The sequence below is a fragment of the Erythrolamprus reginae genome, chromosome 2 (genome assembly GCF_031021105.1).
Source record: "Erythrolamprus reginae isolate rEryReg1 chromosome 2, rEryReg1.hap1, whole genome shotgun sequence".
NCBI classification, from domain to species: Eukaryota; Metazoa; Chordata; class Lepidosauria; order Squamata; family Dipsadidae; genus Erythrolamprus; species Erythrolamprus reginae.
Window position 1 is genome coordinate 295,893,472 of NC_091951.1, and position 144,179 is coordinate 296,037,650.

Below are 144,179 nucleotides of genomic sequence, written 5' to 3' on the forward strand. Positions count from 1 at the left end.
CCCACAATCAGGCAGTTTTGAGTTTGATCCTAGGTGGAGGCAGATGTAGGGTCTCCTGCATGGGCAAGGGGTTGGACAAGATGACCTGCAAGGTCCCTTCCAACTCTGTTAATCTGTTAAATACATAGTCATTTATTTCTTGTGCTTCCATAAACCATCAGAACTCTATGACCAGTGTTATGCACACAGTATAACATAGTTACAATTTCTAGTTTCCCCATTTCAGGTGTAATTGTGTGGTTAGATTAGTCTTGATTGTGGTACTGTAAATTCCCATGCCCAGTTAACATAAGGTACCTCTAACTTAATTGGGATGATATGTCATTGACTGTCATCAATTAATCAATGCAGCTGCGAGAGCAATCATGGGCTTCCTAAATATGCCCATGTCACACCAACACTCCGCAGTCTGCATTGGTTGCCGATCAGTTTCCGGTCACAATTCAAAGTGTTGGTTATGACCTATAAAGCCCTTCACGGCACCGGGCCAGATTATCTCAGGGACCGCCTTCTGCCGCACGAATCCCAGCGACCAGTTAGGTCCCACAGAGTGGGCCTTCTCCGGGTCCCGTCAACTAAACAATGTCGGTTGGCGGGGTCCAAGGGGAGAGCCTTCTCTGTGGCTGCCCCATCTCTCTGGAACCAACTCCCCCCGGAGATTAGAATAGCCCCCACCCTCCTTGCCTTTCGTAAGCTCCTCAAAACCCACCTCTGCCATCAGGCATGGGGGAACTAAGATAATCTTTCCCCCTAGACTTCTACAATTTATGCATGGTATGTTTGTATGTATGATTGGTTTTATAACAAAGTTTTTAAGCTGTTTTTAGTATTGGATTTTTACATTCTGTTTTTGTCACTGTTGTTAGCTGCCCCAAGAGAGGCGGCATACAAATCCAATAAATAAATAAATAAATGCTGTCAAAATATTCACCCACCCATTTATGCAAACATATTTGGTTAACTAAGCACAAAGCTTGGGATAGATACAGTGTGAGAGCTAGGAGAGCATATCATTATTATGGCAGGATATTTATTTACTATATATACCACAGCGGACGAGCTGCTCTTATGGTTCAGTACCCTGACAAAGCTCTCAAATATTAATATCATAACAATGAATGTTCCTCAGTAAATTAATCCGTATTAAAATTGTTCTAGTCTTGACTGGGATCAGTTAAAAATAATTCATCAAACAAGTTCTGAGTAAAAGTAAAGATATATCCTGCCTGGATTGAGTTACAGGCAAAGTTGTCAGGTGAGAAAGCCAAATTCTAGTCGTGAATTGTGTGGCCATTTCACACATTATTCTGAGGCACGTCTGGATCTATCACATGCAGGAGGAAATGTCAAGAGCGCTGAAGCAAAACCTTCTATAGATATTTTAGGTAAATGATTGGTGCTCAGAACTCTGGACTAGAACTTCCTGCTTTGTGTGTTTGTCACTGCAATTCAGTAGTAATTGCTCAATTACATTCAGTAAATAAACAGAGCATTAGACATTGTCATAAATCAGAAGTGTTCAACTGAAACCACTCTGACAGCCATTTTAGCATTTTTATGGCTTCAGGGATGCTATAGTGCTACATTAGCTTGTAACAAATTTGCACAGTACCTGAAGGGTAAAAGTGATTCACATTCACTGGGAGTTGGTTGCTGGCTGGGCAAGTGCATCACGATTGACAGAGACCTCATTTTGCAAGTTTGTTTGGGATACATTGGAGACATGATCTTGAAGAAGTAGACCTGTTTCTCTGGAATGCAAGTTTCACAATATGTGGATTATTTATTTATTTATTTATTTATTGTTAGAGTTGGAAGGGACCATGCGGGTCATCAAGTCCAACCCCCTGCCTAAGCTGGAACCCTATAGCATCCCAGCCAAATGGCAGTCCAATTTCCTCTTAAAAATGTCCAGAGTATTGGAGTTCACAACGTCCGCTGGTAGGTTGTTCCACTGGCTGATCGTTCTGACCATCAGGAAGTTCTTCCTTATTTCCAGGTTGAATCTCTCCTTGGTCAGCTTCCAGCCGTTGTTCCTCGTCCGCCCCTCCAGTGCCCTGGAGAATAAAGTGATCCCCTCCTCTCTGTGGCAACCCCTCGTATACCTGTAGACTGCTATCATGTCCGCTCTGGCCCTCCTTTTCTCTAGGCTATCCATGCCCAGTTCCCGCAGTCTCTCTTCGTAAGTCTTGGTTTCTAGACCCCCTGATCATTTTGGTTGCTCTTTTCTGCACCTTCTCCAGAGTTTCAATGTTTTTTTTGAAGTGTGGTGACCAGAACTGAACACAGTACTCCAGGTGTGGTCTGACCAGGGCATAGTACAGTGGTATTAAGACTTCCCTGGTCTTGGACTGTATTCCCTTGTTGATGCAGCTTAGGATTGTATTGGTTTTTTTGGCTGCTGCTGCACATTGTTGGCTCATGTTTAGATTAGATAACTGTTCCACATGATTTGTTGAATGCTACCAAGGAGGTTACAAGAGGCAAGGTGTGGACAGTGATCCACACATCTGGAGGTGAGGAAATCAAAATAATGGCATGAATGAATGGCCCTTCCCCAAGAAGCCATGCTCCAACCCCACTATCTTGGATAATTTTTAGCTATCCCAACCTTCCCTTTCTAAGATTACCAATTGGGATGAAGGTCTGGTATAAGATGAATATTGCATTGATCATTCTTGGGGATGGGATTTGTTATGTTTGCAAGTTGTTAGAATAAAGGTGATCACTGATTGGAGCAAGCGCAACCAATGAGAAACCCGCTAGCGCAACCAATGGGAAGTCAAGGCACGACCAATAAGGAATCGCCGGGTGCAACCAATAGGAAGCCCCAGCGCGAAGTCTTGAAATATTGTCACCAATCCCAGCGCTGGTAATAAAGTATATAAGGTGCGGTTTTGGCTGCTTGTCTTTAAGTCACTACCTGCCTGCGAACTGGTCACTTTTAATGTTCCTGATTATTGAATAAAGAGCTGTTACCCTCTTCCTCTGCCTCCAGCCTCTGATTTAACAGGATTCATATGTAATTAAATCAGGAAAAGGTGAATAGAACTGTCTTGATCCTGTGGTGTTTTCAAGTTGCTTTCAGGACCATTGTCTATAGTAGCCTTCTGGGCTGGCTCGCCACCTGGCTCGCCACCCCAGCTCGTAAGTGCTTGCCACCCCAGCTCGTAAGTGCTTGCGGTGCCAGCGTAATTTTGTTTCTGCACTTGTGGAGGTAGCAAAATCACGTACGGAGCCACAGGTGTGCCCCTGTTTCAGCAAGGGTTTTTTTGCTTCCATGCATGCTGAAACACGGGTTCATCTGCGGCTCCGTGCATGATTTTGCTACCTCCACAGGTGCAGAAGTAAAATCGTGCTGGCCCCGCAAGCACTTACGAACCGCAGCAGCGAGTGCAATTTAGCATTCCGGCTAGTAGCCTACCGCTGGGGACAGCACAGGGGTTGTGCACATGTGCACGAGGGGGAAGGAATTGCATTAGGGGTGTGGGCACGCGTGGTAGTACAGGCACACATCCTTTTGGCACCTTTTTGTTTCATGAAAGAGGTCTCAGCAGTCAATTTGGCTAAACAACTTGCCTGATGAATAGTCCAGGTGTAGATTTTATGTGGCAGCACATGCATCTCCATATGATTAATAATCCTATGTAATTTCAATTAAGAACTTTCCCACTGAATGATCCACTACAACAGTGTTTCCCAACCTTGGCAACTTGAAGATATTTGGACTTCAACTCCCAGAATTCCCCAGCCAGCTTTTGCTGGCTGGGGAATTCTGGGAGTTGAAGTCCAAATATCTTCAAGTTGCCAAGGTTGGGAAACACTGCACTACAATAATAAAACCTCAAAGGGACTTATAAAATTAAGTATATGAGATAATTAAGGAGAAAAGCATTTAATAAACATATGTCATGTTTGACACCCACTTCATCCTCCCAATATCTCTTGCATAAAAAAAGGCATGAAAATATTTTGTGCCCCATATTCAGACTAAGTACTTGAAGGTAATACAGCTCCTTTGCCAATATGAATCGGTAGCTACCTCTGGCAGTTCCTGAACTCTGGCAGCTCATGAAAACAAGTCCTTGCCAGGGAAGAAATCCAAGCAGCTCTGACATTTTTTGCAAATTCTTCAGTTATGAGCATAGCACATCATTGGCTGGATGTGTCCGAGACTTGCTCTTCAGGCTCTTCCAATAAGTGACAGTTTGAAAAGAAAGCTTTGGGGCTAATCACAGCTCAGAAAGGCTTTCATGGGCAGATTGTCAAAACAAATGATTTTGCCATTACAGCATCTTTTAAAGCAGAATGTCAGCTGTTGTGTTTCAAATGCTCAAGGTGTAGTTTGTACAAAGTGAACAGGGTGGAGAATAGATTTATCATTTGAAAAGATGCTTAGGGAAGTGGCATGTTTTAGCTAGAAAGTTTAAAATGTAGCCTCTGGACTATATCCTCTTCCCAAGTCTTTTGTGTGGTAGATGATCACCAAACAGTATGTTTTAGTATGGTAGAAAAAAAACATCTACAACAATTTCTTTTGCATTTAATTTGTCCTTTTTGACATTCTCAGTGCCCAACAATAAATGAAGCTGACCTGTAGTAGTCAGTTAGTAATGCTGCTCTTGGTGTGATTGTGATTAGTTTTAACCCAAATGTGGATATTTTTGTATATAGTGTGCAATCTGGAATCATTTTATTGCAGCAGGCTAGACGAATGAATGAATGAATGAATGAATGAATGAATGAATGAATGAATGAATGAATGAATGATAGGATGAATGATGTCATCCTCCACTCCTAAAATAAGAATTAAAAATGTATTGAAATACTTACAGTATTCCAGTATAGAATATGTTTGTTTGTTTGTTTGTTTGTTTGTTTGTTTGTTTGTTTGTTTGTTTGTTTATTATTTATTTATTTATTTATTTATTTATTATTATCTAACTAACTATCTATCTATCTATCTATCTATCTATCTATCTATCTATCTATCTATCTATCTATCTATTTATTTATTTATTTATTTATTTATTTATTTGTATGTCACCCCTCTCCGCAGACATAGATAAACATTTTTAAAGATTAATAAAAATGCTCTTGAGTTGAGATTGGTTCATTGTGGAATATGCAACATGACATGGACTTTTTTTTTCCTTTCTTTCTTTCTTTCTTTCTTTCTTTCTTTCTTCGGCTATATCCATATAGCTTCCCTGGCAATAATATGAAAATAGTTTGTCCTGCCTTCTTCCAGGATATTTTTAAAACTTTTAAAACTTTTCAGACTACAGTTCTGGGATTTCCTGATGGTACCTTATCCAAGTATGTATGAAGTCCAACCTGCTAGGGTTTTTTAGATTAGCTCTGAGTTAGGCATTCTGGGTGCATTGGAAATATTACTGAACGAAGTTATTTTTGCAACTCTTTTGTCATTTTCTTGAGAAATGTTCAGACTTTAAGTGAACTTTGCCACTCAATTCAATGTTTTTTCCGATGGATTATGTGAAAGGAAATCACCAACTGGAAAGTGTTTTCATCTTCATTTCTCATTTTTAGGCACATTTTATTGGCTTTAAATGTTTATTTTGCTTTGGCAATGATTTCATTTCTGATCTGCTCTCCCCCTCCTCACATTTCTATTGAAAGCTATCAAGCTTGCAGGCTCCTAGTAATGTTTGGTCTATGGAGCATGACAAACCGTATATTTTTTCCCTGCATTGAGATGCTAAAGCAAGTTTGATTCTGTTTCTAATTACCTTATAAAATGGCAATATATATGCAATTAAAATGCATATTATTATTGCACTGCATGATAGTCATAGATTGCTCTTTATTTAGTTTCGTTGCCATAAAGAGAAAGCTAAACTAAACTAAACTATGAAGATACTGGAGAACTGTATTAAAAATAAAGTTCTAATTATAGAGATACTGTCAGGAGTATTCAAGGTTGTAGGCTTCTCCAAATAATAAAGTTTTTCTTACATTATTTAAATTTTCTTGCTTATATCAGCACATTCTTGCAGTTTGCACATACCAAATATGAGATATGTGGCATGACTAAATTGAATTACCATAAAATAGAAAGACATTTATATCAGTAGTATATAAATTTATATCTGTTCTGTATTTTTAAATCAACTGAGTTGGACAGATACAGCACGGTCTTTGTTTCCCATTTTTCTTTTAGATGGATGATATCAATTGAATTCCAGTTTAACTCCATAGTGAAGATATTTCCACTCAGGTAAAGGTACAGTCAGATTTTATAAGTATAATCTTGATCCATTAACAGAATGAATGGTGCTTCCAATTCAACTTTGAATTTTATAGGCTATAAAAATCAAGACAAAATGTCATCGAGATTATTGCTCTTTTTATGAGAACTCACTATATTCAGTTTCTGTCTTATAAAATTTATCCCATGCCGTGCACAAGCTTTTCTCTACCACTTATTTAATCTTAGGAAAGATGGAAATTCAATATACAATAAGCAAGAGGAGAAGTGCCTATTGCAGAAAATAATCAGGTGCTAGTAGCCTTTATTTAGCTTTTAAATCCTGGGTGATATTGCAACTGCAACTATTCAGAAGAGAAAACAAAAGTAAGCAATCTGGAAAAAATGTATTGCCTTACAAAGCAGTTTGGAAGTGGCTTACCACAGCTTGTCAGAGTTGTCAATAAGAGTCACATCTGATGATTGGTCACGGCCCAAAGCAAAAAAAGTACTGGAAGCAACTTAGAAATAACCAACGCAGCAACTGAATTTACACCAGAGTTCTTTCTGCTAGGCATTATTAGAAACTCATATGTTAAAAATGTTAAGTATTTGATATTACGCATTATTACGGCTGCAAGAATAGCTTATGCAAAAAAATGGAAAAACCCACAGATTCCTAGCAACAAGGAGATAATTGAGAAAATATACAAAAGTGCAAAAATGGGCCAGTTAGCTATGGAACTGAACGATCAAAAGGACTCAGATTACTATGCTACCTGGATGAAGTGGTACAATTTGACACAAAAAAGAAATGCAAATCAACAATAAGAGATAGAACATTATATGTGTACAAATGTAAAAATGAATAATATATCAATGTAAATATATGGATGTTAACCCACCTGAAAGTATTAGAATGTACTAAGAAGTAAATATTAAAAATTAATAAAAAGTACATTATTTTTTTAAAAAATAAGCAGAGGTGGGTTCAGATAGGTTTGCCAAAACCAGTAGGAACCTGTTGGTGACATCACAATGATGACACAGAATTGGTTCGAACGGTGCTGGTACATGGGTGCTACCATCCTTTTGGGAGATTTTTTTTAATTTGGGGGGGTCAGATTTTCAGTTTTTTTCCCCTTCTGCACAAGTTTCTGGTGTGTTTCTGGCACTGCGCATGCAACGCCATCTTGTTTTTGTTTTTTAATTTTTTAATTTTATTTTTTAGCACTGCGCAAGCACATGTGAAACACATTCATGCCCACAAGGTGCAGCCATGCAGCGTGAAAGGAAGCGAACTGGCAGTGAGAGTTAGAACCCACCCTTGGGTAGAAGCCTCAAAAAGGATCACGTGTCCCAGGTTAAAAAGGGATCCCTTTGCAATGTTGCATTGCTAAACTGAACCTCTCCCAATTCAGGATCTTCTAAATGTCTTGGAATACAACTCTCAAGCTAGCTGGAAACACCTGGTAATGGTGATCTCAATATATCTAGTAGGTGCCAGGTTGAGATAAGCCAGGTTGCAGGCTCTTTTTTTTCTTCCCCATCTTTTTCATTTCCTGTTTGTGAGAGTTGTAAAAAAATGCTCCTGTCTTTTGCTAGGAAGTGGTGCAACTTTGTGCCTTGCTTTGTATAAATTAAATTGACTTCTTCAATGGTAAATCTCATAAAGATTTTTAAATTAACTCCTTCATTCTTTTCAGATTTGTTAGGAAGTCTATTTGTCTCATCCATTCTTTCTACCTTACCTATTCCCATATTTGTTGTTCCCATATTTATTTTATTTATTATTTATTTATTGGATTTGTATGCCGCCCCTCTCCGCAGACTCGGGGCGGCTAACAACAGTGACAAAAAATAGCAAGTAACAATCCAATACTAAACAACTAAAAAAAACCCTTATTATAAAACCAAACATAGATACAGACATACCATGCATAAAATTGTAAAGGCCTAGGGGGAAAGAGTATCTCAGTTTCCCCATGCCTGACGGCAGAGGTGGGTTTTAAGAAGCTTACGAAAGGCAAGGAGGATGGGGGCAATTCTAATCTCTGGGGAGAGTTGGTTCCAAGGGGCCAGGACCGCCACAGAGAAGGCTCTTCCCCTGGGTCCTGCCAAACGACATTGTTTAGTTGACGGGACCCGGAGAAGGCCCACTCTGTGGGACCTAACTTGTCGCTGGGATTTGTGCAGCAGAAGGCAGTCCCTGAAATAATCTGGTCCAGTGCCATGAAGGCCTTTATAGGTCATAACCAACACTTTGAATTGTGACCGGAAACTGAAACTGATATGTGTTGTGAGCTGCTCCGAGTCTCCAGAGAGGGGCGGCATACAAATCAAATAAATGAAATTAAATTTATTTGAAGATTATAAAGGGGAAATTCTGGTAGGGCTGGATATGACTTCTAGCCTATTGATTGAAATGCAGCACACATTTGCCTGGAGCAGCTACTGATTAATGAATTGCATTTACTTTATTCGTAAAGAAAATCTCAAGTAGACTATATGAAAGCTGAGGAACTAATGCTAAATGAAAATGAAATCTTCTGCAGCACAGTTATTCTCTAAGGAAAAGTTATTTCCAATCCTTCTATATCTATCCATGGATTTCCATTTTCATAATCATACAGGTGTTGATAACCGACACGTATGATCTCTTGAACCAGGAAAAACAGCAGTTAATATTGCTATATTATTTGGCATTAAGTGAAAACTTAGTAGTTAGGTAGAAAAATCAAGATGTATGGTTTTTACTTTGTCTACTCTGAATCTTTTGAGATGTAAGAATATTTAAAAATTTTGTTTATTATTTATATTTTGATTTGCCATTCCACCTGCACTGCAGCTGAAAACCAGCCTGAACCATGGCAAGATTTCTCAAGATAATTTGCTGCAAAGTTTGTTTTGTCTATATTAGTGATTTTTCACATTAGTTTTTCCCAAAACTGGTACCAGATACAGTGGTACCTCTACTTAAGAACTTTTCTAGATAAGAACCGGGTGTTCAAGATTTTTTTGCCTCTACTTAAGAACCATTTTCTACTTAAGAACCCAAGTCTAGAAAAATTTCCAAGAAAATTTGAGAGTGGCATGAAGGCCTGGCCAGTTTCCTGCCATTTCCCCCTTTAATCCTGGCCATCTCGGGCTTTTCTGGTCTACCAGAGGAGCCTTTCGGTGGTGCTTAAGGAGGCTTTGGCAGCCCAGAGTGAATGGAGCATTTTCCTTTGTCTGGGCAGTTGGACAGGTAATAAATCACTTTGCTGTGGTGACTCCCTCGCGCTGCCTCCCAAACACCCAGTGCGAGGTTGCCTCCCAGAATATCTGGGCACAGAAAGGCAAAAGGGGGCGCTTCACCCTGGCCAGATCAACATGGCTTCAGCCAAACCAAGGAGTCACCACCACAGTGAAGGAAAGGCACCAGCTACAAAGCAAGTGAGTGAGAGGAGAGGGGAGCCCTTCAGCATGGGAAGGAAGATGAAGCAGGTAACAGCAGCAGCCACCTTTCGGTCAAAGGAGCGGGAGGTTCCCCCCTCTCACCCGTCTGGGTTTCTCTCTCTGGCGCATTGTATGGGAAGCAGCCTCATGCTGGGTATATGGCATGCGCGTGCTCCTCCTCGTCGGCTCATAGTCCCTCTTTCTTTTTTAAGCCTTAAAGTTTTGGAGTTTTTTGATTCACCTTAACTCACTTTCTTCCTTCGGCAGTGACTGTCCTCCTCCTCTTCTTCCTCCTCCTTCTCCCACCCAAATTCCAAGCTTTTATTTCTCTCCTAATGGGTTTGCATGGATTATTTGCTTTTACATTGATTCTTATAGGAAAAATTGCTTCTACTTAACAACGTTTCTACTTAAGAACCTGGTCACGAAACGAATTAGGTTCTTAAGTATATTGGGACTGCAACCTGCATAATTTTCCTGAATTGGAAAATGTGATGACCTGCCAAGGTTTCAATCAATATATTATTATTATTATTATTATTATTATTATTATTATTATTATTATTATTATTATTTATTAGATCTGTATGCCTCTCCTCTCCGAAGACTCGGGGTGGCTAGCCTAGCCTAGAAAACCAAAGAGAACCATCTTTCAGCTGTGGCGAGGGGAGCGTTTTCCTAGGTTCGCCTGGTGCACCAGTTGTGGCCCTATTTGGACAGGGAGTCATTGCTCACGGTCACTCATGCCTTCATCACCTCGAGGTTCGACTACTGTAATGCTCTCTACATGGGGCTACCTTTGAAGAGTGTTCGGAAACTTCAGATCATGCAGAATGCAGCTGTGAAAGCAATCATGGGCTTCCCCAGGGATGCCCATGTTACACCAACACTCCGCATTGCATTGGTTGCTGATCAGTTTCCGGTCACAATTGTTGGTTATGACCAATAAAGCCCTTCATGGCATCGGACCAGAATATCTCTGGGACCGCCTTCTGCCGCACGAATCCCAGCAACTGGTTAGGTCCTAGAGTTGACCTTCTCCAGGTCCCGGCGATGAAACAATGTCACCTGGCTGGACCCAGGGGAAGAGCCTGCTCTGTGGCAGCACCGACCCTCTGGAATCAACTCCCCCCAGAGATTAGGACTGCCCCCACCCTCCTTGCCTTTTGCAAATTCCTTAAAACCCACCTCTGTCGTCAGGCATGGGGAAATTGATTCCCCTAGGCCGTTTCCGCTTTATGTATGGTTTGTATGAGATGTATGATTGTTTTTATATTAAGGGTTTTAAATTGTTTTAATCATTGGATTTGTACTATTCTGTTGTTGTGAGCCGCTCCGAGTCTTCGGAGAGGGGAGGCATACAAATGTAATAAATAATAATAATAACAACAACAACAACAGTAACAACAACAATAATAATAATAATAACAACAACAGTAACAACAACAATAATAACAATAATAATAATAATAATAATAATAATAATAATAATAATAATAATAGTAAAGTCAAATATGTCATCCTCTGTCCACACTATCCAGCACGCAACAGTGAGTCCAGGCTATTAAAGGCATTCACCCATCTTTCTTACATTTTTGAATTTAAATTTTGAAATAGATGCAATAATTATTAAATACTAAAGATATTTAGAGTTTCCTTAATCCTGCAAGTCACTTTACAGATGTCAATAGAGTAAAACAGAGTTGTGCATGTAAAGTAAATATGGAAGAAAGAGAGAGAGTAGGGGGGAGAGGGGGGCAGGAGGGATAAACACAACAAATGTTCTTCCAACTCACTAAAAAAGAAAGAGAGAGACATACAGCTCATTATGTATGTGAAAGCCATGTTGAGATCTAGCCTCTGAGACACTCCAGGGGTTCTTTGATCATATTTAATTGTTCTTTTCCATATCGACTGCCAGCTTAATCACTCGCTTCCTCTTCACTGCAAAATATCTTGTCTTCATTCTGGCAGCAAGGAGAAATCATTCAGGCATTTTGCAGAAAATACAACCCTTCAGCGAAATAATCCAAGATTACAAGAAAAGGCTGACAAGAAAATCCCGATTTAATTAAACTACGTGTCAATTAAAATCTTGATTTGAAACCAGTCGTATTCAGCAGCTCTGCTACAAGGAAAATCCCTAAGTTGGGAAGGATGCCAAATGTTCTTCTTCTTTCTATTCTTGGGCATATTAGTAAGAAATCTAGGCTATTGGATGAATAATATTGAATTTATAAGAAGGAAAACCTACGTTTACCCAGCTGTTACCTACTTGTTTTTCTTTGCAATAGAGATTTGCAATAGAGGGAAACAATGGCTGGCGGTTTTGTCGTTATCGAAATGTTCATTTTTTAAAAATAAGAGAAATATTTGTTTTTACAGTTATATCATTTGGGGCAAATACACAATTTATCATTTTTTCCTCTCTGAGTACCATGGAGACCTTTGCTTCAGCAAGCGGAGTAGAGGGGCGCATTTAATGTGCTGCTTCGGCAATTCCAGCAAAGGAAGAAAAAATCTGCAGCTTTTCCCCCTCCTCTCTCCCCCTCTCTCTCCTTCCTTCATTAGAATGCAAAGCTGGTAGGAGATTCCCTCCTTCCCTCCCTCGCAGAAGGGCTGTTCCTTTAGTGAAGGGTTATTCCTTAGCTTTTCTATTTATAGATCCACTTTCAGCTGCTGCAGGGAACTCACCATTTGCCGTTCAGCAGTTTTTATGCTCAGCTGGTCTCTCGGGGTGTTAAAACATTTTTATGTATCTTGACAGGGCTGGGTTGAGGGGCAGTAGCAGGCTTTTTTTTTGCCGGGGGAGTGAGTGAGGGGGGGGTAGGATAGCCCATCAAATCTCTTTGTTGTTCTGCTCATTCTGGTTTATTTTTTGAAGCTGTGGGCGTAGGGGTTTCCATCAGTATCTTGGCAGTCTGTCGAAGTGTGTAGGAGGAACTTCCAAGCTTGTTTTGGGTGGCATTTAAAATGCAAATTGTTCCAGGAAGATTCTATGTCCCTCATCATCAAAGAAACAGGAGGGAGGGAAAGGGGAGGGAGAGAGAGAGAAAGAGAGAGACAGAGACAGAGACAAAGAGAGACAGAGAGATAGGGAGAGACAGAGAGAGACAGAGAGGGAGGGAGACTAGCCCCAAGGGCAAGAAATTTGATTGGAAATTCATTTCTTTCAGAGATGACTGATCATTCAATCATTGTTATTGTTATGTCCTGAGAAGCTGGGAAGTTTTCACTCCAATCCAACGCGAAAGTGGAGCAGGGAAATTCTGATTGGCTCCTTCCCAAAAAGGGCTCCCTATTTAAACCCCTGCCAAAAGAGGCAGGGGGGATGTTTGCTCACTGTAACCAACAAAGAGATGAAGTCTCTCTGCCAGTCTCCTGCCGCTTCAGTATCTGAACTCAACGGTTATATTGCAGGCAGACATCCATATCCTGGAATAATGCAATTTTTGCCTTTTTAACCAATTAGCTTATTTCAGTGATCGAATCACATCAGGGTTCTTGTGCACATTGCAGCGCCAAAGTGTTGTAGGGGGTGAGGAACAGTCCTCTTGATTTTGGCATTATGCCTATGCATTGCTCAAGAAAAGCTCAAGCACAGAAAACGTATCAGTGGCGCTTCAGGAAAGAACTACTGCAATAAGAGGTGGTTTAAATTATTTTAAAAAGAAGATCAAGATGACTTAACAAATTTCGATTTTCCATGGTGTTGGATTTAAAACAAAATTACTGACTGCTGCACTATACCAACCCTAGAGGGATGGTGGATAGAATCATTTTGATCCTACAGAGTCACCAGGTCAAAGCAGGGTGAAATCCTTTGAAGAGGGCGAGGAAACACTTTGGGATTTTGGCATGTCAGAAGTATCAGGGGTGTTGGCATGTCTCGGTATAGCTAGGCTATGAGACCTTCGACATATTTATTTATTTATTTATTATTTGGATTTGTATGCCGCCCCTCTCCGAAAACTCGAGCAGAGAATTTTAACAGAGCGTGGGTGTGTGATAAAGCTAAAGAAACAAAGACACGGACTTAGTTATGCTTAATAAGTACTATTTACATATGGACAAAAGATAGAAACAATTCATAACAAGCACTAAGCAAATACAATATAATGCGCACAAAGCTAATACATTCCCCCTCTCAAGGCAAAGTAATAATGAGAATGACTGAGCAGAAACGTGCACCACTGTGTCATTTGAGGGATGGAATACTGGCGCCCTCTAATGACGTACCAGCTTAGAATATTTAACTGTTTAAGTGACAGTACAAATTTACAGTGGCAAACCCTAACACACATGTACCCTGTACTAACAAGGGGAACACAAGCAAGTGGCTCATTAACCATTTTTTTCAAAAGGTAATGATTTGATTTAAGACCTCAAACAAAAAAAATCAGGTTGTGTAACTCAAGTCTTTTGTTTTAATACCATTCTTCTCAATGGCCCAAGAGCAACCAGGCAGTACATTAAACTCCCAATTCCCTTGTAGGAAAAAGGAAGGGACACTAATCTTCCCTTCCATGCAATGTCAAAAACAGGAAGGCCTTTGATAGCATAGTCATGCGTGGGATTTTGCCTTTTAAAACAACAAAATGGTTTTTAAAATGCCTTTTTAAAAGAAAAAAAAGAAAAAAAATAGGCTTCTTAATCTTTTGACTCTTTTCGAATAGAAATACATAAGAACTATGTAACTGATTTTGAAAAGAAAACAAACCTAGCCAGAAAGAAGCCTAGTTTCCCTCCTTGTAAAAAGTAATATATGGGGAATTAGATTATCCTTACTACTATTCTGCCATAATTTAAAAAAATAAAAACTGGAAATGGGGTAACTTCCTAAAATAGTCTTCCAAGACCAACAACCAAGTAAAGACAGATGGATCTGAATTTTAAATATCAAATCTTGGATTGCTCTGGAAAATACAGCAAAATGCCTGTTTTTAAAAAAAATGGATAAATAAAATTGGACACAAAGGCACAAACATTTCTTTGCCTTTGCCCCATTCAGTCATGGGGTTTGGCCTCAAGTCCAAAAATATTGTGGATTTTTGTCCTTTGCTGTTGTTGTGCTTAACCCAGGATATGTGGATTTTCTGGATTTCTAATTGTCATCTAAAAGAGATAATGATAATTATTTCTTCCACTGCCATGAAGTATTTGCATATCGGCATCAAAGGTCAGGATTTGTAATTTGCTGCTTCTCTCAGTAAAGCTGTGCTGTTCCCAAGCTTCTCTTCATAAAGAAGTCTTGCCCTGAGAATCAATGGGAGGGCAGCCTTAATATAAAACTGCCAATTAAATGTAGTGCTAGAAATGTCTCCAAGGTAGACAGCTGCAATTATTTTTTTAACTGATACCTTGGGGAGAGGAAGGATGGGAATGTAATATCCATAAATCTATGATTCACAATGAAATTGGCTGTCTTCTCGCTCATGTCACGTTTATACGAACGCAGGACAATCTGATTTTGAAATCCAGCTGTTCTACTGTGTGGTTCTCATTTATTACTTTCCTTCTATTATAGCTCTTTCACCAAGTTCTGTGCCCCTGTATGGAGTTATGGGATCATGGTGTACATACATATAGAAGACACAGAATTATAACAATAATAATCACACAGTCACATGTTTCACTTAATTTGGTTCCCATTATTACTGTTGGAACTTGATGAAAGAAAGAATGCACATTTCTAAGTAATCTAAGTATATGTAATTCACAAGCTATGGTAGATGTCTACATTTTATCATGGCAATATTCAATATCTATTAAACTGAAAAGGGAAAATGCAAAATAAAGGATTTGGTGATTCAGATATCCCCAAACTCTTCAGTTCATTAACCCCTTCACAATTTCAGACTGTTCATCAATAATCCAAAGAACTTTCTATGAAAATAATTTAATAAATACTAATTTGAAAGTACTAATAATAATAACATACCGTATATGCTCAAGTATAAGACGACCCGATTATAAGCTGCGGCACCTACTTTTGCCACAAAAACGGGGAAAACATTGACTCAAGTATAAGCCTTGGGTGGAAAATGCAGTGGCTACTGATAATTTATAAAAATGGAAACCAATAAAATTACATTAATTGAGGCATCAGTAGATTAAATGTTTTAGAATATTTATTTCAAAAAAACCCAGTAAACTAGCTCTGTAAGTTTAAAAGAGGGTAAACAAAAATAATCTGGTATTAACAATAACTTAAAAAGTAAAAAAAGTAAGTAATCAGCAACCAAGCTAAAACCTAAGAGTTAAAGTCCTTCAAAATTGGATTCCTCCTCCTCATCTGTATGTCCAAATAGAACTTCAGCATTAGCTGCTATGAGGTTATCAGCATAGACATTGTCATCATCATTGCGTTTGCAGGTCTACGGCTGTCCGGAGTCCACCGTGGAGCAGAGAGCACTCGCTCGCTGCTCCGCAGTGGTATCTCTTCACCTGTATGCGCTCCCTGAGGAGTCGCATATAACTGAAGCCATCAGTGACTCGAGTATAAGCCGAGGTTGGATTTTTCAGCACATTTTTTGTGCTGAAAAACTTGGCTTACTCTGAAACCTAACTGGAAAGGGTCCAGATAGTGCATTTCCCCATGTCTTCTCTGGAGTTCCAAACTGACCGCCTTCTGACCAACTTTCCATAAAAAGGGAAGGTTGGTGACTGAATGAAAATTGTCCAGAATTGTCACTTTTCCTGTAGTGTACCGGATAGCCACTAGGGGTCTTCGTACACACAGGAAGAGTGAAGCTTATGATTGTTTGTTCTGATAGCTGGGTATAAAAAGCCGCTGTCGGGCAATTTACCTCAGTTCGCATTTAGTTAGGAGTTAGAATATGTGTTAAGTTACCATTAAATGTTCTACTTACCAGCAAGCCTGCGAGTCTTTGATGTTTACACCAATGAAGGGCTACCAAAATTTTTACTACCACATTGTGGGTGTGGCTTATGCAGGACGCCTTCCATTTTCTTTTAACATCTTTCAGTGCAAATTGGGTGCTCTGGGGTGGAGCTCCATTTTCGCTACCCCACTGCGGTCCCACCTCATTCGGACAGTAGCCCATCACTGGTTTACACTCACCATAACTAACTGCACAATAATTCCCATGCCACCTTTTGGTCCATAAATATTATTTTGGAAATAGAATCTGAAGGCTTTCTTTTCTAGGTTCATTAGATCATGTTGTCTGTGATTTGTATACTTTGATCTTCCCATGCAAGAAAGCTTTAAATGTTGAATATGCAATCCCCTTGAAGCTGAATTGCTGAGAAATGTTCTGATTGAAGTGTGCTTCACTACTGGTACAAAGTCTTCATTATAATTTTCATCATATTTGAGGGAGTAGTCACTGGCAACAAGTGTCACTTTGTAGCACTGGATGTCCCATTCTGCAACTCACTTAATAGTGAAGCCTATATAGATTCAATGCATCATTGTGAGAGTTCATGTTTTATTCCTGTGAAGGGTTTTGGTGTCTTCCCTTTTCAGTGTCTGGCATCCTTTCTATGTATTTCTTTGGAGAATGGCTTATTGTCTCACCCTCTCTGGCTTATTGAGACTTATTGTCTCATCTTTTCTGACTCTGGCAAGTTTCTTAGGTGACATTCCCATGTTAGGCTTATCTTGAAGCTCTTGCCTCTTATAAAGCCTTCTACTGACCTCTGGTTTTGGTTGTTAGGGTTCTATCTCTTAGCTTTCTTACAGTAACAGTATACAGAGTTGGAAGGGACCTTGGAGGTCTTCTAATCCAACCCCCAGCTTAACTAGGAGGCCTTTCTGAGCATCAAAGATCACTCCATTTCTTCCTATTTCAGATGTTGTTCCATTGATTCTTTGGTTCAGATCTTTAACCAAAACCTTCCTATTTTATTAATATTTGTTTTTTGCTTTTTGTCAAAAATATGCCATACTGCTGTGTATTTTATAGTCTACGTGATAGGCTCAAGAACTTTGTGTCCTAATATATATCTTATCAACTATAAGCATATGCCTTGAATCAAAACATATTTATGTGTTTGCTTCCATTCCACAGTTCAAATAGTGTTGCATCTTTGAATTATAAGTACTCTGGACTGCTTTGCCCGAACCGGTAACAATCCACTGATGACATCATGATGACATCACAGAACAGGGTTTGTTGGTGCAGTCTGTAGATGGCACCATTTTTTAAAGAAAAAAAGTGTTATTTGGGGGGGAGGGGTTTCAGGTTTTTTTCTTCTGCACATGCTCAGAAGCCAACTTTCTGGCACTGCACATGTTGGCCATCTTGTTTTTGGTGGTGGGAGGGTTTGAATTTTTTTGGATTTGAATCATTGTGTATGTGTGCACATACCTACAAGTTGTACGCACACGGCAAGGGAGGGAACAAACAGGCAGCAAGGTAAGTTAGAACCCACCCCTGCTCTGTCTTACTAGTAAGTTTCCAGTTTCATAAAAATTGCTCTGTTGACCCAACATTGAAAAGTTTGGTTAAGGACCCCATGATCGCATGGGTGAAAATATACATCTGGCCAGTTGGGAAAAATCTTGGAATTTAAACTGTAAAACAGGGGTCCCCAAACTTTTTACACAGGGGGCCAGTTCACTGTCCCTCGGACTGTTGGAGGGCCGGACTATAAAAAAACCTGTGAATAGATTCCTATGCACACTGCACATACCTTATTTATTTATTTCTCTCTCTCTCTCTCTCTCTTGCTTTCTTTCTCTCTCTCTCTCTTGCTTTCTTTCTGTCTCTTACTCTGTCTTTCTCACCCTCTCTCTTGCTATCTCTTCCTCCCTCCCTCCCTTTCTCTCTCCCTCTCTTTCTCCCCCTTTCTCTCTCCCTCTCTTTCTCCCCCTTCCTTCCTTCCCTCCCTCCCTTCCCTCACTCCTTCCTTGCTCTCCACTTCTTTCCCTCGCTCTTTTCCCCTTCTCTTTCCCTTTTCTTTCTTTCTCTCCACTTCTCTCTCTCTTTTCCTTCTTTCACCCTCCCTGTTCTCTCCCCGCGGAGGACTCACCTGACAAGCCTCCACCCTCCGACCCCGGACTCCCATTCAATCCCCATTCAGAAAACAGGAGCTAGCAACTCAAAGAGGAGGAGGAGGAGGGTGTGTGCGTGTATGTGTGTGTGTTGTGCCCAGCTCGGCTTTCGACAAGCCTTACTTTACCTCGGGTGAGATGAGATTGAGGGGGACGTTCTCACTGCTTTCCCAGTGCAGCCTTGGAAAAGACCCGTGGGCCGGATAAATGGCCTCAGCGGGCCGCATGTGGCCCGCGGGCCGTAGTTTGGGGACCGCTGCTGTAAAATAACTAAATCAGTGGCCTTCAAATATTTTTTTACAAAATGCTATGCAGATGGTATTTACCTCCCTCCAGACTTGCAAAAATCTACACAAATTTAAGCCTCAAATGTTGGAAATGTAATGAGGAAAATGGCACCTTCTTTCACCTATGGTGGTCCTGTCTAAAAGCAAAAAGATTTTGGAAAGGAATTCATAAATGGTTAAAGGAGATCATAAAAGAAAGTATGCTACCAGGAATATGGAAAAGAAATATCCTAAAAGAATTAATTATCTAACGATGCATATAATGACATCCGCTAGAATATCTTATGCTCAATTCTGGAAAAATAAAATGATACCATCAGAAAAAAATACCATTGATAAAATTTATAAATGCACTGAAATGGACAAAATGACCATGGAAATTAAGGGAACAAATGATTCAGAATATTACAATATTTGGAATTTATGGTATAAGTGGATGGAGAATAGAAATATGATAAAGTGATATCATGTGTAAAGGCATACAAAAACAGATAAATATGTAAAATGTAATGAACAATTTGTAAAAGAAAATACAAACCGATAGATATAGAAATGTAAATATATAGTATGTAAAAATGGAAATATAAGAAATAAGATCTGTAAAAAAATAAAGAAATATATTGTGGTGTATACACTCTTTATTTAATAAACAAAACTTTTTAAAAAAATACTTGCTTCTGACAATTTGAAATAACGTTCTCTTTTTCTCTGCTGTGAACCCATTTTATTTTCAAATATAGGGATTTCTTTTCATCATGTTTTGTTTCCTTTTGTAACAGGCATTGTACAGTTTCTTTTTCACTGTGTTCACCCCTATTATTGGAACACAAAGTTTAAATTTCCTTCAGAATGTATTGCTTGCTCAGGTAATTTATTATTTTAGCTTTTCCAAAATGTCACTTTTTAAAAATATTGCAGGTAGAAGATAACATATTTTGGAAAATTGTCAGAAAATGTCATGAGCTAAGAATAATGCTCCTCATCAATCTAAGTGATTTTATCTAATGATATTTTTATGCTTTTTCCTTAGATAACCAGTATGTAGTACTAGTCACATTCACTTCAACCCTGGACTCATGCATACGTATTTTCATTTCCTTTTTTATATTTCCTTATTCTCTTTTAAACACATTATATGCTGCCATGCCCAAATTTCCTGGTGTTGGTGTTGTAGAAAATCTTTATGTAAATGCTCTTGTGCAGTAATTAATTTCATAGTTATAGCCTGTATTTGGTAAAGACAATCCATTGCAAAATTGTTTCATGAGTAGTTCATGCTTTATAAATCAGACAGTAATTTTATTTGAAAATAATTTTACACTAATTTGTAACTATTCTTATATTTAATGACTTATTTCAAAAATGCCATTTAATAGGTATCATGATTTATCATTACTTGCATTTATTTCTCATTTATTTGACAAATTGTCACGAGCATTAAAAAACCTTTTCTTGGTTCATTCCAAGCCAGAAACCAGGCAATTAGTGGAAAATCAAAAATATGTTTATTCACCCAAAGTTATTCTGAGGGTGTGGCCATGAACAATTTTCTTTCTTTCTATATTTATTGGGTTCTCAAGTTCATAAATTCAACCAATAATTATCAATGGAATAGAATACACTGGTTTATTACAAATAATCTTTAGATATAGAAACGATCCCTCCTTATTTATAGTTATACCAGCGTTTCTATTGAGAGCAAAAAACAGCTGTTTTTCTATGCACAAGATATAGGTTTTGGTATAAGGTATGCATGGTTTGGCTACATGATCTCTCTATGTTTCTAGTGAAAAACCAAGGTTTTATACAATGACATTATTTTTGCCTTTTTATTACTACTTATACAATCTTTAAACCTTCAACAAAAATATTCAAACAATATCAAATGTTATGTATTGTTTTCTGCTCTATTTCTCCAGTATGCTCATCTGCAAAATGCATGACATTTCATTAAGTGCAGAAGGTCAAAAAGTGGGCTGGAGAGATGGGGAGAGCACCCCTGCCACCATAAGTGCAAGCAGGATGCCAAACCTGAATTTGATTACATGATCATGGGAAGTAGGTAATACAGTCATTACTTTGGAAACCAGGCTTAAGTATTATTTCTTTAATGCTGTCATAACTCCAAACATTTGCTAAACAAGTACTACCTATATTGTACTTAATTGGCTAACATAATCAGAGGTCAGTTCTTCCCAGTTTGGACTAGTTCGCCCAAACCAGTAGCAACCCATGGGTGATGTCATGGAACCAGTTCGGTGAGTGCTGGTCTGTTGGCGCCGCCATTTTTTTTTAAAAAAATTATTCTGAGCATGTGCAGAAGCTGAGTTTCCAGCATTGTGCATGCAGTCATCATCTTGTTTTTGGCGTTTTTTACCATATTTTTGGGCATTGCTAACCGGCAACGAGATAAGTTAGAACCCACTCCTGATTACAATCAAAAGTGAAATTGCAATTAATATTAAAAAGTATAGTGGGTATTAACTCGAACTTCAGTTCAATGGAGGAGATTATTGTCAAACTTTTCTAGGATTATCTACTTGAAACGTTTTTCCTCACTGAAGAATAGACTAAATTAACTTTTTGTTAATTGCTCCCAATAGTTTCTGATTGCCCAATTAGGGTGGAAAAGATTGAGCTCCCTTCAGATTTTTCCTCTTCAAGAACACCATCCACATTCAAGTTTGTTTCCCTCTTCTGTGGCATTAATACCCTCTCCTTCCCACTCTGTCCCAAAATCTGGCTTGCTTCATTACTAGTGGGATTCAGAAATGCAATTAAAATTTGTTTCTTTCGATAGGGCAATGAGTGAGAAATAAATTGAGACATATTCTCCAGTGTATGAATATTGATCATATTAATGTCTATGGTTCTTAAGCATAGGAACACATTGCTATCTTTTTGTTCCTGCCATTGTTGAGCATTTATTGGGTCAGATTTTGGGAGGTTGATTTGATATATGATAGGTTTGTAAATCCTTTATTAGTGATTGGAGCAGGAAAATGGTAAAATAAACTTTGACATTCCTGATTGGGTGGCTTAGAAATTTAAGAAATAAATAAATAACATACCAAGTACTTATTAAAATACATTAACCAACTGCATATTTTTATGATCAGGAACTTCATTTAATTTACTGAATTATGTAGACATTATTTAAGCTCAAATAGAAGCAGAAATAAAAAGCAAGCAAATAAGATAAAGTAACAAACTGCATCAGCTAAACTATTCATACTACCTCAAAAAGCAGAATCAAAATCTCCATTACCATCCCACTCTGGGGCCAGCCAGAGGTGGTATTTTCCAGTTCTCCAAACTACTCAAAATTTCTGCTACCAGTTCTCTAGAACCTGTCAGAACCTGCTGATTTTCACCCTTGAGATGAAGGGATTGTTTGTAATTGTAGCAAAGCCTGTTAAAGAACGTGAGGTTCACAAAACTCACACTCTAATCATTTTTGGAATTGCTTATTAACTATTTAAAAGCTATTAGAGATCTTCAGAGCTACAAGGTTGAAAAGTCTTGTTCAGAAGTTATCTTCAGCTTTGAACAAAAGAAAAATTAGTTATGATAAGAAATAAACAACAAAAAAGAAATAAGTTGATATTAGTAAGTTCTAAATATATTATGGATCCAGGTAAATTTGTAATATAATATTTTTATTATAAGATTTTGGAATTAATTTTAAAGAAAAATAACGTCTTGTGAGAAATGTATTTGTTTTTATTTATGGAATTGGTTTATGGAATGGACAAGATAAGCAATTTCATGGTTTAAAATCTGGACATGGGAAAATTAAAGATTTTAGATAGAGGAAAAAATATAAACCTAGAAATTCACAATATTATAACAAAGGAAATGTTGCAGGAAATTTTTGAAGAATGGAATCATAAATTAGGGATGGGATATGGAATGAAAAAATAATTGTAACTTTAGAGGAGATGAAAAGTAGCTAAATTCGTTCATACTTATTTTGAAAGTTGAAAATAATTTTTATGTCTTTATTATTCTTTTATTATATGGTTTTCTTTTTTCTTTCTTTTTCCTTATTCTTTTTCTATTCTCTTTTCTTTCTTTAAATGTATAGAAAGTGTCTCTATTACGTGTGTGTGTGTGTGTGTAGGTGTCTCTCTCACACACGCACACATATATATACATATGATTGAATGACAGGGATCACTCTGACTAGATCTGCTCCAGGAAATGGCTGCCCAAAATACTCCTAAACATCCACAATTGTTTTGACACCCAAGATCAGGGCTGGATCCAGCAGTTTCAAAATTACAATTTCAATTGAATTGTAGATCCCATAATTTAAGATTTATAGGAGAGAATATAGGGGAAAAGCAATGTTAGTCTATGGTAGGCCAAAAATGAAAACTCTGATAACAATTTTCTAATTTAACAAAAGTTAAAAGGCCTTTGTGACCTCCAACAGACTTTATCATATGCATAGTGTAGTCAGATTTTTGTAGGATTTAAATTGGAATGGGATGGAAAGATAAAAGGGAAGGGAGGACAGGCTGGCTATGCAAATGCATGTGAGTCAGATTGCAAGTACCTTCCCAATTTGCAATTGTAATATATTTATTGAGACCTTCTGAGATGCCCTGAAACCTTTTGAAGCTCAGTTATAATGCTGAACTTTCTTTGTTCCAAAACAGCTACTTGGAAATCTGTAATGGAGTGTCCTGAGAGATTAAAATGCTCTAATGTTATTTTGTCCTTGTTTTGGGTCATGGGAGAGCAGAGAGCAGCATCTGGCCAACTTGGGTATTCTCAAAAAAAAAGTAGAATCAGACCCAGTTAGTAGTTTAATGACCACCATGAAAGTCCAGTTTTAGGATTGACTGGGAAGTCCAAAAGGATACATTGGAAAATATCAATGTCAAACCATTTAGAAACATAGAAACATAGAAGACTGACGGCAGAAAAAGACCTCATGGTCCATCTAGTCTGCCCTTATACTATTTCCTGTATTTTATCTTACAATGAATATATGTTTATCCCAGGCATGTTTAAATTCAGTTACTGTGGATTTACCAACCACGTCTGCTGGAAGTTTGTTCCAAGGATCTACTACTCTTTCAGTAAAATAATATTTTCTCATGTTGCCTTTGATCTTTCCCCCAACTAACTTCAGATTGTGTCCCCTTGTTCTTGTGTTCACTTTCCTATTAAAAACACTTCCCTCCTGAACTTTATTTAACCCTTTAACATATTTAAATGTTTTGATCATGTCCCTGTTGTTGTTAAGATCTTCACAGACAGTCTTTGTAGTCACCAGAAGTTAACACCAATCAAAGAAATGCTTATGGCCTCACTCAACCAAGAAAATTTCACTGAAACCCAACATTAGTTCAACATGAATATACAGCTGTCCAAAAATAAAGGTGCAGAGAAATCATACAGATCATATGGAGATCTGTACCATTTGGACAAATGCTTAATAGTATCTCATTAAGGATAAATCCTATTTCACACCTTCAAGTACAAATTAAAAAATCAAGCAAAGATTGTGTCTTCTGGCCCAAAATTGTTATATACACAAGGTGGAAATGTACATAAACAATTTATACATTTTAAAAACATTTATTGAGCATTCAGATGTTTGGTGATATAAAATATAATCAGACAAATGCAAATAGATAAATGATAAATAACTTCTGTCTAATTAATAAGAAAACAGAAGGGCCTAAATATGCCATTCATTTTGCACAACGGGAATTTAAACAAAAACTATTCAAAATTATTATTCCAGAAGATACATAGACGGATGGATCAGAAACCCCAGCAATAGAAGCTAGAGTTGTACCATTTGTCTAATAAGAAGAAACATTTAGCACTCTAAAAGAACACTGGGGCTTTTTCTTATCTTACAATTTGATTCATTTATTGAATGACTAACAGATCAGAGCAAAACTATACAAACAGCCCAGCTTTCCTTGTCTTTTCAGGCTCAATCATAATCCAAGGATTGAATAGATTGTACTCTTTGTCTTCAAAATCAGCATTTCCAATGGATGCCAATCTGAAGTTGGAAAATCATGAAAACTGTAGTGTAAGCTTCAGGATATCTAGGTTAAAGCTTCTTAGTTCTACCTACATGTATGAAGCACCTCATTCATTTTGAAAATCATTTTTAAACTTGCTCCAAAACTAAGAAAAAATACTTTCTTGTGCATTTAACTTTTTTTTTTAATGGAGAATATAGTTTTAGTTGTGTAATTTAATTTTATGCATAGAAGAAATTTTTGATGTGTTCATTTGCCATTCGTACTGAGTAGCTTCATATAAAACTGTACTCAGTCTATCAAGCTAGGAAGTTCAGGGGGAAAGTATGAAAAATCTAGTATAGTTTCAGGCAGGTTAGGAAAACATAAAGAAAAACATGGGAGAAAATAATATGGATAATGTGATTCTAATGACACTATATAAGCAATGGGAACTGGAGTTAGCTTGTGCTAGTACATGGCAGTCAGTTGCTAAATTTTCTGCAATTTTGTGAGCTGGTGGATAGCAGAGCAGAACCACAATGCCTACTGCCAATCAGCTATTCTGTGGTTAGCAGTACAGTGCAGTACAACAACAGCAGTAGATTTTATAGAGCTGGTTTTAAATATTTACTTGCATACCCCTGTAGCACTTGTGTGATAACACCATCATGCATATTTCATCATTTGTCTACCTTTGAAGCTTCTGATTCAATATGACAGACAGACAGAGGTACAGACAAACAAAAGTGAAAAGCAGCTATATTCACTTCTGGTTTTTGTTTTGTCCTTTATTCCCTTACCATATTCCATTCTGAAACAGTGTTATGGTAAAATAATATTCATATACAATGAAAATGTATTTTGAACCTATTCGTTTTCCTAATAGCTTTTCAGAAATGACTGAGATGTTTTTCAAATAGTTGTCCTCTATTCATATTTTACTTTATGTCTGCGTGCATTCAAAGAAATTGAAATATAAATCAACTTACTTGTTCTTCAGTCATCCTCACATTTGCCCTTGCTATTTAGGGGAGGGAAGGCAGGAGAACATTTTGTTCAGGGTCTCTGCTGGAATATTTCCAAAGTCCTTTTTTGTCTAATAGGGCTAGGTTAAGTTCTGGCAATGATAAAGTGGTAATTACCTGGATGAGTGCAGCCTGAACAAACCCTGGGTCATTAGTTCTACAGAATTCACAGATGCCTTGAAATATTAGAACAGAAATTGAGTTTGCAGCGAAGTGCAGCTTTTCTCTAGAGGCAACAAAACTGCTATTTTTAATTTTCATTAAATCAGATGTATTGAAATATCATAAATGTTTGGTAAGATCCAATACTCTTCATCTATCTCTGTATGCTGATGGAGCTGCTATTCCTTGGCTAAAATGCGGTGAAAGCAGAAACTGGTGAATATAAAGGCTTATAGAGATCAAGCAATTTGATGCTAAGCTTTTTTTCTAACAGCTGATCAAGCTGAATCACCCTCTCTTCAGCAGTGACAGCAAATATTACATCTAGCCCTGCTCTGGAAATCTGGATAATATATAGAAGGTTAATTTTCACTTAATCACAAATGTGCATATATTTCATTACATTAGTGGGAATGTATTTCAACTTGGCCCCCAATCCATGACGTTTCCAGGAAAGTCTAGACTCCTAAACTTTCTGTTGGTTCCATATGATGGTTTAAGGCTTTATCTCTATGGAAGAGTATTCATGGATGGAAGCCCTCGTCTACAATCTGAAATGATTCAAGTGCTACAGACACAAATTTATTGCTTCAGTGGCAATCTAAGCTGTATGGTTCTGAAGAGTAATAAAGCAAACAAAAGTCAAAAGTGAAATTCCACTGAATATAAGTCCATCGACTGGATCCTAGTATGAGCAGCTAAATCCATTCCCTGATCAATCATTAGATTCTGCATTCTCCTTGAGAGGTCTGTCATTTTTATTTTTGATTTCCACAAGATGTGGAAATGTGCAAATTATGCATATTGGGGCAAAGTGCAAATTTATGCATATCGGGGTATCTGGAAAAACTTTGCACAAATGCAAAGTTATAAATATCGGGGCAAAGAACTCCAATTATACATAGAAACATAGAAACATAGAAGACTGACGGCAGAAAAAGACCTCATGGTCCATCTAGTCTGCCCTTATACTATTTCCTGCATTTTATCTTACAATGGATATATGTTTATCCCAGGCATGTTTAAATTCAGTTACTGTGGATTTACCAACCACGTCTGCTGGAAGTTTGTTCCAAGGATCTACTACTCTTTTAGTGAAATAATATTTTCTCACGTTGCTTTTGATCTTTCCCCCAACTAACTTCAGATTGTGTCCCAACTGATGGGGAACAAGCTTTCTGAGACAACCCAAGAAAGGGATCTTGGGGTTTTGATGGACAGCTCAATGAATATGTCAACCCAGTGTGCAGCAGCAGTTAAAAAAAGCAAATTCCATGCTTGGCATGATTAGGAAGGGAATCGAAAATAAGTCAGTAAGTATTGTATTACCTCTGTACAAATCGATGGTGAGACCACACTTGGAGTACTGTGTACAGTTCTGGTCACCACACCTCAAGAAGGATATAATGGAACTGCAAAAGTTGCAAAAAAGGGCAACAAGTATGATCAAGGAAATGGAGTACCTCCCTTATGAAACCAGCCTTGGTCTCTTCAGCCTTGAAAGACGGCATTTAAGGGGTGACTTGATCGAAGTGTATAAAATCATGCATGGGAAAGAAAAGGTGGATAGAGAAAAAATATTTTCTCTATCACACAATACTAGGACAAGGGGGCACACATTAAAGCTCATAGGTAAGAAAGCGAGGACAAATAAAGGGAAATATTTCTTCACCCAGAGGGTCGTTGGTTTATGGAATTCACTTCCAGAAGACGTCGTGACAGCTGTCAGCCTGGATAGCTTCAAGTCAGGATTAGACAGAGTCATGGATGCCAAGTGTATCAGTGGTTATTGAAACGGATGTCCGTGTGCCGCCTCCATGTTGGTTGAGGCAGGCAGGATTCCCTTGAATACCATTTGTTGGGGGTCAAGGGAAAGGGAGGGTTTTGCATTCTGTTTCTGCTCAAGATCCCTATGTACAATTGATGGGCCATTGTGTAACACAGAATGCTGGACTCGATGGGTTTTGGTCTGATTCAGCATGGCTCTTCTTATGTTCTTATTTCTTATGGCTGGCCTATTCTGAAGACACTGAAGTCTCATAATATTCTAGGATATTATATAATATTAGATATTATTTCCTTAACTTGCATTTATTTGAAAATATTAGCGGCAAGTTAAAATGATAACTCAATTTTAAAAAATGAAGCTTGGGGAAAGTCTTAAAAATTCATTTGGGAATGGAAGTTTTACTTTGAAATAGAACAGAAAATGGCTTCTCCAGTTGTCTAGCAGATAACTAACCCTAAGCTATGCAATCATAGAGGTTGATTTTTAATTGTTACCATACCTGTAAATCTCTCTGGAATTATCCAAGTGTGTAGACCTCATTCTACTATTTGAAAATTAAAGACTAGGATAGATCTATTTCGGCCTTGTTCTAGCCTCATCAGCTAGCCATATCCTCACTGGGATTTGAACTTGCAGCCTTTGCCTTGTATATGTGTGTGTGTGTGTGTGTGTGTACCTGATGAAGGCTAATAAGCCCGAAACAGATCTATAGTAGTCTCCCTCCCTTTTCATTATCAGCAAAAATATGTCACATTATAACATAATATGTTACATTATATATATGAAAATTTACGAAAACACACACACACACACACACACACACACACATATATATATATGTCACATTTTTTTTGCTGAATTTGAAAATTAAGGGAGACTAGGATAGATCTATATATATATTTATACACATATATATATGTAGATTGTTCTGAGTTTTGGTTTTACCCCGTGTGATATTTTTAGCGTCTATGCAAAGTTTTGGTGAAATCACATTCACCATCATCAGGCTGAAATTGTTAGTTTCGTGCAGCTTTGAATATAGTTTGTTTGCAACTGCCATTTGTTCCTTATAAATAGTGGTGGGGGTGGAGATTTGGTTTAAATATTGCAAATAGATTGGGTGGCTGTGTTTTAATGATTTGATTGGTTGGTGGAATCACATTTAGTTAAAAGATTGACATGGCGATGATTGTAATATGTTTTTTGGTTAGGGCTGGCTTCCAAATTTCTGGTAGGCAGGACATGTCATCACATTTATTCATACTGAGGGGGTGTTTTTCTATTTCCATGGCTTCCATTATTATTCTTTTATCTACGTGTTTTATATAATATATAAATATAGGGCCATTTCAAGGCAGTTAATTTATTTATAGCCGACAAACTATATTTTTGTAGGTATCACATGTTTTTTTGCTGAATTTTTAAAATTAAGGGAGACTAGGATGACACCATTTGGGCTAGGCCAAGAGGCAAAAAGGAACTGTGATGTTCTTTCAACATACCAGGGTGATAAGACATAAAAAACATATAGCCCCTCCCTGGTACAGAGCTGAAAGGGATCAGATCCAGTGGCCTAGAGCAGTGTTTCCCAACCTTTTTTGAGCCGCGGCACATTATTCACATTTTCAAAATCCTGGGGAACATTGAGGGGGGGGGCGCAAAAAAGTTTGGACAAAAAAAATCTCTCTTTCTCCCTTTCGCTCTATTTCTCTCTCCCTCCCTCTTTTTCTCCCTCCCTCTTTCTCTCTCTCTCCATCCCTTTCTTTCTTTCTCCCTTCCTTCCTCTCTCTTTTGCTCTTTCTCTCTCCCTCCTTCCCCCCTCTTGCTGTCTTTCTTTCTTTCCTTTCTTTCTCTATCTTCTGTCTCTCTTGCTATCTCTTTCTTTCTCTCTTCCTTCCTCTCTCTTTTGCTCTTTCTCTCTCCCTCCTTCCCCCCTCTTGCTGTCTCTTTCTTTCTTTCTCTTTCTCTCTCTCTCTCATTCTGTCTCTCTTGCTATCTCTTTCTTTCTCTCTTCCTTCCTTCCTTCCTCTCTCTTTGGCTCTCTTTCTCTCTCCCTCCTTCCCCCCTCTTGCTGTCTCTTTCTTTCTCTTTCTCTCTCTCTCTCATTCTGTCTCTATTGCTATCTCTTTCTCTCTCTTCCTTTCTTTCTCTCTCTTGTTCTCTCTCTTCCTTCTCTGCAGAGGCCGGCAAAGCTTTTCCGGGTAGACTGGCTGGGGGATAGGGCGCGCGCACGCACGCACGCACGCACGCACCCACCCCCGACGTTCCAAAGAACCTTCTCCGACCTCTGCTGTGAGAAGGTTTTCTCCGAGCGCTCGCCGGAGGAGCTGGAGAAAGGGGCAGATCGAGCGGGAGGGCGGGCGGGCGTCAGGGGCGAGAAGCCAGGGGCGTGAGGGGAACGGAGGCACTGGGGGGTGGGGGCAGCCGCGGCGCCGGCCTCCGCACTTTCATCGCTCCCCACCCCAAACTCCAATGCCCAGCTCCTTGCGCGGCACTGGAAAAGGGTGCTGCATTGCCGGCTTCTACCTGGTGCTGCCAGGGAATCTCCAGCTGGGCAGGGCTCTCCTTAAGCTCTCCTTTTTCCCTAGGAGCTTGGCGGCACACCTGGCTGTGTCTCGCGGCACACTAGTGTGCCGCGGCACACCGGTTGGGAAACGCTGGCCTAGAGGTTAATTCTCTGCCTTACAAGGCAGAAGCTGCCGGATCAAATCCCAGTAAGGGTGTGGCTAGCTGATGAGGCCAGAACAAGGCTGAAATTTTTTTAAATGAAGTTTTTAAAAAGGTTTTGTAAATTTCATCATTATTAAAAATAATAATAATAGTACTTTTTCAAACTGAAATGCAGAAAAAAATATCATCTTATTGAATCTATTTGTTTGAAAAGACTGGTTAATAATTTTCAATTGTTTTAGCCAATCAATGAATGATGCTTGCATAAAGTAATAGCTTTTTAACCTTCTTTGAACACTTAAATTTGTATATTTAAGTCTTCGGAGAGGGGCAGCATACAAATATAATAAATTATTATTATTATTATTATTATCATCATCATCATCATCATCATCATCCAGTTAATAATCATTTTTTAAACACAAATACCTGCCAGATGAGACACAACTTTTGTAAGTCATGTTTCAAAATTTTAGATTGCAAAATTTTTACCCAGAGAGAAATTTTTGAATGAATTGAGAATTTTGTATTTTTCTCTATTTCTGATTTCCAAGTTTAAGTGTAACTTTTGAAATAGACATTGTGAAAATTATTTTTAATATACTGTACAGTAATATCCAAAGTAATTAACAGCAATGATTAGCCATGTATGCAGTGATTACTTATTTTGAAAAATATACATTTGTATTTCTTTTTAAAGACTGTTTAACATTGCTTTGATTTGAAATAGAGAAAAGCGTAATATTGAGAACAATATAAAGTATGGTCTCTTGAACAGATTAAAAACGAATCTATTCAAATGAACAAAATGAACTCTACATGTTAGTCTTTTTAAGGATCCATTTCTGAGCAATATATTTAATTTGTGATTTAAGTGTAGATCTATAGAATGCCATGTTCTCTCACACTCTGCATTCCCAGTTTGTCCTTAGCTTGCCAAGTTTGTAAGTATCAATCATAATTCATAGTCTGGTAAACTTCCAGATTGCTTGTAAGAACAACCTTCTTGTTATTTTCAAGAACACAGTTTTGCTTTTGTACATTTGGTAAAAGACCACTATTTGATTTGGATGAGGTGCCATTAATCAGAAACAATTTATCTTTATCCCCAAACAAGGTCTGAAAGCCCAGCAAGCTATTAATCCTGATTTTTAAGATGACAAACAGTGTCATAAATAGAACCAACTCCTGAGAACAAGGAAGATGACATTATTGGCATCCTTTAGCCTCGATTCATACATGTGCATGCCATTAAATGCTGGCATCTTTGTAAACAAGTATAGTAAACAAAATGTTAGTGATGTCACATTTGAAAGCATTATCCTCTACTGGTCAATTAGTTCAAATGGACAAAGTTCAAGATGGAGTAACATGACCAACATGCTGAAGGGTCAATTGCTGAGGCTAAAACATGGGCATAGAAAGAGAAGTTTAGAATTTTCAAATATGGTGGGAAATTAATTAGACCAAATTACTCCGATTTCAATCATCTTTTCTCTATCTTCACTAGAATCCTCTGGCATTGTTCTAAATCTCAAACAAAATTCCTTATCTCCCAATTTTAATGGAGCCATTTAATCTACTTCTCTATCCAACTGGGTCTGGTAAATCTGTTTTACTCTCCAACATTTCCACTTTGTCATTATTTGTTTTACATCTCTGGTTTTAGAGCTTTCCATCTTCTTAACTTCTTCATCTCCTCTTTCATCTTTCCAAGGCTTTTATCCATTCTTTCCCCCCACTCCCAAGCTGTCAATTTAGTATCAAGCGATTCAGCTAGCTTACTGCCTGAAGCAAAACTGATGTAATTCCTCTCTCTGTGGGTTATTCCAGCATTCTCTCCTCTCCATTCTTACCATTTTTCTTGTGGTTGTCATTATATTATAATCCAAAAATGAAAGGCATTATTATCTTTTTTTTCCCGTCACTACCTTGTCTTCCAGTGCCCTTAACATGTTTTTTGCTCAAGTGCACCATAGTTATAGTCAGAATCACAATCAAGATCTCCATAGTTAGAGTCAGTATTACAGACAAGTTCATATTATCTATTTGTTCTTCTGTAAAATAGATCAATTTTATACACTTGTAATTAGTAAACAAAAACATTATTTATTCCTTTCCAGGATTTCCTCACGCCACAATAATCCAGCTGCAAAGCCTGATAAGAGTGCACTCCAAGGTGAGGTAAAACTTTGAGAGAATACTGAAGGCTTCTTGAAGCACACAGTCTGGTCCACAGAATGCCACCTTAGAAGTCTTATAAAGTGTTCTGTCGGGCTCTCTGGTAGACTCCTCCCAAAAATTCACAGGTAGAAATTTCAGAAACACACACGTTTGAAAATTCAAAACAATGTTCTTTATTATGAAAATTCACTTAACCTAAGCCCTCTTTTGGTATAGCAAAAAGCACTCGTCTCCAAACAAACTGGTAATTTGTACAAGTCCCTTATCAGTTCTGTGATACTTAGCTTGCAGCTGTGAGGAAATTCACAGTCCTTCTTCTTTCACAAAGTGAAACACACTTTGCTCTGGTTTAGTTTCAAAGCAGGGAAAAATCAGCACACAAAAGGTCAAAGTCAGTAAAGCAGTCACGAAACACAACAATCAGATAATCCTCCACAATGGCCAAACCCACAGGCTGCTATTTATAGCAGCCTCACTAATTACCACAGCCCCACCCAACCACAGGTGGCCTCATTTTCTTTGATAATAATCTCTCAGTTGTTGTTGCCTATGCATCGCTCTCCGCATGCATGGCTGTATCATTAACTCTTGTTCTGAATCCAAGGAGGAGCTAGATAATTGATCTCCTTCTGAGCTGTCTGCCACACTCTCCTCCTCCCTGTCACTCATGTCTTCTTGGTCAGAGGAGCCTTCATCAGCAGATTCCACCGGGGGCAAAACAGGCCTGCAGCATGTGGATGTCTCCCCCACATCCACAGTCCTTGGGGCAGGAGCTGGGCCAGAGCTAACCACAACATAAAGTAAACTTGAATTAAACATTTTTTGCTTACAAGTTGCATAATTACAAGATGAACAGATTCTGCTTACCAAAAGAGTGTGATGAATTTTCTCTTTACCAAAGATGCAAAGAGTGAAGAATAACCTTTGTTGTAAGTTGGCATGTGCCTTCTGGAAAAAAATTACGAGGTATATAAAACAGATCAAAGTTAAAGTTAATATTATAAAAATATCAGTAAAGTTTTTGCCCATCCCTGGTGGTCTTACCACAAAGCTATAATATATGATAATATATTGATATTCTAAATTACTCATTGATAGCCAGATTTGTCTGATATATGTTAAGAATGGCCCATGCATTTATAATTCAGCATATGTTAGTGTACTTCCGTGAGCATTATTGCAGAAGATTAGAAAAATTAATCAGTGAAATGCTTATTAATTTGATTTGCCTTCATAAATTGTGAGTTTTTAAAGAAGAGATTAGATGATCATTTGTCTGAAGTGGTACAGGATCTCATGCTTGAGCAGAGATTAGACTAGAAGGCCTAAAAGATCCCTTCCAACTCTGTTAACTGAGATATTTATTTGCACTTTTTAAACATATATTTTTTTGTTTTGTAGAACTGTTTTTCTATATTAACTAGGGATCATTACGAATACCACATTGCTATCCAGGAAGAGAAATGTAGATATGGTTTAGCAATTCTTGTGGCTGAAAGAAAATGGCTGGGTAGGTGGAAAATCATGAAACAAATGTATCCCAGCCATAGAAACTGAAACCAGACTCAAAACACACATTGCAAAACAGCCAAGTAGCCTGCAAGGATGGCTGGATGACTGTGAATACATTTTCTATTAGAAACAGAGAAACATAGATTGACAGCAGAAAAAGACCTCATAGTCTATCTAGTCTGCCCTTATGCTATTTCCTGTATTTTATCTTAGGATGGATATATGTTTATCCCAGGTGTGTTTAAATTCAGTTATTGTGGATTTACCAACCACGTCTGCTGGAAGTTTGTTCCAAGCATCTACTACTCTTTAATATTTTCATACGTTGCTCCAGATTAGTATTAGTGTTACAAAGCATACTATTTATTGCTTTTGAAACAAAAATAATATATAATTTGAAACATTTCCCTTCCAACTTGAAAACATTCATTTTTCAGCACCTTTTATCATCCAGCTTCCTAGCAGTGACAAAATTTGGGGATTTTTGTCAATTCAAGCAGTAGTCTGGACCCCAGAAACATGATGCTGGACAATCAAAACAGGTTCACAGATAGTGATTCTCATTTATTTGATTTTTAAAATGCCCAGAAAGGAGTCTGCTTCTGCAGAGATGAGCACAAATAATCCATTGAAACACAATTTCCCATAGAAAATTGAAAAATCTTGACAGTTCTGCTCTAGGGTGCTGTGAATTGCAGTGACTCAGCAAGCCAGTTTCATATCGTAATTACACCGATACCTGGCTCGTCATGGGTCTTCAAGGTAATTGACAGATCGACCCACAAAATGCCAGCAACACAATTTTCAACTTCAATATGTTTGGAAAGTTGTTAGTTCCCTTTCTATTCCTTCGTCTAGGTCATTGATGAAAATGTTGAAGAGCACAGGGCCCAGGACAGAACCTTGTGGTACCCCACTGCCTACCTTCTTCCATGTGGATTTGGAGCCATTGAGGATGACTCGTTGGGTGCGGTTGGTCAGCCAACTGTTTATCCATCTGCATGTCTACACTGTATTTTCCTAATTTGTGGATTAGGAGATTGTGGTTAACTTTATCAAGAGCTTTGCTGAGGTCCAAGTTTATGAGGTCTACTACGTTGCGTTGGTCTACTGATTTGGTTATGGTGTTGAAGAATGATATGAGATTGGTTTGGCATGATTTGTTTCTGACAAACCCGTGTTGGCTGTTGGATATTATCTTGTTTGTTTCTAGGTAGTGACAAAGCTGATTTTTTAATTAGTTTCTCCAGTATTTTTCCAGGTATAGAAGTCAGACTGATAGGTCTGTAGTTGCCTGGGTCAGTCTTTTTACCTTTTTTGTGGATGGGGACTATGTCAGCTCATTTCCAGTCTTCTGGTAGGTCTCCAGTGGTCCAGGATTTTTGGTAGATGAGGAGAAGTGGTTCCGCTATGGCGTATGCCAGTTCTTTTAGGACTCTGGGGTGAAGTCCATCTGGTCCTGGTGATTTGTACTCATTAAGCTCCCACAAGTAGTCTCTTATTGTGTTTTTTATCTGTGCTGAGTTCGGTTCCAGGGCTGTTAATTGCAGTTGAGTTGCAGGTTGGTTGGTTGGTGGTTCCTTTTTGTGTGAAGACTGATGCAAAGTAAGCATTGAACAGCTGTGCTTTATCTCTGTTGTCTGTGAATTCATTACCGTCTTCATTTTTTAGTGTAGTAACTGTTTCCTTGATTTTCTTCTTGTTGTTTATGTGCTGGAAGAACTTTTTTTTGTTGTCATTGACTTTCATGGAAATGTATTGTTCGTGTTGGGTCTTTGCTATTCTTATTTTTTGTTTGCAGGCTCTGTCTGTTTGATGAAATTCCACCTTGGTTATGTGTCCTTCTTTCCATCTTTTTATATTGGGCTTTTTTTTCTTTTATGTTGTCTGCAAGGTCTTTGTTTAGCCATGCTGGTTTTTTTTTAGTTTTCATGTTTTTCTTTTTCATGGGGATTGTATTGTTTTGGGCATCTATGACTGTGATTTTTAGGGTCTCCCAGGCTTCCTGTGTAGATTTACCCTTTAGAAGTTCCTTTCAGAGAATTTTTTCCAGGTTCCCTCTGAGCTTGTTGAAGTCTGCTTTTCTGAAGTCTGGGACCATAGTGGTGTTGGGTACAGCAGTTAATAATTGCATTATATTGAATTTTAGGATGACATAGTCACTCTCACCCAACGTCCCTTCTTCTTCTATTCCCTCTATCATTTCTTCCCTGTTTGTTAGTATTAGGTTTAATATTGCAGTCCCTCTGGTTCCTGTTTCCACTTTTTGGGTTAGAAAGTTATCAGCAAGACTGGGAAGAAATCAATCAGACTTTCCACTTGGTGCTGAGTTTGTTTTCCAGTTAATGTTTGGGTAGTTAAAGTCCCCCATTATCGTTGTGTGTGCTTATTGCATATTTATGTTAGTTGGCTTGTAAAGAGATTGTCCATTGTATCAGTTTGGTTTAGTGGCCTGTAGTATACTCCAATTGTAGTGTTGCACTTCTTTTCTTTTATGTTAACCCATATAATTTCTAGGGGGTTATCTTCTTTAGTTGGATATAGCTCTGTGACAGAGAAGTGGTCTTTTATGTAGAGTGCAACTCCACCTCCTTTCTTATTTGACCTGGTTTTTTTTGAAGAGGTAACCCTTTGTCTGTATGTTCCAGTCGTGTGTTTCATCCCGCCAGGTTTCTGTAATTCCAATTAGATTGTATTGACCCTCATCCATTAGTAATTCCAATTTGTCCTGTTTGTTCCCCAGGCTTTATGCATTAGTGTATAGGCATTTTAGGTGTTTGTGTCTAATTCTGGGTGGAAATTGTTTATCCTCTAATTTGTTTGTAGGCTTGACTTGTTCCCCTTCCTTGTTTTGTTTATTATTCAGTCTCTTAGTTTGGTCTCCCACCCCTCTCAGATCTAGTTTAAAGCCCTGCTGATAAGATGGGCTAGTCGATTTCCTAGGAGGTTCTTCCCAGCTCTGGTGAGGTGTAGCCCATCTCTTGTTAGAAGCCCTTCTTGGAGATATTGTAGGCCATGGTCGAGGAAGTCAAAGCTCTTTTGGCAACACCATCTCCTTAGCCAGTAGTTTATTTGTGGGATTTGTGTTCTCTGGCCGGATGTCATTCTCTTGTGGGTGAAATGGAAGAAAAAACAATATGTGCACCTATCTTTTTGACTGTGTTCCCCAAGTGGTCATAGTCTTTCATTATTTGATTCTTGTCTTTCCCTGTGTCATTTGTTCCTGCATGGATCACCAGTAGGGGGTAGTAGTCAGTGGGCTTTAATATTTTGGTAAGGTTTTGCATTATGTCAGAGATTTTGGCTCCAGGGAGACATCACACCTCTCTGGTTTGATTGTCCAGCCTGCAGATGGTAGGTTCAGTTCCCCTGAGAATTGAGTCACTCTCCTTTTCCTTTTGATTGGTTTGTTGTGGGGGGTCTTTTTCTTTGTTGTGGTGGTATCAGTTGGCACTGCTTTATTGTGCTTTCTTTCTGGTGATTCTTTGTCAATTATCTGTGCGTTCTCTTCTGTTAGGAGTCCTAGGTATTTGTTGCTTATAGGCAGTGGGGTTGGGAGCGAAGCTGTCTGGGGAATTCTGGGAGTTGAAGTCCGCCAGGCTTAAAGTCACCAAGGTTGGAGACCCCTGTTTTAAACCATACCCTGCAGGCATTCCTATATAGAAATTAAGATTTTCAAAAAAAATTTGAGGCAGGTTTGCATATGATTTGGATACAACCAAGCAATGCAGCTTTAATGGGCTCTTCCTTCTCTTTTCCCATGACCAAAGTAATTTTAATCTGAAACTAAAACTGAACATTAGAAAAGGAGCTATACTCCCCAGGATGAAATCTGGATGCAAGACATACCTTTCAGTGCATCACATCAGAACAATCACAAATGCTATATGGACTTCATTTCTCTAAACGGTTATATAATTTTTTTAAAAAAAAAATAGCATTTGGGTTTGCTTCAATACAATAGTCAGTCAAGCTCACCCTTTGTGAGAATCAAGCTAAATTTAAAATATGGTTTTAGCTTATGAATCCTTTGAAAATAGGTCACAGCTTGTATGGGCAAATTCATTAATACCATATGAAAATGAAGGATAATTTCTATTCCAAAGAGACATTTTCAATTTGATGTGAATAGATTTAATTAAAACATCTTCTCTACCACAGAATCCTCCCAAAGACAAATCAAAGGTAAAAAGGATTTCGCATGATGCATATCTCTAGCTTATAGACTTTTCAATGGGCTAATCCTTGCTTGCTTAACTGATTCCAAGCAGGTCAGATCTTATTAACTTTAGAGAGACAAAAAAGAAATCCAGATTCCTCTTGTGCCTTCTTAAGTTCCAAAACAATTTCCACTCAGAAAAAAGAAAGATAACTGGATCTTCCTTTCTTCCCTTCTTTAAAGTATACAGGAAAATACACATTATACCCATTTATAATTTTTCTCCTTCTGGAGTCATTCAATTTTAACCTATCGGGGGAAAATGAGTGTCCATAAAAGAGATAACATCCTAATAAAGGATTTCCTTTATTACTTCCCTGGGATTTCATAAGAAGATGAGCTTCAGAGTTTTCCATATCACTCATATAAAAAAGGATATAACAATTGAACTTTTGCTTCATCAGTTTGGCCTTTACTTGGAGTTGATCAGATAATCACATAATAGTTTCTGAGATTGGAATGCCAATTGTTTTAAGCAACAGGAAGTCCATATTTAATGAACCCGGCTCTCAAATGTATTCTCCAAACCCACATATTTCTTGAAGGAGGTCAATGTTCTGAGTTATTTTGAGCTAATTAACTTTCAGAGCAATGTGACAAAAGAAGGGGGGGAAAGTCTCCATGAAATAACTAGGCCCAGATCTTCCTTTTTCGTAAAACTGCATTTTGTAACAGCACTTCATCTGCCCCTACATCCCCACTGCAGTCTTCATTCTACACAATCTTTTGAAGTGTTTCTTTCCTGTGATCTCACTGGACACATTCGCTTCATTCCCTATTGTGAGTGGAATAAAAATCTTGATTGATTGCATCTTTGTTCTTTCAGCTTATACTGTGAATCCTCTGATGCGTGGACCGATTCTTTTCATTTTCACACAGCCCGATACATAAGTGATCGTTGTTAAAGTTAAAGCTGTTAAAGTTGTTAAAGCTGTCAGAAACGTTCAGAATTTAGAGATATTGTACATTATTGCCTATCTTTTCAAACTAAAAAAGGATGTTACACTTCAGGGACTTTTAGTATTGTTTTATATAGGTAGGTATAGTTCGTTAAAATGTCTACTGCCAAATGTTAATAACTCCTGCCATGCATCTTCTTTGTCGATCCATTCATAAATTAATTCTATACAGAACTTTGACAAAGTGAATCATGGAAGCTGCCTTTCTCTTTCCATCTACCTAATGAATTATATTATCTCCATTGCAGAGAAGACTTCATAATCACCAAAGGGCTTTAGAGCAGAGGTCCTCAATCTTTCGGACTTTGTGGTTCACTGGTGACCTGAAGAGCTGACAGCAGAGTTGGATAGTGAAGAGGCTTGGGAGGAAAATGGGCCAATCCTGGAGTCTGGGGAAGGCTCTCTGTTAGATATGCTGCCCAGTTACCTACCCAGTTACAGGCTAAAAGTCAAAAGTTCAGACTTGTTTATTGAATGTTAATTGGTTGGCCTCTTTTGGCGCTAAAAATGTATCCTTGTAAAAGCTGCCTGTTGCTGGTGCTAGTTCCTATAAATACCAAGAGCAGTCATTGTATTGTGCTCTCAATACACGATTGCTACTTGTCTGAATTGAGCTTCCTTGTCCTGTCAGAGCAATAAACCTTGCTTTTGATTCAATCTATTTTTGAGAGCCATCTGGGAGTTCTGTGCTGACTCTGGAGCCTCCAGAGGCTGAGGCAGAGGAATAGGGAGGAGTCTGTTCCCTGTGAGTGAATGTACAGAGCTTCCAGAAGGCAAGAACAATGAAGACAAAAAGGGCAACTCAGAAATAAGGCTTGGAAATATTTGGCCCCTCCCATATGGCATCTCAGGATCCCTCCACAGCTGGATTACTGCATTCCTGTCTAACAGGCAACAAGAGGTCAAAATAGGAAGCTCCATATCCAAGGTAGCGTACTGGGATGTACGCTCTTCATTCTCTACATCAATGACCTTTGCGATCTCATCACAAGCAACTGTATTCTTTTTGCAGACGATGTAAAACTCTTCAACACCACTGATAACACAACTACTCTACAAAAAGACCTAGACTCAGTTTCTGACTGGTCCAACACATGGCAACTCCAAATCTCAACCAGCAAATACTCTGTCCTACATATCGACAAAAAGAATCAGAACTTCAAATACAAACTGAATAAACAAATTATCACAGATAATCCACACTCAGTCAAGGACCTCGGAATACTAATAACTAAAGATCTAAGTGCCAAAGCCCACTGCAACAACATCGCCAAGAAGGCCTCAAGAGTTGTTAATCTAATCCTATGTAACATCTGCTCTGGAAATCTCACACTAACCAGAGCTTACAAAACTTGCGCCAGACCCATCATAGAATACAGCTCATCTGTTTGAAACCCATGCCTCATTTCTAACATTAATACCCTCGAAAATGTCCAAATGTCCAAAGAAGAGCACTTCACTCCTCTACCCATAACCCTACGAAACTAGACTTACAATCCTGGGTCTTGAAAGCTTAGAACTATGACGCCTTATATATGATCTAAGTATTGCCCACAAGATCATATGCTGCAATGTCCTTCCTGTCAAAGACTACTTCAGCTTCAACCACAACAACACACAACAGATTCAAGCTTAACATTAACCACTCCAAACTTGGCTCACAGAGATTACGAAAGAGGAAATAGAACTCACACCGGAAGCTATGCTTTTAGGAGTTTGGAGAAAACATTATTCAAAACAAACAATGCTCCTCACAACACATATTAACACCGCCACGAGAATTGCGATAGCACAACTCTGGAAAAGTGATCAGATACCAACGGAAGATTTAATTATAGATAAGATATATGCATGTGTAGAGATGGACGAATTCACGAACTCAATTAAGGGAAATAAATTAATAGAATCAAAAAGAACATGGCAAAAATGGCACGAATGGGTTCAAAAGAGAACATAAAAGCAACATAATATGAAACAACAGTACAATTGAAACGACCTACAGTTACCGTGTATAATTAAGGAACGTAATAGATTTTAGAATTTAAAAATATAAAATACAATGTATATAATGAAAGGAATCCGGTCAAAACTTACTGTCAGAATGTTAACTGAGAATATGTATAATCTGTAATTCAAAATAATATGTGATGGGAATGACATAAGAAAAATTAATAAAGAGATTTAAAAAAAAAATATGACTTTAGTAATCGGATTGTTGAAGCGTGGAACTCATTACCGGACTGCATAGTATCATCCCCTAACCCCCAGCATTTTACCCTTAGACTATCCACGGTTGACCTCTCCAGATTCCTAAGAGGTCAATAAGGGGCGTACATAAGCGCACTAGAGTGCCTTCTGTCCCCTGTCCTATAGTCTCTCCTATATCTCATATATTTTCTCTACTATATCCTCTATAACCTTCATTGTGTATTATTGTGTATTGGACTGAATGAATGAATGAATGAATGAATGAATGAATGAATGAATGAATGAATGAATGAATGAGGAGCAAATGGGCATGAGCCTTTGCAGGAAGCAACTTTGTTCATTCTGGTCGATTTAAACTCTGAAGCTCCATCTTGACTTTGTGCTACATTTGGCCTTGCCAAGATAATTGGCAATTAAGTCTTTAGCAATGTGTCAAGGAAGATAAAGGTGGGTGCTTATCAGTCTCACTCTGAAAGACAGTAGCAGACTTCTTTCGGACTATTTACAAACTGTTTGGGACTCATCATGGGCTGTGAATAAACATAATTCACAGCTGTTTAAATAAAAAGAGGTTCATTGGAACTAAGCATGTGATTGTTACTCTCTCAGGAAGCCTTGGTCAGAACCACTAAATTCATAATTTTAATTCCTGAAGACCAAAATAATTTTTATTATGCAGACCTGGATTATTTTAATTCTTTCTTTCTCTGTCTCTCATCTCTCTCCCACACTCTCTCATCTCTTTCTGGATCTTTTTCTCTCTCTCTTTTCTCTCTCTCTGTGTCTGTTTTTCTTTCTCTTGCTCATCTCCCCCCCTCTCTTTATCTCTCTTTCTTTCTGTCTGTCTCACTCTTCCCCTTCTCATCTCTCTCTCTCTCATCTCTCTCTCATTTATCTCTCTCTCTGGATCTTTCTCTCTCTTTTATCCCTATCTGTCTGTCTCTCTCTTTCTCTCTCTCACTTTATCCAAGGAACTTTTTTAAAGGTAGAACTTTAGACTAGTTCAACATTAAGACAGACTTTCAATTGCTTTTCTATAATTGAAAAATGCATTTGTTTTGTTTTATCTCCTCTCAGGCTTATACACAAAGGCATATACAAAATATCTGCAACTTTTGAGAGGGAAGACTTTATTTTGTCGGGAAAAGATGGTTTTTTAAAAAGGCCTGGTCTAGAAAGCTTTCAAAAACATTGCCTATTACCCTAAAGAATGAAGGTGGGGAAATCATCATTTCTCTATCCTGCTGCCTATCCAAGGAGAGAAGATGTACCCAAAAAAAAAAGAGCTATCAAATTAAAAGTTATGGATGAGAGAAGTAGTGAGAACTGTCAACGCTCTACAGGTCATGCTCCCCTGACTTAAAAACCTCTTGCTTGCTACATTTCCTGATAAGAAGAAAATATTTTCAGAAAGGTTTGTTCCCCCTTCAGATAACTATTTTACCACAACCAAAGGTTATTTGATGACCAACAGTGGTGGAAAATTCAGCTATTCTTTTGTTTTGTGCTGCATTTTCCAAAAAAACAAATGCTAAAAGTCTGGCTGATATTAGTTGAACGGTCAGGCTATGAATGAAAAAGAAAAAGCACTTAGCAAAAAGGAAGTATTTTTATATGTTTGCTATAACTACAGTAGACTCTTTTTGTGTAAATGGATGTACAGTAATACCTCGTCTTACGAACCTAATTGGTTCTGGAAGTAGGTTCGTAAGGCGAAACATTCATAAGATGAAACATTGTGTCCTATAGGAAACAATGTAATAGCGATTAATCCGTGCAAAAAAAAATCCAAAAATGGCGCTTGTTTTTGGCCGATCTGGAGGCTAGAAAGGAGGTGGGGAATCCCAATAGGGAATTCCATAGGTGGAGCTTTGACATCACGAATACGTCCGACCGGTCGAAAACACCGCCGCCGATCGCAAAAACGGCTGTAACCTTCTGAAACAGCCGGGCACTTCTTGGCAGCCTTCGGAACCCGAACCTGAACTTCCGGGTTCGGCGTTCAGGAGAACGCCAAGAAGCCCCCCGGCTGTTTCAGAAGGTGACAGCCGGGCAGCAGCGCTTCTCGGCAGCCTCCTGAACCCGAACCTGAAAAGTTCGGGTTCGGGAGAACGCCAAGAAGCCCCCCGGCTGTTTTAAAAGGTGACAGCCGGGCGGCGGCGCCCAGCAGAGCACCATTTTATGATCTGCGGTGGGTTCGTAAGCCAAAAAAAGTTCGTAAGAAGAGGCAAAAAATTTCCAAACCCCGGGTTCATATCACGAGGGGTTTGTATCATGAGGTACCACTGTATCTCTATAGATTCATGCTGTAATCACACTGTTTTACAACATAATGGAAAGAGGAAATTAACAGATTAACAGAGTTGGAATAGAAGGGGCCCTGTAGGTCATCTAGTCCAATCCCGCACTTAAGGAGGAGATCCTACTCTATTTCTGACAGATGGCAACCCAGTCTCTTCTTGAAAGCTTCCAGTGAAGAAGCTCCCACAACTTCTGAAGGCAAGCTGTTCTATTGGTTGATTGCTCTGTCAGAAAATCTATTCTTATTTCCAGAATGAATTACTTCTTGTTCACTTTATTTATTTACTTACCATGTATCATAGAGATGTTAAAGATGTTCCTATAATGGGCTTCAGAAGGAAACTTCGGCGTTAGCGTGAATGCTTATTCTGTTTTATGAACACAATATTTTATTTGCATGATTTAAGATTTGACTCTAGGAGGAGAAGAAAAATGATAAATGGTTACTTATATTTTGCTGTAATTAAATAAGTCTTATATACTTTTAAAGGGTGGAGGAAGGAAGGTTTGGTTATCTTTCTTCTGGATAGAAATTATATTGGAACCTAAGACTATTCTGTATTTTATTTTCTATATGGTTAGAATTTTTATTTTGTTCATCATTAGATTCACTTGTTTAGATAGATGACAGCACAAATTGAATAAATAACCCTCATTGCGTGTCATCTAAAATGCACTCTAATATGTGTCTCTTGACTCTCACACATGGTTATATTTAATTTTTCTTGAATCAAGTATACTACATTGCTTGGGGGTAGTAGGAACCCCACTGTCCTTTTATGAGACAGATATCAACAAACAGCAAGATCCATCTATAAAATGGCTCCCATGAAAAGTTCTCCTGTTGCTGATAAAAAATAGTGCTGAAGAAATTGGACTAGGAACAATAGATCCAAACTGAAGTCCACCATCCATCATAACAGCTCTTTGGTTACTTTCAGCTCAACATATTTCAGAGAGTAGGTCATTTGAGAAAAAATAGGAAGGGATGTTAAATATACCATCTTAAATTCCAAAATAAGGGTCCATTGACAATTTAAAAATATCTGAGAGAAAAATTGCTATGGATTCTTGTTAAATTTTTGTCTATATGCTATAACTTTTACAAATGCAGACTGTATAACTTCAGCACTATTAAAAGAATATCTACCTGGACACATTCCTTCCCAATCAAAGACTGACAGAAAATACCAACATAAATAGTGAATACAGAGATTGATTTATGAACTCATGATAGCCTATAAATTTGAATAGGGCCTCTATAGCTTATGTGACATGTTAAATAAGATCTTGATTTTCTGATCATTTGAAGCACAACTGGAAATGGTGATGGTCTTATCCTCTTATTTTAGTTGTTTGTTTGTTTGTTTGTTTCTTTCTTTCTTTCTTTCTTTCTTTGTTTTTAATAGTGGCATATTAAGATTTCAAAAATCTATACATCTGACTCATCATATGTGGAGTTCTTACTTAGGCTAGTTTTTCCTGAGGTTACCATTTCCTTAAATAATCAGGACAACTGCCTCATGTGAGCCTTAAAGCATTCTGAAATGTTGTTGAACTATGTTGAACAAATATTTATATAGTAAATATGTATATTGTGCGTTCATTCCAGAAAGGAAGCTCAGATAAATTATTAAAAGCCAATATAATAATGTATCACTACCACATACTAAAAAATGGAAATACCAATGCAGGATCCTAAAATTGATCAATAAAGATCAGAATTGATGGGAGAGGTGTTGGGGGGGAAGCTAAGATACATTTGAAATCAAGATGTCCCAAAAAAATTGATAGAGCTCAGAGAGATTTCATTTCATTTAAAGTAATTTAATTAAAGAAAGAAAGCCAGTTTGGAGTATTGGATAAGAAAGTGGTCACTGGGCTAGAATTTTAAAAAAAGTTGTAGTCTTGCCTTAGGTATGAAACCATCTGGATGACCTTGTGCCAGTCGGATCCCTCAACCCCTGGAAAAAAGCAATGGCAAACCACTTCTGAAATCTTGCTAAGGGACTACCCACAATTCAATACTTTCCCACAATACTTTTTCTCACAATGTATTTACTATTCAATGGCAATTTTTTTAGAATGTTTTCAAAGACCACAAAATATGGCTTATAAATATAATATAAAAACAATTGAACAATGGGCTGTAGTTGGGGGGGAGTGGAATGAACCAACACCTTATTCCCATGGCAAAGCAGGATTTTGATTGACAATTTGATAGTGATTACTGTCAAAAAGGCTATTAGGAGAGTTTGTCATCCCAGGTGGCTTTAGTAATGCAAAATCAAGATGTCTAAGTGGAGTTGGAAATGTTTCAAGGTTAGAGAATAGTTTTTGATTGTCCATTTCTAGTCTTCCTTTATGGGTTGCTTGGTTAAAGATCACAATTATCAAGGCAATCTTAACAATTCCTTCCCCAGAAGAGGAAAATGTATTTATACAATTACAGAACTAGACATGTAAATTTCAAAATACATGACATCTTAATATCTTAAATGCTAAAATTAAGACATTTCAGCTTCTGGCTGTCTCAAAGACTTGTTCTTGTATGTATTTATGTAAGTTACTCATGCAGATAATCTCAAGGGGGGGCAGAAATAAACGAAAGTTAGCTTGAATTAGAAATGTGACTATCATTATCTTTCATCTCATTCTCATTGTTTTAGAATGCAGGCTATTTCAGCTAACTGCTAGCTGTAGTTCAGCAGTTCAAATCTCTCCACCGGCACAAGGTTGACTCAGCCTTCCATCCAGTGACTCCCAGATTAAATGTATTGGGAGATTTTCAGGTAGTTGCTCACCCTCATCTTAGCATACTTCTCACAACAATTGTTGCAAGAAAAAAATAGAAGAAAAATTCCTCCTGCACCTCCAAAGGCAGAAAAAATAATAATTCACTCACACATCATCTTACTATGATAAAGAGCATCCTGTTGTTTTTATTCTGCATGTATGCTGAGAGTCACATATGGACTTTTTATCCTCTTTATTACATTTTCCTTGAATAGCTTTGCACAAATCAAATCTGGAAAGAAACCATAAAGGTTAAATTGATCTAATCAGACATTATTGAATTAGAATGTGGCTTTACCAGGGGAAGGTTAATCCCATATTAGCTATTTATTTAAAATGTTCAGCTTTTAGATAGCAATGGGACTTATCAAAAGTCAAATCTTTTGATTTTTGTAATATGGGATTTGAAATTGACTTTATATACAAAAAAAGGGACAAAAAATCTTTAGTTCCAAAATTTATAACATTTGTTCTGAAATGGTCATTTGGGAATCCAGTCGTTTATAAAGATTTTGATATATAAAATTTCAAGGTTGACTCAGCCTTCCATCCTTCCAAGGTCGGTAAAATGAGTACCCAGATTGTTCGGGGCAATATGCTGACTCTGTAAACTGCTTAGAGGGCTGTGAGGAAGTGTATAGGTCTAAATAATATTGCTATTGCTATATTAGAGCAATATAGAATTAGAGCAAGCCATAGAATGAAAAATAAAGCTTCCTGGATAGCTAGACTCATCCTAAGAATCTATGAAGAACATCCCATTTGTTAAGACATTATACAACAATTCTATGCAAACAATCCAGATAATGAATGAACAGAGGTATAATTGTACAAACTACACTTTAGTTTTAATTTTAGGTACACATTGATGATGTGATTTATATATAGCTATTTGTAATGGTTATCTAAGTGTAAGCAATATTCAGTCATACCTATTATTTAATATAAGGGAAGGATAAAGATAAAGGAGGAGGGGAGGGGAGGGGAGGGAAGGGGAGGGGAGGGGAGGGGAGGGGAGGGGAGGAGAGGAGAGGAGAGGAGAGGAGAGGAGAGGAGAGGAGAGGAGAGGAGAGGAGAGGAGAGGAGAGGAGAGGAGAGGAGAGGAGAGGAGAGGAGAGGAGAGGAGAGGAGAGAACATATGAGTGCTTGACATGTGAGTCAACTGCAGACATTTTCATACTGCCATCATTTTCACTTCCCAAACCTTCAAAAACAGCTTGAAGGGATTCCAGGAATGACTTTATTCCTGCTCAATTGAAATACTACAATAATACAAGAAGCAAAAATGGCCATTACACCCCAAATTATAACAGATCTCAAAGTAAGAAAATATCCCCACAACATTCATCATCCAAGAGGGTGGGAGGATAAGAAAACATAAGTTGAGTGGGATAGACATTGCACACCAACTCCTTGTTGAATAGAAACAGGAAATTGACAAAATGCAGGATTATTACACTTTTCCTTTAATCTAGACTTCTGAGCTAAACTGCTAAACCAACAAGCTTACATTTCTCTTACAGAACCTGAAAGCTAAAAGCCAGCAGCAGAACTATAGCAAATGTTTTCCAACAGGAAAAAACAGCCTCATTTATTTCAAAGCAACAACAACCCCAAATAATAATTTTTAAAAATCCAGTTTCTCAATGGTTTCACCTGTACTAAGCCAGCCTTCCAGCACTGATGTAGAATTGCAGAAGATTTGGACAATTTTCAATTTACCTCATAAATGAAACTAGCCTATTTGATGTGAAACTAGTTACCAATTTCCCAGTGAAATTTAGATATATTTTTTACGCTTGCAAATATCCCTTGATTATACTCTTGTATCATTTATTCCAATAAACACATTCTTTTATTTGATATTTAGGATCAAATGTTATTATAAAATGGAAAATTAAAGGCCCAATTGACATATTTCTATTTATGTGACTCGGTGTTTTATTCCAGATATATTGTTTACTTATTTATAAATAAATATTTATTTTTTTATTATATTTATTTATTTTATATACCAATCCAATTCAGGGAGAAGAAACTAATTTTGTAGAGATTTAGATTCTTGCTTCAAGTTGCAGATACTTCTTTCAGTAAGGGCAGGTACTACAATAGATGGGCAATTTATTTATTTATTTATTTATTATTTAGATTTGTATGCCGCCCCTCTCGGCGAACTTGGGGCGGCTCACAACAAGGCATAACAAATCATAACAAATCCAAATAAATTTAAATATTTTAAAAAGTTTAAAAAGAACCCCAATATACTAACAAACATACCATACATAAATTGTACATGCCCGGGGGAGATGTTTCAGTTTCCCCATGCCTGACGGCAAAGGTGGGTTTTAAGAAGTTTACGGAAGGCAGGGAGAGTAGGGGCAGTTCTAATCTCTGGGGGGAGTTGGTTCCAGAGAGTCGGGGCCGCCACAGAGAAGGCTCTTCCCCTGGGGCCCGCCAACCGACATTGTTTAGTTGACGGGACCCGGAGAAGGCCCACTCTGTGGGACCTAATCGGTCGCTGGGATTCGTGCGGCAGGAGGCGGTCTCCAATATTATATCTCCTTTCATAACTTCTTTATTGTAAACTATGTTCTAGTGAGCCTACAGATAATCCCGGCTTTTTACCATGCATGTATGGAAAAGGATCTTTTAAAGAGTCTATTTTTTGATAAATGCTTTTCAAATTTAACTTTTTAAGGAGATTTTACATTCTAGCAATATATTTTTATATAACTCTGGTTTAATTCTGGGAGGACAGCCAAGCCAGCAAGGAGAAAATGGGACAAACTATAGACCTCCTAATCACGACCATCCACTATCTGTAAAAAGGGATGTGTCTTTCCCTGTATTTATCCTGTTCTGACCTTGATGTTAAAGAAGTTAACATCAAAGTCAGATCTGGATAAACACAGGGAAAGAAATGTCCTAGATTTAATTAAAGGAAAGATACAGGTTCCAAATGACTTTTTGGAAGATGAGGAAGATTTATTTATTTATTTATTTATTTGTTTGTTTGTTTGTTTATTTATTTATTTATTTATTTATTTATTTATTTATTATTTAGATTTGTATGCCGCCCCTCTCCACAGACTCGGGGCGGCTCACAACAAGACACTATTCATAACAAATCCAAATATAATTTAAAATATTTAAAAAAGAACCCCATTTTACTAACAAACACACACACAAACATACCATGCATAAATTGTACATGCCCGGGGGAGGTGTTTCAGTTCCCCCATGCCTGACGACAAAGGTGGGTTTTAAGGAGTTTACGGAAGGCAGGGAGAGTAGGGGCAGTTCTAATCTCTGGGGGGAGTTGGTTCCAGAGAGTCGGGGCCGCCACAGAGAAGGCTCTTCCCCTGGGGCCCGCCAACTGACATTGTTTAGTTGACGGGACCCGGAGAAGGCCCACTCTGTGGGACCTAATCGGTCGCTGGGATTCGTGCGGCAGAACCATTTGTCATTCTCCACCACCACCCCATCCCTAGGAATGAGAATTGATCTTGAAACAATTAAATTTATGCTGCAGTCACTCACAGCGGTAACTGAGTTTCTTAACACCTTGCTTCCTTCTAGTTGCTCCTCTATGGAAAAGCTGCTAAACCCAGCCCCTGAGAGTGCAAAATCTGTAATAAATAAAAAAGGCATTCCAGTATTACAGATTGACTCAGCGTTCTGGGGATAATAAAATGGAGATCCAGGTTGTTGGGGGCAATATGCTTGCATGGGAAACTGCTCAGAGAGTGTTGTAAAGCACTATAAGTCTAGGTGCTATTTTATTTTATTTATTTATTTTGTCCAATATACAATAATACGCAATGAAGGTTATAGAAGATATAGTAGAGAAGAAATACGAGATATAGGAGAGACTATAGGAAGGGGATGGAAGGCACTCTAGTGCGCTTATGTACGCCCCTTATTGACCTCTTAGGAATCTGGAAAGGTCAACCGTGGATAGTCTAAGGGTAAAATGTTGGGGTTAGGGGATGATACTACGGAGTCCGGTAATGAGTTCCACGCTTCAACAACCCGATTACTAAAGTCATATTTTTTTACAGTCAAGTTTGGAGCGGTTAATGTTAAGCTTGAATCTCTTGTGTTGTTGTGGTTGAAGCTGAAGTAGTCTTTGACGGGCAGGACATTGCAACATATGATCTTGTGGGCAATACTTTGATCATGTTTAAGGCATCGTAGTTCTAAGCTTTCAAGACTCAGGATTGTAAGTCTAGTTTCGTAGGGTATTCTGTTTCGAGTGGAGGAATGAAGGGCTCTTCTTGTGAAGTATCTTTGAACATTTTCAAGGGTGTTAATGTCTGAGATGCGATATGAGTTCCAAACAGATGAGCTGTATTCGAGGATGGGTCTGGCGAAAGTTTTGTAAGCTCTGGTAAGTAGTGTGAGATTTCCAGAGCAGAAGCTACCTAGGATTAGATTAACAACTCTTGAGGTCTTCTTAGCGATGTTGTTGCAGTGGGCTTTGGCACTTAGATCTTAAGTTATTAGTATCCCGAGGTCCTTGACCGCGTGGTCATTGTTATTCTTATTGCTATTTTATTATAAACATTTCATCACATTTTGCAGGAAGAAAAAGTATACATTCCATGTCCTAACCTCTGAATGTTAATGACCGTTACTGGTTCCAATTCTTTTGTGGTTCAACATCAAAAGTTGTATTGTTTGCTTTCTTAGCCACTCTCTTGTCCTGAGGCAAATCCTTTGGAGATTTTCCAGGAGATATTACAACTATTATTACACAATTAACCAAACTGAAAACAATCTATTTTCCCTAACAGTTTGGCAAGATAGATAAAGAAATACTCAACTTATTAATAATGTGATTTAAATTAATAGGCAGAAGGTATGGCAAAAAAAAAAAAAAGATTGGCTAGGTGCTATGGTAAAACTAAGTGTTTCATTCATGTTTAGTCTTTTAATGTGTAATATGTAGTTATAAAATGGTAGCATCTTTCATTTAAGTTTTGATTAAAGTCTATGTTATGTCCCCACCCATTTCAGGAAGTGGCTTGGAGACAAGCCATAGTGACATGTAACGCCTCGTCCTATTGGATATGTTAATCCGGGGTGTGTCAGCCGGGAGTGGGAAGCTACTCAGTTGGTGATTGGTTCTTACCTCACGAAGCTGTCAGTATATAAGTAATGTTGTTGGTTCTGTTATGTTCCTGTTTAACTGAGCTTAATAAATAATAGTTGATTCCAACTGGACGTGTCCGACTCTACAGTCTATTTCTGTGTTATTCTGCTAATGGCATTTCTGCGTGGCATATAGCTTCCATTAAAGGACTAAGCAATGAAGTCATACAACAACAATTGAAGAATTTAACTCATGGGCTTCTATTTATATAAAGTAGACAGATCTTCTAATACCAGTAAAGTAAAGAGGGAATTCAATGGAACAGATATTCTGCCTGTGACACATATTCACAAAAGTTTTCAAAGATTTGTCCAGCATTGATGACATGACTGAGTTTGGATGTTATTGAAAACAATCTAGAAAGGGATGCAGTAAGTATAAAAAAATGACATGAATGAAAGACATTGTTTGTATTAAACACTGATTGTACAAGGATCCATAAAACTGGACACATAATACCACAAGCAACGGAACTTAAAAACAAAATAGAGAATTGATTTCATCCAGAACATGACATGTACTTTCATGGTTTAATAACTATCAGTCAAGGTCATCTTGTCTAGACTGTGTCACATATACTACAGATTAACTAAGCCTGAAGCCTTCATATCTTCAAGCACCAGAGTGTAAACTACTAGCAAGATTAAGCTGCCAGTGCCACATAAAAGCATATCATAACAATTTACTTGAGCTTCCTTTTGGTTTTTCTATTTCTGTTGGGGTTTTTTCAGTTTGGGTCTAAAGAAGAATGATTCCAGGTATGTAAAATACATACCTGCCTTTTCCTTACATATACCTTATAAATACATTTAGGCAATTTTACACAGACACACAATACATTTCTTCATTTTTGATGCATCATACATGTAATTTGTATAGTGGTATAAGAATGACTTCAAATACATTAAAAAGAGGGACAGAGAAGCATGATTTTTACAGCTAGTTTTTTTTAAATAACTTTTTCCTCGCTACAGATTCATTCATTCATTCATTCATTCATTCATTCACCCATCCATCCATCCATTCATTCATTCAATAATATGCTGCTACCCTGCTATGAAACAACCCTGGGTGGCTTAAAACATGATAAAAATAACAACATAAAACATTAAAACATTAAAATGTTACATATTATAATTAATAAAAAAATAGAAACTAATTTACAATGGGGTGGAGATTAGGTTTTTTTATTTTATTTATTTATTTTGTCAAGTACATATTGGTAGTGTATAAAGGTAGTGCACTGTTTATATACATGATATTATTACTAATAAGAGGGAAATATTAGGACAGGGATGGCAGGCATGCTGGTGTGCTTATGCACGCCCGTTACTGACCTTTTAGGAATCAGGTGAGGTCAACAGTTCTTGGGTGGTATGAACCCATGCCATATAGCAGTGATGGCGAACCTTTTTTTCCTCAGGTGCCGAAAGAGCATGCACGTGCACTATCACACATGCACAAATGCCCATACACATAATTCAATGCCTGGGGAGGGCAAAAACAGCTTCCCATACTCCCTGGAATCCCTCTGGAGACCGGAAATGGCCTCCAGAGGGACTCCGGGGGTAGCGGAAGCTGTAACAGACCGGAAATGGCCTGTTTCCCAACTTCTGGTGGGCCCATTAGACTTGTATTTCACCTTCCCAAAACTCCAAAGGATCCAAAGGCTTTCCTAGAATAAGGGGAGGGTAAAAATGCCCTCCCCCATTCCCCCAGAAGCTCTCTGGAAGCCAAAAATGTCCTCCCAGAGCCTCTGTGGCTGCCAAAAATCAGCTGGCCAGCACACACGTCTGTTGGAGCTGAGCTAGGGCAACGGCTCACATGCCAGCCGATATGGCTCCGCATGCCACCTGTGGCACCCGTGCCATAGGTTCGCCATCACTGCCATATAGGGTTTTAAAGATAATAATCAATAACTTGAATTGGATCTGAAAGCAAATGAGAAACTAGTGTAGCTCATACATCAGAGATGTTCCTAGGAAACCATGGAGGCCCCTAGAACTGTCCACACAGTTGCATTCTGTGCTATCTATATCTTCTAAATATGCCTTACCTAAATTCAGCCCTATATACAGCATATTTCAATAGTCCAAATGCAAGAGGGCCAGGGCATGAGTGATTGAGTGAAGAGACTTACAGACAAGGAAAGGACACAGTTGGTGTATAACACAAAGGAAAGAGTTCAGATAATCCATTTCATTCAAGACCCACTACAGCGGCCACAGAAGTACCATATAATGATTGTGAAAGGCATTGTCAATTATGCTAGACCTTTTCTTTCTTTCTTTCTTTCTTTTTTTCTTTCTTTCTTTTTCTTCCTTCCTTCCTTTCTGTGACAGCCAAAAAAAAACCCCTACAAAGAAAGATTTAGGGTACATCAACAGAAGAATTGGTTCCCATCTGCATTGGTAAGAACACCTAGTATTGTATTTAGCACTGAAAGAAGTACAGTGTAGGGCAATGAAGGAACTAGCAGCACCTCTGAAGAGAAACTGAGAGAACTGAGCATGAATAGCCTAAAGAATTCAAAACTGTGATACTTGATACTTAAGTATCAGAAGGCATTACTGTATATAACAATAGATTGAGGTTACAGAAACTCCTTTCAACTCCTATTGTAAGTAAGCGGGGAAAACTCTTCAATGATAGCTTGAAAAATGAGACAGGTGGAGATTATGGAGATGCTTTGATTTGTATTCCTGCCATAAGCAGACACCTCCACAGGCACCACCATCTGCCTGACCTTGATTAGCTTCAGAGAGTAAGTAGGGCAAGAGCTGATCAGTAGTTGGTTGGGAAAATCCCAGCGAATTTCAGTGCTAGACTGGAGAAATAAAAAGAAAATGTTATTGAGGAAAGAAATGGCAAAACTTGTCCACGTTTTTGCCAAGAAAATTGCATGAATATAGAATGGAACGGAATGGAATGGAACGGAACGGAACGGAACAGAATAGAATTCTTTATTGGCCAAGTGTGATTGCACACACAAGGAATTTGTCTGGATGCATATACTCTCAGCGTACATAAAAGAAAAAGATACATTTGTCAAGAATCATGAAGTACAACACTTAATGATTGTCATAGGGGTCAAATAAGCAATGAAGAAACAATTAATATGAATAAAAAACTTAGGATGCAAGCAACAAGTTAGAGTCATACAGTCCTAAGTGGGAGGAAAGAATGATAGGAATGGTGAGCAAAAATAAGTAGAAATAGAAGTGCAGACTTAGTAAAAAGTTTGACAGTGTTGAGGGAATTATTTGTTTAGTAGAGTGATGGCGTTTGGGAAAAACTGTTCTTGTGCCTAGTTGTCTTGGTGTGCAGTGCTCTGTAGCGACGTTTTGAGGGCAGGAGTTGGAACAATTTGTGTCCAGGATGTGAGGTGTCAGTAAATATTTTCACCACCCTCTTTTTTACTCGTGCAGTATACAGTTCCTCAATGGAAGGCAGGTTGGCAGCAATAGTTTTTTCTGCAGTTCTGATTATCCTCTGAAGTCTGTGTCGGTCTTATTGGGTTGCAGAACCAAATGAAATGACCATGAAATCACCACAGGGGGAACTGAGATATTTCCCCCGGGCCTGTACAATTTATGTATGGTATGCTTGTATGTATGTCTGTTTAATAATGTGTTTTTTAAATATTTTAAATTGTAAACTATTAGATTTGTCATGAACTGTTTTTATTGTGTTGTGAGCCACCCCAACTCTACGGAAAGGGGCAGCATACAAATCTAATAAATAATAATAATAATAACAGTCCATCTGGGACTTAAAAACAGAGCACTGAAAAAGTATTGGGTTCAGTGCCCAAGATGGCTTTTCCAATTCGATGGTTCTATTACTTTTATTATTTTTATTTCCGTTTGAAATTGATTGTGCAACTACTGTCCTCAGACTCAGCTCCCAAGAAAATCAGTTCTTTCTCAATATATATTAATAATGGAAATGATCTGGTGGATAGGTTAACTGATTAATAAATCAGAGCTATACAAAAAGCCTATGAAAAATTAGATTTCCCTAGGATGTGCTGCTGTCCAGAGGGAATGGAATAGTTTGAAGCAGTGATTAAGTGCTGCTGCTAAAGCTCAACATGCAGCAAAACCAGACTCTCTAGACAGCAGGTACCAAGTGCATTAAAGAATTCACATGAGAAGACTGAAGCAGGATCTAGTGAGCCGTTTACCTAGAGTGCTGTCTGTCAGTAACCAGGTGAAGAAAGTACTATAGTCTTTCTATATGTTCATCTCAGCATGTCTATAATTACCGTAGTCTGTGCAGCTTTGATTTAAGCTTTCCATTTTATACTTACATTCTGGGTGGCAGATAGATCTGCTATGGGGAAATCCCCAAACCACTGCTGAAATAAGACAAGAGGGCAACTTTCCAGTACTGCAGCAGACAGGGTCAAATCTACTTTAGTGAATCAGTGCTGGAAAGCATGCTTGATTAGCAAAGACAGAAATTCTTCTGGGTTTTTAAAAAATCCCTACACATTTTTATTCAGTAAGAGGAAGGAGAACTTGTTTTTAAATTTTTTAAAAAAAGAAAATTTAAATTAAATTATCGTGATTAGATTATCAACTTTTCATGCAAACCATTTGAAGTTTAACAAAATATATTTCTTTGTCTTGAAATAATATGGATTTTCCTACCTAAATGTCAAAGCATGAGTTTTTGCATGTTTAGCATTTTGAACTAATTTGAAAGTCAATCCTCCTAGCTTAGTGTGAACTGAAAAATCTGATAAGCATTTCCATTTTATTTTCTATCTCATTTTATCAAGAAATTAAAGAGCAATGGGTTGAAGATACTTTGGAGAATCCATTAAATACCCCCCTCCAATACTATCTATAACTATTTACAGATTCTCTCTGTATACAGATATTCAATTAGTAGCAAACTCACTGGGCCTCAATCGCCCTTCTAGCATATATTATCCACTTCGACCACAATGATATTATGAGATACAGTAGCTTGTTAACCACCATAATGAAATTAAAATCTATTATATCCTTGGTCTAACAAACTAACAACTTCAGACCCTTCAACACACAGGGATAATCCTGGAAATTTGAATTAAGACAGCAAGATGTCCCTTACCATATATTTAATCTTTTTGTTCTCAGCATGGTAAATCAACAAAAGTAACAATCATCTTAGATTGCCTTTAAACTGTATCTGAGAATATAAGGAATTAAAATGGTATGATGTAAAAGTACCTTTGCAGATACCACTTCTAAGCATATCAGGCAATCTTGCCTTAGAATTCTGAGCTAGTCTGTGAACGCATTTTACAATTTAATAATTCATTACACCAAACCACAAGATTACAGTCCATAAAAAGATTAATTTACTTTGATGTAGAAGTTAATCTGCTCCAAAAACAATCATGCAGGTGTCTCACTGTCTCACCAGATAAATTTACCCAGTTTTATCTTAATCTTGCCACACTGATTTGTGAGATCTGATCAGATCTCACAAATGTCCAGTCAGTCCACATTTACAAGGTTAATTTTCTTTCCCGCTGGTTAATGTTCATAAATGTTACTTCATATTCACCTTGAGGGGAGATAGGAACCAAGATTTCTCAGCTCTGAAGATAACAGGAAATAGAAAGCCAATTTTATTTCCTCACAGTTCATTGGGCCTTTTGTTCTCAGCTTACATGAATATTAATAACACCTAAGCATTTCATTAGACCATTATGTCATTGTTATCTTGATTGGCAGTAGGCATCTATGGCAATTACATAGGCCACTATGTCTGGCCAGTGAACAAGACTATGAAATGCTCACTCGGCAAAAGGATACATAATTGATCTCAAATAATAAAACTATTTAGGACTGAAAATAATATTTCAGAAAATTCATGCAACTCTCTGTAAGAAACCAGATTTTTTCTCTTCTTGTCAGAATATTTAGAAAAAAACATCTTAAAACTAAGACAGAGTTAAAAATGATGATAAAGGAGCTAAATATGCTTGGTTATTTCCCACATTGTACTTATACGCAGCTAAATGTCTCTTCAAGTGGGATTGAATCCAACTATGAATTTGAGGTATCAAATGCTGGAGCTAAATGAGCTCTTTCAGGTGGATGAATCCAGATAAGATGTTGGGGAGCACTGTGGAAAGGAGGAGGCATTTCTTAACAGTAGAGGACTATCTTCCCAAAACCTGTACAATAGTGAATTTGACCTTTCTCGATTTAGGCATATGATGCTCTTATATGTCTCTTAATACTTTTATCATATCATTACACAGTGATATCTTTACATACAAACTTAATTTGTTCCCTGACTAAGTTCTTAAGTAGAAAAGTTTGTAAGAAGAAGCAATTTTTCCCATAGGAATCAATGTAAAAGCAAATAATGTGTGTGATTGGGGAAACCACAGGGAGGGTGGACGCCCTGTTTCCTCCCAGGAGATTCCTAGAGAGGCCCCACAGAGGCTTCTCCCCGCCTTTTCCGGTTACAGTCTCGGAAGCTCGGGTTTGTAAGTGGAAAATGATTCTTGAAAAGAGGCAAAAAAAATCTTGAACACCCGGTTCATAGCTAGAAAAGTTCGTAAGTAGAGGCATTTGCAGGTAGAGGTATCACTGTATTTGTTCTGGGTAATTTGAGTATCAGAAAATAATGCTGCAAACGCCGTACTTGTGCTGATGTTCTTAGAGGGAGTAGTTGTGGTATTTAATGATACTGAGTAAAATTGGGGTGGGGGGGTGTCAAATACACTCTAAACAGCATTTACAGTGGTTCACCAGGCATTTATTGACTGAGAGGAACAATAAAATCAACTTTGAATGCAGAAGCATTCCACTATTCAAGGACAAAATAAAAACCAAAGCCAAAACTGCTTAAGATAAATATAGTACCTTCTTGATAAATATTGTACTATACCACTTCTTGGCCTTTGGCTAAGATCAAGTGTGTATGTGTACTATATAATATGTAAATTGATCTACAGTATTGCCCCTGGATCCTTTAAAATATAGTATAATAAATCCTTACAAGCTATTTTATTTTTCAGCATATTATTTTCCCTCGGTTCTAAATAACAGCTAGCCATAATTTTTACTTTTACCTTGTGTAACTAAATAGCCTCTCCAAGGAGATGAATAATGTGCTCCATAGAATAAATGCTTGAAAAAGCAAATGAGCAAGACAATTAGAAAAGGTGCAAATGACCTTGTATTTCACTTCAACTTGCAATTGTACAAGTCACTCTTCCCTCTGATTAAAACTCTTTAAAATTAATTTCCTCTCAAATTCTTTTCTTAATCAAAAATACATTTCTAACATCTTGTAGGCAATTCTTTCCATTCCTATTTTTGGAGGGGAAAAGAGGTGTAAGGGACTATATATGGAGAACAAGCATCTCATTAAAACAATTGAACTAAGAGCTGTGCCCTCTGTGGAACACATACCGCCTTGCTCCTTTGATTATATTATCCCACAGAAGGTAACCCAACATCAAGCAGAAAGGATATCTCACTGAGTTATTTCAAGCATGAGTAAACCTGTATATCATTGGAACTTCTGCACAATGTATAGCAGAGTGGATCATCTCCATCCTTGAATAATTTTGTTAGTCAAACACATAAGTACTGACATGTCATCTGTTCCAATAAATTATAAATCAAATAAATCCAATTCACTATAAATTCTAAGAGGGATCTCCTAAGCTTCTCTTCAGTACTGATTATTCTGATGATGGATTCCATTATAATGACTTCCCACTGAGTCTTAGGGGTTCTTTTGTTTCTATTTGTTTTGTCTAAACACTATTACATAAGAAAAATAAACACTGGTGCTATTCACCAACTTTTTTTCTCTAACTCATAGTCCAGTGGAAAAATTATTTTACTTTCCCTATATACAACAAAGAGCAGACTATTGATTTTCAGTATAGGAGCTGCAAACCCAGGGCAGTGACTTCATATTTTACAACAAGACAGACTATAATAGGGCAGTGATGGTAAACCTATGGCAAAGGTTGCCCTAGCTCCGGTCCAGTACATCTATGCACACTGGCCAGCTTATTTTTGGCTTGCGTGGAGCCTCTTGGAGGGGATTTTCAGCTTCTGGAGGGCCTCTGGGAGGATGAGGAAGGTCATTTTTGTCCTACCCCGGCTCCAGGGAAGCCTGGGGAGAGTAAAAAAAATGGGCCTACCGGGTGCACCAGAAGTTGGAAAATGGGCTGTTTCTGCCCTCCAGAGGCTTCTGAGGGGCGGGCAGGGGAAGCAATTTTTGCTATTCCCAGGTATTATGGGTATGGGCACTCACACAGGGACAATAGTATGTGTGTGTGTGCACTTTCGGCACCCAAGGGAAAAAAGGTTTGCCATCACTGCTATAGGTAATGATGGCGAACCTGTAGTATGCGGAGCCATATCGGAGGGCATGTGAGGCATTGCCCTATGACAGCTCCAGCATGTATGCATGCGCTGGCCAGCTGATTTTCGGTCTTGGGGAAAGCCATTTAGCCCTCCGGAGGCTTCAGGGAAGTCCAGGAGTGCAAAAAATGGGACAATGAACAAACTAGAAGACTTCTGGTTTGCCTGTTGGGCTGTTTTTCACACTCCGTGGCATCAGGAAACTTCACTGAAGCCTCTGGAGTTTGAAAAACAGCATAATGAGCAAACCAGAAGTCGGTTTTTCTGAACTTCTGATTTGGCCTTTTTTTTTTACTGTGATAGCTTCAGTGAGGCACTAGCACACACCCTTTTTGCACGCAAACCAAACAAGGTTTACAGTCACTGTTATAGGGGGTACATCCCAGGTCCAGGAATATAGGAATAGTCTTCCATTCCCTTCCACAGAGGTTCTGTTGAATCAAGACTCACCCATTACAACCTTGGTAGTAGATATTGGTTTCAGTAAGGAGTGGTATATATTTTTTTCAAAATACCAACTTTGCCTTTCTTGTATAAGCAGACTCCCGTCTTCAACACTACAGCATTCTGATTGGATGCTTTTTAAATCAAGACATAAAGCAGTCATTAGTTAGGGAGCAATAGCAACAGCAACTATTTCATAGTCTTCTTTATCCCTGTTGTCCCCCATTCAATCATCCTTCTGTTCATAAGACAGAGGATAAAACAAGGCAATGTAAAAAGAGAAATGGAGGGTTTGTGTGAATATCTCAGGAAATCGTAACCAACTCAGGATGCCAAAATGACTTATCACAATAACAGGTCAAAATTAGTCTGATGGGCCATAATTTAAATATTTACTTGTGATCAAAACTAACTAACAATAAATGTTACTTCATTTGGTTAAATAAATTAAATTTGAAGATTTTTTTTAAATTCCAAAGTATTCCTAATGCAGCTACATAATTTCTCACTGAGCGGTGGGAGTAGAAGGATTGAAGCACAATTTTTCATTAATACCTTTAGCTGTAATCCCCTTTGGGGGGGGGAAACCCCAGGCAATTGTTGGGAAAGTTTTAATCTTCTCTGCCTGATGGATTAATATTTGAGAGTACAAATAGTAGGAAGTTCTTGGTAGAAATGCTGGTAGTGGCCTTCAACCCAATTTCATACAATCCTTGTTTCAATTCCGAAATTCTTCTGCAAGTAATCAGAATATTTTCTGTTCTCTTTCTATATGTCTGCCTATCATATTATCTCTTACCCATCACTTAATCCACCTTCCCCACACTGTATGCATAAACAGTACAGTTTTATGTACATTTATGATATTTCTCCTTTTTAATTGGTTTATTGATAATCTGATAACATGGTCTGTTCCTGAAATGTTTATGTGATCATAAAATTGGTAAAATTGGTTACCTTTGTTTTTCTTAAATAATATGTAAGTTGGTATTATGTTAAATTGTATTGTCTTGGTTTTTAAATTGAAAATGAAATCCCATGTAAATAATTTCACAATCTGTATTTTTGTTGGTAACAATGAATTATGAACAATTTAAAATTACCATGAACAAAACAAATTCTTACTTGCATAGAATCACCAAATGATCCATTTCAACTGAATCCTAGACAAAATGTACGAGTAAATGTTGCTTTTGAATATTGAAAAAAGTGAAAAGCATGTGATGTTAAAGGCCATGATAACATATCCCCTTCAAAAATGGCATAATGTTCTTTAAAAAAATAATGCTTGCAACACTGGAAGAATTACTGAAGACACCTGAATAAACTAGTAGGGAGCCAATCTTAATAAGTTAAACAATTAACCTTGGAGAACACCTGCCTCTCAGACCAGTTAAATTAATCATTCCTGTCACATTTAACAGCAGCATCCACAGAGAAATTCTGCTAAAGAACAAAAGATTCAATCCTAAATCAGAATCTACATCTGGCTATATTTTTCATGTTCAGCTGCAACTATAAAAACCCTAAATATTGACCAAAGACAAGCTGGAAAATACTGGGTCTGTTTTTTATCGAGATCAGGGTTGGCAATCTACGATGCTGAAACTACTTCCAACCTCTTTTTACTTTGATCCTGAGGTTCCACTAATTACAATAGCAAATTTCTGTGGCATGCACACCATAAACACTTATCTGGTAGCCTCATATCTCAAGATGGAGAATGTATGAACACCTTAGCATAAGCCCTAAAACAATTTCAACCTAGTCAGTAGAAAGACAATCTTTCAAGCCCTACGAAAGAGAATCCCAATCTATGAAAAACTGAAGTATGGCTTGTCCCACATTACATCATCACTGCTCACTGCCGCCTTTTGTTCCCTCAATAAAGCTGTCTGACCTCCAGCCTCCAAAACATATAAAAGATAAAATCGCCACTGAACTGAGCTGAGCTTCCACATCTTGGGACTCTGTGGACACCTTTACATAGTTTTCTTAGTGATGACACAGAAGTAGTTTGTCATTGTCTTTTTTCCAGGATTATTTTCAACTTGTAAAGCTATTTTACAGTGTTGACATTTCCCATCTGAATATTAACCAGACCCTATGCAGCTTGTTATGGCCTGCCGACTGCCAGCAGAGATATCTGCAGAGTCAGACGATAAGGAGGTGGGGAAAGAGTCTTGCCAGTTTTGGAGCTTTCGGAAGGGTCTGATAAGGAAACAGCATCAGAGGCAGAGGTAGAGCCAAAAAGTTCTGTCCTCCTGCAGGCAGAGAGGCAGCTGTCTTTGGGGCCCGAGCTGACTACTTCAGCTTCAAATGCAATAACGCAAGTGCATGCAACAAGTTCAAACTTAATATCAAACGCTCCAAACTTGACTGTAAAAAATATGACTTTAGCAATCGAGTTGTCAAAGAGTGGAACTCATTACCGGACTCCGTGGTGTCAACTATCTCTGAGACCGCCTTCTGCCGCGCGAATCCTAGCGACCGGTGAGGTCCCATAGAGTTGGTCTCCTTAGAGTCCCGTCGACCAAACAATGTCGGCTGGCAGGACCTAGGGAAAGATCCTTCTCGGGGGGGGGGGGCCTCTGGAATCAGCTCCCTCTGGAGATCCGCACTGCCCCCACCCTCCTCGCCTTCTGAAAGAGTTTAAAAACTCATCTTTGCCCCAGGCCTGGGGTTCCTTAGATCTTCCCCCCTGACTAATGAATGCTTTAGTTTGATGGCTGAATGAATGATATTGATGGTTTTTCTTTTTTAATTAGAATTTTAAAGACTGTTTTAATGTATTAATTGGATTGCTATTATTGTTTTTGTTTTTCTTTACATGCTGTGAGCCGTCCCGAGTCCTCGGAGAGGGGCAGCATACAAATACAATTAAATAAATAAATAAACCCCCAACCCCCAACATTTTTCTCTTAGACTATCCATGTTTGACCTCACCAGGTTCCTTAGAGTTCAGTAAGGGGCGAGCATAAGTGCACTAGTGTGCCTTCCGTCCCCTGTCCAATTGCCCCTCCTATATTCTATAAATCTTTTCTCCCATTCATATATCTTTTCCTCTATTCTTCATTAACGTATTCTATTCTCATATCTTTTCTTCTATCCTTTCCCTGATATTTACTACAACATATTTTTATTCTCTTAAACTTTCCATTTGTATTGGACAAAATAAATAAATACATAAATACATAAAATGTGCACAGAGGAGAAGAGGAGAGCAAAGGAAAGCAGTAAGCCAGTACTCAGGGAGAGGCAGACACAGATGAAAGCCAGTTCTTCTCTGGGTGGAAAATAAATAGGAAGAGTTTAGGAGTGACTGGTTGTCACAGACAACAGCTCATTTAAAGTATACAGCAAGCAATTTGGATTTCTTGGATAGACCCAGGTTTGTTGGGACTAATTAATAATAATAACAATAACAGAGTTGGAAGGAACCTTGGAGGTCTTCTAGTCCAGTGTTTCCCAACCTTGGCAACATGAAGATATCTGGACTTCAACTCCCAGAATTCCCCAGCCAGCGAATGCCTGCTGGGGAATTCTGGGAGTTGAAGTCCAGCAGGCATTCGCTGGCTGGGGAATTCTGGGAGTTGAAGTCCAGATATCTTCAAGTTGCCAAGATTGGGAAACACTGTTCTAATCCAACGCCCTGCTTAGGCAGGAAACCCTACACTACTTCAGACAAATGGTTATCCAACATCTTCTTAAAACATGTTTTTAAGTATGTTGTGTGTGTGAAGTATTGGAGCAGTCAAAACTTCTAGAGGCAAGTTAATTGTTCTAGCTATCAGGAAAGTTTTCCTTAATTCTAAGTTATTTTTCTTCTTATTTAGTTTCCACCCATTGCTTCTTGTTCTACCCTCAGGTTCTTTGGAGAATAGGTTGACTCCCCCTTCTTTGTGACAACCCCTGAGATATTGAAACACTACTATCATGTCTCCCCTGGTTCTTCTTTTCATTAGACATACCCAGTTCCTGCAACCGTTCTTCATATGTTTTAGCCTCCAGTCCCTTAATCATCTTTGTTGCGCTTTTCTGTAATCTTTCTAGAGTACCAACATCCTTTTTGCATCGTGATGACCCAAACTGAATGCAGTATTCCAAATGTGGCCTTACCAAGGCATTATAAAATGGTACTAACACTTCGTGTGATCAATTATGTTTGTTTTTCCCCCCATGAATAAAAGATTGTTATTGTCCTGTTATTAAAAGGGGTTTGTTTTACTCATGAGTAAACTTGCAAAGGCTGAGTCAGAACACTGCCTTTTTGAGAACAATTAAATAAAATAGATGCTGCTTTGCAGTATATAAGAAACTAATCCAACCAACTTGCATCATCATTAAAAAATGTCATCAGGCACTTACGTATTTAAAAATAGAAAAAAAATATAAACACATGTTTTCTGTTTTAATATTTTCTCATGCCATGGTCTGGATTACAAAACAGTATGTTCCATTGTTAAATAGTACCACATTATTTATCTAGTTTTTAAAATATATAATCCTAATTTTTTTCAAGTGTCTGGCTTAATCATTTTACAAACAACTAGGTGTGTCATCATATATTCCAATGAGATAGGTCTTGCACTCTTGGTATCACATTATTATTGATAGAAGAAATAAAGAGTGACTATTACATGCAGGAATTGTTGTTCAGATATTCTTAACATTTATTTGTTTGTTTGTTTGTTTTCTTGTTTGTTATTTGGATTTATATGCCGCTAATCTCTGAGGATTTGGGGCGGCTTATAACATATAAAAAGACAATATACATGAAAATCCAATAAATTAAAATTAGAAGTTACATCTAAAAACTAAGGAACCAATTAAAATACACACATATCTATTCAATCAACAAACCCACTATACATTCATCAGCCAGGGGGCAGAATCTAATGACCCCAAGCTTGGCGGCATAGGTGAGTCTTAAGACTCTTACAAAAGACGAGGAGCCCCCACAGAGAAGGCTCTTCCCCTAGGTCCCGCCAAGCAACATTGTCTCATTGACGGAACCTGTAGAAAGCCAACTATGTGGGACCTAACCGGTTACTGGTATTCATATGGCAGGAGGTGGTCCCATAAGTAATCTGGTCCCATGTCATGTAGGGCTTTATAGGTCATAACCAACACTTTGAATTGAGTCCGGAAACCAATTGGCAACCAGTGCAGACTGCGGAGTGTTGAAGAGATGTGAACGTGTCTGGATAGTCCCATGACTGCTCGCGTGGCTGCATTCTGCACAATTTGTAGTCTCTGAACACTCTTCAAAGGTAGCCACATGTAGAGAGCATTGCAGTAGTCGAACCTTGAGATGATAGGGGCATGAGTGACTGTGAGCAGGGACTCCCTGTCCAGATAGGGCCGCAACTGATGCACCAGGAGAACTTGGGCAAACGCCCCCTCGCCACAGCTGATAAATGATGTTCCATAGTCAGCTGTAGATCGAGGAGGATGCCCAATATTTGCAGATATTCTTAATATTTGCTTGTTTTCTGGCCTCTGAAAATTAGAGTCAAGAATTTTTTTAAAGTCAGTGGAAACTAAGAAACCTGATAGGTGTCTATTCATAGTATCTTATGGAAATTTTCTGGAAATGCCAAGGGAAATATCTCTGGGTATATTCTAATTTTGCTTCTTGAAAAGCCAGATGCAGCAGCACTAAGCATTCCCAGTAAGCAAACATGAAATCCATAGGTAATAAACAATACTAGCACAAGTTATGAGGGGATTATCTTTGTTTAATACACAGCTACATAATATAATATCTATGAATGCAGATCTTCTTTGGATGCATACATTATCTCCGGAAATCAAGCTACCTTGGCAGTGTTTGAATTGTAGTAACATCGATCTTTGGATATACATGAATTTCAATGTTTACCAAGGTTTCATTTATTATTTATTTATTTATTTATTATTTAGATTTGTATGCCGCCCCTCTCCGAGGACTCGGGGCGGCTCACAGCAGAGAAAAACAAATCATAAATAATCTGAATACATTTAAAACATTTAAGATTTAAAAAGAAAACCCCATATAGTACATACACACTCACAAGCATACCATACACAATTTAAACATGCCCAGGGGGAGATGTCTTAGTTCCCCCATGCCTGACGGCAAAGGTGGGTTTTAAGGAGTTTACGGAAGGCAGGTAGAGTAGGGGCAGTTCTAATCTCCGGGGGGAGTTGGTTCCAGAGAGCCGGTGCCGCCACAGAGAAGGCTCTTCCCCTGGGGCCCGCCAACCGACACTGTTTAGTTGACGGGACCCGGAGAAGGCCCACTCTGTGGGACCTAATCAGTCGCTGGGATTCGTGCGGCAGAAGGCGGTCTCGGAGGCATTCTGGTCCGATGCCATGAAGGGCTTTAAAGGTCATAACCAACACTTTGAATTGTGACCGGAAATTGATCGGCAGCCAATGCAGACTGCGGAGTGATGGTGAAACATGGGCATACCTAGGTAAGCCCATGACTGCTCTCGCAGCTGCATTCTGCACGATCTGAAGTTTCCGAACACTTTTCAGAGGTAGCCCCATGTAGAGAGCATTACAGTAGTCGAACCTCGAGGTGATGAGGGCATGAGTGACTGTGAGCAATGAGTCCCGGTCCAGATAGGGCCGCAACTGGTGCACCAGGCGGACCTGGGCAAACGCCCCCCTCGCCACAGCTGAGAGATGGTTTTCTAATGTGAGCTGTGGATCGAGGAGGACGCCCAAGTTGCGGACCCTCTCTGAGGGGGGCAATGATTCCCCCCCCCCAGGGTGATGGACGGACAGATGGGATTGTCCTTGGGAGGCAGAACCCACAGCCACTCCGTCTTATCCGGGTTGAGTTTGAGTCTGTTGACACCCATCCAGGCCCCAACAGCCTCCAGGCACCGGCACATCACTTCCACCGCTTCGTTGACTGGGCATGGGGTGGAGATGTAAAGCTGGGTATCATCGGCATATTGATGATACATCACCCCATGTCCTGGTCATATTTAATTGGTTTTACATGCTGCCCAGAAAAGGACTCTGAAGTAACTTATTCCAAATGAAGCCAAAATAAAAGTCCATCTGAATATATGAAAAATTAAAATCTCCCTTGCCCAAAGTAATTATAATTTACTTTTTGATAAATTTTGCAAATGCTTCCATTAGAACAAACATTTCATATCCCATAAATGTTCTTAACGTGGTGTTATGTAGGAAAATAACTTAAAATATAATACCAACTGTTCTGTCTGGGTCACTCCAGAAGCCAATACCAACCCAAAAAGAGAATCCAGACACACTGGTAAAAGGCAAAGGCAGTTTTATAAAATTCAAGAAAAACACAGGTAACAGAAAATGTCCTTACAAACAGGAAAATGCTGTATCTTCAGATATATCCACGAAGGCAAAAGTCCATGCAGCAATACAGAATTCTTGCTGCCAAGCCAAGGCTGTAGATAGCAGACCTACACCTCCCACAGGTCTTCCAAAGCTGCTGGGCCACAAGCCAGGAACAGAGACGCCGAGAAACAAGAGAGGATAACGCAACTCCAAACTGATAACACTCCACATGGCTTCAAGGGCTTGCCTGCCTTTTAAACCCTGCTAAGGAGGACCACACCCAAACCTAGCTGTTCCTAATTCAGTGCTGATAATACTTCTTTAATTGCTCCTTTCTTTGATCTGACCGTCTCTGTCGCATGTCAATGACGGCTTGAGCGTCATCACCTAATGACTCCAAACTACTGGCTGGGGAGGGCCCCCCCCCCCCCGGGGCTCTCATGCTGTTCTCCTTCATCCCATTCCTGATTTTCCTCTCCCCCGTCCGACTGTTCAGCCCCCTCCTCTTCGCTGTCATCCTCCTCCAGGCATGGAGCCAGCAGAGACACAGCCGGTCCCTGAGCAGCCTCAGGCTGAGCCACAACACCATCTGACTTAACAAAAGACCTAACCACTGCAGGAATAACTTAATAAGCTTGTTTTGAACCTTTACTTTCATTTGTTTTATGGCTTAGTATGTTCTTACTCACTGTTGTTAAGTATAATATATAATGAAAATTGTGACAAGAGACAGGGATCAAAACACTATTTTTCCTCTAAAGGAAACTTCTCTCCCAAAATTTAGCCTGCTGCTGTTAAAAATCATTTATGTATGAAGAAGGAGGGACTGTCCTCTTTCAATCTTTTTTCAGATTCACTCATTAGCTTGGCACGCTGTTTTTCTATCAGGTCTGGCACCAGCTGCCACCAACACCAGCCAGCATTGAAGGCAGACACTTCTTTTCTGACAACTAGGGAGAAAAATATTGGTATGCCACAATGACTTACCACAATGACCAGTTAAAAACTAGTCTGACCAGATGGGTCATAATTTAAATATCTACTTGTAATCAAAACTAACTAAGGAAGAAGCAACAAAATTAGAAATTACACAGGCAGTTCTTGTTTTATGCAGTTTGTGACATAAATTGCATGTTCATTAATGAATTCATAATTTGGCAAGGAGGAGGTTGTTACCATCAGGATCCTGGCCACATCTGTACAGTAATGTCTAAACATACAGCTTTGGGGAACAAGAAATAAATTATGCATAGAATAATTATAAGCCAAAACCCAAGATTGTTTTTTTGACTTTGCATTGTTTCAGATTAATGTTTTATTTTGAAGGGGACTTATTTGCCTAGACAATGGGCAACAATGAACAAGGGCAAGGGCAATATGAATGATTAGTAACGAATGTTTTTAATTATACTAGGGTTTTTTTTCAGTCATATTAATTGGATTCCAGATGTATTGTTATGTTTCTTAATATGTTGTGAGCTTCCCGAGTCCACGGAGAGGGACGGAATACAAATCCAATTAATAAATAAATAATAAATACTATATATTGTGTGAAAATAAAAGACTAGAGAGAGGAGTGGGCATTCTGATAAATCAGTGCTTTATTACTAGTTATGTATCCCCACATAGTAGCCATTTTGTTTAATAGCATGGTCCCAAAAACATTTTGATAGAAAACCCCAACATGTGAAAATTCCAGATCTACCCACCATTCAAAAATATTGGAAACCACCAGCACTTACTTACTTACTTACTTACTTACTTACTTACTTACTTACTTACTTACTTACTTACTTATTTATTTATTTCTTGTTGGTTGGTTGGTTGGTTGGTTGGTTGGTTGGTTGGTTGGTTGGTTGGTTGACTTCTATGTCACCCAATCCCGAAGGAGTCAGGGCGGCTTACAAAATAATAATACAATACAAAAGATACAAAGCAATAAGAGTTGAATATAATATCAAAAACTAACCCCATGATAAAACCCATTTATTATAAAAAGACATAATCACATACATACACACCATTCATACAGTTTGGCCATGAAAGATGTACCATTCATGGCCCCCAGGCCTGCCAGCAGAGCCAGGTCTTTGTGGCCTTACAGAAGGCCAGTAGGGTGGGAGCAGTACAGATATCGGGGGGTAGCTGGTTCCATAGAGCCGGGGCAGCCACAGAGAAGGCCCTCTCCCATGGTCCTGCCAATCTGCATTGCTTAGTCGATGGGACCTAGAGGAGGCCAACTCTGTGTGTTCTTATTGGTCTCTGGGAGGTGTGTGGCAAGAGGTGGTCCCGTAGATAGTCTGGCCCTGAGCCATATAGGGTCACATCTACTAGATGGATGTGTGTGTGGCACATCCTGTGTCAGTTTAATTTACTTATAATGAAAAATAGTCTGCTTTCATGTATAAGGGAGCTCAAGAAGTATCTACTATTCCTCATTTTATATTTATAGCATCCCTGTCCAATGGATTGACATGAGAGAGACTTCAAATCATCCATTAAACTTTATTTGAACTTGAGGTTCCCCTCTCCTAGTCCAACATAAATCACTGGTTGTAATGTCCTGAGGCAGTACGACACATTAACTTTGTGTCTGACCGACTCAGTTTGTGTCTGACCGACTCAGTTTGTTATGGTCACCTTGATAGCTGTCAGGTTAACACATAAAGACTTAATCAGATCAGCAATAAACAACATGGTAGGCTTGACAAGTCTTTTTTAAGGGATTAGTGAATTCCTGGAATGAAGCCTGGTTACTTTCAATATATTGTATGAATAAAATATAGTTTGTCTAATACTGGAATGGTTCTGTTGGATCCCAATTTGGAGGAAGAGCAGGATGGCATGGTCGGTCCCCTCAGAAAAAATGGAGAATCCAGGGCCTGAGAATGAGGCAGTCCTAGGGCCATCCAGCAGTGGGGGAGGATAGAAGATACGGAGATGGAGAGCCACCTGCAGAAGCAGATCGGCTGCAAAGGGCCAGAAGAAATGACAGGCTCTGGACCACCTCTAACAAGGAACAGCTGCATCTGTTACGAGCTACAAGAATGGTGGAAGGTCTTAAGCATAAAACGTATCAGGAAAGACTTAATGAACTCAATCTGTATAGTCTGGAGGACAGAAGGAAAAGGGGGGACATGATAGAAACATTTAAATATGTTAAAGGGTTAAATAAAGTTCAGGAGGAAGTGTTTTTAATAGGAAAGTGAACACAAAAACAAGGGGACAAAATCTGAAGTTAGTTGGGGAAAAGATAAAAAGCAACGTGAGAAAATATTATTTTACTGAAAGAGTAGTAGATCCTTGGAACAAACTTCCAGCAGACGTGGTAGATAAATCCACAATACAGTGTTCCTTCGATTTTCGCGGGGGATGCGTTCCAAGACCGCCCGCGAAAGTTGAATTTCCGCGAAGTAGAGATGCGGAAGTAAATACACTATTTTTGGCTATGAACAGTGTCACAAACCTTCCCTTAACACTTTAAAACCCTAAATTACAATTTCCCATTCCCTCAGCCACCATTTAGATTATTACTCACCATGTTTATTTATTAAAGTTTATTTAAAATATATTTATTAAAGGCAGACGAAAGTTTGGCGATGACATATGATGTCATCAGGCAGGAAAAACCATGGTATAGGGGGAAAAACTGCAAAGTATTTTTTAATTAATATTCTTGAAAAACTGTGGTATATGCTTTTCGCAAAATTCGAACCCGCAAAAATCAAGGGAACACTGTAACTGAATTTAAACATGCCTGGGATAAACATATATCCATCCTAAGATAAAATACAGAAAATAGTATATTGGCAGACTAGATGGATCATGAGGTCTTTTTCAGCCGTCAGTCTTCTATGTTTCTATCTCCCACCCAATTTTGGGGCACAGAAAGTGGAGCAGAGGGAGGCACAGAGAAGGTTGGTGAGATTGCTTGTGAGGAAGCAGCCCTACCTCGCCTAACAAGGAACACCTGGGAAAGGGCGATTTAATCAGACACTGGGTGTTGTGATTCAGCCTGAGGCTCCTCAGGGAACGGCTGGAACTCTGCCGGCTCCATGCTCAGAGGGGGAAGACGAGGAACAGGAGGAGAAGGAGGACCAGGCAGACGGGGAAGAGGAATGTCAAGACGAGGAGGAGGGAGAACAGCCTGAGACCCCCAGGGGGGAGCTCTCCCCAGCGAGTAGCCTGGAGTCATTAGATGAGAACGCAGAAGCCATCATAGATATGAGGCAGAGAAGGGCAGCACAATGAAGGGGACAATTAGCCAGGTATTTCCATCCCTAATAGGCAACAGCTGGGTTTGGGTGTGGTTCTCCTCAGAAAGGTTGAAAAGGCAGGCCCGCCCTTCCTGTATTGTGGAGAGTTATCTTTTGGGAGTCCTGTGACCTTGCTTCGATCGTTGGCGTCTCTGATTCTGGCTTGTGGCCTCGAAGGCTGAAAACTTGGGGGAGGCGTGGGTTTTATTATCTACAGTGGTATGTGTGCCAGCAAGAAGCCTGTTGTATTGTCTGGCCGTCGTGATTCTTCTGTGAAGCTTCATAGCATTCCAGTTTGTAAGAACAGTTTTTGTTATCTGTGTTTGTTTTCAAAGATATAAAATGACTTTGCTTTTTACCAGCGTGTCTGGTTACTCTTTTTAGTTGGTGTTGACGTCTGGGGGAACCCAGACAGAACACTGGGGGGAGAGTGTCTTTGTTGGAAACACTGTTTGCTATGGCGCACATCTTCCTGGCTTTGGGGGACTCTGTTTCTTGAACCTTGCATTGTGTTTTTAGACTGTGAATCTCATACTTGTGGATTTAGGAATTGCTTTCCTGCCTTTGGAATTCTGAACTGTGCTTTGGCTTTTGGAACCTTGGACTCTGTTTTGCAGATTGGGATTTTGTGAGTAACGTGTCTTCGCCCTGTGCTAATAGGTTGGCTTGACCTAGTTTGTGGAACTGGGTGGTTCTGGCGGAAGTGGTTTACGGACAGGGAAAGGAGAATGGAGCTTTACCAGCCCCATTGGTGAGATGTTGGAAGCTGTCTAAATGAGTAATAAACTTTAATACCTGCCTCTACAGCAGAACAAATAGTCAGCCAGGAGTAATAAGTGTTAGGAGAGAATGAGCAGCCTATTCAAATGTGATGCATTAAACATCATTTATTTGTTTGTTTGTTTGTTTGCTTGCTTGCTTGCTTGCTTGCTTGCTTGCTTGCTTGCTTGCTTGCTTGCTTGCTTGCTTGCTTGCTTGCTTGCTTGCTTGCTTGCTTGCTTGCTTGCTTGCTTGCTTGCTTGCTTGCTTGCTTGCTTGCTTGCTTGCTTGCTTGCTTGCTTGCTTGCTTGCTTGCTTATTTATTTATTTATTAGATTTGTATGCCGCCCCTCTCCGGAGACTCGGGGCGGCTAACAACAATATAAAAAGACAATGTAAACAAATGTAATATTAAAAACAATATTAAAAACCCCAATTTAAAAAACCACTCATACATACAAGTATACCATGTATAAATTCTATAAACCTAGGGGGAAGAGAAATTTCAATCCCCCCATGCCTGACGACAGAGGTGGGTTTTAAGGAGCTTGCGAAAGGCAAGGAGGGTGGGGGCAACTCTGATATCTGGGGGGAGCTGGTTCCAGAGGGTTGGGGCCGCCACAGAGAAGGCTCTTCTCCTGGGTCATAATCACCATTAATTTCAATGGACAGATATGCGAAAAAATTGAAGACTTGGTTCGTTCAACTTTCAAATAATAAAAAGAAACTTCTTTATATAAACAATTTTGACAGTGACAATAGTGACAGGAAAAAAATGTTCATCATAGTTGTTCTGGTTCTCAAAGAAAAAAAAAGGCCATCAGCTGAAGCTCTGTGGAGAATTGCTGCATTGGCAAAAGCTTGTCATAAAACTGAATTTCATGACAGGCATTTACTACCATAAAACACAGTTTACTGTGTTACCACAAACCATGATAGAATTATAGATCGGTAATAAAAGAATTTGCCCTCATCCCTCAGAGGAAACCTCACAGGACAGGATTTGCAGCTAAAGAAGGGGGCAGGATAAATCAATAAAGAGATGTATCTGTAATCTGATGGACATGAACATAAATCTTAGAATTCAATAAGTGCCGCAGCAGTAGCCTGGGTCGTAAAGCACAGGCTCCCAAACAGGTGCTCAGATAAATAAAACACTTCCGTATTGAACTGTCATTGCCCTGCACTGCTATTTTGATCAGCAATTCCTTGTTATCAAGCCATCCGTGCTGATCAGCTTTGTGAGGAGAGCAGCAAAAGTACCTACTATAGAGCTCCAACTGGCTTACCCAGTTCTGAATCGGCAGCAAAGCTATTTGATTGAAAGGTACCAACTGACTGGGGGACTGAGTCAATTTATTTTCGGCTGTAGGCCAGATTATTCAAAGTTGGAGCACAGCTAATTTTCCCTTTGGATTATAGCAGCCCTGCATCAGTTGTTGGCCATCTGCTTCCCCACTGATGGGGATTTTTGCCTCATTCTGGTTCTTTGCTCCTAGAATTAGTCCCCATTAGTCTCTTCTTTACCTGGCAAAGTATTTAAGCCAATTGCTCATGTTTCTTCTCCTTAGAAACATAGAAACATAGAAGACTGACAGCAGAAAAAGACCTCATGGTCCATCTAGTCTGCCCTTATATTATTTTCTGTATTTTATCTTACAATGGATATATGTTTATCCCAGGCATGTTTAAATTCAGTTACTGTGGATTTACCAACCATGTCTGCTGGAAGTTTGTTCCAAGGATCTACTACTCTTTCAGTGAAATAATATTTTCTCATGTTGCTTTTGATCTTTCCCCCAACTAACTTCAGATTGTGTCCCCTTGTTCTTGTGTTCACTTTCCTATTAAAAACACTTCCCTCCTGGACCTTATTTAACCCTTTAACATATTTAAATGTTTCAATTATGTCCCCCCTTTCCCTTCTGTCCTCCAGACTATACAGATTGAGTTCATTAAGTCTTTCCTGATACGTTTTATGCTTAAGACCTTCCAGCATTCTTGTAGCCTGTCTTTGGACCCGTTCAATTTTGTCAATATCTTTTTGTAGGTGAGGTCTCCAGAACTGAACACAGTACTCCAAATGTGGTCTCACCAGCATTCTATATAAGGGGATCACAATCTCCCTCTTCCTGCTTGTTATACCTCTAGCTATGCGGCCAAGCATCCTACTTGCTTTTCCTACCGCCCGACCACACTGCTCATTTTGAGACTGTCAGAAATCACTACCCCTAACAGTCTCAAAATGGGTGAGCAGTGTGGTCGGGCGGTAGGAAAAGCAAGTAGGATGCTTGGCTGCATAGCTAGAATATTGTTTAAACCAATGAATATTGTTTAAACCAATGTTTTTCAAACATGGGAGGTTAAGAGGCGTTTAAGATTGAAAAATGCTGCTAGAAAAATGCGAATTGAAGTCCACATGCCCTAAAGTTGTCACATTTGAAAAACAGTGGTTTAAAACATTATCTCTTCTATTCCAATCAATACCAAACTATGCAAGGATGATTGTAAATGATGGGAAAGAAAAATACTACTTTGAAAATGACAGGTATGCTATTATTTCACCTTAATAGTTTTCAAGGTACTTTAAAATGCAGGAATAATGATGACTTTGCAGCCCAAAGCTACTCTTGATATAACTCATTCAGATATTTGGGGGGATGATTAATGCATATAACATGTCCTGAAATGTGGATTGGAATGGTAGCAATTTATTTTGTTTTCCTCTGGTGCAGAGAAGAAGTAAGGGACTCTTTGGGTCTAGAGTAAGTAATTACAAACATAGAAACATAGAAACATCGAAGTCTGACGGCAGAAAAAGACCTCCTGGTCCATCTTGTCTGCCCTTATACTATTTTCTGTATTTTATCTTAGGATGGATATATGTTTATCCCAGGCATTTTTAAATTCAGTTACTGTGGATTTATCTACCACGTCTGCTGGAAGTTTGTTCCAAGGATCTACTACTCTTTCAGTAAAATAATATTTTCTCATGTTGCTTTTGATCTTTCCCCCAACTAACTTCAGATTGTGTCCCCTTGTTCTTGTGTTCACTTTCCTTTTAAAAACACTTCCCTCCTGGACCTTATTTAACCCTTTAATATATTTAAATGTTTCGATCATGTCCCCCCTATTCCTTCTGTCCTCCAGACTATACAGATTGAGTTCATTAAGTCTTTCCTGATACGTTTTATGCTTAAGACCTTCCACCATTCTTGTAGCCCGTCTTTGGACCCGTTCAATTTTGTCAATATCTTTTTGTAGGTGAGGTCTCCAGAACTGAACACAGTATTCCCGAAAGAAGAGGGGGAGTCACATAAAAGATCATCAAATTGGTCTACTAGTGACTTACCGTACTCGTGGTGTTCCCTCAGAGGACTCAACACTTTTAGCTTGGCAAAAGTGAAAGCAATGCAGTATGGTTTCAAATGCAGCCTGTTTTAATTTTATTTATTTATTTGTTTGTTTTGTCAAGTACATATTGGTGGTATACAAAGATATATTTTAGATGTTGTGAGCCACCCCGAGTCCTCGGAGAGGAGCAGCATAGAAATCCACTAAATAATCATAATCATAATCATCATCATCATAATCATATTCATATACATGATACTAGTAAAAAAAAGAAACATTAGGACAGGGGATGGAAGGACCGTTGAACTTACCTGAACGGTCTTCTCGCTGCACTGTGAGGAGAGTCCAATGTGGGTTGTTCTTCAGCCTCATTGGCAGGGACTGAGTTAAAAATTAACATAATTATGTCCCGCCCCCCTCTACCTCCTCAGGTTCAGTCAAGAAAAACGAAGGAATAGTGTAAACAAACCAATTTTATTAACTAAGAAGTTAAACTGGTAACGAACTGAACCCCTGGGCCAAGAAGCCGGGAGGGTTTGGACTCTCCTCACAGTGCAGCGAGAAGACCGTTCAGGTAAGTTCAACGGTCCTTCTCCCCTGCACTGTTCGGAGAGTCCAATGTGGGATATACCCAAGCAAACCAACTAGGGCGGGATAGGCTGGACCAGGGGTGTCTGAACACAAACCCGTTGCAGCACTCTGCGACTGAATGCCGCTTCTGATGAAGCGAATGAGTCTATACGGTAGTGTCTGATGAAAGTCGTGGGGGCCGCCCAGGTTGCGGCTCGACAGATGTCATCGATTGACGCCTGTGTGTTCCAGGCGGCCGTGGTGGCTGCACTTCTGGTAGAGTGAGCCGTGATTGTCCTTGGCAAAGGTGTCCCACGTGTCCTGTATGCCTCCATAATGCAGGACCGGATCCATCGGCTGATAGTTTTAGAGGACACCTTGTTGCCCATGGATCCTGGGAAGAAGGAAACGAATAATGCTTCTGATTTCCTGAAAGAGCTGATCCGTCGAATGTAAATCTTTAGAGCTCTACGGACGTCCACTTTGTGCCAGCGTAAGACTGACGGGTGTGAGCCGTGGGTACAGAAGTCCGGTAATATTATGTCCTGGGATCTATGAAATCTTGTGTTGACCTTCGGCAGAAAGCTGGGATCTAACCGAAGAGTAACCCGATCTGGGTGGAACACGCAAAGGTCCGGCCGGACTGACAATGCCGCGAGTTCCGACACCCTGCGAGCAGATGTGATGGCCACTAAGAACGCTACTTTGATTGATAGAAGGTGAAGCGTGATTTCTCTCAGTGGTTCAAAAGGAGGTCCTGTAAGGGCCTGTAAGACCAAAGTCAAATCCCAGGATGGGAAGTGATGGATAACTGGAGGAGAAAGATTCGAGGCTCCTCGGAGAAAGTCTTTAACCCATGGATGATGGGAAATCGGTCGAAGGGGGTCTGGTCTTAAGACCGTGGCGATAGCTGCCACCTGCCTGCGAAGGGTGTTTGGGGTCAGCCCTTCGTCCAGCCCCTTCTGTAGGAAGTCTAATAGATGTAAGATGGAGGCTGAGCGAGGGGGGATCTCTCGAGCTCTGCAGAATCTACAAAACGCTGCCCATGTCGCTTGGTAAATGCGAGTCGTTGACGGGCGTCGAGCCGATTGGATGGTATGGATGACCTTTTCCAACAGGGATTCCGCCCTCAAGCGGTCCCCCTCAATCTCCACACGGCAAGCCTCCACCACTGAGGCTCTGGGTGCACCAACGACCCCTGGGTGAGGGAGAGTCTGTGGTATGGGATCCTCCATGGCGGGGAGGTTGAGAGGTCCATCAAGTCCGCGAACCATGGTCGTCTGGGCCAAAAGGGGGCGACGAGAATCACCTCCGCCTGCTCCGAGAGTATCTTGGAGACTACCCTGGGTAGAAGGCAAGTCGGAGGGAAAGCGTAGAGTAGACCCCTTGGCCATGGGGAGAGGAGCGCATTGATACGGTCGGCTCCCGGGCACGGGAACCGGGAGTAGAATCGGACCACTTGGTTGTTGAGGTGGGTCGCGAACAGGTCCACTACCGGTTCCCCATAACGGTGTATAATGTCCTGGAAAACCTCCGGGTTCAATGACCATTCGCCCGGGTCGATGGTTGTGCGGCTCAACCAATCCGCCTGGGTGTTGTCTGATCCTGAGATGTGTTCTGCTTGGATCGAGACCAGGTGTGTTTCCGCCCAAGACATCAGGGAGTGAGCCTCCTCCATCAAACGGCCCGACCTCGTACCTCCCTGATGATTTATATGGGCCCTTGTTGCTACGTTGTCCGTCATGACGAGGACATGCTGTCCCTCTACCCGGTCTTTGAAGGAGTGGAGTGCCTTGAAGACTGCCCTTAGTTCTAGTAAGTTGATATTGGGGTCCCTCAGGTCGTCTGCTGTCCAGAGACCCTGGGCCACTCTGGAGCCGCAATGTGCTCCCCAGCCGGAGAGGCTCGCATCTGTAGTGATCGTCACCTCCCGATGGTGTAGGAAGGGAGAGCCTCTGGTCAGCGCTTGGGACGTCCACCAGGGCAGAGAGTGACGGACGGGTAACGTGAGACGTACCTGGTGTTTGGAGTGGCTCATGCGTGCTCTTTGGAAGGGGAGGAGGAGCCATTGAAGCGGGCGGGCATGCAGCCGCGCCCATGGGACGATGCTGATGCAGGAGATGAAGACTCCTAGCAGCTGGGATAGAAGGGCCAAGGGGACCCTGGTGCAGTGCTGAATAGAAGCTATCAGCGTCCTCACCCTCTGCTGCCTCTCTGATGACAGGTAAACGATTCCGGCTGCAGAGTCTATCAGAGTTCCCAAATGTAAGAGCTGTTTGGTTGGATTCAGGTGGCTTTTCACATAGTTGATCGTGAAACCACAGGTCTCTAGAGAACGTATTGTCCGTTGTAGATCTAGTCTGGCCTGTTGAGGGCTGCTGGACAAGATGATTACGTCATCCAGATAGGCCATGAGACGAATGGATCTGGTTCTCAGGTCGGCTGTCAGTACATCCAGAAGCTTGGTGAAAGCTCTGGGGGCCGATGAAAGTCCGAAGGGCATTGCCCTGTACTGGAAATGATGGTCCTGTATACAAAAGCGGAGGAAACGTCGATGATGTGGATGAACTGGTACGTGCAGGTACGCCTCTTTGAGGTCGATGGAGGTCATCCAGTCGTGGTGTCGGATGGATGCCAGGATTGACTGTAAGGAATGCATCTTGAAACGTTGGTAGCGAACATAGATGTTCAGCTGCTTGAGGTTGAGAATCAGGCGGTAGCCGCCGGACGTCTTGGGGACCAAGAACACGATAGAGTAGAACCCCTGTCCTTGTTGATGTACTGGCACCGGTTCTATTGCCCCAATGTCCAACAGGTGTTGTACTTCCCTGGCAATCAGGGAACATCTTGGTTGAGATAGCGACGGGCATTGTAGGAATCTGTCCGGAGGAGTTTGTAGGAAGTTGATGCGCAGACCATTCTTCACGGTATCTAGCGCCCAAATGTCGGTGGAAATAGCCGCCCAAGAGCCTGAGAAGGACTGCAGGCGTCCACCGATGGGTACCTGGATGGGTAAGTCATTTTTGTTTTCGGTACCCTCCTCTGTTCCCGCCCCGAAAGGATCTGCGGGGCTGTTGGAACTGTCGGTTCCTGTCTCCATAACCTGTTCTGTCGGACCTGAAGGATGGCTGCGTGTAGGAGCTCTGTCCATATGGCCTGGTGTTTGAGGCCGCAGGCGCGGCCGTGTCCGCTCGAAAGGGCTGCCTTCTGTAGTATGGGGCCGCCCGCCTGTCTTGCCTCCTCGCCGACCTTGGCAGCACCTTTTTCTTGTCTTTATCCTCGATCAAGACTTTATCTAGTGATTCTCCAAAAAGTGTGGTCCCTTGGTAGGGCGCGGTTGCAAGACGCCATTTCGATTTGGCGTCCGCTTGCCAAGAGCGGAGCCATATTAGGCGTCGAGTGGAAAGGTTGGTAGCCATCGCCCTGGATGAAAACCTAGAAGCAGCCAAGGTGGCATCGGCGGAGAACTCCGTGGAGGCAATCAATTTATTAATGTCTTGGCGAAGGCGAGCGTCCTCCGGGCCCAACCTGGGGAGGATGTCTCGAAGCCAAAGGATTGAGGCCCGGTTGAAGAAGGAGGCTGCCATAGCAGCTCTCAAGGACCAGGCACATAGCTGGTGCATTCTCCGGATCAGGTTCTCGGCCTTCCTATCATCGGGCCGCAAACCATCCGCCATCTCCGATGGAACCAGGGCATTGGAAATTAGTGAGGTAACCGGGGTATCCACAGCCGGGTATTGGAGCAAATCCTCTATTTCTGGATCGAAGGAGTAAAGCTTCTTGTCCAGAGCTGAGGGACCCAGAGCTGCTGCTGGTTGCTGCCAGGGCCTCTTTATGTTTTCTGCAAATATGGGCACTGCAGGGATAGTTTCTGAGTCCCTTTGAGGCTCATTAATGAGTCTGGAAGCGGGTAATGTGCCCACATCCTGGTCAGCCGTCTTTTGGGCACTGGTCAAAGTTAGTGTGGTTCTGGCCTTGTTTAGGAGAACCCTGAAAAGGGGTGCCTTGAATAAGCCTGCTAATACAGGCTGTTCTGGTAAGGTGACTTCATCCCCCGACAGCTCATTCTCTGGGTCTGAAAAGGCCTCTCTGAACTCTTGCTCCTCCTGAAAAGAGTCATGCAGGGAAGGTGCAGGTGCAGGAGCTGACCAGATATCCTGCCTGCTGGGGCGAGGTGGCAGTGGGGATTGATGTTGTTGTTGGGCCCCAATTGCTATGCCCTGTGCATAAGCTGAAGCAATCATGTCTTGTACCGAGGGAGACATGGCTTGCCAGTTATCTGTAGAGCCCCTGAGCCCTGCTGCTGTGGGCGTGAATGTGGCTGTAGCTGCTGGAGGTTGAGAGGCAGGCCTGCTCCATTCTGATCTCTGAAATCCCTCAGATGGTGGGGGGGCACTTAATGGGCGGTCTGGTGAAAGACCCCCAGCGCTTTGAACGGGAGGCCCCTCGAAGGTGGCCGATGACAGGGGAGGAGGACCCAGCGGGCTTTGATAAACGGGTGGAATAACCATGGCTGAGGGGCTAGGCCCTTGTCTTGGTTTTGCTTTGTCCAGCTGGGCCTCGAGGGCCTTTATTTTCTTCTCAGCCTCCTTTAGTGCATTGGAGGACTGAGAGCTTTTCCCCTTAGATTTTGAGCTGGGCCCCTTGTCCTTACTTTTATTCTTGGAGGAGGAGGGCACAGGAGCGCTGGGACTGGATTGAGACATGTTTGTAACAACACTGAGCCAAAAACACGAGGTTACTGCTTAAAAGCAAGTAAAATGGTGGACTAGGGAAGCTGGTGTCCCCTAAATAACATGTCATCTGTTTTTCCTGCTCGTGATTGGCTGGATACTAGGTAGAAGCCCATAATAGCTTCGTTGTCCTGGCAACGCCCTGAAGCAAGATGGCGGCCCTGGGATAGGCTGAAAAGAGCCTAGTCACTCTGACCCCTTAGCAAACAAGATGGCGGCCGTGACGTCAGGCGGGAAAAGCTCTGCTTTTGAAACGGCCGGAGGGGGACTCAGAGGCTTTGGCCCTGCGCCAAAATGGCGGGCGCAACTTCGGGCAGCTCGGCAATCACCTTCTGCACCCCCCCCCCTTCAATTCCTTCGATCGCTGCTCCTCTGAGCGATCGGGAACAAGGTGGCTGCAAAGGGCCTCCGAACAGCTGATCTTTTTTTCTTTTTCCATTGCCGATCGGCAGGAACGCTGTCTGGGAGCTGCTGGGATCGCCTTACAGCTGATTTCCCCCCATGGGGAAATTCTGTGTACTGATTGCTCCTCTGATCGGTAAGAACCGATACTCTGAGACTCGTTGCGCTGGAAGAGTGGTTGGGAGGGGGGTCTGATCGCGGGCGTCAGGGACCCCAATCCAGCGATCCCTTTCAGCAAGGCAATACTCCGGAGAGCAGTGGCCTCTCAGGGATTGAAGAGACGGAGAACAATACCCCGGAGGGCAGTGGTTCTCGAGATCCAGGTCTTCCTCCTATAGAGAAAGGGAAAAAAAGGAGAAAAAATTATTGTTAGTAAACATCCTATAAATCTCACATACTGTGAGAAGAAAACTCATAGTCCCTACACTATGACTGAGTTTTTAAGACTGAACCTGAGGAGGTAGAGGGGGGCGGGACATAATTATGTTAATTTTTAACTCAGTCCCTGCCAATGAGGCTGAAGAACAACCCACATTGGACTCTCCGAACAGTGCAGGGGAGAAGGTACGCTGGTGCACTTATGCACACTCCTTACTGACCTCTTAGGAATCGGGAGAGGTCAACAGAGAGATCAAATCTCCCTCATTGGAATGATGAAATGTAAGAACTGGTATCTGAATTGTTTTCCTTTCTTTTTTCTGCCTTTTACTCACAAATTCTGCTCAAAACCCATCTGTTGACAAATAGCATTAGCTTTTCCCTAAATTAAAATTGGGTGGTTCTTCTATTATACCCACTCTCGTGTAAATGAGTTGGGGGGTGTTGTTGTTGTTCTGGTGTTTTTCCGGTAAAAGCAGGATCTGTTTTTGTCAAATAAACCAAGTCTTGATCCATTAGTTCCAACAGGAGTTGAGTGATCGGCTTGTTGCCCAAGCATGATGTTATGGCCTAAGAAAGTGACTATCTTGGACTCACCTAGCTGGGTTTCGTGCAAAAAGTGGGCAGGACTAGAATTCAGAGTCTCCTTGTTTCTAGCCTGGTACTTTCACTACTAAATCAAACTGGATTACACGTAAAGTATAAAACAGACGGACCTTTTGAAGACAATAATAAAATACTGAAAAGTGTTTGCTTCTTTTAAGATCTGTTTCTTAAAATCCACCGCTGTCAAACAATTATTTTGACTTTTCAATAAATAGCAACCACGAAATGCAGTAAAATATTCTAAATTTCCATTTAGAATATTTTACTGCATGGCCTCTCAAAGGATGTGAGAGAAGTGACCAGCAGTACAAATTTATGCAGCCCCAATAATTTCTGCTCAGCAACCTGTTTGGCCATTTTTTTTGGCTTGGATGTTTATCACAAGTTCAGAGCATAACCCCAGATTAATTAGTGAGTTCACATCTAAGTTTGGTTTGGCTATAATAATCAGTACTATACCGAAATCCACTAGAATGAAGGTGTGGAAAATTCTGACCACTGAAATGATAACAGGGATGCTGGAACCATGTTTTAAAAAATAGCATCCTGGTTAAATCAGCACAGTTTAATCAATCAACATGGATTATTATTAGTGATGGGTGAACCCAACGGTGTTTGGGTTTGGCAAGTTCGGATAAACTTCACGCAAAGTTCGGTTGAACCCGAACCCAAACTCCGAACGCTCCATGGCATCAAAGCTCCGCCCCCGTAATCCCATCGTTTTTTATTTTTACGGATTTTTTATTTTTATTTATTTTTATTTTTACGGAAAAGGACACCGCAGCGGCACCGCAAGCAAAGGAAGGTCCTTTAATGTAAAAATAAAAAAATATATTTTTACATCAAAGGACCTCTCTTTGCTTGCGGCGCCGCTACAGCGTCCTTTTTCATAAAAATAAAAATAAATTAAAATAAAAAATCCGTAAAAATAAAAAACGATGGGATTCCGGGGGCAGAGTCTTGACGTCACGTATACCGGCAGGTTGCTAAGCACACCAAGGTGATCAGTTCCTGGATTCCATCTTCCCTCCATTATTCTAGTGCCGCCCCCGGAATCCAGGAAGTGATCACCTTGGCGTGCTTAGCAACCTGCTGGTATACATGACGTCAAAGCTCCGCCCCCGGAATCCCTTCATGGGATTCCCCAACTCCTTTTGTGCCTCCCAACCAGCCGACAGCTCCCCGGTGTTCGCCTTCCTCCGCCACCACTGGCGCCCAGCTTCTCCTCCTCTTCTCAGCAGATGACAGCCGGGCAGTGGCACTTCGCGGTGCTCGGCACGAACACCGAACCGGAGCATGAATTTTTTTAAAAAATCGGGTTCAGGTTCACCACAAAATTTGGTACAAACCCGAATTGTGCAAGTTCGGTTTGCCCAACACTAATTATTATCAATCGTTAATTTCAAACATTCTGTCATTGCAGAGTGCAGTATGAACGATCTCTCTCTCTCTCTTTTCCTGTTGCTTTCTTTTTTTCATATTGGCTTCCTCCCTCCCTCCCTTTTACTGTTTTCTTTGCACATATATAAACACAGAGACACATTCTCCTGATTCTGAAAAGAAAAATAGAACACCAACTCGCAAGATATGGCGCTGGATTTGTTGGCTGTTGTTGTTTTTTTCTTCCTTAACCACAGGGGTTCTTTTTTCAAAACAAAATGGAATTTCCCCTTCAGTGCAGCAGAAAGCCCCTTGGTTATTCTGTCAGCATGTGGAGCCAGGGAAATCCTTCATGAAAGAAGCTCACATGTGAGCAATCCCTGCAAGCATCCCTCCGATAATTCACCCGCCTACGCAGAAGGGCTCTGCAGAGCTTTCTCTTTCTTGCTTGCTTGGCAGAGCACAGAGGCAGTGATTAAAATCCAGCAGCAGGCTTCTTTTCAACAAGCACATCATTATTGTTACTGTTGTTATTTCTATTATGCACTTACTGCAGCGATTCAAGGTCATAGTGTATAATTGCAATTATTGTTAAAAGTGCAGAGTTCAGCACTTTCACTTAAATTGGCAACACTGAATGTGCCTTGTGCTTCTCCCAAAAAATCACAGACATGGTAAACAGTTAAAATATTATTCAGGCTTTCCTTTCCCTCCCATCTCTCCATAGAATAGCATTTTTGTGGCAGGATAGATCAATTCCCCTTTTAAACTCCAACCGGGCACCTGCAGGTTGACAAATGCTGTCAGAAGATTTGTATGACTGCATAAGGAAGGAACAGGGAGGGAGAGCCATGAATTCCCATTCTGAAAAGTTAAAATGTAACAAAGCTGTTTGATTATAAGCAGCACAGAGCCTTGAGATCATTCTTTCTAGAAAACGTTGGAAATTCAAGGCTATAAATCTGCCTATCGGAGACCCTTTTCTAAGGTGTCCTTCATTCAAGCTCACTCTTTTCTTCATATTAATGCTGTGTCCTGCATTCCCCTGCCTTCAGAAAATCAGTGTGCTTGGTTTCCATGGAACTGATCCCAAGTCCAAGCTTTTAAATATTATACTAAGCAACAGTTTGTTTTAACTATAGTTTGTTAAATAAACATACCGTATATGGGTCACAGCAAACAGAATTAGATGATTTTATTTCTCTTTCCTGTCTTCTACTGGTTGCTGAATTTTTGCAGCCTTGCACGGTTACCTAAACTGCAATGGCCTTGACACAAATTGCTCCAACCATGGTTTATGTGATAGTGTTCTGTCTGGGTCCCCCCAGAAGCCAACACCAACCAAAAAGAGTATCCAGACACACTGGTAAAAAGCAAAGGCAGTTTATATAATTCCAAGCAAACACAGGTAACAAAAACTGTTCTTAGAGACAGGAACACTCTGAAGCTTCACAGAGGTTTCACGAAGGCCAGGCAATAAAACAGGATTCTTGCTGGCAAAAACAACGCTGGAGATAATAAAACCCACGCCTCCCCCAAGTCTTCCAGACTTCTAGGCCACAAGCCAAGATCAGAGACGCCATGAATCGAAGCAAGGTCACAGGACTCCCAGTTGATAACTCTCCGCAAGACTGTAAGGGCGGGCCTGCCTTTTCAACCCTGCTGAGGAGAACCACACCCAAACCCAGCTGTTGCCAATTCAGGGATGTAAATACCTTTCTAATTGGTCCCTTCTTTGAGCTGCACGGCGCTGCCTCATGTCTATTATAGCCTGTGCGTCTTCATCCAATGAATCCAGGCTACTAGCTGGGGAGAGCCCCCCCCCCGGGGGTCTCAGGCTGCTCTCCCTCCTCCTCTTCCTGATGTTCCTCTCCCCCGTCTGCCTGATCCTCCCCCTCCTGTTTACTGTCCTCCTCCTCTGGGCATGGATCCGGCATAGATCCAGCCGGTCCCTGAGGAGCCTCAGGCTGAATCACAACAGATAGTATTAATACAACACAATAAGTCAGATGTGTGTAAATGCCATAGTGGTTTAAATCAAGAGTTCTCACACTGTGGTTTCTTCCCCAAACCCCCAAAGCTTTAACCTTAGACTATGTACTATTGACATCACTCCATTCCTAAGAAGTCTTTAATATTCCATTTTATCCATATCTATTTCATGTATTCATAATCATGTTTATATATCTGCTATCTATTACGTGCTTGACAAAAGAAATAAAACAAATAAACAAACAAGAAAGTAATAAAGGGTGTTTTTTTAAACCCTGGTCTCCTCATTTTGTCTCCAAAAGCCCAGAGTGGGCAGTTAAGGTGCCACAAGTTTTGAAAATCCAAGATATATGTTTTAAAAGGTAATGTAATAAACTAAATGACATATTTATTTTTGCCCAGTCCTATTCACAGGTAAATGATTCATTTTCTCCATGAAACAGCCAAATAAATAGATTATCACTTTCACCGGAATCGGTATTACAAAATTTGAAAGCTTACTGTCTGTATATAAACTAGTAAATATTGTAAATAATATTTTGGATATTATAACTACAATATTTTTCAAGTAAATAATAATACTGTAAATCCAAGGCTGATATTGGATGTGCTGGAGTAGTTTATAAAAAGAAATGTTTCTGGTTTTTCAAACACAGTGTTTAGTAAGCAATTTAGCCTGACACTTTAAAATACAGGATTCAGATATTTATCTCAAGAGCCAGAACAGTCCATTTCAAAAGCAAAGAAACTCTCCCTTACAGTATTTCTTTTGTATACAGTACTGCTTTCACATATTCATGTCTAGAAGGGCAACCACGTAATTGTCACCCTGACTTCTGAAGAGTAACTATTGTAGTGAGATACAAATAGTTCTCAACTTACAACCACAGTTGAGATCAGGAATTCTGCTGTTAAGCAAGAAAGCAGAACCTTCTTTTGCTGGCATCTAACATCATCAAGATGTTTGCATCCCAGATCAGATAGCCCTAAAATAGTGGAGTTCTTGGTACTCATTCGCAAATGGTTTATTGTCCAACTAGGTAACCTTAGTCACTGATGTTGCTACCTAGTTGAGTAATAAAACATCTGCAAGCAAACAACCAAGCAAAGGGAGCACCCAAAGCTCCAAAGTTCAACTCTGAGCTACAGATAATCTCTTCTATTGGAGTCCTACATTTTAGCAAAATGCCATTTCTTCATACTCAGCAGTTTTGGGCAAGTATGAGAAGAGTAGAAGGAGTTTTTTCTTTGACCTCAAATAGCTGTCAAGAAAGAGCTGGGTATATATGCACACATTCTGTGGCATGTATCCTTACTTTTCCCCTAAAACTACCCAGGCTGCTTTATTGCCTAGCTTTAGCTGTACATTTATCTCAAAAATCAATAAAATTGTAAACTCTTTAAGCTGTCAGGCTTGGGAGATAAATTATTGCATGGAAAACATGGAAAGGCAGTCTGCTTATCTGTCATTTTCATGGCCAATTTCTCAAATCAGAGCAAGGAATCAAACTGGGATTTCATATTGATCAACTACACTTTTTTTTCCCAGAAATCGGTTAAGTGCTTTATTCTAGTTTCTTATAAATAACAAAACTTCATGGTCATAACATATTTTTTCCCTTAAAAAGTAAAGGAAATGAAATATAATTCTGGCTTATGAGGATTTCTTTGGCTAATAGGAAAAACTCTAGGTAGCTTGGAAATTATCTGACCAAGCTATTAAACTTGGATAGATCTTTTCCTTCCAGCCTCCTCTTTTTCTGAAGCTGGACTCCTCCATTGCTTTGCTGCTATGGTTGGCTGTGGGTCCTGGCAGTCTGTGGTCAGTGATGGGCTACCAAAATTTTTACTACCACACTGTGAGCGTGACTTATGCATTCTGTTTCAACATCTTTCAGTGCAAATTGGGTGCTCTGGGGTGGAGTTCCAAATTTTGCTACTGGCACTGTGTTCCTGACCGTACCCGTAGGAGCCTATCATTGGCTTTCCAAATACTTTCGGTGTCTGTTCTTTTGTATTTACTGTATACTGTTTACTTGGCACTTCAAAACAGAAAGGACTAAGCATTGTTTACTCCTTTCTTACCTGATTTCATCCACTCAAGAGATACAGCCTCTCACTCTTGGTTTGCCAGTGCTCTGTGTCCTCCAAGGAACTTGACTCATTTGGATTTCAACTCTTTAACTTTGGGTGAATCCAAGCAATCTCTTCTGAAGCACTGGTGGTTTTCTTAAAGGGATTGCCTTCTTTTTCTTCTAAGTGGAACCCTTTTTAAGTGGGTTGATAGAGAAGTGGAAGGAAAAATGGGTGTTTGTTTCTATTCTGCAAATGAAAGGGAGATTATTCTAATTGAAGATGATATTTCTAGCCCTTTTCCAGCTTCCAGAGAAAAATCATCTTCTGAATCCATATGATTTTGGTTAAGAAAGGAAGAAATAGACAATTACTGCAAGTTGGATATTGACAGCTCACCAAGTTAGTTCTACTTATGCTTCTCTTTGTGCCATGCAAGAATTTGGCTGCTTAGTAAAGATAATGGGACATTACTGATCCTTTTGGTTTGATTATATTACTGTTTGATATTAAATAATTGCATTGCTGTTTGGATTCTTCTACATAGGAGTCTTAAGATTCAGGTCTCATATGTTGAAATAAGCTGGAAATGAAGTTGGCTTTTAAAAAATTAGTCAGGATTTCAATCCATTTTTAGATTTCATTTGTGGTTGCTGTGGCCCCAGTGGATTCCTGTATCTTTATCACTCCCATTTGTGTCTGTTTGGTAGATACACTAGGGAGGGAGGGAGGAAGGGAGATAGGGAGGAAGAGAGGAAGGGAGGGAGTGAGGGAGGGAGGGAGGGAGGGAGGAAGGAAGGAAGGGCAAGTATCTAATTTTCATCTTTCCTTCTGTCACTTGAGCTAAAAATAAAAACTGGAAATCGTATCAATTTCTCTGGCTAAAATAAGAAAGAAAGGCCAGTTTTTATCAAAATACATATTATAAAGAAGAAAAAGAGACCCAGTGGAAAACTTCACTAATGAACTTTAAACCTCCACCCCCACCCCTCCAAAGAAAGAACAATCTTCAACCAATCCACTCTAGTAAGGTTCCTTTCAGCCAGGGGTGAAATGCTTCACAGAACCAGTAGTAAAAACGACTTTAAAAAGCTTTAAAAAAAAAAAAGTTGTGACAGTCACATGTTGCACAGCTGATCTTCTGAATGTTTTCCTTCTGAAGCCTGCTAGGGAAAAAACAGGGGATGTATGCCAAAATCGGTGGGCGTGGGTCAGGGTCCATTTTTTGCTCCTAGGAAAAATGTTGGTTGAGGGGAAGAAAGAGAAAAAAAGAAAGAGAGAGAGAGAGGAAGAGAGACAGAGACAGAGAGACAGAGAGAAGAAATAAAGAAAGAAAGAAAGAAAGAAAGAAAGAAAGAAAAGAAAGAAAGAAAGAAAGAAAAAGAAAGAAAGAAGGAAGGAAGGAAGGAAAGAAAGAAAGAAAGAAAGAGGGGGGGAGGGAGGGAGGGAGGGGGGAAGGAGAGGAAGGAAGGAAGGACTACAAACCTGGCACTAGATGTAGCTTCAGAGGATAATCCAGGGCTGGAAAGGACCTGGAGGTCATCTAGTCCAATCCTACTTCAGCAGGACATTGTAAAATTGAGTTCTGTCTTTTGATCCCTATTACATGACTATGACCCACCAAGCCATGCCCACAGAACCAGTAGGGAAAAAACCTTAGATTTCACCACTGCTTTCATCCATTCATCAGCCTAAGACAAAATGGCTTTGAAGGGAAGCCCAGTGAAGAGGGCAAGGGATGTTTCAGCCATAGTGCCCAGCAGTAAAAGAAAATGGGGACCTTTCCATTCTGCAGTCCTGTTCTCTAGACGTGGCCAGTATTCCCTCTAATTTTTTTGGGGGGTGGGCGGAAAAGTATAGTGTCTGGGCGGCACAGAAATAATAAATAAATAAACAAACAAACAAATAAAAAACCCCACCCTGTTTTGCCTCAGATAATTTCAAAATAAAATACTGTACTGTGTGTCTATAACAGTGAGCTCATAATAGGGCAACTCTATCAATATCAAAATGCCACTTAAATAGTTGAGCTAGTTTCAAACTAGATTTTGATTTTCTTTCTCTCTTCCTTACTCCCATTCTTTTTCTTTCTCTTTTCCTTCCTCTCTTTTTTCTATCTGTTTCTCTCTCTTCCTCTTTTTCTCTCTCTCTCCTTCCCTCTCACTCTTTCCCTCTCGGCTTCTGGGCAGATTTGGAAAACTCTGAGTTGATGATGATTTTTAAGAGCTTAGAGGGAACTATGGACGTGGCTAGTGATTCATCCTCAGGGCAGGGCAAATAAGACCTACGCCAGGCAGTGAGCCCTATTTTTTTATTTAAAAAAAGGTTTTGGCTAAGTTGAGCTCACTGGGGGGCGGGGGAATGAACACAAAATCAAAGAGGAGAAAACATTAGTATTTAAAATTCTACAAAGATCAATTTTATTTTTAACCCATACGTTTTCATGGATTATAAATCACTTTCTCAAAGCTAAATTAGAAACCGCTTTTATATACATTGCACATCTACTTACTGTATCTTTTACTTAATTAGTTAAGAGCAGTGGAAATTTTTACTAGAATTACAGAACAAAAAGGATATATCTTTTTTTCTTCTTCTTAGGAAAGCATTCTGGTCTGATTGGAATAAAAAATGCCCCCAAAGCCCAGGGAAGCTATTGAGGCTACATGAAGAACTTTGAAAATATATTGTGGGCACTCTCCCACAATGCCTTCTCAGAGGTTTACAAATTTATAAGCTGTTCCTCATATTAGTCACAATGCTTCCATTTACCAGAATGCAAACTGACAAGGTTGCTATCCTCTGTCCCCTCTAAATGTTCCAGAATACTTCCCCAACACCACTTATCTTTGAAGGGAGGAGTGGTAGGAGTGTGTTAAGTGGGCATCTGTAGGGAATAAAGAATTCTTGTAAATAAAAGATGAGATTCTGCCAACCCTCTATCTAAGCGGTTTAGCAAAGGGTTTTACTCATCTTCCATGCACCTGTGTTTTCTCTCATAACATTACCTGAAATTAACTAATGGCAAACAGGATCAAAAGAATGCCTACTTGAAACAGGCTGAACAACAAGTATTCATTGTTTTGAATTTTGAAAGAAAATGCGACAGTGCCATATATGATAGTGTTTTTGAACAGGTTTGTAATGACACTTCATCACACTTAATTATGCTTGGAAAGATTTATCCCAATTTCTCCCAGGGATGGTTGCTCTTAATAATCCAAACTGCAAATTGTAAACTGGAGACCCTTTATGCTTGCTCATTTGTGCAATAATTCATCTTCTCCTTCCATCTTCTTTGCCATTTATTATTTATACAATTAGTAGTAAATTATCAAGTGCATTGGCTAACATATGTAAGTATAAATAACAAAGGGAAGATAATACAGGGGGGGGGAGAGATATTAAATTTGTGCCATGCTCTACAGAAAAAGTATTTGTATCAACCACCGTTAATCAAAGCAATACTTTTTGGTCTGTCAACAGAGTTATAGGTAGACAAATTGCTGCAGCCATGCTGGATTTTAGTTGCAGAATTTGTGCAAAAATGAGGCATTAAAAATAAAGCTTGTTTCTTTACATTCCAGTCATTTTTTTGCTATTTTATTTATTTGTTGATTGGTTGGTTGGTTGGTTGGTTGGTTGGTTGGTTGGTTGGTTGGTTGATTGGTTGATTACATTTGTATGCCGCCCCTCTCCATAGATTAGGTATCTTTAAAAATTAAAAGATAGTTAAGTATATGGCAGTTTTAAAGCAACACACTAAAAATATGCTTATTTTAATGATTGAACTCCTTAAAGAAGACTTATCTTTCCTTCTTTAAGTCTCATACAGAGGACTAGAAAACAGGCATCTGCTTTATAAAAAGCTTCTTTACTCATTGTGTCATGCATTCTGAAGTACCTTTTATTTTTTCATGCACTGACCTAATATTTATAATATATTTTGTGATGAGAAAGGTTGCTTTTTCATTATTATTTTTAAACCTTTTCACTATGTTCCTTCTTTAATCATCCTTGGTCTAATAAAAATCTACTTGAATCTTCTATTTAATATAATGTTGTGTTTTGATTTTGCTGATTATTTTTTAACTATAGTCAGGAGAGGATGACAATCTATATATATAAAAGCCAAATACGACTCACTCATTGTGAAATCTCCAGAACTGTAAAGCCTACAAACTTGAAACTTGGCGCGTATGTTCCTCTTGCTTTCTAGGTGCTCGTTAAGAAAGGATTTTTCAAAATGACCATCAGATTGTTAGTATTCTTTACACAGTATTATATTAATTAACATGCTCTGATGCTAAGGCGTTAGATGTTCTACTCCCTGTCCCCACCTGAAAAGACCTCTGTTCCAATTGCCAGTTGCCTTATATTAACACGCTCTGGTGCTAAGAAGTTACATATTCTGCCGCCATCTTTTGGGGGCAATTTAAAAAAAAAAAAAAAATTGGTAGTGCATAAGCATGCACGTAGAGTACATGTGCACCCTCAAAGAGTGGCCATATGGCGTGGGAGGAAGCAAACTAGCAGCAAAGTAAGTTAGAACCCATTTTTCTTTCCTACTTCACAGAGTTTTGTTATGATCCTAGAAAGAGAATGTTATGTATTAGATGATAATATTAGGAATTGTTCCTGGTTAGAATATGACACTTGTTGTTAAGCAGAACTCAGTAGAAGTACTGTAAATGTTTACCTGTTGCTGATTGGCTGTTGTATTCTGGCGCCAAGATTAAGGAGCTGTCAGCCGCCGCTGTTGCTGGGCGAGTTCATATAAATAGCGCGGCTCCCGGTCTTACGCGTCTTCTGTCAGTGAAAGTGCGGCTGAGAGAAAGTGTTACAGCCGCTTGTTAACGCCTGTAGAAAATAAAGAATAATTCACTGGAACCGTGTATTGGCATCTATTACATTGGCGACGAGGGTCTCGAGGTTTTTTTTTTTTTCTCGAAAAAATTAGAGAAAACATAGCATGTCGACCCCTTCGATCATCCAGCCTCCCGAGCTCTTTGACCCCGAGAGGTCTACCTGGACAGCCTATATGGCCAAATTTGACATTTTCCTGGAAGCAGCCGGCATGCGTGATGCTGAAGACAGCAGAAAAAGGGCTCTCTTTTTGAATTATTGTGGAACTCAAGTTTTTGAATTAGCGGGCACTTTAACAGATCCTGAGCCCACTAACTCTGTACAGTGGGAAGTTTTAAAAGAAAAACTGGCTTCTCATTTTAAGCCAACGAAGCCTGCTCGAGTTTACAGGCATCAGTTCTCGCGCACAGCACAGGCTGAAGGCGAGTCAATTAATCAATTTGCAACTCGCCTCAGAACAATTTTAGCAAAGTGCCAGTTTGAAAATCCTGAGGCGAGATTGACAGATGCCATAATTTTTGGAATGCGAAATGTTACTATTCGCAATAAACTGCTGGCAACTGAAGAGTCAACACTTCAAGATGTCATCAAAGCGGCGCAAACGGCCGAGGTGGCCGAAGCCGCTGCAGCCGATCTTAAAATAAATGATAAACTACCGACGGTCTGCAAGATCTCGGACAGCCGTGCCCAGATGTCTCGACCGTACGACTACCAGCTACAAGATCAAGACCCGTTTGATGACTACTGCTGTCAGATTCGTGGACCACCATCCAGGCAGCCCCGTCCCTCATACCAGCCTTGTGCTGGATGCCGAGGACAACATTCAAGATCTCGGTGCCCTTTCAAGGACGCCTTCTGCCGACGCTGTGACAAGCGAGGACACATCGCTCCTGTGTGCCGAGCCGTCCTTCCAGATGACTTCTCGGGCTCTCAAGATCTCCTGCCTACATTTTCTTCCCAGCGCTTTTCTCGACCCCCGAGACTGCAAGGCAGAGGGAACCGGCGTCTCGAGGTAACATTTCCTGCCCAAACTCTGGCTCTTCTTTCTCCCCCATTAATAAAATTGTTGTCCCCATCCTACTTAATCACAAGCCATGTCCCATGGAGCTGGACACTGGCTCCAAATATACATTAATGCCTTGGCACAAGTTGCACCTTTATGTGCCAGCCCTCTCTCGGGACTCCTTGCAACCTCTGGACATTTCTATAAATGACTTTCAGGGACACCCTATTCGGGTATTAGGCAGAACCAATGTGCCAGTTACTTTTAAAAATGTACATGTCATTCTTCCGTTGTTAGTTGTGGAAGGAGCAAATCACTCATTGTTGGGATTGGAGTGGATGGCCCCGTTAGGTTTAGCTGTCACTGGCCTCCACAAGATTACTACACAAGGAACACAGGGGGTGCCTAATTTTGTTTGTGAGTTTCCTGAGGTGTTTCAGGAGGGTTTGGGCACCTACAAGGGACCCCCTATTTCTTTTTCTTTAGACCCTAATGTTCCCCCCCTTCGGCTAAAACCGAGAAGGGTGCCACTTCCATTACTTGAGAAGTTGGATGCACAGCTGCAAAAGCTGCAACATCAAGGCATCTTAGTGCCAGTTGAACACGCGCCCTGGGAGACTCCTATAGTGACACCATTGAAGCTAGATGGCACGCTCAGAGTGTGTGCAGACTATAAATCTACATTGAACAAAGCTTTGCAACATAATTCCTACCCCATACCTGTTGTCCAACAGCTGCTGCACACCCTGGGCTCGGGGTCTCTATTTGCACGCTTGGACCTGGCCCAGGCATATCAGCAGCTAACCGTAGATGATGCCACAGCAATGGCTCAGACAATTGTCACTCACCGAGGGGCATTCAAATGTACTCGTTTACAGTTTGGAGTCAGTGTGGCTCCAGGTATCTTTCAACGATTAATGGAAAGACTTCTCGTGGGTCTCAAGGGGGTGGTCCCTTATTTCGATGACATATTAATTTGTGGGGACACCCCTGACCAACTTCATAACCGCATTAGACAAGTCCTATCCCGGTTACGGGATAAGGGATTACGCTTAAAGCCTGAGAAATGTGTATGGGAAACTTCCTCTATTGACTTTTTGGGGTTCCGAATAGATTCGAAGGGTATTCACCCCACGGATGATAAAGTAAAGGCCATCAAAGATGCCCCTGCCCCCACTAGCAAAGCTGAGCTACAAGCCTTTTTGGGACTTTTAAATTTTTATTCAGTTTTCTTGCGTCAAAAGGCTTCTGCAGCTGAGCCTCTTCATCGCCTTCTCCACAAGGGGGCAGTGTGGACATGGGGACACACAGAACAAGAAGCATTCCAAGCTGTCAAAAATCTCCTGTCTTCAAACAGTGTTGTCATTCAGTATAGCTCAACCCTTCCACTCAGGCTCACCTGCGATGCTTCGCCCTACGGCGTGGGCGGTGTGTTAGCCCATGTTTTACGTAATGGACAAGAAGCCCCAGTGGCTTATTTCTCAAGAACTTTATCCTTAGCTGAAAGGAACTATGCACAGATAGATAGAGAGGCACTATCACTAGTGGCTGGGGTGAAAAAATTTCACCATTATTTATTAGGACGCCCCTTCCAATTAATTACAGACCACAAGCCTCTATTGGGTCTCTTAGCCACCGGGCGCCCTACCCCTCCATTCATGTCTCCACGAATGTCCAGGTGGGCAATATTCTTAGCGGGGTATGACTATGTACTTGTCCATAAGGGGGGTTCATTAATCAACCACGCAGATGGACTTAGCCGCTGCCCCTTAGGGTTGCGAGTTGAAGACCCCGCTCCAGTAGCTGATGTCCTGCTTATAGACTTACAAACTGACCCATTAGTGACTGCACATGAAGTAGCCATTGAGACCAGGAAAGATCCATTATTGCATAAAATATTACAATTTATTCTACAAGGATGGCCACCTAATGGAGAAGACCATGGTGTTTCAGAGTACAAAACCAAATGCTTAGAACTCTCTGTAATGCATGATTGTGTTCTGTGGGGAGACAGAGTAATCATTCCCCCCAACCTCAGGTTACAGGTTATGAAAATGTTACACAAAGGTCACCCAGGAGTGGTCAGGATGAAGGCCCTGGCCAGGGGATATGTATGGTGGCCTGGAATGGATAAGGCTATTGAAGATTGGGTGGCCATATGCCCACAATGTCAGGAATCTCGGCCAAATCCTCCTAAAACCTCCCCTGCAGAGTGGGACTTGCCTAAAAGCCCTTGGTCCCGAGTACATATAGACTTAGCAGGGCCAGTGGGAAATAATATGTTCCCCATTGTAGTAGATGCGTACTCCAAATGGTTGGAGGTTATGGTATTGGGGTCCACTACATCACATGCGGTTATAAGGGTTTTAAGAAAATTGTTTGCAACTCATGGGTGCCCAGACGTCCTGGTATCGGACAATGGGCCCCAATTCACGTCATCAGAATTCAGGGAGTTCCTAGCGCACTTGGGGGTCAGGCAAGCATTAACATCAGTCCATGCAGCATGGGCTAACGGTATGGCTGAAAGGTATGTCCGAGTGGCCAAAGAGGCCATTAAAAGGTCTGCACCAGGGGAAATACAAGAGAGGTTGGACACCTTCCTTCTGGCTCAACACATTACACCTAGTGTTTCTACCAACAAGAGTCCAGCTGAGCTATTGATGGGAAGGAGATTGAGGTCCCCTCTGGACAGACTGCACCCCTCTCATGTGCAAAATAAAAGTGTTATTATATCTATGCCAGAAAGGGAAGTATACATTGGCCAGCACGTGTTTGTCAAAAATTTTGACAGGGGGAAGCAATGGGAACGTGGTATAGTAATTGACAAAACTGGACCAAAAACCTACAAAATCACTTTACTAGATGGTCGTCTCTGGCAACGTCATATAGACCATATTAGGGGCAGACAAGAGACACCAGGGACTCCACAACAGGGGGACAATAATAATGGGATCTCTACTCATTCACTCCCTGCAGGGAGTTATAACAGGCTGAGCAGGAATCGGGCAGAAACCGAACAAATAGACTGGGACTTACCTGGACCTACTGCCCACTCCAGCGCAGCCCCTTCTGTGCAGCATGCCAGCCGTGGAGATTCGTATTCCTCTGGACAGGAAGAGCCGTCCTCTTCCGTTGATTCACAAGTCTACCAGGAACCTCGTCGGTCTGACAGAACACCCAGAAGACCTGCGCGGTTAAATGATTACATTACCTATTTGTCTGAATAAATCGTTATACAATAAAGTAACCAGAAGGGGAGGGGTGTTATGTATTAGATGATAATATTAGGAATTGTTCCTGGTTAGAATATGACACTTGTTGTTAAGCAGAACTCAGTAGAAGTACTGTAAATGTTTACCTGTTGCTGATTGGCTGTTGTATTCTGGCGCCAAGATTAAGGAGCTGTCAGCCGCCGCTGTTGCTGGGCGAGTTCATATAAATAGCGCGGCTCCCGGTCTTACGCGTCTTCTGTCAGTGAAAGTGCGGCTGAGAGAAAGTGTTACAGCCGCTTGCTAACGCCTGTAGAAAATAAAGAATAATTCACTGGAACCGTGTATTGGCATCTATTACAGAGAATTTTATACTACGGGAGTATTCAAGAAGAGGAGGTCTAACCTAAAATACTAAGAATTATCACTCATCAAGTAATCCCACAATCTTTATTAGGGCAATGTCATATTTAAACAACTCAAAATCACAAAATAGTGGGCAAACTTTTGAAATTATTACTATGTAAAATGATAAACATATCATTTAAATGGTGGTTGATAGTTGCACTGATAATTGCCTGGTTGTAATAGCAGCTTTTGGAAATATTACTAATTATCACAAGGTTTGACTTTACTTATATTATCCTTTTCTGAAACTAAGAACTGAGAATTTGCAGATAGTTTAAATGTTCTCAGAAAATTTCAGAAGTTCTGAGTCTAAGAAAAGAGAAGCAAAAGAGAAAAGCAGCTTCAGAAGGTTTAAGAAGGAGCATACATCAATATGATGCAATTGATGACGACAACAAGAACATATTTATCTTTAGTGGAACCTGCCTATCTTACTTCATATTCTTTTTAAATGGTAATTTAACATAACAGTGAAAATACAAACAATCAATAAATATGCCTGTAACAGATCAAGCACTGTTCATGCTATGTTGTAAGCATATGCTCCAATGACAAATTCCTTGTGTGTCCAAACACACTTGGCCAATAAGGAATTCTATTCTTTATTGGCCAAGTGTGACTGGACACACACAATATAATTTGAGTAAAATAGTTATTTAAATATACAGGTATTATGTTCCTGGATCTTGGCCCTAAAGATATCCAATGAAATAATTCACACAATGATTTCTTATTTCTAAACCGCACACCCACACTTTTGAATTGTAATATGTAATTCCATCAACATTTTCAATTTCCAAAAAAATATCTATACTTGCCTTCCTGATCTCTGATGTATGCCATATTGTAATAAAATCAGTTGTATCATCTTCTTTCTCTCCCATTCACTGCTAAATCACAGAATTACACCATGCATGTAATATGCAGTTATTAACTGAAAGTCCAAAGTGAATGAATGAGAGCGACAAGATGTCCACTACTGCAAATGGATCAAAACTTTTGACTTGTCTAAAATAAGTTTTCTTTTTATAATTTGCTCACCACTAAAACTATAGAATTTATGCTGGTTTAATTGCTTGAAAAGAACTATTTATGTTCCTCATCCCAAAGCCCAAAGGTAAATGCTTTCAGCATTTCAAAGGTGACTGGTTATGACACCATCAAGTTTTATGTTAGCAACTGCATCTTTAAATAAGTGACACAAAGATATTGGCTCTTTCCAAAGAACAGCTTTATAGGAATACACAATGACGTGAGGGATTCAAGTGAATACTGATTAGAATTGATTGGTCAGAAAGTATATTTTGAAGATTATTTAGAACGTCAGTCAAGACTATCTTGTCAGGGCAGGGGAAAGTGTTCCATACCAACCAGGGTGGTTATAGGGTGGGAGAGAGGGAATTCATGGCTTTAGAAATTATACTACTCTTCCTTCAGAAAACTGTACAACTTATATAACATGAAGAAAGGAAAAAAAGGGAGGAGAGGGCAGAACAAGAGCGGGTTGCAGGCTGCAATTCTTTATCATTCATTGATTTAAAAATGTCTAGTGAGTCAAGAAAGCAAAGAATACTGCAATACCTGTATACAGTGTATTTAATTTTAAATCTATTTTAAAATATTTAATAGTACCCAAAGTAGCCATATCATTTCAGTCACTTAGCAATGCTTTTAATTTTAATATTACTGAGATGATAATATAATATAGTTTCAAGAACATGCTTAGGATGATATCTAGGAAACTCATTCTATTATATATTTTCCCTTCTGTTTTTTGTCAGACAGAGTCCCTTCCTTCCTTCCTTCCTTCCTTCCATCCATCCTTCCATCCTTCCATCCTTCTTTCCTTCCTTCCTTCCTTAATTCCTTCCATCCATCCTTTCTTCCTTCCTTCCCTCCCTCCCTCCCTCCTTCCTTCCTTCCTTCTTTCCCAAACAGAGAGAGCTTGTCTACTTGTCTTTCTACTGAGAGATCCTCCTTGGCCAGCAAAGGGGAACTTGTTGCCTTCAGGCATTTCAATGTCATAGTCTTGTCTCCTAGCCAGACCTGACTGGCAGCATTTACCAGAGTGGGAAATCCTGGACGATACTGTTGTTCAGCATGAGAGTTCTTGGGCTGTCAACTCTACACCAGGTTCACAGGCCTTATCTTTGCTGTAGATCCATGGTGGTGAAGATGTGCCAAAAGTGCCATGTCGGTGGGCCCTCGAGCTCAAGTCCAGTATGTGCTGATTTTCAGGCCTTCTAGACTCACCAAAAACAACCTTTGGAGAGGGTGGAGAAGGCCCGCTTTTGCTCTCTTCAAGATCCAGAGCCTTTCTAGGAGCCTGGAGAGAGTGAAAATGGCCTCCCCCCTCCCACCCTGGAGGTTCTCCAGAGGTCGAAAACATTCAATTTGCCTGCTTCCAGTTGGAGTGGAAGGCCCATTGTTTTGCTCTCCCCAGGCTTCAGAGCCTTTCTAGGAGCCTGGGGAGGGAGAAAGCATCTCTTCCCCACCCCTGGAGGCCCTTTGGAGGTCAGAAATGGTGTTTCCCAACTTGAAATTTCTGGTCTTTGGAGGGCCTCTGGGAGGGGTGGGGAAGGTTGATTTCACCATTCAGGCTCATGGGGATCATGTGTGTATGTGCAGTGGGGGGCAGCATGGAATTATGGTTTGGGCATACGTGTCCATGACCCCCCCCCTCACACTCCCTCCCCTTTTGGCACAGGAACCAAAAAAGGTTCACTACCATTGCTGTAGACTTTTGAGCTATATAGATATCCTAGAAGTGCTAGTCTATCAATATCACTGTTCTTCATCTTCCAGTAGTCAGCCTGCATTTCTATATAGTATCCTGGCTTTTCTGGGCAGCATATTTGGTTGCTACAAGATATTGTTGCACACTGCAGACAATGACAACGTACTGTATAAAGTACTCCTATTTGAAATCTCTGAAGCTTAAAGCAACATTTATATTAATTAAATTATATAAATATTGAATTGAACTGGGGCCAGGTTCATATTTGCATTTGGTAGTGATCAGCACAGGCATCTATTATTTTTAATGGACTGTATGTTCCATCTTCAGAACATTTCAAATTCACTTAGTTTATATTTATTTTAAAAGCAGAGAAGTTTTAATAATGGTCAACAGTGATGTGTTTTCTCAGTCATTTTCTTTCAAAAATATATACTATACAAAACCAAAATATTTGAATATTCTGAAGGTAAATCTGAACTAACATAGATGTTACCACCTTCCTCCCAGGGCAGAAAACCTACAAATGGTAAGATGACTCTGTGATGCAAGTGGAACTGTGCTCTGATGAGCTGTCACCAAGACAATTTATCTTTGAAACGAAGAATTTGAGTTATCTTCATGACTGTCTGATAATGCAAGATCTCCCAGGTGAATTGCAAAAGATTGGAAGCCTGCAGATGTTCCACCTTTTCATTGCACTAAACTAGATATAAATGACAAGGTTACAGCATCTACTTAAGTATGCTTCTCCTCACTCCTCCTTAAGGAGGAGAGCTGTGAAGTGAAGCAAAGTCAACCTTGTCAACCCAAGGGCAGTGAATGAAATGCTCTTAAATTTCAAAGGGCAAAACAATACAGCTATCCATGGAATAGCATTTTCTATTGAGGTCTAACAAAAAGTGATTGAATATTAACAACAAAAAAATCACATTTTGCTATGATCAGGACATTAATTTAGTTGGAATAATTAGGTCTCCAGTTCGCTCATTCCATTGATTTGAATATCATCAACCTGTTTCATACAATCTAGTGAAACAAATTAATCTAATCTAGTGCTCTCAGAAGAGCTGCCATCCTAAAATTGAGTTAAAGGATCCTTGTTCTGTGGGTTACTCTTTCCTGGGATCCTGTTTCCTGGAATTTTGAAGCATAGAACTCAGTTAAGGATATTGGGAGTTGTGTAAAGAGCCTGCATTGAGAGGCACGGATCTTCTCAATCCTTCTGGAATACTCACACACTTTCTAAAGATTCATTTATAAGCAGAGACTGCCTGGCAGAGCTTTTAACACCTACCTGGTATGTATTCAATTAAAACACTAATTTTGTATATGGGAGATACGTGGAATAAAATAGAATGGTAGTGACTAAACTGACCATTTATTTCAGGGTGTCAAACTGGCGGCCCGCGGGCCGGATGCATCATGCACAGTTGGGCCAAATGTGTCATGCACTGCTCTGTGAAAGGGAAAAAATTGAATGTTAATGTAAGTGAAGAATTCTGTCCAAGTAGCAACACACTCTAGCAGCTAAGAAGGGAAAAGTTTGTTGCAAAATAGAATTATTTATTGGCCGAGTGTGATTGGATGCACAATGAATTTGTCTTAAATGTACATGCTCTCAGTGTACATAAGGAGAATAAAAAACATTCATCAAGAACAAAAAGATACAACACTTAAGTGATAGTCACGGTTACTAATAAGCTATCAAAACGTACTAGAAAAAACCCCACAATATAGTTGAAAGATATAAGCAGCATGGTTATAGTAATAAATGGGAAGAGATAGGTACTAGTAAGGAAGAGAATAATAATAGTAATACAGTCTTAGTAAATTATTTGACAGTGTTATGGGAATTAGTTGTTAAGCAGAGTGATGATATTTAGGAAAAAACTGTTCTTATGTCTAGTTGCCTAGTTGTATATCCCTATAGCTTTGTTTTGAGGTGTCCAGGATGTGAGAGGTCTATAGATATTTAAACATCCCTTTTTTTGACTCATGCAGTATTATTATTGTTGTTACTGTTATTATTGTTGTTGTTATTGTTGTTGTTGTTGTTGTTGTTATTATTATTTTAATACATCACACAGTCTTAGGTGCTTGAGAAGCACCCGACTGGTGATGAAATACGAAATCCAGCATAGTGATCTTGTTTGCTGTGTTGTATTGACATAATAATAATAATAATTATTATTATTATTATTATCATTATTATTATTATTATTATTATTATTATTATTATTATTATCATCATCATTATTATTTATTAGACTTGTATGGCGCCCCTCTCCGAGGACCCGGAGCGGCAGTATACAGGTCCTCTATGGAAGGCAAGTTGATAGCAATTGTTTTTTCTGAAGTTCTAATTATCTATTCTAGTTCCATTTTAATTATCCATTGAAGTCTGTGTTTCTCTTGTTTGGTTGTAGAGCCAAACCCGACAGTAATGGAGGTCTGTTTGGTTTTATTTCTTTAAGGGTCAGATTTACAGCTATGAAGAAGTATGGATTAATGTCTTTTCATCTAATCCTTTTTTTTCTGAGGTGCTTCTACATACCAATTACCAATTTTTGTTTTAGATGTATGATTTATAGCATGCTAAATAATGCATATATATCATATACACAGCAAAGTTTATTAACAGATTTCTAAGGGAGTCAACTAAGAGAACTAAAGCTTCATCAAGTGGCTGTAAGTCCTCATACAATTGTGAGGTCTAGTGTTGTTTGGCTGGTATTATTTAAGGGTGTCCTGTGAATCCAGGCTTTGTGATCTATGATTATCACTTAACATGATGCATAACTCCAGCCCTCCCTAGTTATCTTGGCTTGTCCTTACTACTAAAAAAATTTTCAGGCTCACCGATGGCTTCTCAATTTACATTGCTGGAGATCTGAAGATATATTTGCTGTGATTTATGAATATTCTCAGAAAACCATCATAAACAAGAGCCCAACTGTTAGAAATGAATCAGCCCACAATCTTCAAAAAAATGAAGGACATCCCCCAAATATATGATATCAGGATTGAATTTAATTCTACTTTTTAAGTTCCACAGTTTATTTGGAAAATAATAGTGAGCAGAATGTGCATCTTTTTTTTTATTTTCAAGAGTTAAAAATGATTTCTCACAAGATCTATTGAAGGCTAGCAATCTATAGATTTTTATAGTGAGCAAAATGTCCCTTGGTACTATTGAATCATTACTCAGTCACTCCACTAAATTAAAATGTCTACAAAAATATAAAAAAGTAAAGGCCAATATTTAGATAACTGATAGATTAAAATCGATTCATTTACTCAATTGCATTGAATAAGGTTCTATTATATTGATGATCAAGAATAATAGGTGGAGTTAAGTACCCTTCACATAGCTATTGTTGAATTAATAAAATAACAAATCCAGAAGGCACAGACAAAAAGGGCACAGGAGTCAATAGAAAACTAACCTAAATTACCACCATATTCTGACTTCAGGAAACAAATCTGTAGAACAAAATTATAATATCTGCATTTGTTTTTGAAGTTGTAAAACTACAACTTCCTTAATTTCTAGCCAATCTAGTATAGACTGGGAATTACTGTCAATAAAATTATATTAATCTAGAAGGTATTGGGTTGGAGAAAGGTGAATGGTCATGATGTGTTAAGATGATCACAGTAAAAGTCATATATTTTACGAAGAAATAATTAATATTCCTCATTAAACATTTGCCAATTGATTGAAAATTAGACCATATCTAAAAGTATTTAATAGATCATTGCAGGTTCAGTTTAGCTGTATCACAAGCAATACAATACAGCTGTATGTTCAGGCAATTAAAGAAGATCTTGAAATTATATTTTGGAGTGATTATTCTGAGTATCGCTTTCAGCTCTTGTTGTTCATGAAATAATTTGTCCATCTGTTACCAGCGAGACTAGCATGCAAATGAAATGTCCATCTGTTATCACATAAATTGTTGCATTTGAAAGCAAAATAGTTATTTGTGCTCCATGATTTGAGGCTCAATTCAATATGACTCTTATCCTGTCTCCTAAGATGAAGGGGCAGGTTGGGGATGCTCCTTTGGTATCTGCACTCATGGTATTTGCACCATTCCAGGTCACCCTCACTCCTTTAATCCAACATAATGGTTGACTCAGCCTTCCATCTTTCTGAGGTTGGTAAAATGAGAACCAGATTATTGGAGCAATATGCTGACTCTGTAAACCATTTAGAGGAGGCTGTAAAGCACTGTGAAATGGTATATATGCAGGGGTGGGCTGCAAGGGGAACGGTGTAGAACGCTGTTCCACCAGCTGAAATGAAGCTGCGCATGCAGCTTCGTCACCACCAGCAGTGCACGCACACACACGCGCATGCACATGAGATTTGGCTTCTGCACATCTGCAGCAGCCGAATCTTACACACACACACACACCCAGGAAGGAGAGAAGCTCATTGGGGAGACGAGGCTGCTCCCGCTTCACCCGCTTGCATCCAATCACACTCAGCCAATAAAAATTCTATTCTATTCTAAAAAGGAGTGGAGAGAGTACTGAGCCCTTTGGCACATCACAAAACAGAGGACATGGGCTGGATCCCTCCCTCACTCTGATTGGGACTTGCCTTGAAGAAAGGAGCCGAATTGGTGCAAGACACTGCCGCCTGGTCTCAAACCCTGCAGCCAATCCAAAAGGATATATTGCCAATGGTACTGAAGCTCTGAAGCTGCAAGGAAATCACCTTCTCTACCATTTAGTGATCCAGACAGGTGGGATCAAGATTTTTTTAAGGAGATGAGAACCAGAACTTCCCTAAAAGGTTCCAGAAACATCTCCTCCTATAGTGAAGAATTGATTACTTCCTGAATCAACCTGGTTGTCACTGACTTGAAAGCTTTCACCAACTAGGAGAGTTAGATATCTAATTGAAAGGTGGTTGCACTGATAGCCTTTAAAGACCCTGTCCATCTCAAGTCCAACAGAATTGAACTGTTCCCAGGTAACTGTTCTGATGGGCTCTCTGGTAGACTCCTCCCAAAAATTCACAGGTACAAATTTCAGACACACACACGTTTGAAAATTCAAAACAATGTTCTTTATAATGAAAATTCACTTAAACCAAGCCCTCTTTTGGTATAGCAAAGAGCACTAGTATCCAAACAAACTGGTAATTTGTACAAGTCCCTTATCAGTTCTGTGATACTTAGCTTGCAGCTGTGAGGCAATTCACAGTCCTTCTTCTTTCACAAAGTGAAACACACTTTGCTCTGGTTTAGTTTCAAAGCGGGGGAAAATCATCACACAAAAAGTCAAAGTCAGTAAAGCAGTCACGAAACACAACGATCAGATAATCCTCCACAGTGGCAAAACCCACAGGCTGCTATTTATAGCAGCCTCACTAATTACCACAGCCCCACCCAACCACAGGTGGCCTCATTTTCTTTGATAATAATCTCTCAATTGTTGTCATCTATGCATCGCTCTCCGCATGCGTGGCTGTATCATTAACTCTTGTTCTGAATCCAAGGAGTAGCTAGATAATTGATCTCCTTCTGAGCTGTCTGTCATACTCTCCTCCTCCCTGTCACTCATGTCTTCTTGGTCAGAGGAGCCTTCATCATCAGATTCCACCAGGGGCAAAACAGGCCTGCAGCATGTGGATGTCTCCCCCACATCCACAATCCTTGGGGCAGGAGCTGGGCCAGAGCTAACCACAACAGAAACCAGCTAGGGCCTATTCCCAGGCATCTCAAATGGATTTGCACTATTTGTGGGTTACAAATGGGAACAAATTCAGGAATGTTGTCCATCAAATTTCTCTGCATGGCTTTGAAGATGATCGCCCAAGCCCTCATGTCCCCAACCATCTATTTAAAAAGTTATACAGGAAGGAAGAAATGTATTTTTGTGTTCTACTTCTGGTAATTCCAGGAAGGAAGCAAATAATAGCAAATAATAGGACTTCCGGGGTGGAGCCAGGGACTTCCGGGGTGGAGCCAGGCTGAAGCGACGTGCAAGTCAGAAGCTCCTGGTTTGTACTCGAGATTTCCCGTTAAAAAACCAATTAGTGGTGTTAATACTTCTTGGTGGGAAGAGTTACAGTTAGGGGAAGCACCTAGCTATCGGGGGGTTCGCAACTCCCCCCCTAGCGGGTGGGAAAACCCCGTGTTTTGGCGGGGAAAAAAGCCGGGGTTTTGTCCCCAGCCCGAAGGCCTGGCTTACTAAGCTGTCATCAAGGAAGCAAAAAAAATAGAGCGGCGGCGGCAGCAGCGGTTTTGGGGGGAAAAAACTTCTTTTTTTATATCTACAATAATATTAATAATACTCACCCAGGAAGATTTAGAGGTGGAAAAACAACGGTTTTGTACGAGCTTATATAGTCTCCTGTAATCAAGAAGTGGTGATTGAAGAGAGCGGAGCGCTTTATTGTTTGAGGGAAAAGAAAGTCGCTGATGGTGGGCGGAAGTGGTTGCAGCTGGCTGGAGAGTTTAAGTTTGGTGCGAGATTGACAGAGGGCCGGGACTGAGGGCCTAGAAGGGCCGGAGTTATATGGTCGGCGTGGTGGAAACCAGCGGAAAAGTGTGCAAGTGTTGCAATGAGTTGGAGCGGAGACCGGGGAACGGCTAACGAGACGGGAGGCTTGGAACGTTGGGGACACAGTACAGCCGGATTGAGAAGATTCCTCTACAGCCGTCTACCACCTCGAAGGAGACGAGTAAGAGACAAGCAAGAATGGCGAGAGGAGTTTTGAGAGTTTCGAGAGGTTTGAGAGCTGAGACAACCGCCGCTTGCGTTACTTGCCCCTCCTCCCCTCCATCGAGCTCAGAGAACCAGCCACCATTACTACAGAGAAGAAAGAAACTCGGCTGGGAGACGACAGAGACGACAGAGAGGAGGCGAAAGAGGGTGAAGGAGGGCTAAAAGCTAAAAGCTTTTTGCTTCGGTATGGTCTGTGGGGGTTGTAAAATTTAAGCTGTCTGAAAGAAGGAGAAGAACAGAGAGAAGAGAAGACGTCCCTCTCTTCTGTATGCCTAGTGGGAGAATTGAAAAATCGTTGTCGACATTCAAGATACCTCGAGCGCTGGTGAAAGTTAGTGACTGATCTGCTGACGCTTACTTGAAATCAACGCTGCAAATTTGGAGCCGACTGAAACGTGTTGTATTTATAATTACTTATGTTACTTATGTTAATTGTTTATCTTCTTAGTGTATTTTATTAACATTATTATTATTAACATTAATCATTGTAACTATTAGTCTTGTTTTTTTTCCTCTCTCTTTCTTTCTTTTTTTTTATTATTTCTGTTTGCTTTCCTTCTCTTTTACATTCTTTTTTTATGCTTCCTCATGCCTGCTTGCTCTCCCTAGTTTAATCTCTTTCTTCCCTCTCTCTCTCCTCCCCTCCTCCTCTAATTAAGATTAAGAAACCTTATTTCTTTTCTTATTTCCCTCGATTCAACAATCAAAAGTGACTAATTGCGATTAATTGATTATTTGCTTAGTGGTTACACCAAGAACCTTAAATTAATTGGTATTTGACAGTTGATATTAAAATAATATTATTAAGGATTAATTATTAATTATTAAATATAGTGTTTATAACAGTACTTATAGAACGTTGTAAGGATTTTTAAGACTAGTCTTGAATTAACTTAAGGTAGACTTATACTATTTATAATATTTATAATATTTATACTATTTATTATCTCTTATTAATTGTTAACTAAGACTTAATTAACTTACACAATTCCGACTATTATTAATATTAGAGTATAGCTTATGAACGATTAACTATTTATCTTAAATTGTCTATTTAAATTTTATTTCTATCTATACTTTATTTATATTCTGATCGAACACTGTTGTAATTGATTAACTGGCAATAAGTGAACAGCCAAGTGATAGATATAGACACAATTAATTAGAGAGTAGAAATCAGAAATTCTGTATTCTGTATTTGACTTCCCTCTCTACTAATATTGGAGAATTCAGCTGCGTTAGAACGAACTTAGCTATTCTAACTTCCCAAACAAGACTATTCTTGAATTGTGATTTAAATAACATTCCTATCTTTACGATCTAATTGAACACGTGGAAAGGACATTATTTTTGGACAATTTGGACAATTTGTTAACTACCTTTGTCTGGATAGGGAGTATGACAACTAATTTCTCCAAATATCAAAAAAAAAGCCACACCAGGAACTCCGGCGATGCAAACTGCAAAACCAAATACAGAAATGGCAACCACTGACAAAACTTCTTTGCAATCGATTCAGGCCTCGTTAAATTTGATTCAAGAGTTTATGGTTCGCAGCCAAGAGGCAGCTACAGTTACTCAAGAAACTATAAGGCAAAACCACGAGGAAACAAAACAAAACTTTGAAAAGATGTCTGGAAAGATTGAAGGCCTGGAAAACCAACTCGAAGCAAATCTTATTTTTTAGCCCTCTAAGAACGTTGCTCCTTAGATGATTCACATCTAAAATATGTTTGGCGCCTCTGACCTGTCCTGAATTTATTCAGCATAATGTAGTTAAGTGACAAAATCCAAGGAGCCTCACATCACTTGCTGGCAAAAGAGAATAGTAGTTCAAAGGATCAGTCAAGGAGCAAAATGGAGACAAAACAAAGCTTTAAAATTCTGGGCATACAAGTCAGAACAAGCTAGATTTAGCTGATAGACTGTGGTGTCATAGTGTTTCCAACAGTCTGAGTAGAGGTGAGTACAGAAATCTGAGCCTAACAAAGATCAGCCATTGTTCAAAACTTGTAAGTGGAATTTAGATTCTCTTTGCTCCTTGACCAACAGCAACTTCAATCTCATAGTTTAAGGACTCCCAAGATGGGACCCAAATGATGGCTTCAGATCCAAGGATGGAATTCAAACCTGTGTCTGAATTAGTAAATGCACTAGTGTCCCACAAAGTGGTGTTTCCTTGGACAAGAGGGAACACAGGGCTCAACATCTTCATTGTGTTTTACCACTCCAAAACATCCTCACTGAACTGAATAATGACATTTTTTAATGAGTCACTGAAATGCCTGACTTATCAAGGTTAAGGTCAAAAGACTAAAGCTGGCATCTTGCAAGGATGACATAATTTCACCCTTCAACTTCCAGAGTTTGTTTACATACCAAATTAGTGCACTCTTTGTGTAAAGGTGATATCACCATACAAATGCTGCAATTATGCATTTGCGTCACAATATCTAAAATAGATTACATTAATCACAGCATTTGTGGGACAATGTCATGATACATTTTTCCCTCCTTGCCTGCCAGTGGGTACCTAAGATGGATGCACCAAATTAGTGAGTACTGCAATAATGGGTTTTTAAAATCAACATATAGAACAGCTCAAGTGTAATTCTCCAGGCTAAAAAAAAAGGCCTATAGTTTATTTTACAAAGACTTTTCAGTAGTTTTTGATAAGTCATGTAAAAAGCACACACAATAAAAGAAATCTTGGTTGCGTTAGATTGAAAACCTGTTTAGTCTAGCTTTCTCCTTTCATAGTGATCTGACCTATGAAAAACTCAAAAGTATGAGTGAAATACCAATTGTTTCTACTGGGAATGGGGCTTTTCTTTCACTTATTTCTCTGCTATAATTTTTTTAATGATTTTTATAATCTTCTTGCGAGAGGCTCTGCAGTAGCCTATATATTTCATTACCTTTCTCACATATTTAAGTAACTTTCTTGAATACAAGCCTGGTTTGGATTGCATGATTTGATAACCAACAGACGTTTTCTACTTGCCATATATTGCGTTCATCCTTTATATTAGCAACAGAGTAGAGGAAAAATGTGTTAATCTGCAATAGCACTTAGGCTTATACACCACTTCAGTGTTTTACAGCAGGGGTGGGTGCTAGCTTACCTTGCTGCCAGTTCATTTCCTCCCATACCATGTGGGCACACCGCAAGGACGCACACATGCGCAGTAGCAAAAAATCAGAAAAAAGCTAAAAAGAAAAAAAATCTAAAAACAAGTTGGTGATGCATGCACAGTACTAGAAACCTGGCTTCTGTGCATGCACAAAAGAAAAGAAATTTTAAAAAATCCCTCCCCCCCCAAAAAATCATTTTTTCAAAAAAAATATGGCAGCCTCCATGGACCGGCACCAATCGATCCAGTTCCATGACATCATCAGTGGGTTGCTACCAATTTGGGAAAATTAGTCCAAACTGGGAGCAACTCACCTCTGCTTTAAAGTCCCCCCTGATTTTACAAAATCAACATATTGTCCCCAACAATCTAGGTCTCCATTTTACTCACTCAGAAGCATGGAACCTAGTGAGATTTGATCTGCCAAACTATTGGCAGCCAGTGATCAGCAGAAGTAGCCTGCAGTATTACACTCTAACCATCGCGCCACCGTGGATGATTGCACTAACAGATGTACCAGCAGATGGATAATTAAAACTTCCTATTGAATAAAACAACTTGCATATTTTAAAGTTTCATTCATCAAACATTAAGATAATGAGGAATAATGTAACATTGCACTCATCAGCCTTGGAATGATCATCCCATTCCAATAAAAAAAAAATTAGAGCATTAAAAAAAAATGGAGCTAGTAAAACCAGTTACTCCATTGTATCTCCATCTTAATATATGCAATTCAATACAATCGTTCCAACACAGCTAAAAATGAGTTTTCTTAGTCAGATTCATGCTATCTTGTCCTAGCAGCAAAAGGAAATGGTAATGCACATTTTAATGTGGGACCACTTATCTTCAATATTCAGACATCAAAATCCTGCCATATAACATACTAATCCTTAATATTTCTTTCTCATATTTTGACAGTGTGAGAAAAGAGATAACCACATTACAAATGGCATTCCAAAACAGTTTATAATGCTTGCCAACTGCAAAGCAAAGTGTCCCAGCAAGTCTATGTAAAAAATTCAGTAAATATGGATAATTTGATATAATTTAGAACATTTTGGATTCTGCTAAATAACAAGCAAATAGCCATTGGATAATCCCCTTTATTGCAGGCCAGAAATGTCTTATCTGCCAGGGTATATTTTCTATTCCTTTATTTTGGGATTCTTCTCTCAATTCCCAAACTTATTTCCTAATTCACTTCTCATATCTCATATCCAATCAGATGCAGTTTTCAAGCTGCCAAGATTCTCCGAATAGGTACAACGTTCTTTGCAAGTTAATAGCCTATAAATCAGTTTTTCTGGCAATGCCCCACTTAAGCATCTCTAAAATCCTAATGTCACCCCACCCCCATGACATATAATTCTTACTATTCAAAAAGTGAACTCCTACTCATGTGCAGGAAAGCTAAAAGGCCATTAACTTGGTTTAAACAAGGTTCCAATTGTCCCATTAAAAATCAAATTGCCTCTCCCCTGTGGGGCATGGGCCCCACATTGGGAACCACTGCTGTAAATCTTTTCTAGTGCTACCATTTGTAGTGAATATAGCTGCATGGCTTGAATGACATAAAACTATAAGCAGTGTAACTGAACCTATTGATTTGCTTGGTTAAAGTGATTAGTTTCAATGCACAAATGATCTGTTTTAATATACTCAGGCTTCAATGTCTTGAATCCAAAGAAAAAAAATATGCAAGTTTTACAATGAATTACTGTTCAACACCTTCCTATGGCTACAAGGGCATCACTTTAAAGAACAATGCAAAGATAACAATAATTAGGGAGCTATAAACTGTCTCCATCTTCTTATTAATCAACTATGTACATTTCCTTCTACCTTGTACAGTATAAAAGAACCCATAATTACTTTACTCTGTAGGAATAAATTTCCAAACAGATTATAGCAACCTCTTTCTTCCCTGCAACTCCAAATAATTACAGAACTGAATCATGTAACAAAACCACTATAGAATAGAACTTGGAGCATCTGCTTGCAGAAAAGTTTGCACAAAGGGCTAATCACCATCCCTCAGTGACATCTATCTCATAGGCTGAGATAGGAAAATCCCTATAATCCTAGACATTGCTAGGATGCCTAGTGGGTAAGCCAACCAGTGTGAACAGTGGCAGATTGGAAATTGCAGAGCCATAAATGGTTCTTTTTTTATATATAATAGAGGTTTTGCGGGGGGGGGGGGGTTACAAAATACAATGGCAAAAGTATAAACTGGTATTTATAATATTGCATCATCTTCAGTGGTTCCAAATTCCTGTACAAGATACTAGTATTAAACTGAAAATATTTTCCTTACTTGGTTCACATTTTTAAAAATGCTTCTTTCCATATACTGTACTCGTATGACAATCTTAAGATTATCTTCAGACAGTTTCTTCATATGAATTTTCATATTGGAGTTTAGTTGGCAGTCCTGCAGGAATGGACTTTCTTATTAATGCCTCTGATCATTTCTTGAAGTCTCTCCCAATAATACAAGAAGGGCAGCTATGTTTTTACCTTTACAATATCTTTATGCTATTTTGGTTTTTAACATTGCTAATACATCATTAAATTAACCTTACTGATGAAATAAAATTACTGTTGAAATAAAATTAATTTTATTTAAAGTACCATTTATGAATTATTGCCATATTGTATAACATGTGCTCTTTTTGGTCTAAATCTAAAATATTTTTAAACTACCCCGAAAAAATATCAATATACAGTAGTCCCTCGCTATACCGCGCTTCACCTACTGCGGCTTCACTTCATCGCGGGTTTCTGAGGAAGCCGATCGGCAGATTTAAACAGCCCGCCGAACTCGATCGGCAGGTTTTTCAAAAAAAAAAAATATCTAAAATTGTAAATACTGTATTTAAATACTGTATCTAAAATAAATACTGTGTGGGAAGGGTTTATAAACACTTAAAACAATGAAAACTACCAAACAATTACAATATAAATACTTAAATAAGTACTATCAGTCGATAAATTCCCCATCGCGGATTTCACCTATCGCGGCCAGGTCTGGAACGTAACACCAGCGATAGGTGAGGGACTACTGTATATACAAAATTTATAAGAGTTCATCTTAGTCATTTATAAAGATTACTAACAACAAAATTGAGAACATGTTTAAATAGAACACATGGAAAGCCATCAAAATAACATTTATAATACTATTATATTATTGTTAATTCATGGATACACACTATAATCTTCATCCATGGGCACACATAATACATGCCTAACCAATTCAAACTCCAGTGGCAGGTTAGGTTTGAATTCCAGAATAATTAAAGTACCGTAGGTCTATTTTTCTCTGTGTGTCTCTCTCTCTGTCTCTTTCCCTCTCTCTCCCTCCCTGCTTCCCCCTCCCTCCCTTAGCACATTAGTACATATTTTTCTTTAAAATTGTATTTCTTTAGTTAAAAGTTAGTGAAATCTCACAACCTCCAAATATTGGAACTACAATTTAAAGTCTTTCTTTAAAAATATTTCCAAAGTATGGAAAACACAAATCAAAAGTTTAACGTCATTTCATGTATATTGTCTTAGACTACCTTTTTTCCCTTTTCCATTCAGTTATGTCCAATTCACATAAACTGCTTGGAAAAATCTCTGCCCTTTCTTGGCACAGTTTTTCAAAAATGATTTACAACTGCCTCCTTCCTAGGACTGAGATAAAATGTGTCTGGTCTAAGATCACTGAGCAGGCTTTGTATATAAGATGGGTTTCCAGCCTGATGCCTTAACCACCTCACCAAACTAGTTCCCTAAACCTTTAATATAAAAAGAGTAATTTTAAAATCATCTGGTTAGAAAAAAATTACCGTAAATATTTGACTAGTGATTAGAAAATAATCTTTGAAAATGTGTGTACCAATGGATAATCCCAATCAATAAGAAATACAGCATCGCTAATGCATAAGATATTAATTATGATAACTAAAGGTTTAAAACATAATTGGGCAGGAAGTCTTTTAAAATAATCTTTGCACAAGTTAAAGAAGCAGCAGGGAAGTTTCATTACAAATGGTACCAATTTTCAGTTAGATTTCATCAATGCAATAAAATATTGTCATAAGCTATTGGAAGAGATATAAGAAATGAAGAATTGTTAGTCATATATAAGGGCCAAATTATATATGATGGCTTGTTTTATCCAAATCCCAACCTTTCCAGATAGTATCTATAATAACAGCCTTGATTAAATACTGGGCTTTTTGCTGTCATTTTCTGGGAAAACATGAGCACAGTGAAAGCTCATATAGAGATAGTGCACAAATAGAGATGTTAAGATATTGAAAATGATTTAGGGCATATGTGTATAACTGACTCATGAAAAGAAAATAACGTGGGTTTTAGAAAAAATTATTTATTCATAACAATTTACCTACTTATTTATATATGCGTATCAAAGTGGCTGCATAATTCCACAACCATGCCAGATAAATGTTTACGATTGAATGTTACGTCATAGTGGATTGAATGTTACGTCATAGTGGAAAGCTGAATGTTCAAATTTATATAGAAGGGGACAAAGTCACCTCAATAGATCCTGCAATATTCCAGGCAGAAGAGTCTGCAAATAACATGGAATGACTGTCTATTCAGAATATAGCATTGCTGGAGCCAAGTTGGTTGTACTGGCTGGCCTTGGTCAATGTATAAGAAAGCAAAAAAAAAGGCTGTTGTTTATCATTTATATTTACTAATCCTTATTTTATATCTCTGTAATGTCTATCCTATTTTTCAGTCAGAGGGATTGCATTAAATTATTTCCATCCTTCCAAAATAGCTCTACATGGGAAAAATGTTTGGAAAATTCATTTTCTTCCAAGTATGAGCATCAAATTAAAGAAAAGTTTGTGCCTAAGATGTCAGATATATCCAAGTCATATATGGGATAGTATAGAACTGGTTTTGCAAGACATACTTATGCAATATTTCCGCTGATTTTTAATGAATCTTTTTTTTCCAACACCGCCACCCAAAAGCTATTAATTATTGTATGAACTTTGGAAATGGATAATACTTAACATATGCAAATACATATTCCGAGTCCTCGGAGAGGAGAGGCATACAAATCCAATTAAATAAATAAATAAATACTCATAATTTATATTTTTGGAACACAACTATCACTAATAAATAAGCTGATTTTTTTTAAAAAAAAATTCTAGTGTAAGTAATGGGAGGGGGAGTAATTTGCTTTTCAGTAATGTGGTCAGTTAGCAGATTTAAGGGGTGTGCGTAAGTGCACCAGCTTGCCTTCCGTCCCTTGTTCTAATGTTTCTTTTTTGCTAGTATCATGTATATGAATATTATTATATCTTTGCATACCGCCAATACATACTTGACAAAACAAACAAAAATTAAAAAAAACAATTTTAAGTTTTGAAAATAGCTGTATAAGTAGGCCACAATGGGGACCAGAATTTCAATTGCTAAGCAAGTCAGTTGTTTAAAGTGAGTTGCGCTCATTTGTGCATCCTTTTTGATATGGTGGTTATTGCAATTGCAATTACTGCAGCTGTTAAGTGAATCAAGCAAATGTTAAGAATTTGGCTTCCCCCATTGACTTTGCTTGCCGGAAAATGGCTGAGAAGGTCACAAATGGTGATCACAGGACCCCAGAATGCTGCTAACCATTGTAAATATACAATGGGTTTCTAAGCATCCAAATGTTAATCCTGTGACTGTGGGGATGGTGCAATGCTTATAGGTGCAACACCTGGTTGTAACTTTCAACATTTACTAAAAAAATGGTTGTATGTCAAAAGACTTCCTGTACATGTTTCTACATAACTAGGTATTGTTAATATTTCTTGTCATGCTCTTCTTCTGCATTTGATCTTTGTCTAAAAGCAAATAAAATTTTAATAATTTCAGCAAAAATCTTAGCAGATACTAAGTAAAAGAAAAATACTTTTAAAACCTCCATCCATTTTTAAAAAGACAGTTTGGGAGATTGCTGATGGAATGTATATTGTTATAGCATTCATAATGAAAACATTCAAGAAGGGAAAGGATCAGATGGCATTGTAAGATTTTAATTTTGATCATGCAATAGGACAGAATTAATATCCAATCTATTACTGAAAGAATTAAAAACATTTGGAGTTAAAGTGTAAACAAGCAAATATGTAATTAAAAAGAATCAGGTGGTAATTTGACATTTTAATGTTTCTTCTGAAGTACCATAAACTTGTTATTTATATACAAATATCATTTGGTTTTGTAATATGAAGTATGCAGTATCTAGTCCATTGCTGATTCCAGATACAGAACTTCACCAAAGACAGCATAACTTCACCAAAAACATGATGAAAATTTGGAAGACTGAGTGTGAAAGGATGGTTATTATTTAATTTTTATTTATTATTGAATATAGCTAGTTAATAATTTCTCAATAGCTTCTGAAACTTTCAACAACTCTGTATCTTTCTGAATTATCTCTACAGAAAGTCCTTTTGGATTATCTGGAAGTTTGAGATTTATATATTTAGGGAAAGCCATGATGGCACAGTTGTTAGCCTTCAATATTGCAGGTTAACTTACTGCTCACTCTTCTGTTCAATTCTGAATGGCTCAAGGTTGACTCAGCCTTCCATCTTTCCAAGATGAGTAACGTGATGACCCAGATTGTCGGTGGTAATATGCTGACTCACTAAACTGCTAAGAGAAGGCTGTAAAACATTATGAAGCAGTATATATAAATACTATTATCTGCGCTCCTTGCTTTTTTCCTCTTTCCTCCTTCCTGGCCTCTCTCCTGCCTGGCTCACCTCCAACCTCAAGCAGCCACCTCCCACGTGAGATGCAAGCAGAAGACGTGGGTAGAAGCGGCACATTTATGCTTCTGCAGAACCCGTTTGCCTAGCTACCCAGCCTGAGGTGGGGGGGGGGGCAACTCAGGAAGGAGAGCTCAGGAAATGTGAAGCAAATTGTCACCCCAGCGAGCGATACTGATAAGGTTGTAAGTCAAGGACTTAACAGTTCACTTTAATGATGATGATCGTTCAAGCCACTCCCACCTGGTCACATGGCTGGCAAGCCACTCCTACCCAGTCACATGACCATTAAGCCACACCCACAAAATAAGCCACACCTACAGTGTGGCAGTAAATATTTTGGCTGCCCATTACTGATCTTGACAGATTTGAACATTGGGTACTATCTAATAAAATGAAATCAATGGTGGAAAAATGTAAGATTCTACATTTAGGTAAGAAAAACAAAATGCACAGATACAGTATACCGTATTTTTCGCTCTATAAGACGCACCTGCTGATAAGACGCACCTAGATTTTAGAGTAGGAAAATAGAAAAAAAATATTTTGAGCCAAAAAGTGGGCTAAAGAAAAGTTTGGACAAAAAAAATCTCTCTCTTCCTCCCTTTCGCTCTGTTTCTCCCTCCCTCATTCTCTTTCTTCCCTTCTTTCTCCATCCCTCTTTCTTTCTTTCTTCCTCTCTTTTTTGCTCTCTCCCTCCTTCCTTCCCTCCCTCTATGTCTTTCTCTCTCCCTTGCTCTCTCTCTCTCTGTCTCTCTTGCTATCTTTCTTGCTTTTTTCTCTCTCTCTCTCACTCTCTTCCTTCCTCACTCATCTTTCTCTTTCTTTCTCTCTTTCTTTCTTCCTCTCTCACACTCTCTTCCTTCCTCTCTCGTCTCTCTTTCTTTCTCTCTCTCTCTTTATCTCTCCCCCTCTTTCTCTATCTTTCCCCCTCTTGCTCTTCTCTATTTTTCTCACTTTCCCTCTCTTGTTTTCTTTCTCACTCTCTTGTTTTCTCTCTCACACTTTCTCTCTCTCATTCTCTCTCTCTTGCTATCTCTTTCTCTACCCCCTCTTTGTCTCTCTCTCTCTTTCTCACTTTCTATCTTGCTCTGTCGCTCTCACTCTCTCGTTCTCAGGAGGTTAGCGAAAGTGATTTTTCCAAGGGTGCACCCGAAGCCGCGGCCGTCCCCCTGCCCCGCGCCCCTGGCCTCTCGCTGCTGCCTTCGCCGAAAGCGCTTTTCTCCCGGGCTCTCAGCGAGGGGGCTGCAGGAGAGGCGGCAAAGGCGATCTCTCTCGTTCTCCGGAGGCTGGCAAAAGTGATTTTCAATGTCGGAGGCGCGGTCCGGCGTGCGCTCTCCCCCTCCCCCTGTCACATTCAAAGTAAGCCGGCAGGGGGATGGGGAGAGAGAGCATGCCGGACCGCGCCTCCGACATTGAAAATCACTTTTGCCAGCCTCCGGAGAACGAAAGAGATCGCCTTCGCCGCCTCTCCTGCAGCCCCCTTGCTGAGAGCCCGGGAGAAAAGCGCTTTCGGCGAAGGCAGCGGGAGTAGCCAGGAGCGCGAGGGTGCGTCCGACTAGCTCCTTTCGGCCCAGCATCCCGGGCCAAGCGGCTGCCTTCCGTCACTGAGCCTGGCTCGCCCGGAAGATCGTAGCTGGCTTCCTTCGCCGGCGCAGGCAACACGCGCTACGATCTTCCGGGCGAGCCAGGCTCAGTGACGGAAGGCAGCCGCTTGGCCCGGGATGCTGGGCCGAAAGGAGCCGGGCTTGAAGATCGCAGCGCGCGTTGGCTGCGGTGGCGAGGGCTTGCGATGGAGGGTGGAGGAAGCGGCCATGGGAGGGCGAGCTGCCTCAGGGAGGAGGATCGAGCGGGAACAGGTGGGGGCTGGAATTTCTCCGCTGGGAAGAAGCGGCGATGGAGGGGTTCGTATCTTCGCCGCCCCCCCTCTGCTCCAGCGCCTCCCCCCCCCTCCCTGCCTGCATCTTCGCTCCATAAGACGCGATTGATTTTTCATCCTACTTTGGGAGGGGAAAAACTGCGTCTTATGGAGCGAAAAATACGGTATATGGTACCTTGCTCAATAGTAGTAACTGGAAGAGGGATCTTGGAGTCCTGGTGGCCAGCTATTTAAATATGAGCCAGCAGTGTGCAGCAGCTGCCAAAAAAGCCAACACAATTATAAGCTGCATAAACCAAGGGATAGAATCAAGATCACGTAAAGTGTTAATACCACTTTATAATGCCTTGGTAAGGCGACACTTGGAATACTGCATTCAGTTTTTGTCACCACAATGTAAAAAAGATGTGGAGACTCTAAAAAGAGTGCAGAGAAGACAACAAAGAGTCTCCGGAGAGGGGCGGCATACAAATGTAATAAATAATAATAAAATAATAATAATAATTAGGAGACTGGAGACTAAAACAAATGAAGAACAGTTGCAGGAACTGGGTATATCTAGTTTAATGAAAAGAAGGATGAGGGGAGACACGATAGCAGTGACCCAATATCTCGGGGAAGTGCCACAAACAAGGGGGAGTGAAGCTATTCTCCAAAGTACCTGAGGATAGGACAAGAAACAATGGGGGAAAACTTATCAAAGAGAGAAGCAACTTAGAATTAAGGAGAAATTTTCTGACAATTAGAACAATTAATCAGTGGAACAACTTGCCTCCAGATGTTGTAAATGCTCCAGCATTGGAAGTTTTTAAGAAGATGTTGGATAACCATTTGTCTGAAGTGGTGTAGGGTTTCCTGCCTAAGCAGGGGGTTGGACTAGAAGACCCCCAAGGTCCCTTCCAATTCTGTTATTCTGTTCTATTCTAATGGTGCAATTCACTGAATTATTCTCAGCTAAATGAGTAAACGTCAAGCTTTGTATACCATAGAAACATAGAAACATAGAAGACTGATTATTCAAACAAAATGCTTCTAATCTGGATGGTTTTATTGATAGAGTGAATATTGATAGATTTCCTTAGCTTTTGGAGCATGGAGCAAGCGTGCTCAAGCTTTGAGAGCAATGAAAAAAATTGATGGCAGTAAGTTTGAGAAGTGGGAGAGGAATGCATAGGTTCTTATTTCTACGGTGCAATTTCCCACTGGGTTCCCTAACAATCTCTGCCAATATGGCTGACCATGTGTGATTATTTCATTAATTCTAATAACTTAAGGAATTAAAAATGTGATTAGTTCCATCGCACCAATAAAATAAATCTTTCAGATATATACAAGCCTTCATTTTTTTTTATTGCATGTTCTGCTTCTTTTACCAGTGCTTCTTAGAACAGCATCAGTTTTCACAAGCTATCCTACCTCAGTTCTTAGCCTTCATCCCACTCATTTTCAATCACTTGAATTAAGTCTTAGATTTTCTTCCTATAAAGTCCGTTTGCTAATATCATTTCACCAGAGATAAAGCTGCCTATTTTATGATCTAATCTCAAATAAAGAATAAACCAAACTTTTCTTCCAACATTGAATTATACCGTAGCCTAGGCAAAAAAAAAAGTCAGGAGAAATTAAATAGATTTAATTAGCAATAGACCAGCTGGGTCTGTTCTCTTCTGAGCATGGAAGAAGAGACAAAATAACATTTTTTCCATTGGTGAGGGTGGAGATAAACCAGCATGGAAAATTCCAGGCTATTTGTTTGGGGTTTTTTTGTTTAATTCTTTATGTTCTACCACTTTTATACATAGCAAGTGCTTTGAAATAGAAGTTCTTTCCCTGAAACCATTGGAAAACATCAATATTTGGAATTATTGCAAGTCCCTGGGCAATGCATGTGTCATTTTTTTAGTTTACAAGTTATGTTACGCCCACAATGGGCTATGCCTTTATGTGAAGGTGGGTGATGTAAATTGTTTTCTTTAGGGAAGGGCAAGTAAAACAGAATGTTACCACCTCCAACTTCCACCTATTAGTTATATCAAATAAAAAATTTCCAGAAGGTGTGAATTTGAATTACTTTAGATCAGGGGTAAAATCCAGCAGGTTCTGTCAGGTTCTGGAGAACCGGTAGTGGAAAGTTTGAGTAGTTCGGAGAACCAGCAAATATTTATTGATTGGATTGGATTGGATTGGATTGGATTTTTATGCCGCCCTTCTCCTTAGACTCAGAGTGGCTTACAACATGTTAGCAATAGCACTTTTTAACAGAGCTGACCTATTGCCCCCACAATTCAGGTCTTCATTTCACCCACCTCGGAAGGATGGAAGGCTTGAAAAAGTCAAAAGTCAACCTTGAGCCAGTGATGACATTTGAACCGCTGACCTACAGATCTACAGTCAGCTTCAGTGGCCTGCAGTACAGCACTCTACCTGCTGCGCCACCCCGGCTGGCCCCAGAATGGGGTGGGAATGGAGATTGCGCAGTATCCTTCCCCCAGGAGTGAGAGGGAATAGGGATTTATCCTTCCCCTGGAGTGGGCTGTGAATGGAGATTTTGAACTATCCTTCTCCTGCCACGCCCACCAAGCCATGCCCACACAATCGGTAGAGGAAATTTTGAGTAGTTGCAATATTCTTTCCCCAGGAGTGAGGAAGGAATTGAGATTTTGTTACTGGAACGGGTTGCTACTGAAACGGGGAAGGATGCTGCACCGGTAGCAAAAGTCGAGCTGCGCACACAGCTTTGCGTGTCTTGCATGCACGCACACATGCATCCCAGTGAATTTTTGCTTTGTGCATGCACAGGAAGCAAAATCTTGTGAGGGGACGAGCATGAGAGATTTTGGTACGCAGAAGCAAAAAATCATCAAAATCTCATGTGCGTGCACACATGCACAGAAGCAAAAACACACTGGGACATGTACGCATGCACACAAGACACCCAAAGCTGTGCACGCAGCTCCTCTGCAGCAGTAGTAGCAATCCACCCCTGAGCTGAATTTAAATTAATATGACACCAGGTTTTATTTTCGGGAAAACATTGTAGTCCGTTGCCAAAGCAAAGAACAGGTGGAAATCTGAGCAATAACCTGATAGTTACTGGTTAACCAGCAACTAATACAGCTCTGATAATAGAGATGGGAAAATCTAGGTCTTCGTTCACTTGCTCTTCAGGTAGAACCCAGGACTCCCAGGTTTCAGATTGTACAATCCTGCTGTGCTGCAGGCCACTGATGCTGACTGTAGATCTGTAGGTCAGTGGTTCAGATCTCATCACCGGCTCAAGGTTGACTCAGCCTTCCATCCTTCCGAGGTGGGTGAAATGAGGACCTGGATTGTGGGGGCAACATGCTGGCTCTGTTAAAAAGTGCTATTGCTAACATGTTATAAGCCGCCCTGCATCTAAGGAGAAGGACGGCATAAAAATCAAATAAATAAATAAACAAATAAACAAATAAACAAATAAACAAATCAAATAAATAAATCAGTAAATAAGTAAGTAAATAAATAAATAAATAAACAATAAATAAATAAACAATAAATAAACAATAAATAAATAAATAAATGGCATATACTGTATGTATGGGATTATGACTGCTTTATATTAATTGGGGTTTTACTTAGTTTAGATTATATTTGACTTATTTTTTATTGCTTGGTATCTATTTGTATTTCTATTTATATTATTATTGTAAGCCGCTCTGAGTCCTTCAGGACTGGGCAGCATAAAAGTCGGATAGATAGATAGGTAGGTAGGTAGGTAGGTAGGTAGGTAGAGAGAGAGAGAGAGAGAGAGAGATGATAGAGAGATAGAGAGAGAGAGAGAGAGAGAGGGATAGATGGATGGATGGATAGATAGATAGATAGATAGATAGATAGATAGATAGATAGATAGATAGATAGATAGATAGATAGATAGATAACCAACAACAGAGACCAATCCTAGCCTATATCCAAAGGATTATTCAACCAATTGTGGCAGTTGTATAAGGAACATGCGCGTAACATTGTTTTAGATTAGAAATTGGCATCTGACCTTTAGATTGAATCACTTAAAAATAAAATTGTGATGTGCAGATTTTTCATGTATCTTTGGGTTAGATACAAATTCTGTGGGAGAGGCAATTGCAGCAACACCCACCACCTTTTCCTCCCATCTTGTGTCTATCTAGCTTTTTTGTTCACTATAATCGGCAGGATTTCAGGCATGTCATGCAGCAGGAAGGGAAAGAAAATGGCCTGTAGCATGGATCAGATAGGGATGGGTCCTGTGAACTGGAACAGAATTGGTTTCTAATGCACTGAATCTCTGTTGGTATGAGTCATGCAAATAAAAACACTGAAAGAGAGAAAATATGTAATGGTTTGTTCAATCCCCTCTGATTTTTATGTTCTGTAGGTACTGTAAGAACTCACAGGTTTTATACTCAAGAGCTGATGTAGGTTGCTATGGGCATTTGTTGCAGTTAGCTCATTGTTGGTGAGTACTGTTTCTATTTCTTTTCTTTTTTTCATTTCAGACAGGACAACAATGTTGAAAAAGGAAACGGAACTAATCTTAATGGAAATTGCAACTCGGCAAGAATTTTTTATCGTATCCACTCAAGCTGAGAATCTTTGCTGGAAGTACATGCTTCTATCCCTCACCAAGGCAAAGAATAATGAAAAGGTGCCCATAGAAGCTCAGATTTAACCTTTCTAAAACCCACTGAGTTAATTCTATTGTATTGCTCAGAAACAGTTGTGATAGTAGTGGCACTAAAATCAGAGGTAATATTCAGCTGGTTCAGACCGGTTCAGGTAAACCGGTAATAGAAATTTGGACTGGTTCGCTGAACTGGAAAATACCTGGATGGTCCTGGCCCTGCCCACCCATCACTCGCCCCACACTGTCCTCTTGCAGCTCATCTCACCTTGTCCTGCCCACCCCACCCAGCACCCTCGCCCTACCCCATGCTATATTTGTGGCATTCACCACATGGCCAAGCTAATCACCTCACTTCCATGCTTTGCCTGCTCTGCTCACCAAAGGTAATCATAGAAACATAGAAGTCTGATGGCAGAAAAAGGACTCATGGTCCATCTAGTCTGCCCTTATACTATTTCCTGTATTTTATCTTAGGAGGGATATATGTTTATCCCAGGCATGTTTAAATTCAGTTACTGTGGATTTACTAACCACGTCTGCTGGAAGTTTGTTCCAAGGATCTACTACTCTACTCAGGAAGGAGAGCTCAGGAAATGTGAAGCAAATTGTCACCCCAGCGAGCGATACTGATAAGGTTGTAAGTCAAGGACTTAACAGTTCACTTTAATGATGATGATCGTTCAAGCCACTCCCACCTGGTCACATGGCTGGCAAGCCACTCCTACCCAGTCACATGACCATTAAGCCACACCCACAAAATAAGCCACACCTACAGTGTGGCAGTAAATATTTTGGCTGCCCATTACTGATCTTGACAGATTTGAACATTGGGTACTATCTAATAAAATGAAATCAATGGTGGAAAAATGTAAGATTCTACATTTAGGTAAGAAAAACAAAATGCACAGATACAGTATACCGTATTTTTCGCTCTATAAGACGCACCTGCTGATAAGACGCACCTAGATTTTAGAGTAGGAAAATAGAAAAAAAATATTTTGAGCCAAAAAGTGGGCTAAAGAAAAGTTTGGACAAAAAAAATCTCTCTCTTCCTCCCTTTCGCTCTGTTTCTCCCTCCCTCATTCTCTTTCTTCCCTTCTTTCTCCATCCCTCTTTCTTTCTTTCTTCCTCTCTTTTTTGCTCTCTCCCTCCTTCCTTCCCTCCCTCTATGTCTTTCTCTCTCCCTTGCTCTCTCTCTCTCTGTCTCTCTTGCTATCTTTCTTGCTTTTTTCTCTCTCTCTCTCACTCTCTTCCTTCCTCACTCATCTTTCTCTTTCTTTCTCTCTTTCTTTCTTCCTCTCTCACACTCTCTTCCTTCCTCTCTCGTCTCTCTTTCTTTCTCTCTCTCTCTTTATCTCTCCCCCTCTTTCTCTATCTTTCCCCCTCTTGCTCTTCTCTATTTTTCTCACTTTCCCTCTCTTGTTTTCTTTCTCACTCTCTTGTTTTCTCTCTCACACTTTCTCTCTCTCATTCTCTCTCTCTTGCTATCTCTTTCTCTACCCCCTCTTTGTCTCTCTCTCTCTTTCTCACTTTCTATCTTGCTCTGTCGCTCTCACTCTCTCGTTCTCAGGAGGTTAGCGAAAGTGATTTTTCCAAGGGTGCACCCGAAGCCGCGGCCGTCCCCCTGCCCCGCGCCCCTGGCCTCTCGCTGCTGCCTTCGCCGAAAGCGCTTTTCTCCCGGGCTCTCAGCGAGGGGGCTGCAGGAGAGGCGGCAAAGGCGATCTCTCTCGTTCTCCGGAGGCTGGCAAAAGTGATTTTCAATGTCGGAGGCGCGGTCCGGCGTGCGCTCTCCCCCTCCCCCTGTCACATTCAAAGTAAGCCGGCAGGGGGATGGGGAGAGAGAGCATGCCGGACCGCGCCTCCGACATTGAAAATCACTTTTGCCAGCCTCCGGAGAACGAAAGAGATCGCCTTCGCCGCCTCTCCTGCAGCCCCCTTGCTGAGAGCCCGGGAGAAAAGCGCTTTCGGCGAAGGCAGCGGGAGTAGCCAGGAGCGCGAGGGTGCGTCCGACTAGCTCCTTTCGGCCCAGCATCCCGGGCCAAGCGGCTGCCTTCCGTCACTGAGCCTGGCTCGCCCGGAAGATCGTAGCTGGCTTCCTTCGCCGGCGCAGGCAACACGCGCTACGATCTTCCGGGCGAGCCAGGCTCAGTGACGGAAGGCAGCCGCTTGGCCCGGGATGCTGGGCCGAAAGGAGCCGGGCTTGAAGATCGCAGCGCGCGTTGGCTGCGGTGGCGAGGGCTTGCGATGGAGGGTGGAGGAAGCGGCCATGGGAGGGCGAGCTGCCTCAGGGAGGAGGATCGAGCGGGAACAGGTGGGGGCTGGAATTTCTCCGCTGGGAAGAAGCGGCGATGGAGGGGTTCGTATCTTCGCCGCCCCCCCTCTGCTCCAGCGCCTCCCCCCCCCTCCCTGCCTGCATCTTCGCTCCATAAGACGCGATTGATTTTTCATCCTACTTTGGGAGGGGAAAAACTGCGTCTTATGGAGCGAAAAATACGGTATATGGTACCTTGCTCAATAGTAGTAACTGGAAGAGGGATCTTGGAGTCCTGGTGGCCAGCTATTTAAATATGAGCCAGCAGTGTGCAGCAGCTGCCAAAAAAGCCAACACAATTATAAGCTGCATAAACCAAGGGATAGAATCAAGATCACGTAAAGTGTTAATACCACTTTATAATGCCTTGGTAAGGCGACACTTGGAATACTGCATTCAGTTTTTGTCACCACAATGTAAAAAAGATGTGGAGACTCTAAAAAGAGTGCAGAGAAGACAACAAAGAGTCTCCGGAGAGGGGCGGCATACAAATGTAATAAATAATAATAAAATAATAATAATAATTAGGAGACTGGAGACTAAAACAAATGAAGAACAGTTGCAGGAACTGGGTATATCTAGTTTAATGAAAAGAAGGATGAGGGGAGACACGATAGCAGTGACCCAATATCTCGGGGAAGTGCCACAAACAAGGGGGAGTGAAGCTATTCTCCAAAGTACCTGAGGATAGGACAAGAAACAATGGGGGAAAACTTATCAAAGAGAGAAGCAACTTAGAATTAAGGAGAAATTTTCTGACAATTAGAACAATTAATCAGTGGAACAACTTGCCTCCAGATGTTGTAAATGCTCCAGCATTGGAAGTTTTTAAGAAGATGTTGGATAACCATTTGTCTGAAGTGGTGTAGGGTTTCCTGCCTAAGCAGGGGGTTGGACTAGAAGACCCCCAAGGTCCCTTCCAATTCTGTTATTCTGTTCTATTCTAATGGTGCAATTCACTGAATTATTCTCAGCTAAATGAGTAAACGTCAAGCTTTGTATACCATAGAAACATAGAAACATAGAAGACTGATTATTCAAACAAAATGCTTCTAATCTGGATGGTTTTATTGATAGAGTGAATATTGATAGATTTCCTTAGCTTTTGGAGCATGGAGCAAGCGTGCTCAAGCTTTGAGAGCAATGAAAAAAATTGATGGCAGTAAGTTTGAGAAGTGGGAGAGGAATGCATAGGTTCTTATTTCTACGGTGCAATTTCCCACTGGGTTCCCTAACAATCTCTGCCAATATGGCTGACCATGTGTGATTATTTCATTAATTCTAATAACTTAAGGAATTAAAAATGTGATTAGTTCCATCGCACCAATAAAATAAATCTTTCAGATATATACAAGCCTTCATTTTTTTTTATTGCATGTTCTGCTTCTTTTACCAGTGCTTCTTAGAACAGCATCAGTTTTCACAAGCTATCCTACCTCAGTTCTTAGCCTTCATCCCACTCATTTTCAATCACTTGAATTAAGTCTTAGATTTTCTTCCTATAAAGTCCGTTTGCTAATATCATTTCACCAGAGATAAAGCTGCCTATTTTATGATCTAATCTCAAATAAAGAATAAACCAAACTTTTCTTCCAACATTGAATTATACCGTAGCCTAGGCAAAAAAAAAAGTCAGGAGAAATTAAATAGATTTAATTAGCAATAGACCAGCTGGGTCTGTTCTCTTCTGAGCATGGAAGAAGAGACAAAATAACATTTTTTCCATTGGTGAGGGTGGAGATAAACCAGCATGGAAAATTCCAGGCTATTTGTTTGGGGTTTTTTTGTTTAATTCTTTATGTTCTACCACTTTTATACATAGCAAGTGCTTTGAAATAGAAGTTCTTTCCCTGAAACCATTGGAAAACATCAATATTTGGAATTATTGCAAGTCCCTGGGCAATGCATGTGTCATTTTTTTAGTTTACAAGTTATGTTACGCCCACAATGGGCTATGCCTTTATGTGAAGGTGGGTGATGTAAATTGTTTTCTTTAGGGAAGGGCAAGTAAAACAGAATGTTACCACCTCCAACTTCCACCTATTAGTTATATCAAATAAAAAATTTCCAGAAGGTGTGAATTTGAATTACTTTAGATCAGGGGTAAAATCCAGCAGGTTCTGTCAGGTTCTGGAGAACCGGTAGTGGAAAGTTTGAGTAGTTCGGAGAACCAGCAAATATTTATTGATTGGATTGGATTGGATTGGATTGGATTTTTATGCCGCCCTTCTCCTTAGACTCAGAGTGGCTTACAACATGTTAGCAATAGCACTTTTTAACAGAGCTGACCTATTGCCCCCACAATTCAGGTCTTCATTTCACCCACCTCGGAAGGATGGAAGGCTTGAAAAAGTCAAAAGTCAACCTTGAGCCAGTGATGACATTTGAACCGCTGACCTACAGATCTACAGTCAGCTTCAGTGGCCTGCAGTACAGCACTCTACCTGCTGCGCCACCCCGGCTGGCCCCAGAATGGGGTGGGAATGGAGATTGCGCAGTATCCTTCCCCCAGGAGTGAGAGGGAATAGGGATTTATCCTTCCCCTGGAGTGGGCTGTGAATGGAGATTTTGAACTATCCTTCTCCTGCCACGCCCACCAAGCCATGCCCACACAATCGGTAGAGGAAATTTTGAGTAGTTGCAATATTCTTTCCCCAGGAGTGAGGAAGGAATTGAGATTTTGTTACTGGAACGGGTTGCTACTGAAACGGGGAAGGATGCTGCACCGGTAGCAAAAGTCGAGCTGCGCACACAGCTTTGCGTGTCTTGCATGCACGCACACATGCATCCCAGTGAATTTTTGCTTTGTGCATGCACAGGAAGCAAAATCTTGTGAGGGGACGAGCATGAGAGATTTTGGTACGCAGAAGCAAAAAATCATCAAAATCTCATGTGCGTGCACACATGCACAGAAGCAAAAACACACTGGGACATGTACGCATGCACACAAGACACCCAAAGCTGTGCACGCAGCTCCTCTGCAGCAGTAGTAGCAATCCACCCCTGAGCTGAATTTAAATTAATATGACACCAGGTTTTATTTTCGGGAAAACATTGTAGTCCGTTGCCAAAGCAAAGAACAGGTGGAAATCTGAGCAATAACCTGATAGTTACTGGTTAACCAGCAACTAATACAGCTCTGATAATAGAGATGGGAAAATCTAGGTCTTCGTTCACTTGCTCTTCAGGTAGAACCCAGGACTCCCAGGTTTCAGATTGTACAATCCTGCTGTGCTGCAGGCCACTGATGCTGACTGTAGATCTGTAGGTCAGTGGTTCAGATCTCATCACCGGCTCAAGGTTGACTCAGCCTTCCATCCTTCCGAGGTGGGTGAAATGAGGACCTGGATTGTGGGGGCAACATGCTGGCTCTGTTAAAAAGTGCTATTGCTAACATGTTATAAGCCGCCCTGCATCTAAGGAGAAGGACGGCATAAAAATCAAATAAATAAATAAACAAATAAACAAATAAACAAATAAACAAATCAAATAAATAAATCAGTAAATAAGTAAGTAAATAAATAAACAATAAATAAATAAACAATAAATAAACAATAAATAAATAAATAAATGGCATATACTGTATGTATGGGATTATGACTGCTTTATATTAATTGGGGTTTTACTTAGTTTAGATTATATTTGACTTATTTTTTATTGCTTGGTATCTATTTGTATTTCTATTTATATTATTATTGTAAGCCGCTCTGAGTCCTTCAGGACTGGGCAGCATAAAAGTCGGATAGATAGATAGATAGGTAGGTAGGTAGGTAGGTAGGTAGGTAGAGAGAGAGAGAGAGAGAGAGAGATGATAGAGAGATAGAGAGAGAGAGAGAGAGAGAGGGATAGATGGATGGATGGATGGATAGATAGATAGATAGATAGATAGATAGATAGATAGATAGATAGATAGATAGATAGATAGATAGATAGATAACCAACAACAGAGACCAATCCTAGCCTATATCCAAAGGATTATTCAACCAATTGTGGCAGTTGTATAAGGAACATGCGCGTAACATTGTTTTAGATTAGAAATTGGCATCTGACCTTTAGATTGAATCACTTAAAAATAAAATTGTGATGTGCAGATTTTTCATGTATCTTTGGGTTAGATACAAATTCTGTGGGAGAGGCAATTGCAGCAACACCCACCACCTTTTCCTCCCATCTTGTGTCTATCTAGCTTTTTTGTTCACTATAATCGGCAGGATTTCAGGCATGTCATGCAGCAGGAAGGGAAAGAAAATGGCCTGTAGCATGGATCAGATAGGGATGGGTCCTGTGAACTGGAACAGAATTGGTTTCTAATGCACTGAATCTCTGTTGGTATGAGTCATGCAAATAAAAACACTGAAAGAGAGAAAATATGTAATGGTTTGTTCAATCCCCTCTGATTTTTATGTTCTGTAGGTACTGTAAGAACTCACAGGTTTTATACTCAAGAGCTGATGTAGGTTGCTATGGGCATTTGTTGCAGTTAGCTCATTGTTGGTGAGTACTGTTTCTATTTCTTTTCTTTTTTTCATTTCAGACAGGACAACAATGTTGAAAAAGGAAACGGAACTAATCTTAATGGAAATTGCAACTCGGCAAGAATTTTTTATCGTATCCACTCAAGCTGAGAATCTTTGCTGGAAGTACATGCTTCTATCCCTCACCAAGGCAAAGAATAATGAAAAGGTGCCCATAGAAGCTCAGATTTAACCTTTCTAAAACCCACTGAGTTAATTCTATTGTATTGCTCAGAAACAGTTGTGATAGTAGTGGCACTAAAATCAGAGGTAATATTCAGCTGGTTCAGACCGGTTCAGGTAAACCGGTAATAGAAATTTGGACTGGTTCGCTGAACTGGAAAATACCTGGATGGTCCTGGCCCTGCCCACCCATCACTCGCCCCACACTGTCCTCTTGCAGCTCATCTCACCTTGTCCTGCCCACCCCACCCAGCACCCTCGCCCTACCCCATGCTATATTTGTGGCATTCACCACATGGCCAAGCTAATCACCTCACTTCCATGCTTTGCCTGCTCTGCTCACCAAAGGTAATCATAGAAACATAGAAGTCTGATGGCAGAAAAAGGACTCATGGTCCATCTAGTCTGCCCTTATACTATTTCCTGTATTTTATCTTAGGAGGGATATATGTTTATCCCAGGCATGTTTAAATTCAGTTACTGTGGATTTACTAACCACGTCTGCTGGAAGTTTGTTCCAAGGATCTACTACTCTTTCAGTAAAATAATATTTTCTCACGTGGCTTTTGATCTTCCCCCCAACTAACTTCAGATTGTGTCCCCTTGTTCTTGTGTTCACTTTCCTATTAAAAACACTTCCCTCCTGAACCTTATTTAACCCTTTTATAATAGACGAGGCCTAGGTTTAACAACAGGTTTAATAACAACACATGCCAGCAGTGGCAGGTACAGGCTTAAAGCATAAAACAATACACAGGCTTTTATATTCCTAGCTGCCTGAGGCAGCAGCCAATACACAAAGAGGAAACTTCCCGCTTACATTGTATCTGGGGCCGGCGCCACCAATCAGCACCCTGGATAGGTCTCGGCTCGCAGCGCTCTAGCGGCCAGCTGTATCTATGCAGACACTTCACTCCTTCCCCTTTGGTCAGCACATACATAATCTTTAAGATATGAAGGTCTACGACAAATTCTTTCAGAGCGGCGAGGCTCCGAGATCCGAACCAGAACAGGTTCCGAGACCGGCGTCTCTAGGTTCAAATTAGGAAGCGGTACACACACTGCCTTCTGACAGTCATCTGCAGCTGGCATCCCGGAGTTACTGGTTTGGCTAGGAGGTTCCCGGGCAAACTCACTGGGTGGTTCGACGGCCACCCGTCCCTCATAATCACTGCTCTTATCTAGGCGTACCTGATCCAGGTGCCTACGCCAGATTCGTCCATCCTGTAACACCACCTCGTACGAGCGGGGCCCCAGTTCCCTGCTCACAACTCCTCTTTCCCATATTGCCTTCCCGGCATAAGCCCGCGCGAAAACCGTATCCCCCACGCTTATTCTTCTGCCCGCCAGGTCGGGCCACTGCACTGCACCCTGGGTGCAATCTGTCCAATATAATCCTTAATTTCCGACCCATTAGAAGCTCGGCCAGGGTCCTACCAGTGGCTACACATGGGGTGGAATGCTGGGCCATTAATAAATCAGCTAACTTTTCCTTCCAAGAGCCCTGAGGCATTTTCTTCAATGCATCCTTCACCGACCGAACTGCCCGTTCAGCCTGGCCATTACTGGCCAGATGCCAAGGCGATGATAAGGCATGCCTAATCCCAGCTGATGCCAAGAATGATTCAAAGAGAACGGAGGTAAACTGCGGCCCGTTGTCGGAAACCAACAGATCCGGAAAATCGTGCATGGCAAAAAGGGCCATTAGCTCGTCTATTACCGCCTGAGCTTGGGAGGACCTTAACTGGGCAACCTCCACCCATTTAGATTAAGCGTCTACGGTTATCAAAAAGGTTTGACCCATGAACGGTCCGGCCAAATCTACATGCAAACGGGTCCATGGTCCTGACGGTGGTTCCCAAACCAGGGGTTCAGCTCGGGGCGGAAATGGTCTGCTCTCTTGGCAAGCCACGCAATCTGACACCCTCTGCTCTATCTCCTTGTCCATGCCCGGCCACCACACATAGTCCCGAGCCAGTCCCTTCATTCTTACAATGCCAGGGTGGCCCTTGTGCAGAATAGCCAGCACCTGGTTCCGTAACTTGCCTGGAATCACTACCCTCTCACCTCTTAACTTCTTCTCTACGGAGAACTCCGTTCTACAGCACCAGAAAGGAATGAACAGCTCGGCTGGGGCAGAACACGGCCACCCCCTCAACACCCATTGTCTCACCTGGGCCAAAATACGATCCTTCCCTGTCTCCCTGGCCACATCATAAGCGGACAGCACCAAGGGTCCTTCGGACAGAGCTAAAACTGGGCACGATGGAGCGGGATCGGACAACAATTCATGCAACCGGGCATCTGCTGAGGGCGTCGGCATACGCTATATGGCAACCCGGTTTGTAAGTCAGTGTGTAGTCATAATTAGCCAGGAATATGATCCAGCGTGACATTCGCGGGGACAATACAAGGGGACTCTGGCGGTTACCTGCTAAAAGACCCAACAAGGGCTGGTGATCCGTGACCAGTTCGAACTTACGGCCATATAAGTACTCATGAAATCTGCGGACTCCTGCAATCAGCGCCAAAGCCTCCTTGTCAATATGTCCGTAGTTCCTTTCGGCTTTAGCAAGGGTACGGGAAAAGAATGCAATGGGGGCTTCTGAGCCATTTGGCAACCTGTGGCTAAGGACGGCCCCCACCCCGTACTGTGAGGCGTCGCATGTGAGGATCAGTGGCAAACTAGGGGAATACTGCACTAACACATCATTTGAAACGAGGATCTTTTTAACTGCCCCAAATGCGGCTTCCTCCCTGGGACCCCAGTGCCAGCTAGACCTATTGTCCAGCAACCTGTGTAAAGGTTTGGCCACCGATGCTTTGTGCGGAATAAAAACTGCATAAAAATTTAGCAAGCCCAAGAACGCCTGAAGCTCCGCCTTTGACTGGGGCCCGGGGGCCTCCTGGATTGCCCTCATTTTCTCGGGGGTTGGGTGGATACCATTCCCATCCACCTTGAATCCCAGGAACTCCACCTCCGGCACCCCAAAAACGCATTTTTGTGGTTTCAATTTAAACCCCGCCTCTTTAAATTTAGTTAAAACATTTTTAACCCTAGATAATAATTCCTCTATGGAACTCCCTGACACCAGAACATCATCGAAATAAGGTACAGTCCCATCCAGCCCATATAATAACCGTTCCATTAACCCTTGAAAGATACCTGGAGCAATGGAGACTCCGAATTGGAGACGGTGGCATTTTAAAAAAACCCTATGGGTGATTATTGCCTGGGCCTCAGCTGTAAGGGGGTCCACGGGGAATTGCTGGTAAGCTTGAGAAAGGTCCAGCTTGGCAAAGACCTTGCCGCTTCCCAAAGTGTGGAGTAATTGCTGCACCACTGGTAATGGATAGGAGTGATGCGCTAATGCCTGGTTCACTGAACATTTGTAATCCCCGCATAACCTGATGCCCCCATCCCCCTTAAAGGCAATGACTAGCGGGGTCTCCCACGCCGCTTGTCCACTGGTTCCAAAACTCCTTGCGCGATCAGCTGGTCCAGTTCAGCGTCCACCTTTGGCCGGAGAGGGATCGGAACCCGGCGAGCCTTCAGATGTACTGTAGGTACCTGGGGGTCAAGACTGAAAGAAATAGGAGTTCCCGTGTAGCAGCCCAAAGTGTTATCGAACACGGAGGGAAACTCTTTAGCAAGCCTGTCAAATTCAGAAATTCCATTAATCACATTCACCCCCGAAATAGACAAGCCCAAAGACTGAAACCAGTCCAAACCCAACAAATTGGAGAAGGGTCCATCAACCACAATTAAAGGCAGCTTGCCCACAAAAGACTTAAATCGGACAGTAAAATGACCCTCCCCCAAGATTGGGATCGACGCCCCTTGGTAGTCTCTCAACATTGAATTGCAGGGCTGCAAACGACCCTTGCTTAGTCTCGGAAAACAACGCTTCAGGGTGGCCCACGAAACCAAAGAATGCACGGAGCCAGTGACCACTTGCATTGAACACCAGGCGTCACCGAGGTGAACCTCCAACGAAATCTTTTCTGTGGAGCCCGACGTCTTCCGGACGTACGAGGTTGCTTGACGCGGAGAGCTGTAGACAGCATTACATTCCTCCCTCCTGGTTGAGGAAAATTTTCTTTGCCAATGGGCATTGAAGTTCTGAGACTCCCTCTGATCCCTGGGCGCTGCACGTGCGGATCTGCGGAAACGGCAGACCCTCGCAATGTGGCCCCTGGCCCGCAACGCCTGCACGCCGTGTCCCTGAAAGGGCAATTTGACCTGAAATGGCTTCCCCCGCAACCTCGGCACGGTGATAAAGGAGGATGGGGATGGGCAGCAGGCGGATCACGGCTGCGGTTGACCGCCAGCCGGCAAACCTCTTCTTCCTCCGTGTCGCCAGAATCCTCCTTCTCAATAGGAACCTTCGGCTTCTCCGGGAGACTAGGCCCCTTATTAGTGACATTTACGGAGCTGTCCATGGCCGCAAGAGACTGGGTGGACAGCTCGAAAGCTCGGGCTTCCGCAAGAGCTGCTTGAAACGTTAAATCCCGGGTGGCCAGGAGACGCTGCTTAAGGCGTCCATCCCTCACCCCAAAAACTAATCTATCCAACAAATAGTCATTTAGATCCGAGAACTCACAGTAGAGAGCCGCCCGGCGGAGAGCGGCCACAAAGTCATTGATGGATTCCCCCTCAAGTTGATTCCTCTGATAAAATTTATATCTCCGCGCACAGCGGGAAGGGGCAGGGGCGTAGTGGTCTTGCAAGGTGGAGAGGAATTGCTCCCATGGCACGTTATGTATGGTAACAGGGGCGAATAAAGCCCGTGCCGTTTCAAACATCTCGGGCCCGCAGAACCCGAGAAAATAAGACCTCTTACGGTCTCCAGAGATCTCTGTGTAGCCATTGGAGATTAGAAAACAATCGAACCGGGTGACATATGAGTCCCACGTCTCCCCTTGAGGATCGAAAGGGGAAAAGGTAAGTTGAATCGACATCCTCACTTACTGTGCTATACTCAAACTGAATCCGCATACACAGGCTCGACCCTCGTCGCCAGTATAATAGACGAGGCCTAGGTTTAACAACAGGTTTAATAACAACACATGCCAGCAGTGGCAGGTACAGGCTTAAAGCATAAAACAATACACAGGCTTTTATATTCCTAGCTGCCTGAGGCAGCAGCCAATACACAAAGAGGAAACTTACCGCTTACATTGTATCTGGGGCTGGCGCCACCAATCAGCACCCTGGATAGGTCTCGGCTCGCAGCGCTCTAGCGGCCGGCTGTGTCTATGCAGACACTTCACCTTTCACATATTTAAATGTTTCGATCATGTCCCCCCTTTTCCTTCTGTCCTCCAGACTATACAGATTGAGTTCATTAAGTCTTTCCTGATACGTTTTATGCTTAAGACCTTCCACCATTCTTGTAGCCCGTCTTTGGACCCATTCAATTTTGTCAATATCTTTTTGTAGGTGAGGTCTCCAGAACTGAACATTGTTCCAAATGTTTGTCTCACCAGCGCTCTATATAAGGGGATCACAATCTCCGTCTTCCTGCTTGTTATACCTCTAGCTATGCAGCCAAGCATCCTACTTGCTTTTCCTACTGCCCGACCACATTGCTCACCCATTTTGAATCATGCCACATGCTTGTCCTTGAGCTCGGGTCAGGGCCCAGGGACATGCCATACCCTGAGGTCCCGGAGCCTCCACCTGCTCACCATTCACCTTGGCCAGTTGGAGAACCCACTTTTCCCCAGCTCTGGTCTTGGAGTTTCTGCCCACTCACTTTGGGCAAGTCAGAGAAGGTGCCATTCCCTCGCCTTGGAGCCACCTCCTGCATGCCACCCACTCACCTTCCACCTCATTCATCTTCAACTGCACCTTGCTGGGGGTCCCCAGCGAGGCTCAGCCAGTGAGCCTCCAGACACCAGTAGTTTTCATCTGGCGTCCGAGCAGTTCTTCTGTGAGCCATCCCTCCGGCATTGCAGGCTATTCTCCTGGTCAGGTCTGGCCAGCACAAAGAACAGGGTAGTGGCGGTGGTGATAGGACTTCTTCAGGCCTCTCTTTCTTAAGTTGACTTAAGACAGGATATCAAACTTACGACACATTGTGATCAAGCGATGTATCACAACTTTTTCTCTCTTCTCCCTGCCCAGGGGTGGACATTGCGAGCACATCATGGATCCGTTCTGCAGGCTGCGAATTTGATACCCTGAATTAAAATGTCAGATTAATATCTGGAACCTCCAAGCCCAGTCGCATAAATAATCATAATACACTTTAGGAAACATACAGTCAAAATATATAGCAAGAGGGTCGACTGGATATTTTAGTAAGGCTTCTCCAAATCTAAGGAGAAAAATGCTTATTTTCTACATTAGTTAGGTAAAAGAAACAATATTATGGTGGCATAATATTTGTTTGTTTGTTTGTTTGTTTGTTTGTTTGTTTGTTTGTTTATTAGATTTTTATGCCGCTCTTCTCCTTAGACTCAGGGCGGCTTACAACATGTTAGCAACAGCACTTTTCAACAGAGCCAGCATATTGCCCCCACAATCTGGGTCCTCATTTTATCCACCTCGGAAGGATGAAAAGCTGAATCAACCTTGAAACTGTGATGAGATTTGAACCGCTGACCTACAGATCTACAGTCAGCTTCAATGGCCTGCAGCACAGCACTCTACCTGCTGCGCCACTTGCATCTTTTTAAGAAATATTATATTAATTTTTTTAAAAGAAAAAAGATATAAATATATATAAAATATCTGATTTACCAAAAACTTATTTCATCTCATATTTTAAAATTGATAGGAAATCAGTAGTATAATTTTTTCCCTTTTAAGAATGGGGAAAGTGTAAAAATGCATATAAATCATTTTTTCTTATCCATCCTATATGTGTTGCTTGTTTAAAAGTATTAAAACATTATTATAATAATAAATAATTAATATAATAAATAATAAATAATTAATATAAGACTCTCCGAGTCTTCGGAGAGGAGCAGCATACAAATCTAATAAATTGAATTGAATTGAATTGAATAATAATTAATTAATAAATAATAAATAATTAAACTAATATTTTGTTGCAAATAGAAGCAGACAATTTGAAGGAGTCCCCAGTTCAGCAGCCTGCATCCCCCTAGTAAGAGGAAATGCCCTGCAAAACAGAGAGGGAGTCTGAATTATTCAAGATGAAGGAATAATCTATTCCAATTGATCAAAGAAAAGCTCTTTATAGTGGGATTTTCCACTGGCAATCTGCTTACATTCTCCTATGTGAGCTGCATCCAAAGTAGAGTCATATTTCCATAATGCCATTTCAAGCAGAATTTGGAGATTGAGAGTTTTCCTTGGTCTGTTGTGCATGTTCGCATGTACATGATTTAAGCTTTCGGTTGAAAGGTGCTGAAAATCAAAGAAGAAAATGATCCTGCGGTGTGTTGAAAACAATTGGATTTTTGTCGTTTCTGAAAGGGAAATGATATAAGCAAAAATAAACCAAGAAGCAGCAGCATATTGATGGGCGGCTGTGTTTCCTATCAAATGCTTGCCTCTCCTCCCAAGGGACTACAGATTTCAGATGCTTCATCTATCAGAATGCTTGACAAAAAACAAGAAAAGGGAAGTTGGGAAATCTCCTATTTCCTTTCACAGGAACTTGGTCTCGTTAAATTTCAATCTGACAAATCTGGCTGTAAGTATAAGAAGTAATTTTTAAAATGTTGACTTTGCTACAAAGAGGACATAGCACAGAATTCAAAGCATTTGTTTCACAATTCCTTACAATAAATGAAGAAAAAATAATTTGGGGGGGAAATCGCCAAAAGTTGTATACAGAAGATTCTGCAAATCTGTGTCTTGGTTTCCAATAATAAGGCTATGCTAGGAATGGCAGGTGAAGCACAAGGCCATGGTGGATCAACATTTTCAGCTTGTTTTGAAAAGTTTAGGAAGGTCATTTTAAAAAATACACCCATTTCACGTAATTAAATTCCACCATGTGTCAAAAATTTGGCCCTTGAAGACATTAAAACCGTAAAAACCTTTTTTTTTAGTTCTTAGCCCCAAGGGAATTTCTTCCTGTGTGATCCTATTTGTTTTTCAGTGGCATAATAAGGATTGCTGCGAGAGCAATCATGGGCTTCCCCAAATATGCCCATGTTACACCAACACTCCGCAGTCTGCATTGGTTGCCGATCAGTTTCCAGTCACAATTCAAAGTGTTGGTTATGACCTATAAAGCCTTTCATGGCACCGGACCAGATTATCTCCGGGACCGCCTTCTGCTGCATGAATCCCAGCGACCAGTTAGGTCCCACAGAGTGGGCCTTCTCCGGGTCCCGTCAACTAAATAATGTCGTTTGGCGGGACCCAGGGGAAGAGCCTTCTCTGTGGCGGCCCCGGCCCTCTGGAACCAACACCCTCCAGAGATTAGAATTGCCCCCACCCTCCTTGCCTTTCGTAAGCTTCTTAAAACCCACCTCTGCCATCAGGCATGGGGGAACTGAGATACTCTTTCCCCCTAGGCCTTAACAATTTATGCATGGTATGTTTGTATATATGTTTGGTTTTATAAAAAGGGTTTTTTAGTTGTTTTAATATTGGATTGTTACATGCTGTTTTTTATCACTGTTGTTAGTCACCCCGAGTCTACGGAGAGGGGCGGCATACAAATCCAATAAAAATAAATAAATAAACAAATAAATAAACAAATCAAATAACATTATAGCTTCGCATGATTTCACATGGTTTACACACACAAACACGCACACACTGTGAATAGCAGAGAATTGTTTCTCAGTCCAGAGTTGGAAAACAATGTATTAATGGGCCAGATGCGTCATGTGCTATCCACGCCCACCCTTTTTAATGAAGGAGGGAAAGGTCGTGATTCATCACATGATAACAGTGTGACACCACCAGTTTGACACCCCTGTCCTAGGACATCTTGGATTTTGCCATTGTAGATTGTAGTTTCTTTTTAAGTATTTTGAAGCAGCTACTTCTTTATAATAGATTACTTGTGAATAACCTCTATGTTAATACACTAGAACAGCAATCTTCCACAACTGAACATGCTCACTGAGGGTAACAGGAATCATCAGCAGAATTCAGAGAAGATAGCAAACAATGAAATTTGCACTGATAGAATAGCAATAGCAAGAGCCCTAATCTTATATACTGCTTCACAACACAGTCCTCTCTAAGTGGTTTACAGAGTCGGCATATTGCCCCCAGCAATCTGGGTCCTACTTTCAATGATCTGGAAAGGATGGAAGGATGAGTTAACCTTGAGCTGGTAAGACTGGAACTGCCAAATTGTTGGCAGACGGCAGTCAGCAGAAATAGCCTGCAGTATAGCATTTTAACCACTGCGCCACCACGAATCTTAGAAGAAAATATTTGTAGCTTGAGGATTGAACTGTGGGATTCTTGGTGCTCTCTAACTGTAGCTGTTTTGTTGTAGATATTTCATTACCAAACTAGGTAACATCATCAGTGCTAGCAGGGAGTGGGGTTTGCTAACATTCTATATTCTAGTGGCTTGCCCTGTCAATATTGATGGGAGTGGTCTGACTAGTTCCTTGATTGGTTCTTGCTTACTATTAGCTTCTTTGGGAATTTCTTGAACATCAAGGAGTGGTCAGAAAACATGATAAAACCTACTTAATTTCACAATACATGGACAGGCTTAACCAGACTTAACAAAAAGGCCCAAATACCTCCTCACCAACAATCAACACACAGATGAGCAGAGATTAACACCAAGATTAACCTTAGACCAACAGTCAAGAAGCAAACAATACCTCAATCAAGAACAGTAACAACATTACCTAGTTTGATGATGAAATGTGCAAAAAAGCAACCATGCTCGGAGAACACTAAAATAGGGACTCTAAAAGAATAGAATGGCATGGAGTACTTTATTGGCCAATTGTAATTGGACCCACAAGGAATTTGTCTTTGTTTTCAGTGTAAAAAATATACATTTGCCAAGAATCATGAGGTATAGCACTGTCATGTTTTAGGTGATAAGGTTTTACCATTCTGCCTGAAAAAATAGCACCAGCAGACTTACCGGCAGGTGCCTTTTGCAGGAGGGTCGGGACGACACGGACACATGGCCGCCGCCATCTTGGATCTCGGCTGAAGTCTCGCGAGATTGCGAGGCTTCGGCCGAGAGTCAGGCCAGGGTGGCCTGATTGCTGACGTGGCCGGGCGGGGCTTGCCAGCCCTATAAAAGGGCATGCAGGCCCAGGTTTGGCCTGTTCGCCCGGGCCACGTCAGAAGAGCAGACACTTGGCTGTCTGCTCTTGGAGCCTTTTGGCGGCCGCGTGGAGGCGGCCGTCGCTTTGGAGGCCTCGTTGGAGGCTTGAGGTGGCACTGCTCATCGCGGGCAGCAGGCTTCGGCCCATCCGAGGCTGGCGGTCTGCCCATCTTCAATGGGAGCTCTTGGGCAGCAACGGGCTTTCGGCAGGAGTCCCGCGTGAGGCCCCCACCCCCACCCCACTCGGTAAAAGGTGGCCGCGTGTTGCGGTCGCCATTTTGAGAGCCTCATCGGAGGCTCAGGGAATGGTTTGGGGGCTTCGGGTCCAGCGGGAAGGCCGGGCCTTGTGCCGTTTGGCTGTTGCCCCCCCCTATTTCTGGGGGGGATCGTTCTGGTAGCCCCCTTGGGGACGTGGGGGGCTCGGGCGGAGGGCTCGCGTGTGCGGCCCCTCCCGGTTCGTGGCCCCCAAAAAACAATAAAAATAAAATAAAACATAAAATAAAATAAAAACGGAGGACAGTTGGGCCCTTGGCGGCAGCTTCCTGCTGCTGCGCTGCCTGTTTGGGCAGAGGCCTTTTGCTGCCCTCTTGGGGCCTGGGTGGCCCCGGTTCCTTCATGTGTAAAATAAGAACCATGGTGTACACAAGAACATATTAATAATAATAATAATGAGACTGATGATGGTTGAAATTATTTCATATATTTATATGGAAACATGGACATATAACGGCAAGAAAAGACCCATTGGTCCCTCTAGTCTGCCCTTGTTCTGTTTCTGTATTTTATCTTGGGATGGATATATGTTTATCCCAGGCATGTTTGAATTCTGTTGCTGTGGATTCATCTACCAGGTCTGCTGGAAGTTTGTTCCAAGCCTTTACTATTTCAGTAAAATCATGGCCAAACTTCAGTACAGTTATGGTCTAACTTAATTATTTAAATATTGTTGCCACTCGGTCCCAGTTTCTTGGGGTTTTTTCGGGGGGGGGGACACCTGTAACCAGGTTTGCCCCCTCCCCCCCCTGGCTCCTAGTGCGGGAGCACAGGCCCCTGGGGCAGCTTTTGCCAGGGCCTGGTGTGTCGGGGGCGGGGGGTTTGACCCCGCCAACGCAGGCCATAGGGCCTCCGCCCCTTTTGACGGCTTACCCGTTGGGGCCAGGGAGATTGGACATGGGGGCCACCACAGTGTGGGACCCGTTCGCTGCATGTCATGGGTTTGCTGCAGAGGGGCTTATTTCCCCCCTTTTGTATGTACAGCCATGCGTGCGGGAAGGCGGGGCTCCCATGCCGCTTCAATGTGCCCCTGCCCCTAAAAGGGGACGGTTAGGAGGGGAGGGGGTCCAGGGTACAAACCCCACCTACTGGGGGGAAACTGGGCCCAGCCCAATTAATTTACAAAAACAACAACAACAACAACACGGGGGTTGGTTGAGGGACGACCACCCTCGCTCGAGAGCGGCCGCTCTCTTGCTAGGTTTCTCCAAGGGATTCAGGATCCCTTACATGGGGGGTTCGAGCAAGCCTTTGGGTTCAACAACCTCAGGTTGGTTGTAGGACATGACGGCATTGTTCGGTCCGGAATAGCATAAGAGGTGGCCGTGGGGAGGGGCCTTGGGCCCTTCCCGGAGCCGCCCTTCCCGAATCTTGGGGTCTCCCCATTAGGGGGGTCCCCTGAAAGGTGGGTGATGAATTTAGGTTGATTCACCACTTGTCTTTTCTTAAAAGGGAGTCAGTGAAGGATTTCGTTCCTGACGAACTTTGTTTAGTCCGGCTCGCATCCTTTGATGCGGTCGTGGCCATGGTAAGGCAGTGTGGGGTTGGAGCCCTTATGGATAAATGCGACATTAAGTCAGCATCCCGGCTCTTCCCCATACACCCGGACGGCTTCGAGCTGTTGGGCTTCCATTTCATAGGTGGTTTTTATGTGGTCGGGGTTTTACCCACGGATGGCTCCGTCTCATGCTCTCTTTTGGGAGAGCTCAAGCACCTTCTTGGAGTGGGCGCTCAGGAGGCGCAGCGGTCTGGGCTCGGCGTTCACTACCTTGAGGGTTTCTTGATGGCGGGGACTGCGCATGCAGAGCACTGCTTTGCTCTAATGCGGGTCTTCGAAGCCCTTTGCGCTCTGTTGGGGGTGCCTTTAGCCTCTACGGAGACCGGGGCCCCCGCCACCGGGATTACCTTCCTCGGTATTGAATTGGACTCAGAGGTGCAATCTTCTAGTTTGCTCCTGGACAAGTTGACACAAATCAGGGATAACCTTGGTACGGTTCTGGGGCTGCAGGAAGGTCCTCTTCGGCAGCTCCGGGAGCTAGCTGGGATACTTAATTTTGCCCGCCGGGTCGTGGTGACGGGCAGGGTTTTCTAGGAGGTTATATACTGCGATGAGGGGGCTCCGTTTGCCCCATCATCGTACCCGCTTATGTGCAGGGGTCAGGGCTGACCTCTGCGTGTGGCGGAGTTTTTAGAACGTTTTAATGGGTTGTCTTTTTGGAGGCAAGAGCTTCTTTTGGAAGCTGAATTGCAGTTGTGTTCTGATACTGCATGTACTCGTGGCTTTGGGTTGTGTTGGGTGACCAGTGGTGCTGGTCTGCGTGGCCTCCAGAATGGAGGGCCTCTTCTTTGGTTAAGGATTTGACCCTTTTGGGAGCTCTCCCCCTTGATAGTGGCCCTAGAGCTTTGGGGTGAGCAGTTTGGGGGCAAGACTGTGCATTTTGGTGTGACAGCCTAGTGGTTGTCCATGTTGTGAACGCCCTGTCCTCCAAGAGGGACAGGGTCATGCGGCTTGTCCGCCAATTTTTTTGGGGGGCACAGGTCCTTGTCCCTGACCACATTGTTTTTAGCTAGGCATGTCCCCGGGTTAGATAACGGGGTTGCTGACGCCTTGTCCCATGGTCAGTTGTCC